At 43.1% G+C, this 144,179-nt stretch overlaps 2 protein-coding genes and 1 pseudogene across 2 annotated transcripts; all 3 read right to left on the bottom strand.

Moving 5' to 3' along the window:
- Positions 1-4,299: 4,299 nt before the first annotated feature.
- Positions 4,300-13,413, bottom strand: LOC123486043 (zinc finger protein 609; the record flags this gene model as incomplete). Its single annotated transcript, XM_045217221.1, is given in 5 exon segments — positions 4,300-4,652; positions 4,655-4,760; positions 4,762-4,806; positions 4,809-4,873; positions 13,401-13,413. Coding segments are annotated over 5 exon segments (582 nt in total), but the record flags the coding sequence as incomplete, so codon positions are not given.
- A 50,581-nt stretch (positions 13,414-63,994) lies between these two features.
- On the bottom strand, positions 63,995-95,737 carry LOC123486042 (annotated as a pseudogene).
- A 4,147-nt stretch (positions 95,738-99,884) lies between these two features.
- Positions 99,885-139,555, bottom strand: LOC121565680 (neuronal acetylcholine receptor subunit alpha-7). The gene is given in 17 exon segments (XM_045217220.1): positions 99,885-99,935; positions 99,938-99,999; positions 100,002-100,173; positions 100,176-100,217; positions 100,220-100,294; positions 100,297-100,380; positions 100,382-100,426; positions 100,915-101,024; positions 101,491-101,577; positions 106,321-106,515; positions 107,310-107,477; positions 126,145-126,224; positions 127,935-128,044; positions 130,467-130,511; positions 130,769-130,815; positions 130,818-130,907; positions 139,354-139,555. Coding segments are annotated over 17 exon segments (1,521 nt in total). The 5' UTR covers positions 139,412-139,555.
- Positions 139,556-144,179: the final 4,624 nt, after the last annotated feature.

The raw sequence follows: 144,179 nt of genomic DNA, 5'->3' as shown, positions 1-144,179 counted from the left end.
TGGCAATGAATTATACCACTGACACAGACAGCTGAAGGACCCTAGGTGAACAGAATAACACCTTGAGGAATAACAAGTCAAGGCTGCTAATACCAGGAAAAGCAATTCAAGCATGGATGGTTACCAACAAGGGCAAAGAAAACGCTTTGGCTTGATTAGACATGAGTAAAATCATGATTTAAACACACTTCCAAGCATTAGGTCATTCAATCATTCTTGCCCTCTTCAAAGCATTTAACAAGATAACCATTTGAGCTCAATTTTGAGATTCCAATTACCTACAGAGGCCTCCCACGCCAGCCTGAATGGGGGCCTTTCATTTGCTGCAATCACACGGAACATACAAGTCTGCTGATCAAGAGGAATCACTTCTCCACGCTCGCTTCCGAGGCGACAACACAGAGCACTGCACTGCTTGCCTCTTTTTATCGGATGATGGCGGGCCATCTCTGCTTTGAAAATAGGGCTTAGAATTCAGTCCCTGTCAGCTTCCACGGGGCGAAGTCTAGTCATTTAAGCCAGTAGATTTAGGCTACATTTCATAATGCTTTGTTTAACCAAGACTGATATTGGTGAGGCAGCAGCTGAAAAGGAACAGGTCTAGGCTAGACGAAACAAGGCTGGAAAAGAAGGCCATGGGGCTAAAACAATGTGGCTTCACGGCAAGGTGCCCCAGCAGGACCAAGTTTACATTCCAGGTAGGATTTGGCTGAACGGATTGGGGAAATATGTTTATTCCTAATCCCTGTTTGCTGCGCCGCTTTGTTTTTTCCACACAAAAAATTACACAAATGGGACAACAGCAAAGCTTCTGTGTTTAGGCCTACACATCAAGTCTGTTTAGAATTAGCTAACCAGCCTATATGAACAGGTATAGCTTCACCTCGTCTACTTAACTGACACTCCCTTCAAAACCACTCATCCTCCTTCTCTTCTAGGGTCCCCAAAGTCTGGTGCTAGTTAAAAGGAATGAGCTGTCAGCACAACAGTGCACCAGTCAGTCGATCAAAGGCAAGAAAAGGAAAAAGCCAGGGCTCTCGTGAGACCCCTTTCTCCTAACTGCACATCAGCGACTACACTGAGTGGTGGCCAGCCCTTTCTCCCTAACTGCACATCAGCGATTACACCCCATGGTAACATGTAGGCCCTTTCTCCCTAACTGCACATCAGCTTAATTACACCCGAGTGGTGGCCAGGCCCTTCCTCCCCAAACTGCACATCAGCGACTACACCAAGTGGTGGCCAGCCAGGCCTCTTCTCCCCCAACTGCACATCAGCGATTACACCGAGTGGTGGCCCTTTCTCCCTAACTGCACATCAGCGACTACACCGAGTGGTGGCCAGGCCAAGCTTCTCCCCTAACTGCACATCAGCGACTACATCCGAGTGGTGGCACAGCCCCTTTCTCCCCTAACTGCACATCAGCGACTACACCGAGGGTATGTGGCGGCCCTTTCTCCCCAACTGCACATCAGCGGGACTACACCCGAGTGGTGGCCAGGCCCTTCTTTCTCCCCTAACTGCACATCAGTGACTACACCGAGTGGTGGCTAGGCCCTTTCTCCCCTAACTGCACATCAGTGCGACTACACCAGTGGTGGCCAGGCCCTTTCTCCCTAACTGCACATCAGCGACTACACCGAGTGGTGGCCGGTAGCCTTTCTCCCCTAACTGCACATCAGCGATCGACACTCGAGTGGTGGCCAGGCCCTTTCTCTCCCCTAACTGCACATCAGCGACTACACCGCAGTGGTGGCCTGGCCCTTTCTCCCCTAACTGCACATCAGCGATTACACTCCGAGTGGTGGCCTGGCCCTTTCTCCCCCAACTGCACATCAGCGACCACACCGAGTGGTGGCCAGGCCCTTTCTCTCCTAACTGCACATCAGCGACTTACACGATTTATGGGTGGCCAGGCCCTTTCTCCCCTAACTGCACATCAGCAACCACACCCCGAAAGTGGTGGCCAGGCCCTCTTTCTCCCCTAACTGCACATCAGTGACTACACCGAGTGGTGCACAGTTCCCTTCTCCCCTAACTGCACATCAGCGACTACACCGAAAGTGGTGGCCAGAAGCCCTTTCTCCCCTAACTGCAGCATCAGCCGACTACACCGAGTGGGTGGCCAGGCCCTTTCCCCTAACTGCACATCAGCTGACTACACCAGTGGTGGCCTGGGCCCTTTCTCCCTAACGCACATCAGCGACTACACCGAGTGGTAGGCAGGCCCTTTCTCCCTAACTGCACATCAGCGACTACACCGAGTGGTGGCCAGGCCCTTTCTCTCAAGCACAGACCCTTTTTTTCTCCTCCTTCCTCTATTGAACGACATTGTCTAATGTAATTTTCCATGAGAGCTGCTCCATTCGTCAGGTCCTGCATCACGTCGAGGCAGCTCTGACGAAACGCCTGGCTCCTCCAGCCTTGTATAATGAGCGAGAGAGCGCAGTGCTGTCGTTGAGCAGAGATGATTTATTCCCAGAATCAGAGCCAATGCTTTAGGAGCTCTGTCCCTAAGACGGAGACCAGTCGAGTCACACAGCGGCTTACACTAATTCAAAGAGGATAAGAGCATGAGTAAGTAACTCATCATTAAAGAGAAAGAATGACTGCATTTGAGATGGCAAATAACAATCACACTCAGTTACCGTCAAATGTCTAGGAAGGCAGAGCACTTGCCTCATCACGTACAACACCTTTATTAAAGATCAGAACCTCTAACAAGCTACTAACTGGATGACTTTACATGTTTATTCAAATCTCTTCTTGATTTTTATTATTGATACTGTTTACAGTTTGGGAAAATGTGATTTGAACTCCTGGAACACCCATCACATGGAGAAGAGAGACATGTTGGACAACATTGATCAAGATTAGGTTAATTTTTAGCATTTGAAAAACAAACATTGTACATGTCAATGTCATAAAACGGGAGCAGCATATTGTTTTCATCATTAATGGTCTATTCGACGTCCATTGTATCTAGGCCTTAGTTTCAATGTAGGCCTTGAAAGCTACAAATCTAGAACGTGTGCATGGGACAACCTTCCAGGGGTCTCCAAGGAATCAGATATTAATTCAGTGAACACTTCATCGGCAACCGTTTTCTGGAGACCCTTTGTCTATGAACCAGTGGTGTAGACTGACCCCTTTCCCCTTTGTTCAAGGTCGTCACCCAATCACGCTGAGCTCATTGGGTTGCCTGAGTACTTTCTGATTGCTAAGCCTTTTGCCCTTAGATTTCCCCTGTTTGAGTTATCTGAGGAGACTCCACGGCTTTGCATTCTGACAGGGGAAACTTGCCTCTTGAAGGCCCTTCCCCCACTTCACTTTTCAGAGCAGCAGCGAAAGTGAGGGCGTGCTTTGCCACCCTTACCCACCCACCAGGCATTGCTGGGGCTTGTGGGATTAAGAATGGAACCCGACAACAGACAAAACAGTCCCCAGCACCTCCCTCCACTGCTGGTACTAACAGAGCATGAAAAGGCTGTTTCTGAGCACACAATAGACACACTGACAGACCAGCTCAATGAGGAAACAGGATAAGTACGGGTAAATAGTTAAGCAACTGTTCATGAGTTTCTTGCATGACAATGTCTATGTTTGAAAGAAGGAAAAACTAGCGCTGCCATTAGAAATCAGCTAGCTAGTCAGCAGGCTAATTGATTCATTTGGGAAAACAAATATCCTGTGTAGAACATGTTATGATATTTATGAGTTTAATAACCACAGACAATTTTAATAATAATGAACCGTAGCCAAGTTCTTCAAATGATTCTAGGGATATTTCTGTTTGATGAGATATTTCAAAAGCCATCATGATCAGATTGTACCCACTGATACTCACAACTGACGGAAAGAGGGCAATGTCTTCAAGTAGATAATAAACTGAACTGAAGTGGGAGAAATAGATGGCACAGCTCCAAACCCCTGACTAGGCTACATCATGTTCCAAAAAAGACTTAAAAGTTAAAACATAGTTCAACCAAAAACCAAATCTCAAATGGAATGGAATGAAATCTGAACCTACAGCTAAGCAAAGGTTTTTGGCAATTGGTCTTGCATAGTGATACACATTCAGCAGAAACATTCCAAGCAATAATTTGTTTAACAGCACTCTTACCTTTTCATTTTAACCTTCTTCAATGTTCGGCATTCAATATTGTCCAGCTCTCAGGTTCAGTTTTAAATTGTCAATGCTGGGACTATCCCAACAGACTCAAGTGTAATATTCCCAACTGATCGGCCCCTACCAAGTCCGTGGATTGTGTGTTCATCAAAGGGGCACCACGGGGTTACCCCCAAAGCTACTTGAGCTTGAGAAACCACTTCCTTTTCAGTGGCAGCTATTACCACCACGGGCACTCCCTCGCTTTTCTCCTTCTTACTTTTCCCACTTGCCCCTTCCTTATCTTTTACCACTGTTCCGAGAGACTTTTTTCCACCCCTTCTCCATTCCTTTGCCAGTGGTGGAGTTGTTGCTAGTGGCTAATGCAGTAGCTGCAGTGTTTGTCGGTTCCCCTTGGGTTGCGTGTCTGCGCTTCTTTCTTGGCCCCAGTCTCAAGCTGAGACCTTGCTACTATTGTCTTTTGAGTTTTTGCTGCGTTTTGATTTAGATTTGCTCTCCTTGCCTTGAGGGCCAGGTACAGGACAACCAATCGTATGTTGTCAGGCAAAGCTGCGACAGCACTGGGCGGAGCCGTCATACCCCCTCCGTCCTTGGTTCCAGACATTTCTCGAGTTTGTCCCTTTTCTAAGTTAAAGGTCAAGGTCGATAATCACATTTCCTACACCGATGTCCCACTTCACTCACCGCTGTCGTAAGTGTCCACCGCATTCGAGTCCACACCTTTCCCGCCTGCAGTGCCACACACTTAGGGAGACATTTTAGTGACGGCCCAGGTTTGCCTCAATGAGGTCCGCCACCTTCTCTGACTGCTGGGGGACTGGGTTGAGAGAATCCTTAGGGTCTAGGTATCCCCCCTATTTACCACATTTTCCCCTGAGGGGAAAAGAGAAAAATTGTTACAGCTATCCAATACACTAGGTAATGCTCAGCCAACCAATACCATAAAACAAAAAGGGCTGAGTAGCACCACAGAAGACAACAGAATTCACAGAAAGTTTGAAGGTGCTAAAACATTTCAACTGCTCAACAGCAATGAAGAATAAAAGGTTCAAGACTTGTTTTAATTGCCAATGAAAAAACGACCTAAAGGCTCGCACACATTGCACTAATGGGATCTAGCGTTCGTCTGCCGAATCGTTCAGTTCGTTGTGTTTAAGGGACCACCTGCTGTAGATGTCTGACTGCTGACATTTTCACTGCAATTCTACATGTAAAAAAATCAGTGCACACTCGGTTGGCAAATTACAGCCGGCACTCTGTTCAGAGGTGCCAAGGACTCTCTCGGTCAGCTAATCGCTACTGGATGTGTCTGAGACCTACATCTACAATGAAATGACTCAAACTAAACCCAAACTGTATAGAAATGATACTACACACTCTACATTGGTCACTCCACTCTGTCCAGCTTGTAAACAACTACTGGAACAAAAGCTACGAGTCAAGGGGGCATCTTATTTTTTTAAATGGATAGAGGGCTATCGCAAATTCTGATGAGAAAATATAAAAACATTTTAGACCCGGCCAGAGACCTCGTTGAAGACAGTGCAGACCGCAATCCAAAAACTCAGCACCTGTCCTCTATTCTTGCAACGGACATAGGCCTACAGCTTGATCTAACCCTATACTCACAACTGCCATAGGGGCCTACAGCTTGATCTAACCCTATTCACAACTGCCATAAGCCTACAGCTTGATCTAACCCTATTCACAACTGCCATAGGCTCCACAGCTTGATCTAACCCTATTCACAACTGCCATAGGCCTACAGCTTGATCTAACCCTATTCACAACCTGCCATAGGCCCTACAAGCTTGATCTAACCCTATTCACAACTGCCATAGGCCCTACAGCTTGATCTAACCCTATTCACAACTGCCATAGGCCTACAGCTTGATCTAACCCTATTCACAACTGCCATAGGCCTACAGCTTGATCTAACCTATTCGGATCAGGAGGCTTGTGATGTCTTTACGGCAAGAAAAGAGAAGAAAACCCCACACCATTACATTGGGACCTATTCAATCAAACTGGTAGTCCAGAATGTCGGGGGTAAGGTAAAGAAAGTAAATAGCTGTAAAATAGGCTTATTTAGCCTGGAGCCACATGTATCTTTGCCCAGTAGTAGAGACATTGTTTTCTTGATTAAATACAACCAAATGCTTGTAGCAAAATAGGCATTTGTTTCTGAAATTTTGACTGAACTGGGACAATTATCCATTCTTTCCAACACTACATTATCTGAAAGCTGCCCAAACTTCACCATAATCCCAAAGGGTGCTATAGCGTTGCACAGAAACCCCGGGTCTTCAAACCATTTCCCAGTCACCATGGCAACCTGGGAAAACGCTAAATCCTGATTGACGGCCAATGTGGCCCCACTGTTCTGAGGACTGGCTCATTCCCACAAGGACTGCTGATAGTGTCACTGTTGATGGATGAAGAATCAACGGCCTCACTACTCACCCTCACAGGGTTAACATAGCCGTGCTCTGTCAAGTGGACACTGACAACCCCTGCATCAACAGGGCAGCAAGAAAAACACTTGAATCGATGTTGCAGATGAAAGGCACAGCCTAACACCATCATTTAGGCTAAATAAAGCGCAGCAATATGCATGCCTTACACGACACATTGTGATCATGTTAGCACTTAGCTTAATATAGCCTAGGCCTACCATTTTTTCCAATCCAGTCTATTCCACCAGATGTGATAGCCTAGTCTTCTCGGACATGGCCTTTGTATTTGTAATTCAGAAAGAGAAGGGGAATTCGAGCTTCTGTTAAATTATAATGGATAAGTATCTCAAAAAATACAATTGACACTTTTAATGATCCATAATGTCCATCTTATCCAAGAGACATCATGTTCTTAAACACATGCCTGCTCATCTCTAACAGACAATAACTCCCTCTACCCCCAAACAGGTGGTCCTTTCCACAGACTCCTATAAAGCTCCACAAGCAGCGGGTTTTTAGCATGTCTGCTGCTACTGCTGCCCTTTCACGGGCTGTAAATAACATCCATAAACGGATTTTTCTCTTTGTGTTCTGCAAACGGCCACTGACAAAAACACAGGGCCAAACAGCGTACACAATAGGACTTCAGCCAACCTGTTTGTGGAGAGAAGGCTCTACCTCTGACAGTTGGCCTGTCGCTGAGATGTAATTTAGGATCTGAAATAAACAATGAAAATAATGTCAAAGTGCACCATTTGGAAGGTCATTGCTGTGAAAACGTTTGAATTGCTGCTCTCAGAAGCGTGCTCAGCAGGCGCCTGCCTATGTGAGGAGGGGGAGGAAAGTGTCAGCCATGATAAAATCAATTGCATCTTTTCCCCTAATTGAGCAGACAACGCCTTTTGGATCTTCTGTCTGATTGTAAACACCTTTTTTTATTCAGTTGGCCACTTTCTCCAATGACTTCAGACCAGTGGAGGCTGCTGAGTGGCTGGAAAGGCATCAAACACATGAAAATCATGTGTGGGGGGGAATGCGGCAAAGGAAGAGCAGTCGGGGTTGCAGCTGTGGCGTTTGGCTGGCTAAACAGTTGTGGGGGTCTAATTGGTCCGACACCTCCACAAAAGAGTGTTTGTAATTATATTTGTGGTTGACCTACTGTACTGCCCCTTCTCCAGAACTGCAGAGCAAGCCTTTTGAAAAGACCCACTGAGGAAACGTCCCAGTGAGTGGCCTGTTGACTGAAGGCATGAGGCCATGTACCTCCTTAGTGCTTGTCTTTTTTTATAAGAGATCCAATTTCCTCCAGCGATCCATCACAGACACCCATGTCAGGGTGGGGATTATATCTGGCCTGTCCAAAGAGAAACGCGTCTTTACAGAAAGGATTTGTCCACTTTCTATTAATTTGCACACAGAATAGACCAATTTATTTTCTTAAAATCTCTACAAGAGTTGCCCTTAAAATGAAGCCATTTTTCTACTTACCCAGAGTCAGATGAACTTGTGGTATCATTTATACGTCTATGTGCACTATGAAGGAAGTTGAAGGAAGTTTCATGAGCCAGTGCTAACTAGCGTTAGCGCAATGACTGGAAGTCTATATCGCCTTTAGCGTATGCTACTGTACCTGTAGACTTCCAGTTATTTGCGCTAATCGCTAGTTAGTTGGCTCATGAAACAACCTCTTAACTTCCTTCATCTGCACACATAGACATATAAATTGTCCACAAGTTCATCTGACTTCTGGGTAGGTAGAAAAACTTGCATATCCCTTTAATGAAATGACCCGATGTAGGCTAGTATCAACATCCTAATGTTAGAGGATACCATCTGTGCAGACACCAGGGACTATGACATGTAGCCCAGGCTAATCAGTCATGGATAACCAGACACCAACCGTACCTGAATGGAATCAGTTACAAGCAACACCGCTAGACCCATTCAGCCCTTCTCTCCTAACCCTGTCTTATTGGAATCCATCTGATGTTAAAGCTGCACACCCTGTTCTTAGTGAGCAGAATACCACGTTACCACTCCCAAGTTCAGTGAACAGTTCCAGGGTAAGAGTTTTCTCAACAACACCAGTGTGCAAAAAGTCACAGGGTATGATGCAGAGAAAGCTGACGGTCGCCGGCAGATTAAAGATATATTCTGTGGCACCTGCCAAGAGCTTCCCAATAATTTACTGCGGCAGGAGTAATAACTTCCAATAACAACCTAAATTGAATAGTGCAGAGCCTGGCACAGGAGCAATTTTTCCCTGCCTCCTGGTATAAAGACAGGTCCCCGTCCAGACAGCCAAACAGTAACCTCCATGTAATTGGATTGTGTGCTTGGAGCTGGTTACCATAAATAGAACTGCTCCAGGGCACGCCAGGCGATGGGAATCAGAGCCTCGCGGGTCAGCCAGCTTCCATATCAGCAAAATGTCAACCTGGGGAGCACAAGCTCCCATTCACAGTGGGACTTCCATTTCCTGTGGCATGCAGCAGAGCTCATTAAAGAGTCCAGTCTGTCCACTACTGGTTTGTGTCAGCAAGGCGGCAATGGTTCCTGCTATACTGACACACAATACTGCCAGTATTAACTTGCTACTGCCTTTCTGACATGTTGTGCGTTAGCTGGGAAGCCCTTCATCAATCGACAAGAGTAATGCTCGCTGCCACATCACAATCTGATTGCCACATTTTATCTGGATTCAGCTGTAGTATGTAGACTAACCAGACTCCCCCATCTTGTGTGTGAAGTGTCTACAGTGCTTTGAAAACATCCCCCATTGCTCAGACGGTGGTGAAGTACAGCCTAAAACCTAAGCAGTGAAAACACTTCAAGTATTTCCTGTATATTTTATCTAGTCCCAGAGTACACATAACTAAAGCAATATAATTTTGTTATGAAAAGTAATCTTTTCCATTGCCGGTTTTGTGTCTGTGTGGAAACAACTGAAGCCAGACATCGCTAACATTATCAAGAAATGCAGTGTCTTTTCAACAGCACATGAGCCAAACGGGTGACAAACAATATATTGGTTAACAATAGTGTAATGGTAGGTGCTGACCCTGGCCAGCTGCCACTCTGAATGTAGACCATCACTCACAATCAATAAAATGGTTCAATGATGCTGCATAATAAAGAATATTCTGTATTTTCATTTTCAATTGTGCCACTATGGCTAGACTCGAGATAATGTACTGCCACTATGGCTAGACTCGGGAGATAATGTACTGCCACTATGGCTAGACTCTGGAGATAATGTACTGCCACTATGGCTAGACTCTGGAGATAATGTACTGCCACTATGGCTAGACTCTGGAGATAATGTACTGCCACTGTGGCTAGACTCTGGAGATAATGTACTGCCACTATGGCTAGACTCTGGAGATAATGTACTGCCACTATGGCTAGACTCTGGAGATAATGTACTGCCACTATGGCTAGACTCTGGAGATAATGTACTGCCACTATGGCTAGACTCGGGAGATAATGTACTGCCACTATGGCTAGACTCGGGAGATAATGTACTGCCACTATGGCTAGACTCGGGAGATAATGTACTGCCACTATGGCTAGACTCGGGAGATAATGTACTGCCACTATGGCTAGACTCTGGAGATAATGTACTGCCACTATGGCTAGACTCGGGAGATAATGTACTGCCACTATGGCTAGACTCGGGAGATAATGTACTGCCACTATGGCTAGACTCGGGAGATAATGTACTGCCACTATGGCTAGGCTCAGGCAATAGCGTACTTTAGTCAAAGAACGTTTATTGTTATCACACCTCCAGTCCAAGGGGAAAAATGCTTTAGTAAATTTTCTGTGGCCCTCATGTCACTGATCTCTTCCAGACAGTTGATACAGTAGAGTGTGGGGGTGGGGTGGAAGGGAGGCCCCTTCTTCAGAGGCTGACAAGTTGGCAGTAACAAGAGCAACTCCATTAACAGGCTCAGCAGAGCCATTCAGACATGATTCCTTCATAACAACAGGCAATCTCAGAGAACTCCCCAGACACAGGGAGACATTACGCACCTTAGCCTTCTGCTTCCCTCTCTCTCTCCCTCCGTATGGTCCCTTCTTTCCCTCTCTCTTCCTCCATATGGCCTCTTCTTTCCCTCTCTCTCCCTCCAGTATGGTCCCTTCTTTCCTTACCTCTCACCTTTCTCAATCCTTCCTTCTGGCCTTCCTTGTCTACTTTCAGCCAAAATAATTTTCAAGGAAAACTCCCAGTTGTGATCTTCTCAGATGGTGTAAGGAATGTAAAGACATACAAGCATGTTGACGCAGCTGTTAAAAAAATGCATCAGCGCTAAACCTGCACTGAATCAAACCTAGGCTAATCAACTGACTTCAGATCCTCAAGTCCAACTGGAAATGTGAGCAGCATGATCAGTGTTTCTCCTATATTAATTTAGCAACTACGCACAGCTAAATAATTGTTAGCTAAAATGTTGTAAGCCAGGACCTTTTTTTAATTGAATGTAGTATTGTCTAAATGTAACTGAATTCTGCATAATTCGTGTAGACAGCGAGCATGAATGAAATAAATCAAATCCAGTAACGTTACGCTAGCCAAATTGGTTTTGTGCTTAATATTGAATTGGCTGGTGATTCATTAAGATCAAATTAAACTGTCCTGGATTTTTAGATGAGTTTCAAAGGATTTTCAAAGGATTTTTGGAGTAGAATGACCTTTAAAACTGTAACCAGAGTGACCTTGCCACAGTCGTGGACTCTCCCAGTAATACCCCACACACCAATTGTGAGAATGAAGGTTGTTCTGAACTTGAACCTTATCCACTTCGATGGATAAGTCGACTCAATGCTGCTTTTCAAGACCAATTTCTCGCACACCATCTTTATTTTGAGTTGGCCAAAAGAACAAGGGCCTACATGAGATTATTACATCGGTCGAAGCAAGATTACTTTTCCTTGTAAATGGTCATGGCTGAAATAGGCTACACCTTGACCAAAATCTAGTGAGGCCGGAAACAACCATTAGGCAATAATCAATAGGCTAACGTAACTTAATAACGTAGCCTATGTGGAGTAACTTAAATGGAGTCAAGTAGGCCTAAATCAAGCACCGTCTGATCCTGGAGGACAGCATTACCCTAGATAATGTAACATTTCCAAATTACAACAAAAACACCTTAAGGAATACCAGCTGCTCATAAAAGCTATCTCTAGGCCTATTCCATCACAGCAACCTGGACGATTCTTCCCGGTACAAGGTATCTGACCTTCATTTTACACCCAAAGGAACTACATTACGTACAATGTTGAATTAGAGGAATTCAAGCAAAGAGATCCTTCACTTGGTTGACAGGCCTCCTCATGTTCCATGTGTTAGCATACCTTTTTAACAGCTGGCAAAACAGTTTATCGCTATCAGTTATAATCATGAGAAGAGAAGACATGTTCATAAAAAGGAAACCTCAATGCAATCTTAGCATGAAAATGAAAAACACATGCCTGAGTACTATCAAGTGCCTATTTCTGAAACCAAAAAGCTCTAGGTAATAGGCTACTTCAGGTAGCCAAAGTTAAATATTTGCCTAACTCGAATAAAACCCACTGAAACATAACAACAATCATTGATCTGATTGGGTTTGAACACATCCAAATGATAGCTATATGGCTGAAAATTGCCAGGGACCTCACGGTTCGATCTTATCACGACACTTAGGTGCCAATACGATATGTATTGCGATTCTCACGGTTCCATGTATTGCGATTCAATGTTCCAAACATATTGGTCACCACAGGTCTGCTGCAGAGGGACAAGAGAGAGCATGAGAAAATTAGATTTGATCAGTCATGGATATAAAAGTGCCGAAACATGTTGGCTCACTATTATTATTATTTTTAGATGGAGAACAAGCTCTAAGATGAAAAAGTGTTGGCGCAGGTACAGCCGACTGGCGCTAACGCTACCAAAAAAACTCAAAAATGACCATTGGGGATCAGTTACTTGTGCTAATTGTGTTAGCATTCTGGTAATAGCGAATTTCCATGGAGGCTGCTAGCTAAATATGCTAACGAGCGCAAACGAAAATAAATAAATTTCAAATCCAGCCAATCCAGCTCATAAAGTTATACATGTATAGGTAGGTGCTACAGAATGTAATTTTTGGTGAGTTTGGACACTTACAAGTGAATGTGAACGAGAGACATTGTCCAAATGAACAACGTTTTTGGATGCTGTTAGATTAATTTGGATTTTAAGAATAATGACTAAAGGATTTCACCCCAAATACAGTATAAATGTTAGAATTATCATGTAGTGTCAACCCACTAACAGAGGGCGGTACTAAACATTCAAGGGGGCGGAAACTGTTTAGAAAAGTCACCTAAAGGTGGGAGGAGTCAAGTCCAGGAGGTATAAAATCGTATGTTTGTGTCTTTGGCGCCAGAGCTCTCCATGAATAAACATGCAAAAAATCCTTCTTCGTGGTTATGGACCTTGAATCATTGATGATTAAAACCAGAGCCTTACAACCTCTGGTAATGATTCAAGCTTAGGTTGAATTAGAGATAGAAATTCACATGACAGATGCATGCTTGTCTGCTCTGAAGCAGCATGTATACACACCGTGTGTCTGGAGTCGCTAGGGCAACCGGAGGGGGGGAGGGGCAGACGGGCCGGGAATAGAGAAGAGAAAAAAGGTCAAGAAATCAAGATGGTGGCAGCTGTACAGATAACTCCTCCAAGGGCTTTGACTTCTCAAACACGGCAGAAAGCTTACACAATATGATGCCCCGTCACCTTATTAAGTAACTTACTTAGATAACTAGCAAGTTAAACTTACAGGTCTCATTCATGCAGAATTCTTTATTTTTCACGCAGGAAAAAAAGATAAAATTCGTAAGAAATCTCTTGCTGCGTTTTGTAAACGCAGATCAAAAATGCTTCTTATTGTAATTTCTGCTCGGCATCAGACTAATGCTGTGCTTCAGTTGCACTTCTCCACTCAGGATGAGAATTCAAAACAGGCATTCTAATCAGCAGACAGCCTTCTGATGTGGAGCTTTTTTTCTCAGCCAGCCTACTTTAAGCAAAACATTAGGAAATGTAGCTGGCTACATTCTTTCTATGATAAACATTAGAAATATGATGGCCATGCATCGTTTTAGCAAAAAAAAAGACCTTGCTTTTTCATTGTAAGCTCATTTACTAATTTACTGTGGCTGCCAGCCAAATAGCATTGCACTTCTGTTGTCATCTGATGAAAATGAAGCTATTTTCTGCAAAATGTGTTGCACTGATGTATTTTCTGTGAAGGAAAACAATAGTTGCATGTCCCTGTTCACTATTTAAGCAAAAAAACACTTGACATTCAATATAAAAGCGCGACCCCTGTCAATAGACAGCTTGACTCACCTGCTCCCGCTTTCACTGTTGTGCTATTTACAAACAAACAAGTGACTGGCTCAACTGTTCTGGGAACTATGGTAAAAGCTTCATGATGTAAAATAATGTGACAGGTGAAATGATGAACGTGATCCGCTTTATCGCCTAACATATTGCACCAGTTGACTGCAGGTATTCACTGAAGTAGCTACAAATATAAAAATGTATTGAAAAACTTCAAAGAAATAGTTACAAAGGTATATATGGTATACTGCCCAAGCTTAAATGTAATAACCAATGCTGCGTTGAACAACAGTGACTCAAATGTGTGTCAATCTTCTGAACTGGGCTGAATCGAGGCTCTGGGCCATTCACCACACATCATTCATTTCCAACGGACTTTGAGAGTTGACCAATTCAAGGGACATTCCTTGTGTTCGGCATGATAAAGGAGAATGACTACCATATTAGACCTAAATATTACATTCAAACCAGTATCTGGTCAATCAATACTGTACCTACAATTGGATTACAGGACATAGGCCAAATACCTTATTGGAAACAAACTATTCCTTTCATAAGTCTGTATGGGGGACATTGAACATCTCACCTAACAATGAGTCTAACCAGAACGGTAGGGTTAGTCATACGCTAAAACACGCTGAATGTAGACTAGCCCCTAGTATTTATTTTATTAGGATCCCATTAGATGTTGCTAAAGCAGCAGCTACTCTTCCTGGGGTTCCTAGGCCTGGACAACAGCAGCATCTCGATGTGGATTGTGAAAAATAACTAACAGAGAGAAAATAGCTTAAAATGTCAAACATGCCATGTGGTGCAATGGAACGATGATTAGTGTCAGGTCTGAGTGAGGTGAGTGATTAATGTTGCCATGTAGCTCAGAGCTATAAGGGGGTTTAAAGACAGTTCTAAAAGCCCCGGTATCACTCACACACATTTCAAAAGCAATAGCGTGTTGAATGTATTTAATGCAATCAGACAAGCATCTTATTTTAACAGTTCGGGTCAACAGCCCGTCACCTGTCTAGAAACAGGCTAATTGAATCTAATTAGTCTACCAAGGGGGGACACCACAAGGCCATGGCTTATTCTATGAACTGAATTGCGCTACTGTCTCATCATAAGCAACATCTTTGTTTGCAGTGACTGTACATTGAGGCTAGACCAAGTCCCCATAATGAATCTTTTGCAATGACAATAAGCCTTCTGTTTGACACAACTGGCATTGCAAATCACTTGCTGCGAACAATGTAAACCGCTAAGAAAAGACAGACAGAACTAAGCCTAATCAACTGTCCTAGTCTTATGCATTTCAGTCAGATGGCTAGATCAAACCAGGCATCAGGTACTAATAGCACAGATAGAACAATACAGTTATTTCACCGGATGTATAAATGTGAAGCATCCGGTTGGCGTTTCCACTCACTACCAAATATGGTAGTGAGAGGAGCCAGTGGCTTGCAGTGGGAGAAGATGGAATGAGATGGATTTTGCCAATTTACTCATCGATTAAACATTTGATCTCAATACAGTTTTCTGTTCCCAAAACTACAATCTGTTACGGACAGAGTGGACTAAGTTTAGTAGACTTCACTTTGCCAAAGTTTCAAAAAAATTTGCGTTGTTTAGAAGGCGTGCAAAGGCGAATTGAGTTATTGTTTAGTAGGCGTTCCCCAACTGAAATATGCAAATGATTGCTAGAACACGCCAATAGGATCTTCCTAGCTCGTGCTTTGGCTCTGCCCACCTCCTTACTTGTTCTGCCCACTATGGCTCATTTGTTCCCATTTGAAAACGACAGGCTGTGGTGTATATTGGTTTGGTTATAAAAATCTTGGTAATAGGCCTAACCAAACCAGAACTGGTAGGTTGTGTGTGATTATGTCCAACAGAAGTAGATAGATAGATAACGTCGTTATAGGGTTGGTCATTTAGGCCTAGTGCGATTATCCTTTTCCATTTGGCAGGAAGCAGTCTACAGCAAAACGTTGCCCCACTCTCACTTATCCAATTATCTGCTGAGGCCACAATAAACTAGGGGGCAAGTACTGTGGGCTCCCGGGTGGCGCAGAGGTCTAAGGCACTGCATCTCCAGTGCTAGAGGCGTCACTACAGACCCTGGTTCGATCCCGGGCTGTATCGCAACCGCCGTGATCGGGAGTCCCACAGGGCGGAGCACATTGGCCAAGCGTCGTCTGGGTTAGGGGAGGCCATCATTGTAAATAAGAATTTGTTCTTAACTGACTTGCCTAGTTAAATAAAGGCTAAATAAAATAAAACGAATAAAAGTACAGAGACGTGTTGTTAATCCAGACAGTGGCTCACACTGACCAATAACTAGAAAACCCCTACAGACTTTACCTTCTGCATTGACAGGACTCCCTGCTGTGTAAATCAGTACCAATGCAAAGTGGCACAGCCAGACCACTGGGTGGATTGGCCACAAACCGGTATTCTGCAAAGTGAGCTCAGTAAGGGAGAAGTAATACAGAAATCTGTGGACAATTGAAAACCTCACTAGCCTGAATGATGAGAAAGGTCCTTTGATAGTCTAACAGAATAGCTATACGCACCAGGTCATCGCAGTCAACTACCCTGTACCAAACATTAGGAACACCTTCCTAATATTGAGTTGCACCCCCTTTTTTGACCTCAGAACAGCCTCAATTCGACGGGGCTGGACTCTACAAGGTGTCGAAAGCATTCCACAGGGATGCTGGCCCATGTTGACAGAAAATGCTTCCCACAGTTGTGTCAAGTTGGCTGGATGTCCTTTGGGTGGTGGACCATTCTTGATACACATGGGAAACTGTTGAGCGTGAAAAACCCATCAGCGTTGCAGTTCTTGACAAAAACCTACTACCATACGCCGTTCAAAGGCACTTATATCCTTTATATAATAATATAATATGCCATTTAGCAGACACTTTTATCCAAAGCGACTTACAGTCATGTGTGCATACATTTTTACGTATGGGTGGTTCCGGGATCGAACCCACTACCTTGGAGTTACAGCGCCATGCTCTACCAATTGAGCTACAGAGGACCCATTCACCCTCTGAATGGTACACATACAAAATCCATGTCCAAATTGTCTCAAGGCTTAAAATCCTTCTTTAAACCTGTCTCCTCCCCTTCATCTACACCGATTGAAGTAAATTTAACAAGTGAAATCAATAAGTGATCATAGCTTTCACCTGGATTGACCTGGTCAGTCCATGTCATGGAAAGAGCACGTGTCCTGAATGCTTTTTATACCACAGCGTTTTGGATTTTCTAGAACGGACAATAAAACCAGATAACTGGACAGTTGGAAATGATATCGCCCAGTGTAGCTCAGTTGGTAGAGCATGGCGCTTGCAACGCCAGGGTTGTGGGTTCGTTTCCCACGGGGGGCCAGTATGAAAATGTATGCACTCACTAACTGTAATCGCTCTGGATAAAGAGCGTCTGATAAATGACTAAAATCTAAATATCGGGACACCTTGCAATCATGATGCAATATGCGCCTACACATGCAGACCGTACTTACTAGAAAGTTACAGAAAGCTAAACCAACTACCACACAAACTGAAATTTGATACATTGTAAACACAGATCCAACGAGAAAAACGTAGCTAGCTAGCATTGATTTGTTTTTACAGATATATATTTTTGAGCGTCTGATGACCTAACTTGGTGAGTGATTAACAGGAATTTCTCCTGTCCCCTCCGCCCGCTAAAGCTGTCATCCTCCCACGTTTAGTTTGAGCAGCTGTTTTCAGCAACTATGTTTGAATTCGGTTTGTCATTTTTGGCAGTTTTGCTAACAACAAACTATTTAGCTAGCGTCTAGCCTAGTGTTTGATATGCAATGCAATCTCCTCGTAATTAAGTCAGTGTTGAAAAGTGTCCCTCACAACGAGAAGACAAACTTTTCTAGCTATGCCAGGCAAAAATCGGCCATTATCAGCTCATTGTTATGGATGTATCCAAATGAATGTCAATAGAAAACAGCTAATTTGCTGTTATTCTGACTGTAGAGGTCGTGACTGCGTTAGCCGTAGCTAGTTGGCTAGCTAGCAAGCAAGAGAAGAACGTTGCCAGCGAGCATGGCAACGGAACATAAAGAAAGAACGACTGGTGCCGTCCATAAATATCAACCTAATCGAACGAACGACTGGTCGCGTCTATAGCAACCAAAAGATGAGAAAGTATGAATTAAGCTTAAACGAAAACAAGTAATTATTATTTTCTTCCTACCGGTAAATGTGTGCTTTTATATTGCTTTCTTAGGCAACTGTGGTATAAACGGGATAAACAGATTAAACAAACGGAATGGAATAACGTTTCTGTTTTTTGGGCTGCAGAGGTCGTGATTACGTTAACCGTAGCTGTTGGCAAGCGGTCAGCAAGCAAGGATTAGAACGTTGCCACTGAGCATGGCAATGGAACATAAGAACGACCGACTGGGGAGCGTCCGTAATATCCAACGACTTGGTCACGTCTCTAGTAACCAAAATATGAGAAAGTATGAATTCGCGTTTAAAAATATCAATGAAAAATTGATTTTCTACCGGTAAATGTGTGCTTTCATATCGTTTTCTTTGGCAACTGTGGTATATGCGGGATAACGCCTCCCGTTCTGTACATTACCTTGGAAAAAATGAACTCCGCAAAGGGACTCGACTCCGCCTCTTCCCGCTGCGTCGTCTATTAATTCAAGGTAATGTACAGAACGTTGGCGTTATCCCTTACGTATACGCAGTGTTGTGAGTAGTGTGTCCAATAACGGCTTACAGAGTGATAAAAAAAAGTACACAAACCAGACACATTCTTGACATAAAGACTTCAGAAAGGCTAAATGTTAAGTTAGAAAATAATGCAGCTAAGCCTACTGAATATAAATTGAGGTTCTCACAAAACTAAATATCTCACCACCCGCGCTCTGCTATTCAATCATATTGAGCTGTTAATGACACTTAAAAGCAATGCAATTAAACAGGGCAAGATTCAAGTTACAAGAACATAAAAATCCATAAATGGATCAATGTAAAAAATCTGGATAAAAATTGCTGCATTTGCGGTTCCCACAGAGTCCATTGGTGTTTTAATGAGCGTCACCCTGTGGTCAATAGGCTTTGAAGTTGTATACCTATAACTTTTGTTGGGGAGGAGCACTGTGTGTGTTGGCCGGGGTGGGAATCTGTGTATTTATAAGAGATGCTGATGTACAGTAAAGAAGCTGTGTTACTCATGACCTGTCAGTAAAGGTAAAGCCCACTGGACTGAAAGCTTTTGTCAAACTGTAATAGGAAGTGGCAGTGGAGCGAAAAATGTGTGCAAAACACACTTCAAGTAAGGCTATAGGCTGGCCTAGGTCAGAAATACACGTCCTTGAATTAGGCTAAGCAAACACAACTGAGAGAACAAATCATTCATAAAAATCGGCACATTTCAAAACAGAAAATGTGGATCAATTGGAACCCTCCTTTTAGCCTCATTTCAATTCCAGCCAACCTAGGCAATTGGCTTTGTTCAGGTGATTGTAAGTGATTCCCCCTGAGAGGTTTCAAATTGCCAGCTACCTTTTAGGATGTAAATCCTCTCTAGTTTTTCATCAGCTGGTGTTTTATCAGATGACTGGAGCCCCACTGACGTAATCCCTTTCCTGAAATAAAACTATCATCAGATGCTTCAGGCCTCTAAACAAACAGGCTGAAAATCCCTGTCCAGTGTCCAGTGTAGTTTAATGCTCTACTGCAGTTTAATGCTCTACTGTTTCCTGGTTCTCAAAGTGTCCTCATAGGTGAATGGCTGATCAAAGCCAGGTAAGATGAAAACATGTTTGTTACTGAGCCATAACATGCCATCATATCCCATGGAACAGAGTCCTGTAGAATTCACTCCTTCTGTGGGTCCACACTCCAGATCAAAGTCCTGCTACCAAGCTTGATTTTCTCCATCGTCAGAATAGAGTATTCCTTGTTATGGCACCGGAGGTAATGGCTGCTGTTTTACTTTTTTTTTTTGTTGTTTGTAACTTATTTTTCAACTTATTTTGTACATTTGTACATAATGTTGCTGCTACCGTCTCTTATCGACCAAAAGAGCTTCTGGACATCAGAACAGCGATTACTCACCTCGAACTGACGAAGATTTTTTTCTTTAATGAGCCCGACGCCGAAGCATATACTGCTTTCCGAGACCCGCCCAAATCCCCGTAATTTGCGTGAAGAAAAGATGGAGAAAAAGGGGGCGGAGGTCGGGCTGCCTTCTGAGAATTCATAGGCCAGTGAGTAAACCTCCACTACCATCTTCTATTGCCAATGTGCAATCATTGGAAAATAAAATGGACGATCTACGATTAAGACTATCCTACCAACAGGACATTAAAAACAGTAATATCTTATGTTTCCAACGAGTCGTGGCTGAACGACAACATCGATCTGCTTAATGGCATATTATTATAATATAGAGCTGGCTGGGTTTTCAGTGCATCGGCAGGACAGAAAGCTACGTCTGGTAAGATGAGGGGCGGGGGTGTGTCTATTTGTCAATCAGCTGGTGTGCAATGTTGAATATTAAAGAAGTCTCGAGGGATTGCTCGCCTGAGGTAGAGTACGTCATAATTAGCTGTAGACCACACTATTTACCAAGAGAGTTCTCATCTATATTATTTCATGCTGGCACTAAGAACGCACTCAACGAGCCGTATAAGGCCATAAGCAAACAGAAAATGCTCACCCAGAAGCAGCGTTCCTAGTGGCCGGGAACTTTAATGCAGGGAAACTTAAATCCGTTCTACCAGCATGTCCATGTGCAATCAGAGGGGAAAAAAACTCTAGACCACCTTTACTCCACACACAGAGAGACGCATACAAAGCTCTCCCTCGCCCTCCATTTGAAGCAAAGCTGACCATAATTCTATCCTCCTGATTCCTGCTTACAACAAATAATCTTACCACCTCAGTCACCGCTCCATCAATAATATGCCATTTGCGGCTTTTATCCAAAGCGACTTAGTCATGTGTGCATACATTTTTACGTATGGGTGGTCCCGGGGATTAACCCACTACCCTGGCGTTACACCCATGCTCTAGGTGAGCTACAGAGGACCAGGTTGAGCTACAGAGGGATCAATAAGTGCATCGCCGTCGTCCCCACATACCTCGTCATATCCCAACCACCATGTTACGGCAACATCCGCATTGAGCTAGCTACCTTGCTCTTTCAGGCCCGGACACTAATCCGGGCGCTTATATGAAATCCTACCCCTCAACAAACCTTCAAACAAGCAAAGCATCAATACAGGATTAAGATTGAATCCTACTACCTCGCTCTATCGTGATGTTGAAAACTATTACGACTAAGAAACCCTGCCCAGAGATGCGAGCCTACACCAGCTACATCCTTTTATGCTTGTTTTCGAGGCAATGCAATACTACATGCATCACCAGCTGTTCCGGACTGTGTGATCGCTCTTTTCTGTGAGCAACTTTAAGGTCAGCATTCACAAAGCTGCGGGGCCAACGATTACCAGGATGTGTACGCACCGCATCCGAGACCAACTTGGCGGTGGTCAGTTTTAACCTCTCCCTGACCGAGTCTGTATTACCTACATTTTCAAGCAGATCCACCTGTCCCTTCCCAAAAGCAAGGTAACCTGCTAAATTTCCCCTAGCACTCCCGTCGGTAGCCATGAAGTGCTTTGAAAGGCTGGTCATGCTCACATCAACACCATCATCCCAAACCCTAACCCACTCCAATTTAAACATCCCATACCAATCTCATTCACTCCCCTCCTCCCACCTGGACAAAAGGAACAACAATGTGATAATGTGTTCATTCTACACTCAATGTTCAACACCATATTCCCACAAACTCATCTCTAAGCTAAACCTGACTCACCTCCCTTCAACTGATCCTGACTTTCCTGACCGGCCACCCCAGGTGGTAGGGTAGGCAACAACACTCTACCACACTGATCCTCAACACTGGGGCCCCTCAGGGGGTGCGTGCTTGTCCCCTCCTTACTCCCTGTTCACACACTGCTCCCAAACCCTTCCAACACCATCATTCAGTTGGCTGACAACACAACAGTGGTAGGCCTGATCACCCAACATAAACGCCTATAGGGGGAGGTCAAACCTGACAGTGTAGATTGCCAGACAACCCCCTCTCCCTCAATCACGAGTAAGACAAAGGAGCTATTGGACTACAGGAAAAATGCGGTGTCAGAAGGCCCAAAGCGTCAAAACTCCAGTCACCCAAGTCATAACTGTTCTCTCTGCTACCGCCCAAGCGGTACCGGCCCAAGTCTAGAGTTCAAGCTCCTTAACACTTCTACCCCCAAGCGTAAGACTGCTGAACAATTAATAAAATTCCACCCATTTTATTGACCCCCCCCACTTTTTTTACACTGCTCTACTCTTTTATTATTTATGCATAGTCACTTTACCCCTACCTACATGTACTAACCTTACCCCTGCACTTGCGTACGTTACCCCCTTATATAGTCTTGTTATTGTTATTTTAATGTTTACTTTTTATTTGTCTCATTTTGTTTTTACTTTATTTATTTATAAATATTTTCTTAACTCTTTCATTAACTGCATTGTTGGTTAAGGGCTTGTAACATTTCACGTTAAGGTCTACACCTGTTGTATTTGGCGCATGTGACAAATACAATTTGAATACTACAAATCTCTGATTCACCCATGTGCAAGTCCAAGGTAATGAACTACCAAACTCAGATTTTTCTTAATCCCAAACAAAACTTAAAGTTTAACAAACCATACAGCTCTATGAACAATAACATAAAATAAAAAACATTTACTGGAAACTGTGCAAAGTTTGGTAACAGAATTATGTAAAAAATGCAATAGTTTTTGTTTGATTTACATTTTAAAGTGAAAAATCAGAGGTCTCATCGTACTCCATTACCATGGAATTGCCCACATGCATTGAACCTCTAGCCTTTACAATTCTTACTCAAGGCTACACTGGGATCTCTAGCTTTGTGAATACCCAAAACTATTGGATTACTGTCTACTATGTATTAGGGAAAGTAATGATAAAACCGATAGTGTGGCTCACACACATTTTTTTCCCCCATCTGTTTGATTAACTATGTATACATTTTTCAAAAAAGCCAACATGGGCCTAATTTTAACATTTACGTCATTTAGCACGCTCTTATCCAGCACTTACAATTGGTCATTCCCTTATTACAGTTTTTTTTTATGGGGGTAACATTCAAGGAATTTCGCCAAGGTCATGTTATTTTTCATATGATTGCAATTGCTAATACTTCATACCATGTTTTACATTTACTCATTTTACTACTCAGTGTTCTCACCTATACCAGCATTTGGCTGCTAAAACCCACAGCCATGTCCAAACCAACTATCTAAATCATCTGGTATTGTCTCTAGCATGTGGTGCTTACTGTAATAATAGCGGATATGTTTGAGAGTTGGGAAATGTATTTTACTTTTACTCCTACATGCAGACCATGCAATGTTCTGTTGGCCACGACAAGCTCCACTCTAGGCAATCCCCTGCAATGCATGTGGTTGAGCAATCAAATAATGTCACAGCACGTGCATATTTTTAATCTCAGCACTACATTGCTGCTCGAGTTGACCTTAGGTTACTGGTTGGCAGAGAACCAAAATATACCCCAATCCCTCACAGTTTATAAATGTAAATAATTCCAATATGGCATAGCTAGCTAACCTACCAGACTGTTATTTCCCTGTCGCATATTGTGAAATAAGCGTGTCAAGCTAGCTTTTCTAACTAAGCTACGTCTAGTTGGCTTCTAGCTGAACGAGCTGATATCCATATTCAGAATATTGTTGTTCTGTGTTCATGCAAAAGGGCTTCTTCGGAAATAATAGTGGTTAGTTAGTTCCTTAATTTCTACTTTTTACTGTATCCATTCAATAACATTGCTTTCTGTGACAAACTTATTGCTAGTTAGCTTGCTACTAGGTGTCTCAAAACAATGAGCTCTCAGGGCACAGCTAACTTAGTTATCTAGCTCCATTATACTGCTATCAGATCTCTCCCAGTCCCACCACTATAAAAATACAAATAATTATATTTAACACACTTACCTCCGTACAACCCCATACACACGATTACTTACACTCACACTTGATATAATATTGCAAAATCAGCAAAATCTTCAAAAATACCACAACCAATCACCCCCAAATCCTGCACAGGAAGGCCAGCAATTCACTGACTGCTCCATCACATTACAGATCCCGTTCCAAATCGAAAATACCGGCTCGGGCGAGCATTTTTAGGTTCAATCTCCAACCATTAAAGATTTAATCTTTCCCCTTGGTCCCCTGTAGAGTCAAATCCAACATTAACACTTCCTCCCCAGAGTTAATTCCCCCTTTCGTTGTATCTTTATCTTGTTGATTGTTCTCCCATCCAATTGGAATTGATACAATGTCACCAACAAGCAGAACAGGCTGCTTTAAAAATCCAGACAAATCTCCCTCGATTGAAGCTATCTGTCAGGGGGGTGCGCTTCAGATGATAAACCAACTGAATTTGACTGGATTATATTGTTGTTTACCAATGTTTGCTAAAATTCATAAATCTCACACTCTCCATAGAATCACATTCATAATACATAAACTATATGGCAAAAACATTAGCTTAATAAATTAATTATGTGTCTTTCTGCACTACTCAGTACAATTTATCATAACATTTACTAAACATACGTAACATAATAAAACATTAATAAAACATACATACCTATTTATTTCCATTTATTTTTTGCCTCCTTCAATTAATATAAAACAATTTCCCCAGTCCTTCATCTTCTTATATATAACAAATTCGTTTCCCCATGTGGATGCCATAACATATTTCAGGGTAAATATATCTGTCAGCTATTGGTTTTGAGGAGATGAGAATAAATATCTTATTGGGGGAAAAATTGAATGAAACATATTACCACATTTTGACTCTTGAGTTGTTCTGTTCTTTACTGTCTTTAAACGGCCCAGTCCAAACAACTCCTCCCACTACCTTCCACTTTGTATATCTAATGAATTGGATCGCTAAAGAAGTGAAGCCGCTGAGGAGACGCTCATAATAACGGCTGGAATGAATTGAGGGAATGTATATCAAACACATGAAAAAAAAAAAAACATGTCTTAATACCATTCCATTTACTCCATTCGGACATTATCATGACCGTCCTCCCCCTCGCTCCTGTGCTAAATATAACAATATAGTAGCTCTAATTTCTACTGGAATTATGTTTTCCCTTTCTATACTTTTCAAGCCTTTTCAGAAATTCCCTAGGTGTTCCTGCGACGGGTCAGTGTGGCTCTTCATTTATGTGCCTCTTTATAGTGTGGTGTACATGGATTGATGTATCCCCAAGAGTTTTCACTGCAGGGTTATTTTTGATTCACTCGCTTAATTACACACATTACCAAGGAATTTCAGTGAGTAAAAAAATGTTTATCCTCATTCTTTTTATTACTATTTGGTGCAGGTCAGTTGGAGATTTTAATTAACTAACTTTGATGGAGATTAGCAGTCTGAAGGCCTCACAAGATTCACTCACAGTACCTAAATTCCATTGTTCAAAATTACATCTCACCAAATTTTTATTTTATATCATTTTAGAAGCAGTCAGGAGAAGAATTACAGTACAGAAGGAACACAAGGAAAATAACTGTGTCTGTCATGTTCCATTTTTCTCATAAAGCCCACAGATAACCTCTCATGTTTTACCCCTTCAACGCAAAATCCTCCTCTCTCTCTCTTTTCCCCCAAAAATATGATATGTTCCCTTTGCCCCCGTGACCGAAGGAATCATCCTCCACTAACAAAACCGAGACAACAGGCACGGGAGGCCTGGGAACAATTAATTCCTTTTCACACAGCCAAAAAGCAGCAGTCAGCCACCTCCTCCATCTTCCCTCGTTCCTGCTTCACACATCCTTCCCCAAGGAGCAGCCGTATCCATTGGAAAGATAAATAACAGTCAGTGAATGAGCACAGTGGGGAGAGAAGTCGCCTGATGACTTCGCCCTTCAAGTCGCAGGCATTGACCAGGCCCCTCTCTGTCTGTCTGTCTGACGTACCAGCCAGAAATACAATGTATCCTTAATATTTTTTCCCTTGCTGAAAAATGGCAAATCAATCAGTCCTTTGAAATACAGAAACACCGGTTTGATTTGTGGAGTAAGATCTTCCATCTACCACATTAAAGACACAGTGAGCCTTGAAGCTCACCCAGGAATAAATAAACACTATTTTAATTTATGCATTGTTGTAACACTGTGTTTTTTCTGAATAATTTGAGCCATTTATTTTTTTTCAATTACTTCAAATAATTAGCCTTTTTTTTGTCCACAACACTGCTTGTCACAACAATGGGATTATTGATAAACATAAATTATTAGGAAAGAAGATGATATGGCTCCAATTCATCTGCAAGTGTTTTTATATTTATTATTAACAAGCATGGGATCATGTACATCATACACTAAAGATGGACAAGGCAGGGTTGGGTCCAATTCCATTTAAATTCCAGTCAATTCAAATACACTAAAATTCTAAATATCTCTTCCACGCTTTTCAATGAGGAAATTTGAATTTGAATTGGAGTTTAGTTCACTTTTTTGAATTACTTTATTTACTAAGTGTTCAGATAGGAGTGAGGTCATCAGCATATCTTGGTAATATACCTGTACTTAAATGTCAGTTGAGCCTGACTGCATCACCTATCTATTACGGATGTTCTCTCTGTGGTTTCTGTCTAAAAGGCATTGTGTGTGTCTCTAACCAAACAATGTAAATATTTTACTCCTGTCCTGCCACATTAATCCTACATTTAAAAGTCCTATAATGTCAAATTTCTCTTCAACTGCCACTGATGTTCTGAGATTGAAACACTACACATTCATCCAAGAGGAAAATGCAGAAACACGTGGCCGTAGGCAAGAGGCATTTTGTCACAACCGCACATTGTTTCCAGTACCCAGTCATGAGGAGCACTGTGTATTCAATTTAATCTCCCTGACAGGTGTTGAAAAACCACTTCAAAGGCGTTGACTACAGTTTTGGGATGGAGATGGCAGGGTGTTTCTTATCCATCTCAAGCTGGGGCTCTTTCGCTCCTTCTCTCTCTCTCTCTCCCTGCAAATTCACCAATTATTCCATCTATCATTCCTTCATTTTGTAGATTGCATTGTCTCTATCCTGCATCAACACCTCATTTCTTTCCCATCCCGTACATTCTTTCCCATCTGTCAAACCCATCCCTAAGGCTTAGAAGATGACTTTCTTCTTTCATTTCTTACAACCACAACCCATGTGACCCGATTTAGTTTCTGATGACAGATTGGGTCCCAGATTGGAGTGACTTCGTCTGACAGATGTCTCTGCAGCGATATAATAAAATACAGTTCTAAAAGCTCCATAAAATCCCATAGGAAGCTTTATATTGAATAACTGTCCAGGTATGATAAGGTGTTGGTGTTCATATGTCTCCTATATCTCTTTGTACAACATCTCTGCAAGTGGTTGAGATTAATTTTCACTAAACTAAAGACCGCTTTGCAGCTATTCCGTGCGATCATCAAAAGGAGATCTATATACCTTTTGTATTCCCCTAGAATTTCACTAATTGTTTGCAGCTGAGTTGGTCAGGTCAAAAAGGGCCCAGAACAAATTGAGCCAGTTGAATTATACAATGATAAAACCAATTTATAATGAACATTCCATAAGGTATAAGTCAATTAATCTGCACAGCTCAGTCGGATGCTCTGAAACATCATATCAAGTGAGCGGAGGGGTTGTTCACTAGGGTTGGTTTACACTGGGTCTCACTTATCTTTCCTACACGTTACGTCTTTATCCCTGTTGTTTTTGAGGTTTGGCTGATTTCTCGATCTCCAGTATCTCCCGCATGAGACGGGACCTAGCTCATGCCCGCCCTGGAGGACAATCACGTCTCTGCTCACGCCTTCTCCATAACATTACTCAATAAAAAATGATCTCCCCTCTATCTTTCACACTACTTGCCTTTAGGAGCCAGCCGGTCAGTTAGTTCAAAGTTCATCATGCTTCACTTCCTCTGACTGGGCCTGCCTACACCTCCTACTAACCAAGCTTCGGCTTCAGGCCATGAGCCACAATGCGGGCTGGGCAGATAACACTGACTGGCAGGCTTCCTTAGACAAACTTCTGCTCTACTTAACAGCTTATCAGCCAGTCTTACGTCAAGGAATCCGTGCATCCAAAACACAGCTGAGCAATCAAGGGGTGTGATGAGGAAATGATGCATTCCCACGCACAAGACCTTGGGAGGAGGGTTTGGATGAACACACATCTGACATGAATCTGTGGTTAGTTTCACAAGTGGTAACACGTTCTGTTGTTTTTGTGTGAAAAAAAAATAGGTTTGTTTAGATGTTGGCAGCTTGAGAACAAATTTCAGCCCCAATTTCAAAGGTGATTCAAAATACCATTCTCAGACATCTGCATTTTTAAGGCTGATAAAATTTTAAATGAAGTACATTGTTCCCAAAATAGGGGGGCGGTTTACGACGAAGTAATGGATGATGCGCCTCAAGCTTCGTTCCCTGTGTTGCATTGTTTCCCCAACCGCCTCCTCCAATTCCTCATTCCCACATCCAAGCCTAGGGGGGAGGGATTTCCCCATCCCCTTTCCAATCAACCTTCGACCAACAACACAAAAGCCCTGCTTCTACCCTACTAGAAACCTACCCCAATTCATTATTTTATTACATTTCCAGGTGATCTACATTCAAACTCAGAGATTCAATTGGACATTCAAATAATATACCGAAAAACCATGCATTCTGCTACTTATTGCATATTAGTCAATTTATTGGATTGAAATAATTGAATAGGAATTGGAGCCCCCACTATAAAGCAGGTGGTCGCTGGGTGTCTTTAGCTCGAAGTGAGGGCCTGGGTGCTACCCCTCTTATTCATGGCCTCAGGCACAGTGATGTTCTGTCCTCTCCCATTCAAAAGTGGACAGGTCAACCAGGGCAAAGTGAAACTGCTGCTAGGAAGCTGGCGTGACTGAGAACAGGAAGAAACAACCTGCTGCTCCACATTTCCCGTTCATTTCCTCCCTTTCCGGCAACCGGCCCTTTCTCATTATAATTCTCACACTGCCTTTTTACATCATTAATCTTGTCATTTTGTGCCACGAGGAACACCGTGAAGTGATCTAATTATGTTTATTTCTTTTGACTTGCAAATGTTTAAACGTCGGAATAACCAAACAGGGCCTGTGTTTGTGTGAACTGGAGTGTCTGTTCTTATCCAGTGAAAGCCCTGATCTGGTGGGGGGGGGAAGAAAGGCCACCCACGGGCAAGTAGCTGTCATCATTGATTCAGTGAGGCTACATTTTGAGAATTCTTGTACCTTACGGACTTCTTACAAAAACTCTCTGCCTCTCTGGGTGGCAAAAACTGACTGAGAAATTTGCTGCAGTGATGCTCATCTACCTGTCTATGGAGGGCTGTGGCTTAATCTAAACTCAAACAAGAGAAAATCTAGGCTAATCAATGGTGAATTACAATGCTGGGTACAACTTGCAATGGATTTATGATTGAGGTGATTCCCGCAAAAACCCCCTCGGGCCAGAAAGGGCTTAGTCAAACAACCACTCCAAACAAAACATTCTGATGAAATAACCATACTGCCGAGAGCAAAAGTGGGTTAAAACACAGAACACATAATTACTATGCATCTATAAAAAACAAATCAAAACTTGTCAAAACCCTTTCATGCTTTAAAAAATGACAATTGAGTAACTTCTTGAAGGTGAGAACGGATTTGCAAATCTTATACTAATTTCATGGACCTATCCTTGTTTTCTTAACCTCCTAAATCTTCACTTTATTTATTTCCTAATAGTAAAGATGCTCTCTTCCCCACCTCATCCCATCGAGCCAACCTCAACATATTCAAGAGGCCTGCTTCATGCTAAATCATGAAAAAGAAACAAGAACTTAATCGCTCTTGACCAGTTGGTCCTTCAGTCACCACGAATTCCATGTTCGAAGCCTCTGCCCATTACATCTGAAATTTTAGGACGGATGCACCGCGTTTTCTTCTGGAGAGTTATATTTCACATGTACAAAAATGTGTGGTGATGGTTGAGTAGTAACAACATACTATGAGGTTTATCTATGGTTCTTTCTTTTAGATTCATTTTCTAGTTTGATTTCCCCTCTCATTTAGATGAGTTAGCTACAAATCCGCAGAAATGTTGTTGTGATTCTGATCCAATTCGCAAAATACAAAAAACTGCCATGTGAGAATTAGTGCTCGTTTCATCTTGTTCTTGTCCATCTTGTTTTGAGGTGTTTCACTTATTTCTGTCTATGCTAATATGGAAAAAATTGCTAGCTAGCTACCAACGATTATTTAAACAACAGTGCTCATTGTCAAATGTATTTATGTTTTTCAATAACATTACAATATACTGTAGCTTACATTTAAAATCTAACCACCCCGTCTGTTTTTACCCCTACCCTACATCTATTTGTTATTAACTCCCTTCTATGGTCATTGTCATAAAAAAAAAAAAAATTCATTTCAACATTGTTTATTCGAAACACAACTGTTCAAAGAGTACACAGTATAGAATGTAGAAAACCTGGTAATAACTTTCCTGTGTGGTGAATATCTGCTTAGTCATAGTCCTTAAACTGTAAATCCCATGAGAGGATACATGATGCCGTTACACAGTGTTCCATATTTATTGGTAGCTGGAACTCCTGATAAATCACCCATAGTCAGAATATACCCACTCTGATGTCCCCCTTTGGCCTACGTCACCTCCTGCCTCTCCTCCAGCTGTCCCCTCTCTCTTTAACTCTTTTGCTCTCTCTAAACGTCCTACGGCCGCCCGCCAACAAGTCCCATCTTCGCACCCCTCATTATTACTCTCCCAACTTGACTGTGAAGGGGGAAAGCAGAGAGGAGGGGAGGGAGGGTGGGTTGAGAGGGGACGAGAGGGAGGAAAATAATCAAACACCATCAATACCTTTCGGAGAGCTCAAGGCCTGCTGATTAGCGTCCGGGATGGAGCTGATCATGAGGGAAAAGACCCAGCGAGCCTGTTTCCTGCTGCTACCACAACTACCACCCTTTTTGTTCTGTACATCTAGTCAAGTCTTTAATCTAATAGCCCACTGCTTATAGTGAGTCATTTGGACAAACCATTCCTGGCAGGTGTGGTTTACTTTTAAAATATATATGGGATAATTATCAGAGTGAGGATCATTCTACGGTGGAAAATCAATAAAAACTGTTAAATATTTGAAAAGTGTCCTTACTAATAATACTAGCAGTGAAGCGTTAGCGGCATATTACATTCAAGGACCATCAATACAGAGCATAGTGTTAACCAGCTTTAGACCACTGACTACTTCGTAATACATATACGGTCAAAGTGGCAAAAAACCCACATACATACTGGCAGCGTGCCTCATATCACTTCTGTTCTGGAGGAGATAAGAGCCTAATAGAAGCTTGCCCTGGGTCCGCCAGCACACCATCAACTCAAGACATGTCCGGCAGATCTTCCTTCCTCCGTTGCAAACATGAGTCTGATTGCTTTTCTGAACTATATCTCATCCTACCCAACCATTTCAAGTTACAGTTCTCCACTAGAATCTCTCTAAGAAGACTTTCGTCTATAGGTGCTGACAGGGCTCAACATGCTACTGGAAAGGACAGATTGTACAAACCCACCTTTTTTTATGTTGACTAGCCTAGGTAATATGACTGATTATTTCAACAGCGAGACTTTGGTACCATCAAGACCTGTAACATAGTCATGATATCTTATAATATCAGTTAAAGTGATGTTTACTAGTTAGTTTGTTACCACAAACACTAATAGTTAAACCACTGGGCCAGTTCCATCGTTTCCTTTGTGGATATTCAAGTGGCACAGCACACAGCGATATCAAGAGCTGGCTGTAAACTGGTCTCTGCTTTGTAGACCCTCTAGTACTAGTGAAGTCTTTGTCTTTTATTTTTTTTTTTTTTCTCAGCATACTTATTATTGCCTATCGAAGCCATCTGGGTTTAGCACCAAAATAGCCCATCCACATTTTGTTCTTTGTTCAACCAGTCACCTGGCTCTACATTTAACATAACCCTCCATATTTTTCTCAAAGCCCTTGCAAAAAAAGTTAATGCTGTAGCTAGTGCCAAAATTAGCATCTCTATTCCCCCACATTCCCACACCACATAGCCCCTCAAGCAATCCCTACCCAATACAACCTCTTCTTAATCATCTGTGTGGATTAACCTAATCACACTATATCTAAACACTCATACTATTCAAACAGTTAGCATTGATATTTGGTTTCCCCAAGGGGCTGAGATCGGACAAACATGATGTAAAGTGTAACAGGCAGCAGTAGTTTGTCACTTTTCTCTCCCGTCTCGTCACACTAGGCTCAACTCTATGCCCTGGTAGTGGTCGTGTAGCAGGGTGTTAAGGAGAAGTGCTGTTTGCTCACCATTTCTATTCTCGCCTCAAATACTGACAGTGTATTATTTGTGTCTCTCTTTATGCCTGCAAGCCAATCTCCAAGCTCAAAGTGCCTCTGGATTCTAAGCAGCTCGCTAAAAATACAGTGGTTGCCCGAGTACAGTGTTGAATGCTTGGGAATGTTTATATCACAAACCAATCCCTCACAACATAGAGACTGTGTTTCTGGCTGATCAAAATAACATACTGTACATCTACTTGAATTCTTGCAGATAAAATGAATTGTTCTTGCATAGTTTAATCCAACCTGGTGACTGGTTATAACAGAACGTTACACTAGTTTCCCTATTCTCAGTGTTGTTTCAATCATACCAATCAAAATATATTTTCAGACTCAGCTTCTTTACTCCAGCATAAAGCAACTAGGTTCCCCCTAAGCGATTTCCCATAACCCTCGACTAAGCAACAACAAGCCCAGACACCTTTCGCAATTAGTTCACTTGTCAAGTGCGTAATTAAGTTAGCGTTTGGCTAGCTCGGCTGATTATCCCCTAGAAGTACCCCAATACCAGCTCCGTCTAGTTCCTCTCTCTGTTAATGGCTGGAGGAGCTGCTGAGTGGGCTGCTGAGCCGCAGCATTTCAAGTGGAGGCTGAAAGCGTGAGATGGGGAGAAGAGAGGGGGGGGGGGGGGGGGGGGTTGAGAGAGAGAGAGAGAGAGGAGGATAGAACGAAAGAGAGGATGTCCTTATCACTGAGATCATTTCCCATTGATTGCTGGTCTGTTTATTCCCTACAACTGGGGAGGCCCAATAGTTGGTGCAGTGTGTCTGCAGAGACCCAGCAGCTCCATCATCAAACCTGTAAAATACACCCCTATTTGGCCCCGTGCGTTTATGCTCACAAGCGTTATATTCTTCTATCCTCGTGGGACCTAAAATTAATTTCCATTTAAAATCCTATTTTTTTCCCTAAACCTAACCTTAACCCTAACCCTAACCCAAACCTAAACCCTAACCTTAACCTAACCCTAACCCAAACCCTAAACCTAACCCCTAACCGTAGCCCAAACCCTAATTGTAACCCTAACCTAACCCCCTAAGCTTAACGGCCTTTGTCCTCATGGGGATGCATGGAAATTCTCCATACCATTTTCCCTTGTTTTCACTATCTTGTGGGAATTTTAGGATTTTAATCCCCCATAAAAACCCCCACCCCCACACACACACACAAACTATCCAGTTGATATGTGGCCACACTTCCCACCTCCACACTACTATTCTGACCCCATACTATACACACACTGTTCTCATTACAGCCTGAAAGAGCCAATATGTTTCTGATAAACATTCCCATCCAGCCTCAAGGGCCCAAGAGATGGACCAAGAGGTCCAATCTGTATACTACCTACACTGTAATAGCATACTGCACCAATTAATGGTCCTTAGATAACATAAACACTGAGAGCAGCACTTCACTGTCGTAAAATAATATAATAATTATACTAAACAAGGAATAATGATATCACATTATCCTAAATGCTAATCGCTAGGGCTCTTTTTATTCATACCTTGTATTGAAATGATAATCCCCATTCCCCTTGCTTTATTGCTATACAAATTACAAACTTCTCCTCTAATTACTCCACCCACGGGACTGTATGAGGATAAAACATACAACTGTATTAAAAATAGTCTACATTCTAATGTTGCTAATACGCCGACATCTATGTATAAATCGGAGCCTCAAGAAGCCATATCCATTCATCCATCTCCAACTTTCATAGTTTTCCAATGAGCCCTGTCACTCAGTGTCCTCAAGAGAATCCCTAACTACATCTCCTGGCTCTACACTGACTACAGCAGCCAAGTGGATGTGTACACATCATTCAGCAGGAGGGAGGGGGAAAAAAAAAGCAAGCCTGCCTGGGTTCTCATCCGGTGTTAGTCACACCTAATTTACATTCCATTCCTCAGCCCTGGCTTGTAAATTTAGAGTGGAGGTTGTCACTGCTGTTGAACTAATTCACTCGCTGCTTTACAGGCAGCCGCTTCCCCTTGGAGGATGCCTCTCTCTCTGTCTCTATCTATCTCTCCATTCTCCCTAAGCTGTTTTCACAGACACCGAGGGGGCTAAATATAATATTTCCTCTGCTGTTGCAGCTCTAGCACTAGTCACGCACACAACAGGCTAGTCCACAGGCAAGCCTGTACCTAGCAATTCATGAAAACACCTGTAGCTTCATGCGCCTCCAGAGGCAGGAGTGTCGGCGCTGTCCCAAATAGGGGCTGACGGTCGTCGATTGCACCTGCTGCAGGTTCTATCCGAGTGGGTGGTGGGTTCAGGTGGGTTGGAAGGAAGGAGGTAGAATATAAAAATAGAAAAAGTGCTTGTGGAATCATATTTAACAATTTTCCTGAGGGTTTACCCTCTCATGAGGGAGCTAAATCCAAGCTGGAAGTAATAACATGGAGGGGAATCAGTCTGGCTGCCATGTGTAAACACCCCGTTTCTTCCTATACTTCTTTTTATTAATCCTCTTTACACATCTCCTTCCTCAGATTACCATAAAATGGCAGAAAAACTCTTATGAAGGCACCATGTTCAAATGAGTTGGTTTTAATAATCAAAAGCATTCTATCTCCATCGTCTTCTGAAGGGCGGCCAATACTTATCAAATTACATGTTTAAGGGGAGAAGAAGGGAGCACATTCTGTCTAATAACTCTATAACCTACTCACATAACATTGACTGGGGGTTTCCAGTGAAAAATTCTCCCAGTGACAAAGTCGCCTGCATACTAATGTGCCCCCAACCAGAAACAGATTCCTCCTGTTTACATAGTATTCTGTGACCCTCCCAAGAAATTTTTTATCATCCACCCCCTGGGCTCTTACAGGCAGGCCTAGAGCGCTGGTGCATGATTTTTACTTCACAGAGGGATAGCGCTTACGCTAATGCTAAAGTCAGCTTAAATCACCACCCAACCTCATGAAGTGAGCCCCCAACGATGCTGCTGCAGCGAGGAGCACGTTCAGAAGACATTTCATTCGTTTCGCATTAGCTTCCATCCCGACACTCTTCGTTAGCTAATCTATCATCCCGATTTGCTCAAGTAGTCAAGCATGCCTCGGCTATGAAAATCATCAAATCGGCCAAACTGCTGAGGCAACACAAATTCATCTTTACTGTTATTTCTATCTTATAATGACATTATATAACTTAAATGCTGCATATCAAAATGTATTAAAGTTTAAAGAATGCCATCTATCCCCCCATCTTGGTGGACCAAGATGGTGTGTGATATTCAACCCTCTTCTAATGGCAAGTACCACAATGAATTAAAATAAAGTCAAATACTCAATCAAGATTCTTATATTTTTCTCTCGTGTTAATAAAACCTCCTAAGAATCGTCCATTGGTAAAGTCCTGCTAGGACAACTTTCTTTATTATAATGTCTTATTTCACATCTCTATACACCACTCAAATACAGCAAAACCTACGCTGTAGCTTATTGTGTGGTTACACTGGGTTTCTAAGCGGCTACTTAGTTCCCACTGCAGCCCCAATTCAAAGGACAAAACCTCCAACCGTAGCTTATTTTCAACACCCCTGAGGACTTTCTAAAATGTGAATATCTACCTTATTATAAAGGGTTCTTATAAAGAGAGCCTGTTAACTCCCACATCTAATTAGAATGGAAATGTACCGTGGGCTTTGAATGGATCACTGAGGATACATTGGCATTTAGTACGTTATGTCGGGATTACTGATGACATAGTGTTTTGGGGAGATAGCTTATTTCAGAGGCTTTGGTGATAAGACTAATTGTATTTAGGCATTGGCGATGAGGAGCTGTCATTGTTCTATCATTGATTGGAGGTTATATGCTCATGTACAAACAGACACACGTTTACACACACACAAACCTTCAAACGCTCCTGTGTGTGTGACCTATCTTTTCCCCACATCTCTTCTGAGAGAACTATATTTCTTTATCCATATAAGTCAAAACAGAACAGCCAAACACGAGTCTCGAGAGGAGGAAAGGGAAGGAGAGAGAGGGGGGTTGAATAGCAGAAGGGGGAATACATTTTATGCTGATCTAGTGCTCTGCATTCCTGAGGGAGGCTACATTTTGCATATCAGTGCAGCGGAGCAGAGGGGAGAAATGTGTCCGGCGTTGACAGCAAGCTGAATATCTTAAGCCTTCACACAATACACCCCTCAGCGCTCTCTCTCTTATATAACACACACACACACACACCTGCACCCACTACAGACACAAGGTCAGAAGATTGCTTTGTTCCTATGTACTGTTACTAGTGTTTGTTTAACAGTCAGCTCAAGTGCGGCTCATCTCTGGGGAAAACCAGTGAAATTGCCCCCATGCACACTGAGACATCTGTGTGTGTGTGTGTGTGTATGTGTTAGAGAGAATTGAGATAAGCTAGAGACATAGGAAGAGAAAACATTATGTAAGTCATTATTTAAATCCCTAGTTTATTTCCCACTATGAAACCTTTGTTTATAAATATAACATACTTTTTGCATACTGATGAACCATGTGCGTTGCCCCACTACCTAACAAAAAATATGAATAGATATATACACTATTGTCATGACATGCACACATCGCTTTAATGGACCAATGGTGAGGGAGAAACAGAGGAGCAATGCTTTACATATCCAACACCAGCCCCAGTTCATGTTACCTTAGCAACCATCCTCCATACAGTGCCTCTGTCGTTCCCACTCTGGTATGAGTACTGTAGGCACTACACTACTAGCTAAACAATGTTCAATGTATACACCTTATCTAATCTCTTCTCTATTGAATCTCATTTTTCATTTTAATTGCCCTTTGTCAAATTACTTTCCTACAGCTCTAACATGTTTTGTTTACCCGTTTGAGCTCCGTTATATTGAAATATCCTCAAGAAAGCGTAGTCTCTCTTGCTACCGATTTACGCACATGCGTATTGATAAATGAGGCCCATTGTGTTGGCGAGATGTCGTTGGTGCCAAAGAATACAACCTGAATTTTACATTTATAAGCAGACACAGGGGAATGTTTTTTCTGACAGTCACACCTGCAGGATATTCTACTTCTCACAATCATCTCCTCTGAGCTGTCTAATATACATTTGAGACTTGATTCTTAGTATTAATGAGCTGTGATGCAGAGCAGCAATCAACACTTTCTCTACCTAATCTAACATTCATATTTACCATCCGCAATAATGTCTCAGGATTTTCTCCTGACAAATCTTTGACAGTACAGTAGCACCCCCTTTAAAAGGAGCCAATGGTATTTATGAATGTGACATTGCTGCTAACAGGAAGAGATCAAGTTAGGTCTCCAGATTACGCCCCCATTTAGCTCAGTTATTTCCCATGGTTGTGATCTCTCCAGGGCTAGAATTCATCGTGTGTCTTAAGTGATCAGTGTTCCTGCCATCTCCTAAACCTAAACCACGAATTGGTGGGAGAGGAGAGTGTGTGTTTGTGTGTAAAGAGGGGGGGGAGTGGTTAACACAGCCGGGCTCCTTGCGCATCTGAGCCCGCATTGATCCTGGCCCCTTCCATCCCTCTCCCATACAGATATTTGTTATAATATACCATGCTGCTCACACACCACGTCTCACCTTCCCACGCCCACCTCCCTCACCCCTACCTCCCCACAGAGCTGTCCTGGTCACACAACTACCATTCCAGCCCACCACCTCCCTACCTGCCTCCCCTAGCTACTGCTACGTTTCCTCTGTTCCTCAGGCAGCAAACTAACACTCAAACGCCTGCATGGCTATGAAATGGATGGGGAGAGGTGGGGGGAGGAGGAGGAGGGGAGGAAACTTGAGAAGGTTCTCACCCCTTTGATTAGCGGTTTGCTGTTATGTTTCCTATTGAAACACTTAAAGGGTTAACAATTAAATGCAGGCTTTAGTGGAGGGATTGCTAATCATGAAAACATGTCACACACACAACTTCCGCGCCCTCCTTATTCCTAGTTAGCAAAAGCATTGCTTCCCGTCACACCTATCAGTAGGAACTAAGCCATCATTTTCCCACCTAAGAAATGAGCAGCAGCGAGTGGTCGGACAGAGGATCCATAATTTCGCAAAAAGAGCAGCTGATACCTCAATCAATCTGACCCACCCCACCGGCCAGCTCACCCTCCCATTCCTTTCACACAAGCCAACTTACCCACCCCGTCATCGCATATTGATTTATTTTAGGAAAAATTTATCTAAATATCCAAAAGTTCTAAATATTATTTTCTATAGCTCTATGGTTAACAGCTGTGAGTCTGAGTCAGGATTATTAGTTATACTGGACACAGTGTACCTCCAAAAATAAGAACATTATGGCTCTCTGAGGGCTTTCGAGCACGTAACACTTCAGCATTGCCAGGTGGCCAAGGGTTTTAAATGGATAATTAACATTGTGTATCCCTTTATCCTGGCTTCTCTAAAGTGAGAGCTCTTACATGCTTTTTGTGTGTGTTTTACTGACTACACATGAAGTCCCATTTTCATCACTAATACATTGCTAATAAGATCAAGTAATCATTATAATTTACATGTCAATTTCATCATACTTTCAATTTACCGTCAGAGAATGCAAGATACATATTATACATGAGCTCCCCCACATACAATAATGAATATGGTTTATTAAATCTTACATTCTAACAGTACCATTTGTTTCTAATCAGCTGCACACTATTTAAAAGCCTCTCTTGTTCAGTGAATGGACCACAGTAGGGAGAAGAACATATCTACCAACCCTGTGTATAATGCATAGTATTATTTATAGTACCTTCTATCACCCCATAGTAGTGCATAAAACTGGCTAACACCCACACTCCTTTACAATCCCCTTATGCTACAGATACATTCATATAAATCACATACAGGCATTAACATTTAAAACATACTATCATAAAAGGCCCTTATGAGAAAGCCTATATAAACGCATCAATGGTTATAATGCACTAAGAACTCCTACTAAAAAGATTCGGATGTGGCTCTAAAATCCATTTTAGCCTCTAAAAAGGGTATAAAAACCTGATTGGTCCTCTGTATCTCTCAGTTATAGAACATGATCCTCTGTATCTCAGTTAATAAACATTCCTCTCCATCCCAATTACCAACACCTGATCCTCTCTATCTACAAGTTAGTAGAACATGGTCCTCTATATCTCAGTTATAGAACATGGTCCTCTGTATCTCAGTTAGTAGAACATGGTCCTCTTTAACTCAGTTAGTAGAACATGGTCCTCTGTATCTCAGTTAGTAGAACATGGTCCCTCTGTTCTCAGTTAGTAGAAGACATGGTCCTCTGTATCTCAGTTAGTAGAACATGGTCCTCTGTATCTCAGTTAGTAGAACACTTGGTCCTCTGTATCTCAGTTAGTAGAACTGGTCCTCTGTATCTCAGTTAGTAGAACATGGTCCTCTGTATCTCAGTTAGTAGAACTGGTCCTCTGTATCTCCAGTTAGTAGACTGTCCTCTTTAACTCAGTTATAACATGTCCTCTTATCTCAGTTAGTAGGGAGCTTGGTCCTCCTGTATCTCAGTTAGTAGAACATATCTCTTATCTCCATTTGCACATATCCTCTGTATCTCAGTTAGTAGAGACATGTCCTCGTCTCTCAGTTAGTAGAACATGGTCCTCTGTAGCTCAGTTATTAGAGCATGAATCTTCAGATTTGACTCCAACCAAAGGACACATTTCCACCAGTCTACTAATGTCCTTTGCTGATGTTTTCTTATCAAAACATTTGAGTCTCTTCTTCTTATTGGTATCTTTAGTAGTGGTTTCTTTGCAGATTCGAAGCCATGAAAGCCTGATTCACCTCTCCTCCCAAGACGTTGAAGTGCTTAACATGTCCTCTGCTTACTTGACACTCTTTCAGAAAGCATTTATCTGACTGCAATTTATGAGGCTGTTAACTCTAATGAACTTATCACTCTGCAGCAGAGGTAACTCTGAGTCTTCAATTCCTGTGGCGGTCCTCATACGACCAGTTTCATCCTAACACTTGATGTTTTAACTACACTTGAAGAAACTTTCAAAGTTCTTGAAATGTTCCATATTGTGACCTTCCTTCTTTACCCAAAGTAATGATGGACTGTTGTTTCTCTTTGCTTATTTTGAGCTGTTCTTGCCATAATATGACTTATGGTCTTTTACCAAATGGGGCTAACTGATTGCTCAAATGAATTAAAAGAAAAAATTCCAAATTATTTAACACCATGTTAGTTGAAATGCATTCCATGCGGCTACCTCATCTATTTAATTAAGATCAAGAGTGTACAAAGCTGTCATCAAGGCAAAGGGTGGTTATTTGAAGAATCTCAAATTTAAAATATATTCTGATTTGTTTAACACTTTTTGCGTTACCACCTGATTCCATATAATATTATTTCATGTTTTATTACCTATTATTCTACAATGTAAAAAATAGTAAAAATAAAAAAAACCTTAATATGGTGTTCCATTTATTTATATATATTTTTACATTTCTTTTTTCAACCGATGGTTGAGAATCTTCCATTTCATTCAATAACACCAGCCACATGATCCCATCTGTGCACTTATTTAGTGCTTGTGCGTGGAAGTTCTAAACTAATGTTCATATTGATAAATGTCATCTTGTCAAAAAAGCGGTGAAAGGTTTATACATTTAAATATTGCATTCTATGCTATGTAGAGGTTGGGGCATACCATATCCTAAAACATATTTCTTCCATCATAAAAATTAAAACACTAAACACCAACCTCTTTGGTCCTTAAAAAAAAAAACCTGCTGTATGTCAAATATTGTATTGCTATAACATGAAAATAAATACATGTACTCTAGATTAACATATGATGTTTTTCCATTAGGGCTGTTTTCCTAAAGTTAAATCTCGTGTTATTTTCTTCTACACACCCCGTCTACTACCAAAAAATATCACATACTGTATATCCACCCCTAGTGTATTATAGCTGATTTTTTCCCCTCAGAATACTTGTTTAAAACATTAATTGGCATACAAGATAAAATTACACACAATATACTGTGCTTTTTCAAAGCAAAACCAGTCCAGAACCAGCTATAACAAGTAACACAGATTACTGTCAGCGTTGATTAAGCAGGCTTATGGAAGGGCGAACCAGTTAGCCTCAAGCATATGTTCTGCCTCAGCCTATTTGTTGCAGCGTCAAGCAAAACAATTAACCAACCAACCCAAATTGTCACGGAGATACAGTACCTCCCATCTGTTTCCTCCTCACTGCATGAGACTTCCTTACACGCTTTGTCACCACTTAATGTTAGCCTGCAAAGTCAGTGTCTGTGTAGACGGATGTAGACTTCTTTCTATAGACCCATATACAGTCCCATGTGAACACTCAGCGTTTCTGACATGTGACAGCTAAATCCCCTTGGGGTTGCCCCTGAAGTTTTACATTGCTAGCTAGCTAATGCTACTGTTCCCCTGCACCTGTGCCTTGCGTCACCTGTTTATTCATCTTCACACCCGCCTAAAGCACCCGAGCTTCCCTATGTACGCAGAGTGTCAGTCCCAGCTAGGCCTCTCTTACAGTGGGCTAAATGTTTAACCCCCCAGGCTCCAAATAACCTGATTACCAATACCTTAAAATGATTATATGTAGCTGCAGAGATGCTACTGATGCTACATCCTTTTAATTTTTTTGTTTGGTCTTCACTACTCTACATTTAAAATGTTCCCCAATCAGCCCACACCATCCTCACTCTTCACATAATTATGGACACGCCGTCTTAATTCCTCTGACTTTCGTTAAGCTCTGGAGGAGCATGGTTACCCCTTTCATAGAGCACTCCTCACGCACCAGAAGACTCTCCAACCAATATAATTAACTATTTTTCAAATCTTTTATCCATGACTTAGTCACGTGTGCATACTTTACGTCACGGGTGGTCCCGGACTGTTCAACTCACTATCCTGCACCGTTGCAATCGCCATGTTCTACTAACTGAGCTACAGAGGACGCATGTTCTACTAACTGAGATACAGAGGACCTGTTCTACTAACTGAGTTACAGAGGGGACCATGTTCTACTAACTGAATACAGAGACCATGTTCTACTACTTTGAGATACAGAGGACCATGTTCTACTAACTGAAATACAGAGGACCATGTTCTACTACTGAATACAGGCACCTGTTCTACTTCTAATCAATCGTGTTCTACCTACGCAATCAACCATGTTCACACTAACTGAATACAGAACCATGTTCTACTACCGAGATACAGAGGAGTTCCAACTGCACCGTGTCTTTCTAGTTAGCGGCCAGCAGTAGGTGAGCGGATAATCTCCACATGAGTATTTTCCACCGTAGAGCATGGAGGGGCGAGGTGTTTTCATGTGTGGGGTGCTTTGCTGTACACACTATGATTTATTTAGAATTCAAGGCACACTTACCAGCATGGCTACCACAGCATTCTGCAGCGATACGCCATCCCATCTGGTTTGGGCAAAAGTGGGACTATAATTTGTTTTTCAACAGGACAATGAAACCACCACCTCCAGGCTGTGTAAGAGTTTACCAGAAGGGGAGTGATGGAGTGCTGCATCAGATAACCTGTCCTCCACAATCCCCGACCTCAACCCAATTGAGATGGTTTGAGATGAGTCGACCGCAGAAGTGAAGGAAAAGCAGCCAACAAGTGCTCAGCATATGTGGGAACTCCTTCAAGACTGTTGGAAAAGCATTTCAGGTAAAGCTGTTTGAGAGAATGCCAAGAAGTATAGAAAGCTGTTATCAAGGCATCGGGTGGCTATTTAGAAAAATCTTAAATATAAAATATATATTTTGATTTGATTATAAAAATAAAGAAAACCCTGGAATTGTGGTGTGTCCAACGTTTACTGTACTGTATATATATATATATATATATATATATATTATGTGTTTTGTATATATATATATATATATATATATATATATGTGTGTGTATATATATATATATATATATATACACACACACACACAGTGGGAAAGAACAAGTATTTGATACACTGGTTTGCAGGTTTTCCTGCTTACAAAGCATGTAGAGGTCTGTAATTTTTATCATAGGTACACTTCAACTGTGAGAGCGAAACTAAACCAAAATTCCAAAAATCACATTGTATGATTTCTAAGTAATTAATTTGCATTTTATTGCATGACATAAATATTTGATCACCTACCAACCAGTAATATTCCGGCTCTCACAGACCTGTTCGTTTTCTTTAAGCCCTCCTGTTCTCCACTCATTACCTGCTGCTCCCTTTGCACCTGTTTAACTTCGTTACCTGTATAAAAAACACCTGTCCTTCAATCAAACAGACTCCAACCTCTCCACAATGGCCAAGACCAGAGAGCTGTGTGAGACATCAGGGATAAAATTGTAGACCTGCACAAGGCTGGGATGGGCTACAGGACAATAGGCAAGCAGCTTGGTGAGAAGGCAAAACTGTTGGTGCAATTATTAGAAAATGGAAGAAGTTCAAATACGGTCAATCACCTGGTCTGGGAAGCTGCGCCAAAATCCTACTCGTCCAGAGGCGTCAATAGTCATGAGGAAGGTGAGGATCAGCCTAAACTACAGCAGGGTCAATACCACAGAGCTGGACCACAGTCTCAAAAAAACATATACTCGCATCATAATAAAAATTCTGTTTTTGCCTTCTCACCAAGCTGCTTGCCTATTGTCCTGCCAGCCCATCAGCCTTGTGCAGGTCTGCAATTTTATCCCTGATGTCCTTACACAGCTCTCTGGTCTTGGCCATTGTGGAGAGGTTGGAGTCTGTTTGATTGGAGTGTCTTGGACAGGTGTCTTTTATTACAGTAAACTTACCAGTTCAAGTCTCATAATTAAAATTACACTCTACATGCTTTTAGTAAAAACCTGCAAAATCGCAGTTATCAAATAATTGTTCTCCCAACTGTGTATATATATATATATATATATTTATATATATAAACCCTCACTTACTTTTCTACTAGCACTGACTTTGCTGATAACTACCTTATTGAGGGAAAAATGTACTGATACGATATGTGATAGTCTCACCTAGCCATCTTATGATAGATACACTAATTGTAAGTCGCTCTGGTCATTCTGCTAAGTGACAAAAATGTAAAATTTAAATATCAAACATTACATTTCATAATCCTAAAGATGATTGACATTTAAAAAAACTAAAAACAAAACAGACTGATGGATTTATAAAGAATAGAGCCAATTTGTAATGTGAAAGTGCATTTGTCTTCACATTGTTTAATATTAGGGCTGTGGCTTGAAATCTGGTACATAAAAAAAAATCCATACAAAAATAAAGCAGACCAAACGCTTTGGTCCTTTAAAAAACCTGCTGTATGTAAAATATTGTGTGCTATAGCTTGGAAAATAAATACATGTGACTCTGGATACAACTAATGATGTTTGTTTCCAACATTAGAGCTGTTTTCTAAAGAAGTTAAATCCACTTTGTGTTTTGTTTCCTTTGATACTAATATATAATACTAATTCATCATTGTTACCTGCTGAAAAGTCCGGATCTAGTAATAGTAATTGCCCCGCACAGGGATGCATGCCACTAATAATAAAACATAGGCTGCAGGATTATTGACTCCCCCAACCCACCTTTCCAAATAAACTATTTATTGAAACATTAAGAGTTGCTTATATTTTACTCGCGAAAGCTTCAGCTACTCATTATTTGAATAAGGTTGCTTCAACTATTTGAAGTTCACCAAACCATATCACTTCCCCTCCTTCATTAACTTCCCTTTTGACAATTGAAATTCAATGGATACATTAATTATTAGCTTGTTCAGCTTCCTCGATTGCTTTAATTTCCTTACACTATTAACAAAGTTCATACAACGCAAATACTCTGAACTCTTATACTCATTCTCTTTATTATTGCCATTTGTCTTTAAACTCACCTTGCCTTCTCTAAAAATCCCTCTGTCTTCAGTTCTCTCTGTAATCTATTCCATGTCACTATCGTCAGTCTTATACACTCTATTCCCAACCAAAAGCCGTGGTCTGACAATTCTGCAACATTATGTAGTTGTAGGTTAACTGCATACAAAAAAATTTCTGCTTCCCCATAGAATTTGGGTTCCAGGTAGAACCAAAAAGGGTTCTACCTGGAACACAAAATGGGTTCTTCAAAGGGTCCTCCTATGGGACACAATATCCCCCAGTTCTAGATACTTTAATTTTTTCTAAAGTGTAGCACCTTCAGCAAACTAAATTCAAGCTTATCTGGCGATCACATCAGCCTGAGATTTGTGTGTAGAGTTCCTTATCGATAACCAAGCAAATTCACACGTCGCAGCTGTTTAAAAACCTCCCCAAAAATTGTATATTTCTTCATGTATTCACAGATCTTACCTGATGTTGGGTGAAAGCAAGTATTCCACTATGTAGCTTTCACCAATCCAATAATGTTGGATCAGTGATTGCTTCAACAATGGGAGGAAGAAGAAAGGAAGCACGTTCAAAATATTGGAGCAGGGTCTAGTACCGGATCACTTGCTTCCTCACCACGGTAAGTAGCAGTTCAAATTGTTAGACGTTCGCTGCAGGCTAATTGCTGGCAAACGAATCCTTCATTAACATAGCGTCTCCCGCCCCTTGTTTTGCTAAAAAAAAAACTAAGGGATGGGGCTGATAATGTAATCACTCTCAAATTGAACGACTATGTATGGAAGGACTAACCATCCATGACATCAAAATAGTAGTTTAACCATGTTGAGCTATACAGTGTTTGTTTACATTTACGTTGTTTACAAACATTGGAGTAAAACAAGCTTATATGTTGGGTTTTATTACAAATTGACAAAGTTACGAACTAAGATCATGAGGCACTCTGTACAAGTTATATTCTTCAAGAATCAATGGGTATATATAATTAAGTCAAGAAGTGGGTCTAATGTTGTAAGTTCTAGCTTGTTTGCTTATATGCATAAAGGGAGGAAAGGGTTGTTGTTTCTATGACATTTCTAATATGTAGCTCTCAGGCACCCCCCACCACATCAGCCCAACTCAGGACGCATGGCACAAAGACAGCTTGCTGGCCCAACGTGGATGGGGGTGTGGGTGGGTGGAGCCAGGCTTTATCTGCTCAGGTCCCTGATCTGGGCTAAGGTGGTGCAGAACGGCGCTGGCAGAGTTAACATGTTGGTCAGAACACAACAACTAGCTTCACCCACAGTGTAAGTAGAACTTAAATAGTCTTTAGGGCTACAGTTGATATATATTTCTTTTTATAGTCAAACTGTGACGAAGTTATTTTTTTATTATTATAATATTATATACTTAATATATAATACAATCTGGGAAAGGAAACGAGATGCTATAGTTGTTGAATAGTAGTACAATATATGCCATTTAGCAGACGCTTTTATCCAAAAGCAACTTACAGTCATGCATGCATACATTTTTACATATGCTCGGCCCCAGCGAAGTAATCGAACTCAAGACCATTGGCATGGTAAGTGCCATGCTCTGCCCACTGAGGACAAAACATATGTTTTGCATATCCATATCATAAAAATTTAATGAAGTGGGGTGACAACACTGACTACAAGCAAGACCTTGAAGAAATGGTTTCCATTGATTCCGCATAAGAATTTAGCAAAACATTGAAGCTAATAACATAACATTGAAGCTGAACACCTGCAGTGATCTCCCAGAGGCTAAAGCAGGGACTAAGTCTCTCCCCATAGATCTATGAAGTCATTTGTAACAGACGTTGCTTACTATCTGGGGCCAACTTTGCTCACAGTTACGCATGAATCCGTTTAGTTAGTCCCTGCTTTAGCTCTTGTCACGGCATTCTTTTCATTGGCCTTAGCTGTGGCGAGCTAAACAACAGGAAATACTTAGCGAAAGCTGCCTGCAGGTGGAACTGGTTTGAAATAGAGCCACAGCGTCTTTGACATCTCCCTCCTCATCGCTGACTTCAGCGGAGAACCCTCTGGGTTCTCAAGCATTTTGTTCTTACAAATCAAGACGAAGGAGATTATTTTCAGATGCACGGTAGCCTGGTGTGAGCTGTACATCTCTTCATGTGAACTGGCAAAATGGAAAAAGATGCGATATTTCCCAGTGATTACGGTCTCTATCTGCGGCCATGTCTGGTGGGATCCTACAACTTCATTACATGAGAACTGTTGGAAAGACTACCACGACCCAGTCGAGATTCAGAGGAAAGCTTTGTGGTTCCAGTTAATTAGCGATCGGGAATGCCAGAAACATTGGCCTGATTTGCTGGGGCTTTATTAATAATAATAATTAGGTGGGTGCTTATATTTGTCCTATTTCACACATGTACATATACAGGCATGTGTGAAATGGAAATGTATTTTTGCATATCCCAACTCCCCTGAGACAACTGTCTGAGAGTGCGGTCATGGCCAGGGTCTGCGCAATTAGGGTTGGGTATCTTGCTATCCAAGAGCACAGACCGAATGTTCCCCTTGTATCGGCTCTCGGGGATTCGGAAAGCTTGCCAGCTAGAACTATCAACTAGGATACCTGCCGCCACTCAAGTGGAATTCCAAACCTATACCAGAGCTTGGACATTCTTCACTCCCCAGACTACCAGAGAGAGTTATGGCTAGTTTCTAGGCGTGTGCAGTCACAGTGGAGTGGGCCAAAATTCCACCTTAAATTCTTTAAGCAAACATGATGCATAGAGACAACTATAAGCCCTCGAGGTAAACACTATGGACAGGCAAAACTGTCTTAAACCCAGAACAAGTTGTTTACCTCTTTCAAGGTGGTTTGAACTATTGAACTGTTTTTAAGTGCTTGTCTTGAGAAAGTACGCAGACTTTCTTCAATTACTGGTCCTCCTTTGCAGGTCTCATGGGTTCTAGGAAAAACTGAAGAAACGGCGCGGAAGTGAACACACACTGACCCCAAGCATAACAGCGTGTAGCCTCAGCTTTATTGAAGAGAATGGCTCGTGTTTGAACTGTCTGTATTACCATATCACCATCTTTCCATCTTCCCTCGCCACAAACCGTTGCTCGCTGCTGTGCCTCATTAGCATTGAAAATAACAGCCGAGTGGAAACAGCAACGAGGAAATAGAAGTAAATTAAAACAATTATGTAAGAATCAAGGCGGGGGTGTGACAGAAGTGCAGCGACCAGGAAGGTGAGCAATAGCAAGGAGGGAACACATGCCTCTTCTGCATTATCCAGTAAATTGGCATTCTCAGAGGATGTCCCCTGTTCAAATGAGAGAGAAGGTGTGCAAAGTGCACTGGGGGAGTCAGCACATGTTAGCCGCACCGAGATTAGGAGCTCAGTCCCCTTCCCACCAAATGCAGGAATTCGGTGAACACTGCAATCTCTCCGGAGGAGGAGGATGAGATGGGGAAGGAGGGATCTCGTGAGGCTTCAGCTTAACAGGGGGCTGAACTCAGGGTCAGGACCGCCCCTGGCCTCACGGGTGTTTGTGTTTAAAGGCCAGGGAATTAGGCTAATGGGCTAACAGTCAGCTAGGCTAGCCTCTCAAAATGGCCGCTTCACTTGTACAATCATTGACCTTGTTGCTGTGGAGTTTATATGAACATAATTGTGGTCTCGGTACTGCTATTTACCATAGCTTTGTTTCTTTAGCTAATCAGTGGGGGAAGAGTCATCACAAAGCCAATATCTGGTTTATTCATTTCAAAAGGGTCCTTTAAGACGAAGCTCGGCGAGCAAAAAAACACCAGCCAGAAAACAGTTACGCTGGTCCTGTAAATGCCAGCAAATGTCAGACATTGTTTTGCAGGTGCACTTTTAATATAATTGCTGTTGACACATTCTAGAGACAGGCCTCTGGAGTCAGTCTGGAGTCGGGGGTCTGGGAGATCATGCTGGATGGAGCTGCGTCTGGAGCGTCTGCTTGTGCAAGTTGAATGTGACCGGGCCTGTGGTGTGGAGTGTGGGCTTGACTCGTACTCTCAGTACCATGGCTGCTCTGCTCTCCTCTCGGGAGGCAAATACTTAAAGGGCTCTGTAGCCAGATAATGCAATATTCATGGTGGGCATCACGAGATTTAGGAGACCTTGTTGCCAACGCTAGTCAGGAGCAGTGCTTCTCTCCGAATGTGGCCTCTGTTCTCACCATGTATTGTCTCTGCTTTCTGGCTCCCCCTCTTCCCCTCTCGTAGAATGTTTAATCACAGCTTAAAAGGCTGTCTTGGCAGAGGCTGGGGGCAGTGAGTCAAGGGCCCTTGCCTCTGGTAACAAAGTAGGAAACAGTCCACATTTTAAGAGAGACCAAGCTAAACATACAGACGAGGAGATGGGGAAAATACATAAGCAGGAGGGAAAGACCAATATCACCATCGACTCGCCATGGTCATTACCTCTTAATTGGAATTTCAACTCTTTCATCTCAGACTTTTCGTGTGACTGGCCGGAGGAAATTAGGATCAAATTAAGATAAAGAATTCGATTTCTGCTCTTGGTTATTTTTGAGCACCTTCTGGCCCTTACCCACACCCATAGGAAACCCCATATAGAGCCCTGTGGAGAGGAAGTAGAAAAGCCGTCCCTCTCAAAGGAAGAGAGTGTCATAACGGTGTTGGGTGTGGTGTTGTAAGGGATGTCTTTACCATGCCCTCCCGGGCTGGGGTTCAACCATGTGGAGGGGGAAGGGCTTGGTCAGCCGTAGGTGAGTGGCGGCGGTACTTCCGGGTTTTCTCTGCATTATTTATGTTCCTGGTCCTCCAGGTGCAGTCTCCACTGTTATAATGAGGACTGGAGTCATGGTCTGTTTGGAGTCACGGGGAGCTGTGGACCGAGGCGCGTTCCTGGATCACTGCTCAACTGCACAGGGCATACACAGCTCACTGTTTGCACAGTCTTCTCTTTGGACTGTAAAAAAACAGCCCGTTAAACACGGGCTGTGCTTGTCTCCATGACAACAAAGCGTATGCGTCTGTGTGTTCTCAAATGGAGAAGAGGCTTTAACGAGTGAGAATCAAAGTAGCCACCATGTTTTCATATTCAGGAGTGGCAGGTTAGAGACAGTATGCTGATGAAGGACTTGAGTAATGTTGATCTTTTTGGCAGATGTGGTGAGGATGAAGCATGTTGGGTAAACAGTTTACAAGTCTGGAATTTTGATGCTTTGGCTACACGTGGAATTATGCGGTCAGCTGTAAACAACATCAAATGCTGTTTCTACATGAACATTTCCAGACTACGCGTGAATCAAAACACCTCTATATATAATACACATATGGATTGAACTTTAACAAAGGTGGGTGCATTAAATAGTAGGGTTAAGTATTGTACCTCACAATACAATACATACCACAATAGAAAATATAATACGATAATGTCCACGTCGTGAATCACGGTTTCCAAGTGGATCATGTCACACAACACTTTTTTTCATGGTCCTTTTAATAGTAACACAATTCTAAACAATCAGACACAGAATCTGTAAACAAATTACACCAATCACTGCCCACTCAATGTCAACGACCATTGACCAGTCGAGATTAAAATAGTCCCTAATAAGATCCTCACCTCCGCATGCTACTTGAACTACGCAAATAAACCAGCGATTGATCCTTGATTTCTGCCTTGACAAATTAACCCAAAAAAAGGCAGCAGCCTTCATGCGAGTAATTCTAGCAGGGCCAGCGCTAACTCTCCCCACACCCGGGTCTCTCTTCCTAATCAAGGATATTAATCACACCCCTTAACAGCACAGCGCTGACGATCAATACAGAAAGGTTTAGCAGAAGGAGAGGGAGGAAAGGGACAGAGGGGAAAGAGTCAGGAAGAGAATGTAGGAGAGAGAGAAGAGAGAAAAGAGAAAGAGGAGGATGTAAAGCAGCTTGGACCCTGGTTCTGTTCTGTTAGTAGTACTATCATTGGTTCTGTTCTGTTAGTAGTACTATCATTGGTTCTGTTCTGTTAGTAGTACTATCTACTGGTTCTGTTCTGTAAGTAGTACTATCACTGGTTCTGTTCTGTTGGTAGTACTATCACTGGTTCTGTTCTGTTGGTAGCACTTATCACTGGTTTCTGTTCTGTTGGTAGTACTATCATTGGTTCTGTTCTGTTAGTAGCACTATCATTGGTTCTGTTCTGTTAGTAGCACTATCATTGGTTCTGTTCTGTTAGTAGCACTATCATTGGTTCTGTTCTGTTAGTAGTCCTATCACTGGTTCTGTTCTGTTAGTAGTACTATCATTGGTTCTGTTCTGTTAGTAGTACTATCATTGGTTCTGTTCTGTTAGTAGTACTATCATTGGTTCTGTTCTGTTAGTAGCACTATCATTGGTTCTGTTCTGTTAGTAGCACTATCATTGGTTCTGTTCTGTTAGTAGTACTATCATTTGTTCTGTTCTGTTAGTAGTACTATCATTGGTTCTGTTCTGTTAGTAGCACTATCATTGGTTATGTTCTGTTAGTAGTACTATCATTGGTTCTGTTCTGTTAGTAGTACTATCATTGGTTCTGTTCTGTTAGTAGTACTATCACTGGTTCTGTTCTGTTAGTAGTACTATCACTGGTTCTGTTCTGTTAGTAGTACTATCATTGGTTCTGTTCTGTTAGTAGTACTATCATTGGTTCTGTTCTGTTAGTAGTACTATCATTGGTTCTGTTCTGTTAGTAGTACTATCATTGGTTCTGTTCTGTTAGTAGCACTATCATTGGTTCTGTTCTGTTAGTAGCACTATCATTGGTTCTGTTCAGTTAGTAGTACTATCATTGGTTATGTTCTGTTGGTAGTACTATCATTGGTTCTGTTCTGTTGGTAGTACTATCATTGGTTCTGTTCTGTTAGTAGTACTATCATTGGTTCTGTTCTGTTAGTAGTACTATCACTGGTTCTGTTCTGTAAGTAGTACTATCACTGGTTCTGTTCTGTTGGTAGTACTATCACTGGTTCTGTTCTGTTGGTAGTACTATCACTGGTTCTGTTCTGTTGGTAGTACTATCATTGGTTCTGTTCTGTTAGTAGCACTATCATTGGTTCTGTTCTGTTAGAAGACTATCATTGGTTCTGTTCTGTTAGTAGTACTATCATTGGTTCTGTTCTGTTAGTAGTACTATCATTGGTTCTGTTCTGTTAGTAGTACTATCATTGGTTCTGTTCTGTTAGTAGTCCTATCATTGGTTCTGTATTGTTAGTAGTACTATCATTGGTTCTGTTCTGTTAGTAGTACTATCATTGGTTCTGTTCTGTTAGTAGCACTATCATTGGTTCTGTTAGAGTAGTACTATCACTGGTTCTGTTCTGTTAGTAGTACTATCATTGGTTCTGTTCTGTTAGTAGTACTATCACTGGTCCTGTTCTGTTAGTAGTACTATCATTGGTTCTGTTCTGTTAGTAGAACTATCATTGGTTCTGTTCTGTTAGTAGTACTATCATTGGTTCTGTTAGTAGCACTATCATTGGTTCTGTTCTGTTAGTAGTACTATCATTGGTTCTGTTCTGTTAGTAGTACTATCATTGGTTCTGTTCTGTTAGAGTAGTACTATAATTGGTTCTGTTCTGTTAGTAGTACTATCATTGGTTCTGTTAGTAGCACTATCATTGGTTCTGTTAGAGTAGTACTATCATTGGTTCTGTTCTGTTAGTAGCACTATCATTGGTTCTGTTGGTAGTACTATCATTGGTTCTGTTCTGTTAGTAGTACTATCATTGGTTCTGTTCTGTTAGTAGTACTATCATTGGTTCTGTTAGTAGCACTATCATTGGTTCTGTTGGTAGAACTATCATTGGTTCTGTTCTGTTAGTAGTACTATCATTGGTTCTGTTCTGTTAGTAGTACTATCATTGGTTCTGTTCTGTTAGTAGTACTATCATTGGTTCTGTTCTGTTAGTAGTACTATCATTGGTTCTGTTCTGTTAGTAGCACTATCATTGGTTCTGTTCTGTTAGTAGTACTATCATTGGTTCTGTTCTGTTAGTAGTACTATCATTGGTTCTGTTCTGTTAGTAGCACTATCACTGGTTCTGTTCTGTTAGTAGTACTATCATTGGTTCTGTTCTGTTAGTAGTACTATCATTGGTTCTGTTCTGTTAGTAGTACTATCATTGGTTCTGTTCTGTTAGTAGTACTATCATTGGTTCTGTTCTGTTAGTAGTACTATCATTGGTTCTGTTCTGTTAGTAGTACTATCATTGGTTCTGTTCAGTTAGTAGCACTAGCATTGGTTCTGTTCTGTTAGTAGCACTATCATTGGTTCTGTTCAGTTAGTAGTACTATCATTGGTTATGTTCTGTTGGTAGTACTATCATTGGTTCTGTTCTGTTAGTAGTACTATCATTGGTTCTGTTCTGTTAGTAGTACTATCATTGGTTCTGTTCTGTTAGTAGTACTATCACTGGTTCTGTTCTGTTAGTAGTACTATCACTGGTTCTGTTCTGTTGGTAGTACTATCACTGGTTCTGTTATGTTGGTAGTACTATCATTGGTTCTGTTCTGTTAGTAGCACTATCATTGGTTCTGTTCTGTTAGTAGCACTATCATTGGTTCTGTTCTGTTAGTAGTACTATCATTGGTTCTGTTCTGTTAGTAGTACTATCATTGGTTCTGTTCTGTTAGTAGTCCTATCATTGGTTCTGTATTGTTAGTAGTACTATCATTGGTTCTGTTCTGTTAGTAGTACCATCATTGGTTCTGTTCTGTTAGTAGCACTATCATTGGTTCTGTTAGAGTAGTACTATCACTGGTTCTGTTCTGTTAGTAGTACTATCACTGGTCCTGTTCTGTTAGTAGTACTATCATTGGTTCTGTTCTGTTAGTAGTACTATCATTGGTTCTGTTAATAGCACTATCATTGGTTCTGTTCTGTTAGTAGTACTATCATTGGTTCTGTTCTGTTAGTAGTACTATCATTGGTTCTGTTCTGTTAGAGTAGTACTATAATTGGTTATGTTCTGTTAGTAGTACTATCATTGGTTCTGTTAGTAGCACTATCATTGGTTCTGTTAGTAGCACTATCATTGGTTCTGTTAGAGTAGTACTATCATTGGTTCTGTTCTGTTAGTAGCACTATCATTGGTTCTGTTAGTAGCACTATCATTGGTTCTGTTGGTAGTACTATCATTGGTTCTGTTCTGTTAGTAGTACCATCATTGGTTCTGTTCTGTTAGTAGTACTATCATTGGTTCTGTTAGTAGCACTATCATTGGTTCTGTTGGTAGTACTATCATTGGTTCTGTTCTGTTAGTAGTACTATCATTGGTTCTGTTCTGTTAGTAGTACTATCATTGGTTCTGTTCTGTTAGTAGTACTATCATTGGTTCTGTTCTGTTAGTAGCACTATCATTGGTTCTGTTAGTAGTACTATCATTGGTTCTGTTAGTAGTACTATCATTGGTTCTGTTGGTAGCACTAGCATTGGTTCTGTTAGTAGCACTATCATTGGTTCTGTTAGTAGTACTATCATTGGTTCTGTTCTGTTAGTAGCACTATCATTGGTTCTGTTCTGTTAGTAGCACTATCATTGGTTATGTTAGTAGCACTATCATTGGTTCTGTTAGTAGCACTATCATTGGTTATGTTAGTAGCACTATCATTGGTTCTGTTACTAGCACTATCATTGGTTCTGTTACTAGCACTATCATTGGTTCTGTTAGAGTAGCACTATCATTGGTTCTGTTAGTAGCATTATCATTGGTTCTGTTAGTAGAACTATCATTGGTTCTGTTAGTAGCACTATCATTGGTTCTGTTAGTAGTACTATCATTGGTTCTGTTAGTAGTATTATCATTGGTTCTGTTCTGTTAGTAGTACTATCATTGGTTCTGTTAGTAGCACTATCATTGGTTCTGTTGGTAGTACTATCATTGGTTCTGTTCTGTTAGTAGTACTATCATTGGTTCTGTAAGTAGTATTATCATTGGTTCTGTAAGTAGCACTATCATTGGTTCTGTTAGTAGCACTATCATTGGTTCTGTTAGTAGCACTATCATTGGTTCTGTTAGTAGCACTATCATTGGTTCTGTTCTGTTAGTAGTACTATCATTGGTTCTGTTAGTAGTACTATCATTGGTTCTGTTAGTAGTACTATCATTGGTTCTGTTCTGTTAGTAGCACTATCAATTTGTTCTGTTAGTAGCACTATCATTGGTTCTGTTAGTAGTACTATCATTGGTTCTGTTAGTAGTACTATCATTGGTTCTGTTGGTAGCACTATCATTGGTTCTGTTGGTAGCACTATCATTGGTTCTGTTGGTAGTACTCTCATTGGTTCTGTTAGTAGCACTATCATTGGTTCTGTTAGTAGCACTATCATTGGTTCTGTTAGAGTAGCACTATCATTGGTTCTGTTAGTAGCACTATCATTGGTTCTGTTAGTAGCACTATCATTGGTTATGTTAGTAGTACTATCATTGGTTCTGTTGGTAGTACTCTCATTGGTTCTGTTGGTAATACTCTCATTGGTTCTGTTAGTAGCACTATCATTGGTTCTGTTCTGTTAGTAGTACTATCATTGGTTCTGTTCTGTTAGTAGTCCTATCATTGGTTCTGTATTGTTAGTAGTACTATCATTGGTTCTGTTCTGTTAGTAGTACTATCATTGGTTCTGTTCTGTTAGTAGCACTATCATTGGTTCTGTTAGAGTAGTACTATCACTGGTTCTGTTCTGTTAGTAGTACTATCATTGGTTCTGTTCTGTTAGTAGTACTATCACTGGTCCTGTTCTGTTAGTAGTACTATCATTGGTTCTGTTCTGTTAGTAGTACTATCATTGGTTCTGTTCTGTTAGTAGTACTATCATTGGTTCTGTTAATAGCACTATCATTGGTTCTGTTCTGTTAGTAGTACTATCATTGGTTCTGTTCTGTTAGTAGTACTATCATTGGTTCTGTTCTGTTAGAGTAGTACTATAATTGGTTCTGTTCTGTTAGTAGTACTATCATTGGTTCTGTTAGTAGCACTATCATTGGTTCTGTTAGAGTAGTAATATCATTGGTTCTGTTCTGTTAGTAGCACTATCATTGGTTCTGTTAGTAGCACTATCATTGGTTCTGTTGGTAGTACTATCATTGGTTCTGTTCTGTTAGTAGTACCATCATTGGTTCTGTTCTGTTAGTAGCACTATCATTGGTTCTGTTAGTAGCACTATCATTGGTTCTGTTAGTAGCACTATCATTGGTTCTGTTGGTAGTACTATCATTGGTTCTGTTCTGTTAGTAGTACTATCATTGGTTCTGTTCTGTTAGTAGTACTATCATTGGTTCTGTTTTGTTAGTAGTACTATCATTGGTTCTGTTCTGTTAGTAGCACTATCATTGGTTCTGTTAGTAGCACTATCATTGGTTCTGTTAGTAGTACTATCATTGGTTCTGTTGGTAGCACTAGCATTGGTTCTGTTAGTAGCACTATAATTGGTTCTGTTACTAGCACTATCATTGGTTCTGTTACTAGCACTATCATTGGTTCTGTTAGAGTAGCACTATCATTGGTTCTGTTAGTAGCATTATCATTGGTTCTGTTAGTAGAACTATCATTGGTTCTGTTAGTAGCACTATCATTGGTTCTGTTAGTAGTACTATCATTGGTTCTGTTAGTAGTATTATCATTGGTTCTGTTCTGTTAGTAGTACTATCATTGGTTCTGTTAGTAGCACTATCATTGGTTCTGTTGGTAGTACTATCATTGGTTCTGTTCTGTTAGTAGTACTATCATTGGTTCTGTAAGTAGTATTATCATTGGTTCTGTAAGTAGCACTATCATTGGTTCTGTTAGTAGCACTATCATTGGTTCTGTTAGTAGCACTATCATTGGTTCTGTTAGTAGCACTATCATTGGTTCTGTTCTGTTAGTAGTACTATCATTGGTTCTGTTAGTAGTACTATCATTGGTTCTGTTAGTAGTACTATCATTGGTTCTGTTAGTAGTACTATCATTGGTTCTGTTCTGTTAGTAGCACTATCAATTTGTTCTGTTAGTAGCACTATCATTGGTTCTGTTAGTAGCACTATCATTGGTTCTGTTAGTAGTACTATCATTGGTTCTGTTAGTAGTACTATCATTGGTTCTGTTGGTAGCACTATCATTGGTTCTGTTGGTAGTACTCTCATTGGTTCTGTTAGTAGCACTATCATTGGTTCTGTTAGTAGCACTATCATTGGTTCTGTTAGAGTAGCACTATCATTGGTTCTGTTAGTAGCACTATCATTGGTTCTGTTAGTAGCACTATCATTGGTTATGTTAGTAGTACTATCATTGGTTCTGTTGGTAGTACTCTCATTGGTTCTGTTGGTAATACTCATTGGTTCTGTTAGTAGCACTATCATTGGTTCTGTTGGTAGTATTATCATTGGTACTGATAGTAGCACTATCATTGGTTCTGTTAGTAGTAGTATCATTGGTACTGATAGTAGCACTACTCATTGGTTCTGGTTAGAGTAGCACTATCATTGGTTCTGTTAGAGTAGCACCATCATTGGTTCTGTTAGTAGTACTCTCATTGGTTCTGTTAGTAGTACTATCATTGGTTCTGTTAGAGTAGCACTATCATTGGTTCTGTTAGAGTAGCACCATCATTGGTTCTGTTAGTAGTACTATCATTGGTTCTGTTAGTAGCACTATCACTGGTTCTGTTAGTAGCACTATCATTACTTCTGTTAGTAGCACTAACATTGGTTCTGTTGGTAGTACTCTCATTGGTTATGTTAGTAGCACTATCATTGGTTCTGTTGGTAGTACTCTCATTGGTTCTGTTAGTAGTACTATCATTGGTTCTGTTAGAGTAGCACTATCATTGGTTCTGTTAGTAGCACTATCATTGGTTCTGTTGGTAGTACTCTCATTGGTTCTGTTAGTAGTACTCTCATTGGTTCTGTTAGTAGCACTATCATTGGTTCTGTTAGTAGCACTATCATTGGTTCTGTTAGTAGCACTATCATTGGTTCTGTTGGTAGTACTCTCATTGGTTCTGTTAGTAGTACTATCATTGTTTCTGTTAGTAGTACTATCATTGGTTCTGTTAGAGTAGTACTATCATTGTTTCTGTTAGTAGCACTATCATTGGTTCTGTTAGTAGTACTATCATTGTTTCTGTTAGTAGTACTATCATTGTTTCTGTTAGTAGCACTATCATTGGTTCTGTTAGAGTATCACTATCATTGAGTCCCATTGTTAAGAGCTCTCTCGCCTGCTATAAGAGGGAGAGGGGGAAACTGAAAATAAATTCTGGGGAGGATGTAGAAAAAGTGATGGGGGATATTCTTTGGGGACTGTGGAAGCAAGCTTGAAGACTGGGTCTACTAGGGTAGAACTATGATTAGAGAACATTGCTGAGAGCTCTCTCTCTGCCTGCCATGCAGTTACCGCCTGGCCTCTATGAGCTGCTCTGCTCCACTCTCCTCTACCCATTAACCGGCTGACAGATCAGTAATAAACACAGCCTGTCACCTTACAGGCCTGCCTCCCCATTTACTGGAGAACACATAAACCCTCCTCTCTTTCTCTCTCTACCTCCCTCTCTTTTGTCACCTTCCCTTCATCCACAGAGCTCAATGGAGCTAAAACCTGATTTGCTCCCCAGTCCGTCGACTCCAGAGCAGCAAATACCCTCTGCAGCCAGATAGTTCTGGAAAAAGCATGAATATTAAATGGTTCCATTAATAAATAAATAACCAAAAGAAGAGGACTTTCTTCTCTCACTAACCTCTTTCGTTCTCCCGGCGGATGAGTAAAAAAATGAGAGAGGAGGTAAATAATGCAAGGGGAGAAAAAGCTGGACAGCTGGTTAAGCTAACTGGCTTTCTCGTTTCAATGGCACCGTATTTTCAACGTTGTAAAACAAAGAGCTAACCGCTAGGTAGGATGGTTCCTGAGCAAATCCCCCTACTTCACTTCAGTGGGATTATCGAACTACAGTGGCTTGCGAAAGTATTCACCCCCCCTTGGCATTTTTCCTATTTTGTTGCCTTACAACATGGAATTAAAACTGATTTTTTGGGGGGTTTGTATCATTTGATTTACACAACATGCCTACCACTTTGAAGATGCAAAATATGTTTTATTGTGAAACAAACAAGAAATAAGACAAAAAAACATTAAACTTGAGCGTGCATAACTATTCACCCCCTCCAATGTCAATAATTTGTAGAGCCACCTTGTGCAGCAATTACAGCTGCAAGTCTCTTGGGGTATGTCTCTATAAGCTTGGCACATCTATCCACTGGGATTTTTGCCCATTCTTCAAGGCAAAACTGATCCAGCTCCTTCAAGTTGGATGGGTTCTGCTGGTGTACAGCAATCTTTAAGTCATACCACAGATTCTCAATTGGATTGAGGTCTGGGCTTTGACTAGGCCATTCCAAGACATTTAAATGTTCCCCAAATCACTTGAATGTTGCTTTAGCAGTATGCTTAGGGTCATTGTCCTGCTGGAAGGTGAACCGCCTCCCAGTCTCAAATCTCTGGAAGACTGAAACAGGTTTCCCTCAAGAATTTCCCCTGTATTTAGCGCCATCCATCATTCCTTCAATTCTGACCAGTTTCCCAGTGCCTGCCGATGAAAATCATCCCCACAGCATGATGCTGCCACCACCACTTCACTGTGGGGATGGTGTTCTCGGGGTGATGAGAGGTGTTGAGTTTGCACCAGACATAGCGTTTTCCTTGATGGCCAAAAAGCTCAATTTTAGTCTTATCTGACCAGAGTACCTTCTTCCATATGTTTGGGGGAGTCTCCACATGCTCTTTGTCGAACACCAAACGTGTTTGCTTATTTTGTATTTTAAGCAATGGCTTTTTCTGGCCACTCTTCCATAAAGCCCAGCTCTGCAGGTACGGCTTAAAGTGGTCCTATGGACAGATACTCCAATCTCCGCTGTGGAGCTTTGCAGCTCCTTCAGGGTTATCTTTGGTCTCTTTGTTGCCTCTGATTAATGCCCTCCTTGCCTGGTCCGTGAGTTTTGGTGGGCGGCCCTCTCTAGGCAGGTTTGTTGTGGTGCCATATTCTTTCAATTTTTTAAAAATGGATTTAATGGTGCCCTGTGGGATGTTCAAAGTTTCTGATATTTTTTTATAACCGAACCCTGAACTGTACTTCTCCACAACTTTGTCCCTGACCTGTTTGGAGGAACTCCTTGGTCTTCATGATGCCACTTGCTTGGTGGTGCCCCTTGCTTAGTGGTGTGCGGACTCTGGGGCCTTTCCAGAACAGGTGTATACTGAGATCATGTGACAGATCATGTGACACTTAGATTGCACACAGGTGGACTTTATTTAACTAATTATGTGACTTCTGAAGGTAATTGGTTGCACCAGATCTTATTTAGGGGCTTCATAGCAAAGGGGTGAATATATGCACACCACTTTTCCGTTATTTATTTTGTAGATTTTATTTTAACAAGTTATTTTTTTTATTTCTCTTCACCAATTTGGACTATTTTGTATGTCCATTACATGAAATCCAAATAAAAATAAATGTAAATTACAGGTTGTAATGGCAACAAAATAGGAAAAATGCCAAGGGGGGATGAATATTTTTGCAAGGCACTGTACTTCCAAATGTATTTGTAACCTGGGGATGGCAGTCATACATACTGCTGTGCTTGTCGATGTATTCACGAAAATGGATGCAAATGGCGTTGTGACAAGACAGCTGGAAGGGGCTCTTTGTGTACACGGCAGTAACCACAGGGTAAACAAGGAAGCCGGTTGTTTGTGGTACAGACTCACTCACACCTCACTGACATCATGTACAAATAAACAGGTACATTTCTCTTCCCCGGGCATGTAAAGAATCCATAAGCATTTAATCGCAAACGCAAGTGTCGTGAGAAATCGGATGTAGCTACTTATATGATGTGTGTGTGTGTTTGAAAGAGAGCGAGAGAGCGGAGAGATAGAACAGACCAGATTTTCACCTCAAATGTCATCCGACACATAAAGCTAAGTGATGTGTCCTAATGAAACAAAGTGAAACGGAGAGGTGTTAAGGATGGACTGGGTTACACTCTTTAAGGAGATCAGTTAAGCACTACAGGCTGGTAACTGGAGAGACTAGAACATGTGCAGTAGCCAGCCAGCAGATGAAGGGTCTGGATCAGCACTCTGCAGAATCTTATGAGAGAGAAGGAGGGGAGGGAGAGAGAGAGGAAGAAAGAGAATGAGAGAGAGAGGGGAGGAGAGAGAGAGGGAGGGGAGGGAGGGAGAGAGAGAGAGAGAGAAAGAGGGGAGAGAGATAGGAGAAAGAAAGCGAGAGAAAGAATGACAGAAAGAGAGAGAGAGAAGGAAGAAGAGAGAGAGAGAGAGAGAGAGAGAGAGAGAGAGAGAGAGAGAGAGAGAGAGAGAGAGAGAGAGAGAGAGAGAGAGAGAGAGAGAGAGAGAGAGAGAGAGAGAGAGAGAGAGAGAGAGAGAGAGAGAGAGAGAGAGAGCGAGAGAGCGAGGGAGGGGGAGACACTTGTCAGGTTGTTTGATAGCTCTGAACAGCCACGGTGACCTTCAACTCCCTTCAGCGCTGAGAGAAGTGGTTGGCTGGGGTCATTGCAGTGTGTGGATGAATGGGTACAATCAGAGGAAAGTCCCTAGTTCGTAAACGCACACACAGACACACGCAAACACACATACACACTGATCTATACACACGCACACATGCACACGGACACAGTCACACACCCCCCAATGGGCTCTGTCCAGTGTTTTTACATTGAACATCCATCCACACCCCAATGGGCTCTGTCCAGTGTATTTTACATTGAACATCCATCCACACCCCAATGGGCTCTGTCCAGTGTATTTTACATTGAACATCCATCCACACCCCAATGGGCTCTGTCCAGTGTATTTTACATTGAACATCCATCCACACCCCAATGGGCTCTGTCCAGTGTATTTTACATTGAACATCCATCCACACCCCAATGGGCTCTGTCCAGTGTATTTTACATTGAACATCCATCCACACCCCAATGGGCTCTGTCCAGTGTATTTTACATTGAACATCCATCCACATTACAATGAAGAATTCCCATCATTCTCCTCTTCTAAATGTCACTACTGTGCAGGGGGGGGGGGCTTGGTAACACTTTATTTGAAGGTCTGCTTATAAGTCATTATAAAGCTAAATAGTTTAGTCATAAAATAGTAGTCATAGTAGTAAACTAATAGTGAATAGATTCATAGTGAATAGTTTTCATTAGTAAATAGTTTAATAGTGAACAGATTAATAGTAAATAGTTTAATAGTAAATAGTTGTCATTTTTAAACTGTTTGTATATAGTTTCTAGCAGACCTTTAAGTAAGCAGACCTTCAAGTGAAGTGTCAACACTGGCTAAGCCTTCCACTGCTCTGCTGCCCTGTCAGGTCTGAGGCAGCTAGCTGGACAAGAGAACAGGACCCTTTCTGTCTCACACAGTGGAGGGGTGAACAACACTCCCACTGGGCCTCCCTGAACGAGTGGCGGCCGCAGCTCCTTGACCCTGTGTGCTAGGGAGGGAACCCAGGCGGAAGAGGAGAGAGAGAGAGAGAGAGAGAGAGAGAGAGAGAGAGAGAGAGAGAGTCAGAGAGGGGACGAGAGAGAGACAGAGAGGGGGCGAGAGAAGGAGAGAGAGTGACAGAGGGAGAGAGAGTGACAGAGAGAGAGAGAGTGACAGAGTGACCCCCCTCCCCCGCCAGCGCTTGTGTGGGGTTCACAGGTGGTCTCCCTGGAGATGGTTTTGAGCCTTCAGAGGCTGGAGAGTAATAGCGGGTGAAATACTGTCTGGATATAAAAAGGGGACGAGATGACTGGTCCAATAGTGTGCTAGAAATGAACTGTCAGGGGACTAGAAGGATATCGTATAGGTTACATGCAATATAAAGGTAATAACGTATTATTCAATGTATTAAAGGGATAGTGCATCCAAAATGTTCTTCAAATGTACCTGTTTAGAATGGATGAGCATAAGCACCTTAACCCTCGAGGCTTTTGCTCCATTTCACCCCTTTGCAATACAACTCCAACCATGGCCTTCTGATAAAGGGCAGCTAGTCCTTTACCTTGAATCTCCCAAAGACCTGCGATCCATCTTGAAGGACCGAGACGGGAGAGCGGGACATATACAACCCTTCATGTCTCAGGAGTTTGTGAAATATTAACAAAAGAGCTCGCAGGTACATCATTTTACAGTCCCAGCTACAGCGGGGGAAATGTGCTCTGACCTATTATAAATCACACCATACACTGACAACACTGAAGCTAGCTACGGCCTCCCACATCCCCTGGGCAACCTGACAGCAAAATCTTGTCTTTACAGATTGCTCTTGCAGAGACTTTGTGAGCATGTGTGTGTTCATACATTTTTGTTGAGCTTGTGCAAATCATGTTCATTTTTCACAAGGCCTACGTATGTTTGTGTGTATACAGTATGTGTGTATGTGAATGTGTGTATATGAATGTGTGTGTGTGTGTGAATGTGTGTGTGTACATGCAGAGCTTGTGCGAGAATTTTCTTCCCCCACAGAAAGCTCAACCAAATTCCTTAGGGATCTACTGTGCGACATGAAAGACGCAGGACTTACAGATCTTGTGCTTCCCTTTCATGGGGGAATTTCACCACCAGCTCCTGAGGGTTGGTGCAGACGAAGACGAACGGCGAGCCAGACTCCTGCAGGTCTGAGGAAACTGGGGGACAGGAAACACAAGACAGAAACAGTCAGAGCAGACTCCTCGCAGGTCTGAGGAAACTGGGGACAGGAAACACAAGACAGAAACAGTCAGAGCAGACTCCTCAGGTCTGAGGGAAACTGGGGGACAGGAAACACAAGACAGAAACAGTCAGAGCAGACTCTCGCAGGTCCCGAGGAAACTGGGGGACAGGAAACACACGACAGAAAACAGTCAGAGCAGACTCCTGCAGGTCTGAGGAAACTGGGGGACAGGAAACACAAGACAGAAACAGTCAGAGCAGACTCCCTCGCAGGTCTGAGGAAACTGGGGGACAGGAAACACAAGACAGAAACAGTCAGAGCAGACTCCTCGCAGGTCTGAGGAAACTGGGGGACAGGAAACACACGACAGAAACAGTCAGAGCAGACTCCTCGCAGGTCTGAGGAAACTGGGGGACAGGAAACACACGACAGAAACAGTCAGAGCAGACTCCTCGCAGGTCTGAGGAAACACAAGACAGAAACAGTCAGAGCACTGCTTTTCCTAAGGACAGACAGGAGTGGTGGACACTTTAGACTGGGAACCTTTATTGCTGTGACAGCAATATATCCTTGTTAGGAATGACATAGAACCTACAGGTAGATAGAACCTGTTATATTCAGAGTAATACCATAGACGTGAAAGCAATATATAGCCTGGCATAAAGGGTTGTGGCAGTTTTGAAACAGTAATAACACTTGAATTGAAGTATGTTTAAATGGAATCTCTACATCCCTGTCAAAAGGGAGACGTAACACCTTATAACTTGTCATGACATTCTATGAAACTAACACAGACACCAAACATATTGGCAAAGAGGTTCGCAACAAGACATCTTAATCATTATACATCAATCTTTATCTGTTCTATGTATCATGATTTCATAAAGACATCTTCTGAGAAAAGAGGGAGGGGGTGGATGTGGGGGAAATTAAATCATTGGTAACATTTTATTATAAGGGTCCATAATAAACCATTTAGAAGGCATTTATAAAGTGTGTTCACCATTTTTTTTATCATTACTCCCACATTATGAAACCATTTACTAATCATTAGTACATTATTTTTGCAGTCCCTGATCTAAATTGAGTGCTATTTATACTTTAAAAATACTTTATAAATGTTTTGAGTGACCAGTGTAATTTCTCACAAAAGGATGAGCATGCCATTGGTAGACATTCCAGCAGTACCTGGTAAAACAACAAGCACACAACACAGGATGTTTAAGGATATATATATACATGTCTTAATAACTACTTACTAACATTTACACGTGTGGGAGTAATGATTTATAAATGGATTGAGCAAACTGTTTGAAATGCCTTACAAATGGTTTATTATGGACCCTTAAAATAAAGTGTTACCAAATCGGTATTATCATGTTGTAGCTTGCTATTACAGCTGCAATCATCTCTCTACCGTGACAGCTTGAATATTTACGCAATATGACATCCCTTTCAGGCCCCAGCTCCAGACAGTACAGTACTGTAGATACGTAGATAGGGTGGCAGGTAGCCTAACAGTAAGAGAGAGTTGATCCAGTAACCGAAAGGTTGCTGGGTTCGCCCGAGCCGACAGGTTAAAAGTCTAAAGATTTGCTCTTGAGCAAGGCATTTAAACCTAATTTGCTCCAGGTTCGCCTTACTACTACGGATGCCCCTGTAAAACAACACATTTCACAGCACCTGTCTGGTGTATATGACACATAAAACAGCTTTTTTTTTTGGTTAATTAACACTCCCACTGCAAAGCATGGAGCAATGGAAAGAAGAAACCTCTCTCCCTCCCTTTGATTGGTTGTTCAGGTGACAGTAGGGGGGAATTGACTGACACTTTCACGACAAAGGAGTCATCTTCCCAATCTGTCCGGGTGTAGCTGCCTCAGCTCATCCAATTTCTCCAGCACGTCTATCAGATAGTGTCGTGATTGCATCTCTGCGAGTCAGGAAGCGGCGGCTTTTCCACGACGGCTCGCTTCTTTCCTCTACACTCCCTCCGTCTCTCTTAAGAGGAGCACTGAAGGTTGGGACAAATCCAGGGCTTTTAGGAGAATTGACAAGACAGACAGACCAGGCGGGTGGGTGGTTGTCGCCGTTTGTGTGGTTCCTGACTAAATAGGAGAGGTGATGGGGCTGCTTATTACACATCACAGTCAACGCTGAACTGACTAATGACTGCATGTGATGATGAAACGTCAATTGAACACCCTCTAAAGCTCAACAGGGATTCCACAGTGGTGGCTTGTTGTAGAAACCTCTAGAAACACACTAGTAGCGATGGTGTTTTGCAGTCCGACTCTGAACGACACTCCGGGTGAAGTGTGAGGTTTACCCTTTGAGTGCTTCTCTGCTAAAGTGGGAAAGTAGTGCCGTAAATCTCTCCACCAATTATCTCTCACCAATTTCTCTCACCAATTTTGCAACATTCAGAGTGTTTACGGGGTTTGCGAACACATTCGACCGTAACACCAGGGGTTGTTTACAGAAAAAGATGGAAGTCCTATACCAGACAAACTGCATAGCTATCCTCTCTACTCTTTATCATCTCAGTCAAGGGAAATAGTCCATATCCTAATGCAACATCCCACTATGGCAGTTTTGAGGAAGAGAGGCCTCCTTGTTTCAATTGGCTATGGGGAGGTGTATTTTCAAGACTGGTGCAGCCAGTCCTTTACATGTGTTTTTGGCCTGCTGTGATGCGTGCTTAAATATTCCTCCACTTAAGGCCAACTTTGGGAGTGTGTAAGCACATTCGGCTTTGAGATGGCAGTAGTAGTATTTTTCCAGGTTTTGAAAGGAAAACAAAACGGTGGTTGTGGTGGTCGTCTAAATCCAGATGAATTGAGCGTAGCGCTGATTCCAGCGCCTGGAGTGAGCTCATGTCAAAACGCAGCCGGTCGCCGACGCTCTTTCATCCTCAACCAGCAAATTAGCATTTAAAGCTGTTTAATCGAGCCTGCTTACCTCCCTCCCCCAGTCTAATTGTTTCCCATACCATACTAATCGGGAAAGGGCATGAAACATCAAGCCATAGCGTGCACCAGTCACTCAAACACTCCAAATGCATCATATATACATGCTAACAAAGGGATGAAACTCTGACTACATAAAAGCCTTAATTGTTCCATATTCCAAAACCACTCCGATAACATAGTGAAGGTTTGACGTCATTAAAAGCGTTCATTTTTTTATTAAAAGCCACATTTGCACAGTTTGCCTTAATGTTTTAAATGAAATTGAACCTCAATGAAGAAAGTATATTTAAAAAAATGTTTAGACAACATTTTCAGGTTTGAGTCCAGGTTCTCGAAAATCTTCATTCCCATATCATGCAAATGTCTTTATGAAAATATATGGGCAGATTGGAACTGGTTCAAATGTTCAATTGCTAGTTTAGTGCTAATTCTCTTGCAGTCACAAACAGTGGGAAGATGTGTCCAATATGAATTTCCAAATCGTTAGCAAGTGGGCGCCGACAGGTTTGACTGCTGCCAATGTTGCTATGGTTTCACTGACAATGGCAACGCTCTCAGCAATTTACAGGGACCTTCCTTTAGATTTTGCAACGACACCCTCATTAAAAGTGTTTTTGCGTGTGCAAAAGTTTGTTCAAGGAGAGGACACAGTGAAATAGCTCTTCTTTGAGAGTCTCAGTCTGCTAAGGATTCCAGCTCAATATACTGTAACTCTTTAATAATGGTTTCTCAAGGGTGGGTGGTTAGCCACCTTCCCTACAGTACAGACATTTCAGAAAAGAGAGGCTCTTGAATGAAAACACAACCCCCTATAAACACAGAGAGTGGGAAAAAAGGAAGGAAAAAATGTCTTGCAGCCTCGCCACCCGCCTCAGACAAGTTCATAAACAGCCCATTCTTTTCAGTTCGCTGGGATATTGCCAGCGGGCTGCAACAATAAGCGGCTGTAATAATATGAGCTTCACAGAGTCCATTGGAGACAAGATCATCCAAGGGGCAGAGAAAGTGCACCGAGGCCAGATCTAGGATCAGTTCACCCTCATCAAACACAAACCTAAATCACAAGTGGGTAAATTGATAAAGTGACTTCAGATCAACAAGTAGGGTGAACTCCAACCTGCACGGCCCAAAACTACAGAAAAACAAATCCCTGGGCTTCTAACAGAACAGCAAGAGCCCCTATGGTTATATGGGTCCATGCTGCTTGTCTATGACTGGTGAACAAGCCAACACTGTTTGCTCTGCTTCCCCCCTCTCCCTCTCCCTAGTCCTTTTCAGCTGCTGTCGGCAATTAGGGGAAGCAGAGACAAGCAATCTCCTCTCTCTCTCTCTCTGAGGCCAGGCTCAGCGGTGATGGTAATGGGCCTGTGTGGCTGTGGCTTTGGCCCTGCCTGGTCGGGCCCCGTTTGGCTGCACTCAATCAAGGCCCAATAAAAAAGCCTTCATTGGCAGGGAGCTACTAAGCCACAGGAGCAGGGAGCTGTGGAGGAGGCTTTTACAAAAGGGTGGGGAAAAGAGGGAGGGTGAGAAGAGAGGGAGAGGCAGAGAGATGGATAGAGACAGAGAGAAGTGGCAGTAAGAGAAATCAGAAGAGAAAGAGAGAGAGAAAGAGAGAGAGAGAAAGAGAGAGAGTGGGGGGAAAAAAAGAAATACTAAGTAGAGGCTTTGTCAAGGCTGGTTTCACACTGAGAATAAAGAAACAGATGGACTGTTCTGAGTCCCGTTGATGGGCCATGTCTAGAGGTGAGGGTGTGTTAACCTCTCCAGGCATCAGGCCCCAGCGACCTGTGTCTTCACTGCAAACCCACTTCAAGCTCAAAGAAATGATGGTGGTGGAGGGTGGCTTTCCAGATCACTGAGCTTCAATATAGTAATTCTTTTTCCAGCCATTCATTCTCATTCAGCTGACCATAGCTTTGTAGCTGTTTATCTGTAATGCTCCCTAGGAAATCTTTTAAAATGGGTTACATTTAATGTTTTGAACAAATGATGAACAAGTGGAGGAGTGGTGGAGAAACTAGTAAAGAGAAGTATTTGGAGAGGGCAGGACACCCTGAAGAACAAAGTGACTGACCACCTTAAGGATTCTAGCTTTAAAAACCATTTGCACCCAAACAACTCTCAAATGGCCAAGAATGACAATACTCCTTCAATAGCATAAGAACACATGTTTAATGGCTGAAAATCATAATTACCCACATCCTTCAATAGCATAAGAATACATGTTTAATGGCTGAAAATCTTCATTACCACATCCTTCAATAGCATAAGAACACATGTTTAATGGCTGAAAATCTTCATTACCACATCCTTCAATAGCAAAAGAACACATGTTTAATGGCTGAAAATCTTCATTACCACAAGACCTTTATAAGAGAAAGTAATCCAAATCAATATGAAACTGCTGTATTAGAGACTCTCACTTCACCCACAGAATCATCCAGTGTCAAGTTGGAGAGTGCACATTAATTATCTAAGAGAGGCTCCAACACTGACTCTCGTCTTTTTACATTATTAATATCCTCGCCGAGGAAAGACATGTCTGCTTATTAGGAGCTCCGGAGCCGGCAGTAGGGTTGTTGAATTATTCCATTATGTCATCAGTCTGGTCGACTGCTAAAACACAGCTACATACTCAGGCTAAACACGAGGAGTTTTCTTTCCAATACAGCCATACTGGGATCTCTGGCGTTGATTTAAGTTCATCTGAAGAACAAAGGCTGTTTTATGTGGATAATTATATAAGGACTTATCAAATAGTCTCTCCTGGCAGACTGACTGTTAGTGCTAATATAAATGGAGTAGCTAGCTAGCGCACGCAAGACTTGGTTCTGGGTTCCGAGTTGTAACTATGACACAACTGATAACGAAAGCTAACATTGTCCTTTTCAACTGCTGAACTGAAACACTGTCATGAAATGCATGAATTTAGGTTACAAGCCCATTAGCAGTATACTGATGCGTGTTGGATGAATCAACATGTGACCTCAGCCATTTTGTTTTATAGAGCTTATGATTCATAAAAAAGTATTCTAAATTGACTGTCGTCGATGCTTGAGGTACAGATAGGCACATCATCACTGTAGGAAGTGCTCTGGCTTGCAGCTAACTATACTTGGCCTATTCCCCTTTAGCATGTAGCCAGCAGCATACCACCCTGCATCCCACTGCTGGCTTGCCTCTGAAGCTAAGCAGCGTTGGTCCCGAGATGGGAGACCAGATGCTGATGGAAGTGCTGTTGGAGGGCCAGTAGGAGGCACTCTTTCCTCTGGTCTAAAAAAATGAAATATCCCGATGCCCCAGGGCAGTGATTGGGGACATTGCCCTGTGTAGGGTGCTGTCTTTCGGATGGGACGTTAAACAGGTGTCCTGACTCTTTGTGGTCACTAAAGCACCCATGGCACTTATTGTAAGAGTTGGGGAATGAATCCCAATCTGGCCACCTAATCATCCCCAGCTTCCAATTGGCTCATTTACCTACCTGTAACTATTCCCCAGGTTGTTGCTGTAAATTAGAACGTGTTCCCAGTCAACTTACATGGTTAAATAAAACAAAAAAATGCCACACACCCAAATCATCAGCAAACCGCCAATAAGAAAATGGTTATTTAAGTTAGTATCCTCGACAAGAAGGAGCTGCTCTTCCTCTGGGGGAAGGCCTGCCTGCACCAAAAGCTCCCCATCACAGTTGACAACTCCACAGTGTAACACTGCAAACATCAAAGCTGGATCATGCTCTACAACATCCATAGAGTACGACCTTTCCTCGCCCAGGTCCTAATCCAGGCACTCGTCATATCCCGTCTGGACTACTGCAACTCTCTGTTAGCTGGGCTCCCTGCTTGTGCCATCAAACCCCTGCAGCTTATCCAGAATGCTGAAGCCAATCTGGTGTTCAACCTTCCCAAGTTCTCTCACGTCACCTTGCTCCTCCGTCAACTCCATTGGCTTCAAGTTGAAGCTCGCATCCACTACAAGACCCTGGTGCTTTCCTACGGCGCAGCAAGGGGAACTGCCCCTCCCTGACCTTCAGGCTATGCTCAAACCCTACATCCTTTAATAATGCAGATAGATTGTAACTTCCATCAATGTAATTGTCTGCATCACTTCCAATCCCCCAAATGTTTTTTTTTCTCTCACAAATATATACACACACACACACACACATACATACACATCCTTTAAAAAAAAATATTTCACTTTTTTACTTTCCAACCCCTCCACCCCTTCCCTAATTGGAGTAAACTAGTGAACAACAATGCTTAGGCCTCTACTTCCAGCTTATACATACTATATACATTTTATGGACACAGTCAATTTTACAATCATTATATTTTGTTTTGTTTTTACTCCTGAACTTCCCCTACCCTCAACCTCTCTGATCATTTTCATGATGTCCATCCGGTTTGCTTCTATATGCCATATCTTCACAAAAGCTCAACCTATAACCTATATACTTATTATGGACACAGTATGCTTACATTATTAGTTATCTTGTTGTTATTAGTTGTTGTTAGTTGTTATTATTCCCATCCTTCAACTTCATTCAACACCACCCATCTATCTCTTAACACCATCCATATTGGATTTCTATTTGCCGTATATTTTTCAACTGTACTGTGATGTTTTACAAAAGTTCTGAACCTTTCTATTCTCATTGTTTCTACAGATTGTAAATTGAAAATAAACATTTTTGCTAAAAGTATTATTATATTATTGATCGATTGACTATGACTTTTCAGATCACCCAGTAATGTTATATGCAGGTTTAGCTCCAGGTAAATATTGCAATCCTTTAGCCATTCCTGGACCTGTGTCCAAAAACAAGCTACAAATGGACAGTACCAAAACAAATGATCTAATGATTCTGTCTCTTCGCAGCAAAATCTGCAGAGCTGGGAAGATTGTATCCCCCATATAAATAACATTCTATTGGTAGCAAGATTTAATTTAAATAGAAAAATTCAACGTTTTGAATCCGGCGTCGTTTCGCGTATCATAAACAGTATGCCATGGGATCGGTACGTCAAAAATCTCTTCCCAACTATTTTGCAATCTATATGGGACGGCTGTCAATCCTTTGGTCCTTAAATGAAACTGGTATACTTTTTTATTCATCACAGTTGTCTTTAACCAATTATGTTCTTTAAAGGCCGACAGACAAGACTTCTTCAGTATCTTAAATAAGACATCTCAGTCTTACCCCCCCGCCGCCCAAAAACATTGCACTTACTTTTCCTACTAGCTCTGACTTTGTGGAGATTACTTTATTGAGGGGAAATGTACTTACTACAACTGTGATATATGGTTGTCTCACTTAGCTATATTAAGATGAATGCACTAACTGTCAGTCGCTGTGGATAAGAGCGTCTGCTAAATGACTAAATGTATATGTAAAATGTAGAATCATTAGTTGCTACATACATTTTTTGACTTATACATTAATGCTACACTACCGGTCAAAAGTTTTAGAACACCTACTCATTCAAGGGGTTTTCTTTATTTTTACTATTTTCTACATTGTAGGAATAATAGTGAAGACATCAAAACTATGAAATAACACATATGGAATCATGTAACTAAAAGTGTTAAACAAATCAAAATATATTTTATATTTGAGATTCTTCAAATAGCCACCCTTTGCCTTGATGACAGCTTGCCCCTCTACTGGCATTCTCTCAACCAGCTTCACCTGGAATGCTTTTCCAACAGTCTTGAAGGAGTTCCCACATATGCTGAGCACTTGTTGGCTGCTTTTCCTTCACTCTGCGGTCCGACTCATCCCAAACATCTTAATTTGGCTGAGGTCAGGGGATTGTGGAGGCCAGGTCATCTGATGCAGCACTCCATCACTCTCCTTCTTGGTAAAATAGCCCTTACACAGCCTGGAGGTGTGTTGGGTCATTGTCCTGTTGAAAAACAAATGGTAGTCCCACTAAGCCCAAACCAGATGGGATGGCGTATCGCTGCAGAATGCTGTGGTAGCCATGCTGGTTACGTGTGCCCTTGAATTCTAAATAAATCACAGAGAGTGTCAGCAGCAAAGCACCTCTCACACCATAACACCCACCTCCTCCATGCTTTACGGCATCTCACAAAGACACGGCGGCTGGAACCAAAAATCTCAAATTTGGACTCCAGACCAATGGACACATTTCCACCGGGTCTAACGTCCATTGCTCATGTTTCTTGGCCCTGGCAAGTCTCTTCTTCTTATTTGTGTCCTTTAGTAGTGGTTTCTTTGCAGCAAATCGACCAAGGCCTGATTCACAGTTTCATCATAGTGCTTGATGGTTTTTGCGACTACACTTCAAGAAACGTTCAGAATTCTTGGAAATGTTCCGTTTTTTTCTTCTTTTTTCTTTATTTTTATTTTTACCTTTATTTAACTAGGCAAGTCAGTTAAGAACAAATTCTTATTTACAATGACAGCCTACACCGGCCAAATCCGGACGACGCTGGGCCAATTGTGCGCCGCCCTATGGGACTCCCAATCACGGCCGGTTGTGATACAGCCTGGAATCGAACCAGGGTCTGTAGTGACGCCTCAAGCACTGAGATGCAGTGCGCTTAGACCGCTGCGCCACTTTCGGGGAGCCCAAGACAAATGTTCCATATTGACTGACCTTCATGTCTTAAAGTAATGATGGACTGTCGTTTCTCTTTTGCTTATTTGAGCAGTTCTTGCCTAATATGGACTTTGTCTTTTACCACATAGGGCTATCTTCTGTATACCCCCCCTACCTTGTCACAACACAACTGATTGGCTCAAACGCATTAAGAAGGAAAGAAATTCCACAAATTAACTTTTAAAAAGGCACACCTGTTAATTAAAATGCATTCCAGGTGACTACCTCATGAAGCTGGTTGAGAGAACGCCAAGAGTGTGCAAAGCTGTCATTAATATTTTATTTAATATGCCATTTAGCAGACGCTTTTACAGTCGTGTGCATACATTTGTATGTATGGGTGGTCCCGGGGATCGAACCTACTACCCTGGCGTTACAGGGGCCATGCTCTACCAATTGAGCTACAGAGGACCACATCAAGGCAAAGGGTGGCTATTTGAAGAATCTCAAATATAAAATATATTTTGATTTGTTTAACACTTTTTGGGTTACTACATGATTCCATATTATTCTACAATGTAGAAAATAGTAAAAATAAAGAAAAACCCTTGAATGAGTAGGTGTTCTAAAACTTTTGAACGGTAGATATACCCATAATCTTTTAAGAATATAACTTATAAATGCCTCATGAGCTTAGTTCAACTGTCACACCATCAGAACCCAAAATATAACCTCCAATGTTTGTTAACAAGTATATAGTATGTAAACAAACACTGTATAGCCTCAAAACATGGTTAAACTATCATTTTGATATCATGGATGGTGAGTCCTTTCATCCATAGCGCTGTCTATGAATTAGAGTGTGGTTACATTTCTCCAGACCCATCCCTCAGCTTTTTACCAAAAACCACTTTGTTATTGCTTTAATTAAAGACTAGAGCTTTAAAAAGTTCCAATGCAGTCATTTTTATCTCAATATCAAATCATTTCTGGGTAAAAATTAAGTACCTTACTATGATTGTTTTCAATGGAAATGGTCAAAAAGAAACAAAAATAACTTATTAGCAAAGATTTATCAAGCAATACTTTTAGGACTGTCTGGGAGTGTTCTGAGTGGGGGGAAAACTGAAAACTAGCTGTTATTGGCAGAGAGGTCTGGAACTCTTGTATTGGTCTATTAACTAATTTACTGCCTGGTGATATCACCAGCAGGCTAAAACTCCATCCCACCAAAACAGGCTGACATTTTTGGTGGTCTTTTCAAACAGCTCTTACATTAAAACTACACTATCATAATTTTGTATAGTATTATTCCAACCTCATAGTGTGACAAATATATAAAACACAGGAACATTTAATTTTTGACGGCACTGGGCCTTTAAAGCTCTCCTGCAGTATGACAAGTGGGCAGAGCATCATGGAGTTTATTTATTTTACCTCAGGGCTCCACAAACATGATGATTCAAATCACAGAGAGCCTCAGTGAAGCGCTAGCAAGAGACACACTAGCCATTTAGCGTTAGTGATGACAGGTGTAATGAAGTCATGTGTTTGCACAGGAAGATTTCCACAGGTTGCCTCGCTTAGCGAAGTCCCATTCTCCCAGCCATGTTTATAACTTCACCTCCGTGCGGTGGGCCTCGAGCGGCAAGAAAACAGGACGGCCTCACAACACTCACTGTTTTTAGACTCAACAACTTACCCCACTGTTGGAACGTTCCTCGTTGGGTCTGATACACAGTATAAAGCCTGTTAGCTCTCTGTCTGAAGTCTACTAGGTTCTGACAAAGAAAATACTGTGTTAAACCTACTCTGTGTAGAATATTTGTAAATTCAGTATCCTCTTCTTTTTGATTATTTAGGGAATAACTTTTGTACTTTAGAAAATTGTCTTTGTAAACCTATACTAAATAGCACTTGACAAAAAGTTACCAAATAGCACTTAGCCTAAATGCTAGAGGAAATACGACCTACAGTGTAAGAGATAATACAGCGTAAAATCAAGGAATCATTGCACCTACATCTGGGTTAGTGGGGAGTACTATCGTACATCTGCATTGCATTAGACAACCTCTTCACCTAGCACACGGCTTTACCCACTTCTCTCTCTCTCTCTCTCTGCTACACACACACACACACACTCTCCCCCCAGGGACAACTACCATGTCTGCTTTCAAACCAGACTTCAAAAAGAACTCCAGGGAATCTTAAGCATTAAACCTTGTTATTTTCCTCCACAATCTCCCTTTATCCCCACCACAAATCCAGCTCTTTTAGTGGCAATACTGTCAGTGAAATGGATTGGATTTCAGTCAGCTAACAAACCGTTTCATTGGCGGATTTTGATTTCATAATAGGAAATGGAGATAGAGGGGGAGTTTGTAACTAACGTCTCTCTCCGGGAGGTGAGTGTTCAGGCTTTGATAGTGGGGGCTGGAAAGAGTCCCCATCTGTGTTCACTCCCAGCCCTGTGGGAAGTGGTTGGCTCTCTTTTTCTCTCTGGCCTGGCTGCTTGCACAGCTCACACACGAAAATAAAAGAATGTGAATCTGTACATGTGGAAAATACAAGAACACGTATCCCATAGTTAAAATAATATTGTACTATGGCACTAGTAATATTGTTAAGTTACAATTCATATTTCTATGGACCGAGTGTCATGTTTTTTATTATTATGGGAAAGAGAGAAAATAAATACTAAGTGTCCAGGTTACATAGAGCCTCTTGGTTTGACTGAGAGCCCTCTCACAGGCTGTTTGTTAGAGTGGGAGGGTGGTAGTAGAGAAGCTGTGGGTTAGAGTAGAGGTGGTATAGGAGAAGCTGTGTCGGAGTGGAGGGTGATAGGAGAAGCTGTGTCGGAGTGGAGGTGATAAGAAGCTGTGTCGGGAGTGGAGGGTGGAGTAGGGAAAGCTGTGTCGGAGTGGAGGTGGGTTAGGAGCTGTGTCGGAGTGGAGGTGTATAGGAGAAGCTGGCCGGAGTGGGAGGTGGTTATAGGAGAACTGGTCGGAGTGAGGTGATAGGAGAAGCTGTGTCGGAGTGGAGTAGGTATAGGAGAAGCTGGGAGGGAGGTGGAGAGAGAAGCTGTGTGTGGAGTGGAGGTGGTATAGAGGGAGAGCTGTGTTAGAGTAGAGGTGGTATAGGAGAAGCTGTGTCGCGAGTGGAGGTGATAGGAGAGCTGTGGTCGGAGTGGAGGGTGATAGGAGAAGCTGTGTCGGAGTGGAGGTGGGATAGAGAGCCAGAAGCTGTGGTGGAGTGGAGGGTGGTATAGGAGAAGCTGTGGCTGGAGTGGGAGTGATAGAGCTGTGTCGGACGGAGGTGGTATAGGAGTACGGTTTAGGAGTGGAGGTGATAGAGGTGGGTCTGGAGGGAGGGTGGGATAGGAGAAGGCCTGTTTACGGGAGTGGAGGGTAGGAGAAGCTAGGTCGGAGGGAGGTGGTAGATAGAGAAGCTGTGCCCGGAGTGGGAGGTGAGGCAGGATGAAGCTGTGGGCCGGTGTGGAGGGTGGTATAGGAGCCCTCTCTCACTCACTCACACACTCACTCACCTCCACTCACTCACTCACTTCTCCCAAGCGTGATGCTGCTTTTAGCTGGAGGCCTGGGACGTAAGGTGAGGCTCCACACCGGGATGCCTCCCTGCCCCATTACACACACACACGGACATTGGGAGCAGGAGCACACACACACGCGTGCAAAGCACACACGCCCACTATGTGCCAAAAAATACACGCGCATGTACACACACACAGCCTAAGTCTAGCCCCTGTCCTGTGAGCTGAAATGATGGTGTGAGACTAATATGAACGCTGACACAAACAAACGAGAGGCAATGCCAGCCAGATGTAAGACTGGGGACCCAGATCCCCGAGACACGCGGACAAGCAGCAGCCTGCGTGACAGGACCAGCCCGGAAGGACAGGACCAGGCCTGGGTGACAGGACCAGCCTGGGTGACAGGACCAGCCCAAGTGGACAGGACCAGCCCGGGTGACAGACCAGCCTGGGGGTGAGTGTGCGACCAGGCCTGGGGTGACAGGGACCAGCCTTGGGTGACAGACCAGCCTGGGTGCCATGGTGGACCAGCCTACACAGTGAACACAACAACCCAGCTCAAAAAGCTCCAGCATGGCGGCTATTTTAATCATCCCAACACAGAGTCTATTCTGCAAATGGCACACCTCCACATAATTACCTACACTATACCTCCACTGTCCTAGCAAGCAAGATGAAGGCCGCCGTCAGACCTGGCCAAACACCTGCTGCAACTAGCGCCACACTATGGCAAACTAGAAACAGCCCCCGGCAGACGCGATTAGCCAAGTCCAGAAACAGCCCCTCACAGAGGCATTAGGGCCATTCTGAACAGCTCCACCAGAGGCACTTTCAGGCCAGCCTAGAAACAGCCCCTAACAGAGGTGCATTAGGCCAAGTTAGAAACAGCCCCTGGCAGACGTAGGAGGTCAGGCCAAGTCCAGAAAACAGCCCCTGCACAGGCATAATGACAGTCTAGAAACAACTCCCTAACAGAGTGCATTAGCCAAGTCCAGAAACAGCCCCTAACAGAGGCATTAGGCCAAGTCCAGAAACAGCCCCAACAGGAGGCACTAGGCCTCTAGAAACAGTTCAACAGAGGCATTTAGGCCAAGTCTAGAAACAATCCCCTAATATTTCTTCAACAACTGATGAGCAAACGTAAAAAACACTAAAATACTTAAAGGGATGGGTATATAGAATAACATATCTGAAGATATTGATACTTAGCTAAGATTTAAACAAAAATGTCTGAATTGCTTCTTATTATTCTGCCATGTTACCAGTCAAGTAGAATGACAAAGTGATAGTCTCGGCTTCAATCAGACTTCCACTGTACTCAGAATCAAAGGAAAGTTTCAAATGTACCGACAGTCAGATGTACCTAATTAGCTTTATTTGAACCTGTTCCAACATCCAAACCATAATCTATCTTGGAATTCAATTGCTTCTCTTTGATTGTGTATAATAGTCTCTGAGAATTCTAAGACTGAGTTTTTTAAAACATCAAAGAAAACTCACTTGATGTGACTTCATTGGATATCTGAGGTGGAGAAGGATAAAGTGAGATAAATACACCTCAGTGATCCTTCAATTACTTGGTGTCTGGTTCAGTGCACCAACAAACAAAAAAACCACACAGAATTGGGCAAATTACCAAACACTAACTGACATTCTCACTGGAAACTGAGAGTATGTATGTAATGAAGTGGTCTGGAAAACAGTAGAGAAAATGGTAAAAAAGAAGAGCAACCACTTACTTCAGAGCCTGGGGGATCAAATGAATGCATTCTACATGCACCACTGCAGAATCACATGCTGTCTGACCTCTCTGCTGCTAGGCAAACTGGGCCCAGCAGGGAAACTGAGAGGAGGAGTGTGAGAAAAGTGGCGGCTCACAAATTGGGGTGAGTGTTCAGCAAGCCTGTACCTCTCAGCGCCCACAGCACGACAGAGACAATGCAAAATGATAATGAAGCCTGTTCCTTAGCGAAACTGGAATTTAATCATGACAGCATCCTTACCTTCTGCCTGTTGAGCTCGCGACAGGTAGAAAACGCTATTTTCCGTTGGCCAGAGAGGGAGGGGAAGGGATAAAGGAGAAGGCAGGGAAAGATGAAGCCGGCCTCAGAAGACCCACACAACATTGCAGAAACAGAGAGGGCAAAATAGCCTGTCTCCCGGTATATCACTGTGTGTATGTGTCTGCAGTGAAGGCTTTTCAGCATATAAATATTGTATTATCAAACAAGGGAAACGAGGCATCAGTGGAGTTTCCGGCCCTACTAACAAGGGAGAGGAGAGCCACTCTGGAGGTCAGCTCTAGGAACGCTATAGGGAACTACTAGGACAGAGCCACTCTGGAGTGGCCGGCCCTAGGAACCCTATAGGAACACAGAGCAGAGCCACTCTGGGAGTCAGTTAGACGCTAGAACACCGGATGAGCCACCCTGAGGTGCTGGGGCCTAGGAACCCTATAGACCACCGCAGACAGAGCCACTTGGGAGGTCAGCTCTAGGAACCTATAGGGAACACAGACAGAGCTACTTGGAGTAACAAGCCCCAGGGAACGCTTATAGGAACACATGACAGAGCCACTCTGGGGGAGGCCAGCCCTAGGAACGCGATAGAAACACAGACAGAGCCACTCTGGAGGTCAGCTCTAGGAACGCCGGCTTATAGGAACAGAAGACCACTTCCTGGGAGGTCAGCTCAAACCCATAGGAAACACTGCCAGACAGAGCCACCTGGTGGCCAGCTCTAGGGAAACGGGCTGAGAGAACAACTTGACAGGCCACTCTGGAGGTCAGCTCTAGGAACTATAGAAACACAGACAGAGCTACTCTGGAGGCCGCCTCTAGGAACGCTTATAGGAACACAGGACAGAGCTACTCTGGAGGTCAGCTCCCGAACCCATAGGGACATACAGACAGAGCCACTCTGGGGGCTGGCTCCAAGAACGCTTATAGGAACACAGGTGACAGAGCCACTCTGGAGGCTCGGCCCAGGGAACGCTTATAGGAACACAGAAGACAGAGCCACTCTGGGAGGTCAGCTCTAGGAACTCTATTGGAACACAGACAGAGCCACTCTGAGGCCAGGCCTGAGAACGCTATAGGAACACAGACAGAGCCACTTGGGAGGTCAGCCCCAGGGAACGCCATAGGAACTACAGACAGAGCCACTTGAGGTCAGCTCTAGGAACCCAGAGGGAACACAAGACAGAGCCACTTCTGGAGGTCAGCTCTAGGAACGCCTATAGGAACACCAGACAGAGCACTTGGAGGTCAGCTCTGGAACGCTTTATGGAACACAGACAGAGACACCTCTGGGAGGTCAGCTGACAGAAACACAGAGCAGACCACTCTGGAGGCTCGGCCAGAGGAACACAGACAGAGCCACTCTGGGAGGTCAGCTAAGGGAACACAGACAGAGCCACTCTGGGAGGTCAGCTTATAGGAACACAGACAGAGCCACTTGGGAGGTCTGGTCTAGAACGCTATAGAACACAGACAGAGCCACTCTGGAGGTCATAGGGAACGCTATAGGAACACAGACAGGAGCCACTCTGAGGGGTCAGCCGAGAACGCGAGTAGGAACACAGACAGAGCCACTTGGAGGCCAGCTCGAGAACGCCAGGAACACAGACAGAGCCACTCTGGAGGCCGGCCAGGGAGAACACCGGCCAGAGCTACTCTGGTGGCCGGCGCTAGGAACGCTAGGAACATACACAGACAGAAAGCCTCTGGGAGGCTCAGCCTAGGAACGCTTATAGGAACAGCAGACATGAGCCACTCTGGAGGCCGCTAGGAACGCTTATAGGAACACAAGGCCAGACAGAGCCACTCTGGAGGTCACTCTAGGAACGCTAGTAGAACACAGACACACTTGGAGGTCTGTCTGTGGAACTATAGGAACACAGACAGTACTTGGAGGTCACGCTTAGGAACGCTTATGGAAATAACACGGTGACAGAGCCACTCTGGGAGGTCAGCTCTAGGAACGCTTATAGGAACATGACAGAGGCCACTTGGAGGCCTCTAGGAACGCGATAGGAACACAGACAGAGCCACTCTGGAGGTCAGTCTAGGAAACGCTTATAGGAACACAGACAGAGCCACTTGGAGCTCAGCCCAGGAACGCCTATAGAACACAGACAGAGCCACTCTAGTAACAGATTAGAACGCCTATAGGAACACAGACAGAGCCACTCTGGAGCAAGTCAAATGGAAACAGCCAGAGGAAACCCAAATGGAGAAATTTACCTTTGAACTAACTGCTTATAATAAGTCAAGGTATCAACTAATATAACGTAATGAATTCCCCTGATAAAAGCTACAAGGACTTGTGGTTGAATGCTTTACTTTATTCTTGGAAGCCATACTGACTACACACTAGGCAGCTATTCATATTGTAACATATGAATGTCCCGACTACTTAGATCTTCTTACATGCATTAGCTAAGTACATAAAGACAAACACACTCCTTCTTCCTTCACATTACACACACACGCACTGTGGAACCTCTGCTGACACACAAACTGCAAGTGCACAACGACTCCGGCTCATGGTCATCATACAAATCAACAGAGACTCGAGCTCCACTAAAGGAGAAATAGGAGCCAGTTTTGTCTCTGCACAGATCTCCTTTAACCACGCCAGATTAGAATACCTGCCCCAAGCGATCGCTAACACAGCGCCAAGGCAGGCCAAAACCAGGGAATGGGAGGAAAAATCGGCTTTATTAAGCGCTTGGATCGTTCCACCCTACTTGGCGGGGTAGATTGGGGCGAAAAGTAATGGGTCAGTATGGGGCTTAGGGGTGTCCTAGACTACAGAATTAGCAGTGAATCTGAAAACACACACGATAGAGAATGTATATGCAGATATGTGTAGAAACATGTGGGACATTATGTTCATCTATTTTGTCTAAATAACTTGATGTATTCTGTAAAATACTTTAAAGGTGAATATATTTTAAAGGGGAATGAAGCTAGTGTAGCCAATAGCAGCCAACGGTCATCTCTCCATCTTTAGTTCTGTCTATGGATGAAATAGTGCAGCCAACACAGCCATAATGGTCATCTCTCCATCTTTAGTTCTGTTTAGATGAAATAGTGTATTGGCTAAAACAGCCACACCGGTCATCTCTCCATCTTTAGTTCTGTCTATGATGGCACAGTGTAGCCTAACACAGCCACCGGTCATCTCTCCACCTTTAGTTCTGTCTATGATGAAATAGTGTAGCCAACACAGGCAACGGCTGGTCTCTCCATCTTTAGTTCTGTCTATGATGAAATAGTGCAGCCAACACAGCCAACGGTCATCTCTCCATCTTTAGTTCTGTCTGTCTATGATGAAATAGTGCAGCCAACATACAGCCAAGCAACGTCATCTCTCCATTCTTTAGTTCTGTCTATTGAGTGATGAAATAGTGCAGCCAATACAGCCAACGGTCATCCCTCCATCTTTAGTTCTGCCCTATGATGAAATAGTGCAGCCTAACGTGTCATCTCTCCATCTTTAGTTCTGTCTATGATGAAATAGTGTAGCCTGGACGGTCATCTTCTCCATCTTTAGTTCTGTCTATATACTGGGGGAACACATACATAGCATATGCTAACATCTAGCCACAACCTACACGCGGTCTGCAGTTGTGAGGCCGGATGGACGTACTCCACAAATTCCCTAAAACAACGTTGGAGGTGGTTTATGGTAGAGAAATTAACATTTCATTTTCTGGCAACAGCTCATGTGGACATTCCGCAGCTTCAGCTAACTGCACGCTCCTCAAAATCCTGAAACATCTGTGGTAATTAAAAGTGTGACAAAACTAAACATTTTAGAGAGGACTTTATTGTCCCCAGCAAAAGGTGCACCTGTGTAACGACTATGCTGTTTAATCAGCTTTTGATATGCCACACCTGTCCGAAGGATGGGATTATCTTGGCAAAGGAGAAATGCCACTGAAAGTGATAAACAAATTGATCCACCAAATTTTGAGAGGAAATAAGTATTTTGTGCATATAGGAAAGTCTCTCTGTCAGCTGATCTGAGGAGGTGAGGGAGGAGAGGGTGGAGGGGAGGAAGGGGGAAGGGCGGGATCACTAAACCACTCAGCTTAATAAAGGGAAGGATTGTTATAGTCAAACAAATGACTTGCCTAAAGCCGCTTGATCAAATGAAATCGATGTGGTTGTCACATGCTCTGAACACAGGGCTAACATAACGCAGCCAAACAAACTCTCCTCGCAGTTCAAGAAAGATTAAGAAAAGATTTAATACAATAACCTAAGAAAAAATGATAAAAAGGATAAAAGAGCAATACTAGAGGCTAATATACAGGATGGTACCGCATTCAGACGCGGGGGTACAGGTTGAGAGCTGAGCCAAATGAATGTATGACCCGTAACTAATGGTTATGGATGATGACCGGCTGGCAGTGGCCACAAAAACAAAACAGCCACCGCAGACACGGACTCTTAATGCCTGATGAAACTTTGCTGTTCCTTGCTGGAAAAAGCCAAATGAGTCTTCGGGGCTTGTAGGCACCCGCACACAATGCAGCAGCAGCACACATATAACTATAATGAATTTATCGAGCTTGGAACCCTAACCCTGGGCAACTTACCTGGTAAACCAATGGCTACCCTGCTCCTGCCATTGGGATGCAACTAATTTCGATGGTAATGTAGAATGTCCATTCAAATGATGTGCTAACTGATGTACTGGAATGTATTTTAGAAATGTCTGCTGAGGTTGAATCCACAAATCACAGCACATATTTTAGTTCCTGCTTTGCTCCTATAGGTAAATCCTGCAATGGCCCCGAATCCAAAGCCATTATGCAATCCTTGACGTGGAATGGGATGACCAGCTCTATTCATTCTATTTATAAGGCAGCACATGCAGTCAGGAGCGGAGGAGAGGAGAAAATGTGCTTGCGTGAAGTGGCAAATTACCAACATCCAAAATCGCATGACTCATCACAGCTCAGCATGAATGCCTTTTTTTATACACAGTGGAATAACTAGCAATTGCGTGACTAGGAACCCACCCTTCCCTCAATCACTATGCAAAACACACTACCGTCTTTCTCCCAATCAACTTCCCTTTTTTCCTGTTCTTTCTGTTCGCTTTGTCCTTAACACTAAACACACCCCGTCAGACTTCATTCTCTTAAGTCATTAACTCACTCACAACCCTGCCCATACTGGGACTTATAACGCTCTTTTTTATAATATTTAATGCAAATACACATATCCCATACATAATGCAAATATATATCCCAAACATAATGCAAAATACATATCCCAATGCAGCATTTCCCTCTCCTCACTTCCTCACCTCCCCGTGTGCATCCACTCCTCACATTGTCCATCCACTCCTCCTCTCACCTCCCTGTCCATCTACACCTCCCTCCCTGTCCATCTACACCTCCTCCTCCCCTATTCCCACCTCACTTTGGAGCGAAAAGTGCAAATCAATCAGAACAAGCAAAGCGTTGACCTTGTGAAGATGCTCAGAGGAAACAGGTACAAAAGTATCTATATCCACAGTAAAAATGAGTCCTAGTATCGAGCATAACCTGAAAGGCTGCTCAGCAAAGGAAGAAGCCACTGCTCCAAAACCGCCATAAAAAAAGCCAGACTACGTTTTCTTACAACTGCACAGTGGGGACAAAGATTGTGTCTTTTTGGGAGAAATGTCCTCTCGGTCTGATGAAACAAAAATAGAACTGTTGGCCATAATGACCATCGTTGTTGGGAGGATGTGGTGGCCCAAGCGAAAAACCATCCCAACCGTGAAGCACGGGGGTGGCAGCATCATGCTGTGGGGTGCTTTGCTGCAGGAGGGACTGGTGCAGTTCACAAAAGAGATGGCATCATGAGGAAGGAAAATTATGTGGATATATTGAAGCAACATCTCGAAGACATCAGTCAGGAAGTTAAACCCTCGCAAATGGGTCTTCCAAATGGACAATGACCCCAAGCATACTTCCATAGTTGTGGCAAAATGGCTTAAGGACAACAAAGAATCAAGGTATTGGAGTGGCCATCACAAAGCCCTGACCTCAATCCTATAGAAAATGTGTGGTCAAAACTGAAAAAAACGTGTCAAGCAAGAGGCCTACAAACCTGACTCAGTTATACCAGCTCTGTCAGAGGAATGGGCCAAAAATTCACCCAACTTATTGTGGGAAGCTTGTGGAGGGCTACCAAACGTTGTTGACCCAGTTAAACAATTTAAGCAATGCTACCAAATACTAACTGAGTGTAAGTAAACTTCCTGACCCACTGGGGAGAATGTGATGAAAAGAAATAAAACTGAAATAAATCCTTCTCTCTACTATTATTCTGACATTTCACGTTCTTAAAATAAAGTGGTGATCCTAACTGACCTAAAACAGGGAATTTTACTTAGGATTAAATGCCAGGAATTGTGAAAAACTGAGTTTAAATGTATTTGGCTAAGGTATGTATGTGAAACTTCCGACTTCAACTGTAAGTATGGTGATAATATCCATGAGGTCCCTGGCAACTCCCAGCCCAACAATACAGTACACAGTAAATCCCCTGCCTGTTTTATATTTTGTTTTATATGTAATGTAAGTGCTTTAATATGTTTGGACCCCAGAAGAGTAGCTGCTGCCAATGGGGATCCCTAATAAATACAAAATACAAACTACACCTTCGGTTCTAGGGAGCTGGCTAGCCACAGCGCCTACGACGTTACACAACTCTCCCATTACCTAACATGGGAAAATTGCAGGCACTCCGGCTAAATGGCTAGTGTGACCCTTTGCAATGGAGGACGATCCACATACAATAGTATTTATTTACACTGCTCGTGGATGACAGTATTTAGGCTATACGCTAGTCCTGTGTAGCGTCTCTCACTTTATCCTCCCTCTCCTCCCTCCTGAAAGGCTACACTGAAAAGGGCTTTTATTTATGGCTGCACCTATGTGTACCTCTCTGCACACACACACACACACACACACACACACACACACACACACACACACGCACACACACGCACACACACAAAGATGAAAGGGTGGTCACACAGCCTCCGACACATGATTTTATGGCCCTGAAAGGGGTTGAGAAGGTGAGAGAAAGAAGACTGAACAAAGGAAAGATTCCTATTCATATAGTCCTGTGAGTCAGGGTCCAGTAAGCCTTTAGCGGGGGCTCAAGGTTTAAGGGCATTTCCCAGATGTAGGTTTATCCTGTTTCCCTGTTCGATACCAATTAGGTCACTCCAGCTACACTGAACCAAAAAAATAAAAAATTAAAAAAAGGAATAATTGATTGTAAAAGTGAAAAAATAAAAGACAGTGATTTGTTGCCATTGTCTAGTCCCCTCCCACACACACTGACGTCAGAACTCACCCGCACATGGGGGTGGTAGAGATGCAGTCACAGATGTTTTCACTGTCACGATCGCATCCGGGGAAATAAGACAAACAGCAGGTTAATTAGAGAAGGGGTATTCTTCACAAAACTAGATTAAAAAAAAGATGATGATTTGGGGGATTTTCACAATATGTAATCCATAGAAGAGTACTATAGGAGGAATGGATTGTTCACAATATTTGACATTTGTATCTTAAAGCATAATTGAGAAAAATATCAAACATGAATATTGAAAATACATAATTTTTTGATTTGCCACATTTTTCTATATATGGTTGAACATAATATACTCTCGCTTATCAAAGTTCAGGAATGGGATCTCTGCTAGTTTTAAAGTTATGGGCCATTTTATAGAAATTGGCATAGTAGTCAATGTAACCAATCACAGCCCTCCTTTTAATTGTATCATTGCACATCCTGCAAATCACCAGCATTTTCTACATTCAATCTGCTAGTAATGCTTACAAATTGGATCATAACTCTAAAAGTAGCAGAGATCCCACTCTGGAAACTTTTTGGCATGCCCGGGTAGTAGAATATATTATGTTCAACAATATATACTGAACTAAAAATAAAAACGCAACATATACACAATTTCAAAGATTTTACTGAGTTAAACTTTTTATAAGGTAATCAGTCAACTGCAATAAATAAATTAGGCCCTAATCTATGGATTTCACATGATTAAGAATACAGACATGCATCTGTTGGTCACAGATACCTTTGAAAAGGTAAGGGGCCATGTGGATCAGAAACTAGTCAGTGTCTGGTCTGACCACCATTTGCCTCATGCAGTGTGACACATCTCCTTCGCATAGAGTTGATCAAGCTGTTGATTGTGGCCTGTGGAATGTTGTCCCACCTCTTCAATGGCAGGCAAAGTTGCTGGATATTGGCGGGAACTGGGAACACGCTGTCATACACGTCTATCCAGAACATCACAAACATGCTTAATGCGTGACATGTCTGGTGAGTATGCAGGCGCATGGAAGAACCTGGACATTTTCAGCTTCCCAGGAATTGTGTACAGATCCTTGCACATGTGGCCATGCATTATCATGCTGAAACATGAGTGATGGCGGCAGATGAATGGCATGACAATGGACCTCGGATCCCGGGCAACTTGGTATCTCTGTGCATTTCAAATTGCCATTGCGACAAACTTTGAATTGTGTTCGTTGTCCGTGGCTTATGCCTGCCCATACCATAACCCCAGACCGCTGTCCACAATGTTGACATCAGCAAACCTCGCCCACACAACGCCATAAACGTGATCTGAGGTTGTGAGGCGGGTGGACGTTTTTGCACAAATTTCTAAAAACGATGTTGGAGGCGGCAAGGTAGAGAAATGAACATTAAATTATCTGACAACAGCTTGGTGGATATTCCTGCAGTCAGCATGCCAATTGCACGCTCCCTCAAAACTTGAGACATCTGTGGCATTGTGTTGTGAGAACTGCACATTTTAGAGTGGCCTTTTATTGTCCCCAGCACATATGGCACCTATGTAATGAGCATGCTGTTTAATAAGCTTCGGATATGCCACACCGGTAAAGTGGATGGTGGATTATCTTGAACAAAGGAGAAATGCTCACTAACAGGGATAAAACAAAATTGTGCAACATTTTAGAGAAATAGCTTTTTATGTGTATGGAACATTTCTGAGATTTTTTTATTTCTGCTCAAGAAACATTGGATCAACACTTTACATGTTGCGGTTATATTTTATGTTCAGTATATATATATATATAAAAAAATGCCAAATCTAAAAAAATATGAATATTTTCAATATTCATGTTTATATTTTCAAATGTTCATACATTTATGTAAGAAATGTGTTATTGAAATCAAAAATATTACTCATATTACAGATATTCACGATTCCTACAAAGGACCCTTTAATGGATTACATTGGAAAATACCAAAACTCATGGTATTTTTCTGTTCTAGGAATCACCCAAACGCTCTCTCTCTGGAGCCACACACGCTGTCGACACAAAAGAAAATGCTTCAGGTTTTTTTTACGACAATGATTTAGCTGGTCAACATATATTGACATAATAGAAAAGAAACAGCTCAAAACCTCTGTGGTAAACCTCCACAGGAACCATGGGAACAGGGAGCCGACGTGAAACCCCCCCCACCACCAAACCATTCTAAATAAACCTTAACCTAACCTAACCAAAACAACAAGGATCCCCATTCCTCATGGTTAAAACCTTACCTAACCAAAAACAACAAGGATCCCCATTCCTCTGGTTAAAACCTTCACCTAACCAAAACAACAAGGATCCCCATTCCTCATGGTTAAAACCTTCACCTAACCAACTACAAAACAACAAGGGGCGACAGGTAGCTTAGTGGTTAAGAGCGTTGTGCCAGTGACCGAAAGGTCGCTGGTTCTAATCCCGAGCCGACTAGGTGAAAAATCTGCCGATGTGTCCTTGAGCAAGGCACTTAACCCTAATTGCTCCTGTAAGTCGCTCTGGATAAGAGCGTCTGCTAAATGACCTAAATGTAAATGTAAAAATGTAACAAGGATCCTCATTCCTCATGGTTAAAACCTTAACCTAACCAAAACAACAAGGATCCCCATTCCTCATGGTTAAAACCTTAACCTAACCAAACAGCAAGGGATCCCCATTCCTCACTGTTAAAACAAAACAGACATAGCTTTCAATCAATCCATGTTTGAAATACTAAAAATGTTCAAAGAGCTGTTGGCAGCCTCAGTCATAGCCGTTTGGGGTGGAGTGGTACTGCATTACTGGGCCATACAGGCATTGAGGCATCTCGACATTTAAACAGCATGAAAGGCAAAAGATTAAAGACCCCGGAGAGCACCCGATTGATTCATTATACATCAAAGGGGAATGATAGTCAATCTGCCTCCCTGAAATAAAGCGCTTCCCTCCATCTCATCTAACTAACTGCTCTAGATGTAATGAGAATGTAAGTTAACTTAATACCATGTGGGTTTGGTTGATCACATTTGTGTTTTAGAGGGCAGAGATGGAGAGTAATAGGGGTGAATTGTGTTGTGGTCCAGCAGTGGTTGGCTTTATGGTGATTGTGCTGTAGCCTCCAATCTGTGTAAAATGGCTGGCTGTGGGTTGATGCTGAAGTGGTGCAGTGCGCCCTCTGCTGGTGAGAGTTGTATATCGATTGGTGAGGAAAAGGGGAAAGCCAATTATGTCACTGTAGTAGAGTTGATTCCACCTAGCCTAGGTCACCAATCTGTGCCTCTGGGAAATACCAGTCAAATTACAACAACAACAAAAGTACAAGTACTCTGAAAAGCTACTAAATGACACTAGCAAGAGTAGTTGTAATGAGTTACTTTACACCCTTCTGCCGATCGGTTTCTCTCTGGGGACGTCCAGCCGTTGAACACGTGTTTTATGGACTAGTTGAATCAGAATGACCACCACTCGAAACAAGAGCCACTCGGCAGTCAAAAACAATATTCCGGGGAGCAGACGGTTTAAAATTCCATAAATTTTTCCAGACTCTCTCGGTTTGTCCTTTGGAGTGTTTTCTTGGCTGAGAGGGTGGGGAAAAGACTTGAGACGTGTTTGGTGTGTCACGCCAGCCAGACTGAGAGTGTGTCCTGTCTTAAGTGTCTGTGGTTCCTACACTAACCAAGAGAGCATCACATAGCCTTCAGAGAGAGCTAATGCTAGGTGTGTCCTAGCATGTACGTACGTGTCCCAGTGTCCAGGCTGTGTGTAGGCAGGTACGCTGGTCACACTAACCTGCTCCTTGTATTGCTCCTGAGACAGACAGTCAGTCATGTTGACACAACCCAGCAGGCAGCCGGTGGGTGGTCTTTAGGAAACGGAGGATCTGGGGGAGAAGAGGGTGGTCGGTGAGAGTCAACAGTATGTTTATATGCATCCTAATAATCTGTTATTCATTGCAGTGTGTGTGTGGGGGGGAGGATAAAGAGAAAGTGGGGAGATAGAAAGTGGTAGCCTGTGTGTGTGTGTGTGTGTGTGTAACCATGTGTGTACCTCTTGTAGATCTGAAGGAACATGTTCTCCACCTGAGTGACCTCTTCAGGGTGGGCCTCTTGGCTGCAGCTGCTATCCACAGAAGGCCCGGGTGGGGCGTGTACCAGCTCCGCCCCTCCACCCTGGACACACATAGTATCATACAATATTAATATGCCATTTAGAAGACGCTTTTATCCAAAGTGACTTACAGTCACACGTGCATGCATTTTTACGTGCGTGGTGTTCCGGAATCAAACCCACTATCCTGGCATTGCATTCGCCATGTTCTACTAACTGAGTTACAGAGGACCATGTTCTACTAACTGAGATACAGAGGACCATGTTCTACTAACTGAGATACAGAGGACCATGTTCTACTAACTGAGTTACAGAGGACCATGTTCTACTAACTGAGATACAGAGGACCATGTTCTACTAACTGAGATAACAGAGGACCATGTTCTACTAACTGAGTTACAGAGGACCAAGTGTTCTACTAACTGAGATACAGAGGACCATGTTCTACTAACTGAGATACAGAGGACCATGTTCTACTAACTGAGATACAGAGGACCATGTTCTACTAACTGAGATACAGAGGGACCATGTTCTACCAACTGAGCTACAGAGGACCATGTTCTACTACTGAGCTACAGAGGACCATGTTCTACTAACTGAGCTACAGAGGACCATGTTCTACTAACTGAGCTACAGAGGACCATGTTCTACTAACTGAGTTACAGAGGACCATGTTCTACTAACTGAGATACAGAGGACCACTGTTCTACTAACTGAGATACAGAGGACCATGTTCTACTAACTGATATACAGAGGACCATGTTCTACTAACTGAGATACAGAGGACCATGTTCTACTAACTGAGTTACAGAGGACCATGTTCTACTAACTGAGTTACAGAGGACCATGTTCTACTAACTGAGATACAGAGGACCATGTTCTACTAACTGAGATAGAGGACCCATGTTCTACTAACTGAGATACAGAGGACCACATACATCAGTTTTACCCCTTCTTCTTTTAATGTCTAGTCAAAAAGGCTGCCTTTTGGTGCCTTTGACCAATAACAAGGCCAATAGTGATGCTTTTGACCAATAACATAGCCCATTGTTGTTGTGTGTTTTGTTCCTACTCAATGCCTTTGAGGGCCTATTGTTAGAGTGTGTTATGTACTTCCTGATGACCAGTAGGGATGTTTTTTTACCAATGGCATGGCCAGTAGGGATGTTTTGACAAATAGCCTGGTCAGTAGGGATGTTGTTGACCAACAGCGAGGCCATTATTAGAGTTTCTGTACCTCTTTATTCCTTTGACCAGTAGCGAGGCCCATGGTTGGTGTGCTGAGGCACCAGCCCCGTCGGCCATCTCCTGCAGCTCTTTGTCCTGCAGCCGGAGTCTGGAGCGCTCTGGGCATGCAGCGCCGTCCCCCTCCGTACCGACAACACCTTTATCCTGGGATCTCCGAGGGCCACTGCCCACGTCCACCCACTGGAGATACATGGAGAGAAGGATATGAGTAGAGATTCACAGAATTATGATAACAAAATGTTTGCAGCTGTAGAGGGATTTCGCAAGGTAAATACACACGCCACAACATTATGAGCAAATACTGTGTGTGTCCTACCTTTGGTGCAGCCTGTACTATGTTGGGGTTGACCAGCTCTCGCAGGTGCTGCCGTCCCGCTGGTCCCTCAGGGCGTTGTGGAGACTTCACCTTGGTGCCTGTGTTGAGGGCCTTGACCGTCTCGTCAAACCTAAAAAACACCAAGGAGTGTGGTAATAAAGTTTTTTTTAGGTGCCTTGTTTCAAACTATACACACTTTAACCCATCTAGCTGTAACAGTGTAGATACATTAGCAGGAGAAATGAAGTTTACCACTGTGTTGTGAAAGTCTGAAGGGTGTATTAAAACCTCCTTTTGTTTATGTAACCCGGCTCACAATAATGGCTGGAACGGAGTGAATGGAATGTCATTAAAACATATAGAAACCATGTCTTTGATCCCATTCAGCCTATTGTGCTCCAGCCATTACCACGAGCCCATCCTCCCACCAATTAAGGTGCCACCAACCAACCTCCTGTAATGTCCATTGACATGTTCTCAAGTTATTCACTCACTTCTTGTAGTAAGACTGTTACTCTCTCCCTCGTCAAGCACCTGTCGGCCTGCGAAGTCCAGCGTGATCTTCCTGTCCTTCCTGGAGGCGTGGCGAAGCTCCTGTAGCTCCTCCTCCTTCTTTCTCAGGTGCTCGCGCTCGCTAGGGCAACAGCCACTGGTTGGAGTCGGTGGCAAAGTAGTCGGACTCCGTCATCCAGGACCTGCGTTCACGCGTACTGTCGATGTAAACGTGGGGGGAAAGTTATGAAGAAGGTAATGTCACTCCTGTCAGCGACATATAATGACATAGCCTCCAAATATAATGACACAGCCTCCAAATATAATGACATAGCCTCCAAATATAATGACATAGCCTCCAAATATAATGACATAACCTCCAAATATAATGACATAGCCTCCAAATATAATGACATAGCCTCCAAATATAATGACATAGCCTCCAAATATAATGACATAACCTCCAAATATAATGACATAGCCTCCAAATATAATGACATAGCCTCCAAATATAATGACATAGCCTCCAAATATAATGACATAGCCTCCAAATATAATGACATAGCCTCCAAATATAATGACATAGCCTCCATATATAATGACATAGCGCTCCAAATATAATGACATAGCGTCCAAATATAATGGCATAGCCTCCAAAAATAATGACATAGCCTCCAAATATAATGACATAACCTCCATATATAATGACATAACCTCCATATATAATGACATAGCCTCCAAATATAATGACATAGCCTCCAAATGCATCAGGAAGAAAGTATAAAGAATGTGTCTTTAAACAGAGAAAGAGTGAAACCACATTAAATACTATATGCACACTACATCCCAACCTGTTCTTGTCGTATTCCAGCAGTTTGTCTTTATGTTGAAGGGCCTTTCTAACCCTGCCTTCATCTTAGCCTCTTGGTGTGGAAGATAGTCCCTCTCCGATGCCCCCTCTGTGAGACAGACACTGGCACACAGACATTACTATATAATTCAACAACTCTCTACTACGCTACGTAGATAGATACTACTGTTGCCTTGTCTCACCCATGAGTTTCTTGCAGCAGTTTCTGACTTTTGTTGGAGTCTCGTTGCAGAATCTCTTGCTCCTCTTTAGTGGATACCTGGTGAATTCATAGAAGAATACCGAAACCAGGGAAATACTTCTGAGAGGCCAAATTGAATTTGAAAGAACTTACTGAAACATACAACAAGCATAAAGTTAGAGGTCAGGTAATTTCAAACTCAGAATGGTCAAGTTTTCTCACCAGGGGTGCCACAGAAGATGCAGGGCCTGATCCCTCCTGCTCACACACAATGCGTCCGCAGATCATGCAGTTGTTGATGAGGTTGTGCTTCTGGGCCAGACATTCGCAGGAATGACGCCTGGGCAGCAGGATAGCCGCTTGTCCTGGCCCTCTTTATTGTAGAGGGCTCACAAACGTATTCTTCTTCTTCATTCTGTGACCGAGGAGCTGCCACTCTCCTGGGCCTTCATCAGGTCGATGGGAGTTTTCACCACCTCAGGCTCAGGCACTGCTTGACTAACAGCCATCACCTCTTGCTTGTTCCTGCCTTTGCGCTTGGATTTCTTCTGGGAGTCCTTGGACATGTCTGGAGCATCTAGAGAAGCATCGACTGGTTAGCATTCCCTCTCATGCATGTAATTGTTCTGTGTTTGGATAGTCACTTATCAAGGACAGGATGGACATCACAACAGTCTTGAGTCTCACTCGCATCGTACAGTTGGCATACTGTATTAGGGAACCATATAGCCTGGACAAAAAAATGACTTATAAAATATATTACAACTGAAAAAATAAACATATTAAACAATATGGTAACAGGTCAGTGTCAATGAGACAACAGGTCAGTGTCATTGAGACAAGAGGTCAATGTCAATAAGAGACAAGAGGTCAATGTCAATGAGACAAGAGGTCAATGACAATGTGGAGACAAGAGGTCAGTGTCAATGAGACAAGAGGTCATCAATACGAGACAAGAGGTCAGTGTCAATGAGACAAGAAGTCAGTGTCAATGAGACAAGAGGTCAGTGTCAATGAGACAAGAGGTCAATGACAATGAGACAAGAGGTCAGTGTCAATGAGACAAGAGGTCAGTGTCAATGAGACAAGAGGTCAGTGTCAATGAGACAAGAGGTCAGTGTCAATATGGCAGTTGAAGAAGGCCTCCTACCTGTTCCCGACAGAGAGCTCATGGGGAACAGCCCAGCGCTGTCAGGAGTCAGTGTCTGAGACCGCTGCCATCTGTCAGGAGTTCATCTATAAACTGCTTCTTCCTTCCGTCAGTGCCCTGAAGGAGGTCCCCAACATACTCTGCAATCCCGTCCGCATTGTCGAAGTGGACGAGAATATACCTTAGAGAGTGAGAAGAATGTCAATGGCATTGATAAGCATTTATAGCTAGCCTAGATAGTAGAGTTCATTGTTGAAATGTTGACCTATGACAGCTAGGCCTACTTTGGTCAACCTTGATTTATGTCCATCTCATAGTCAGTCAGTCAGTCCGTCAGTCTACGCTTTGGCTTAGTAGACCATGAGATTTTGATGACGTGACATTAAGATATGGCCACCTGAAAAAAGCTAGCTAGCTGGCAGGCAAGTGCAAATGGCTGCACATCGAGCTAGCTGAATGAACTGGGAAGATTGACAAGTTCACAGACCTAATAGTAATAATGACGTCGTTGACAATTGTATTAACTTTTACAAGAGAGAGGCAACTGTCAAAAGACAGACATCTAGCAATGGCTAGCTCACTATTTTAAATCAACATTTAGTTAAGGTTAGCTACTTACTGGACTATGTCTTCACTGGCCTCCAAGCCAAAGTTGTGGTGCAACTGGTCCACACACCATCGAAGCAAGGCATCCGACATTATGAAAGATAAAGCAACTTTAATATGGCAATTTCAAGATAAGGATGTTACCTACTCTTGTTGTAGCCGAGTTGAATAACAAATGCGCACGCAGAGTGTAACAAATAATCCCTTCCCATCAGAAACAGTGTACTGATGGAGACTGAAGGTTCCGCCTAACTTTTACAGAAAAGTATGTCAATGACTACATAAAAACAAAACATTAGAAAATGTCAGCATATCATCAATTCACACGTAAGGTGAACATTTCCATTATACAGTACAACAACAATTTACCACCCCATCTTTATTACAGCAAGTCACGTCCCTCTTCTGCCTATAAAGCTTGATTCAGCATTACGGTCACTAGGTGGCAGTTTAGGAATAGACAAAACCTCTGTGAGAATGAACCATATAGATGTATTGAGATTGCAACGTTGTATCTGCCCCATTATGGCGTCTGTGAGAGAAAGGGCTACTTCTATGAGTCGGTAAACAAACTGAAAGGGTGCATACTGCCACCTGGAGTGTGTTATTTGAACGGGTATAAAGTCAAGGTTGGCAATTTAATGCCACCTGCAGTTATGGAATGTTTGCTCACGAGTATAATTATTTGGCTGATCCCTCCTGAGGACCTGGATGGAATTATGTGATCCTTCCTTTACCCATAGGAAGTCCTACCCAGTTGACTACTTAAAAATGTTGAAAGTCCTGAATGGCCTGCCCATTTTTAAACAGGCTTTGGGCTCTAGAGCCCTCATACATCTCTGTGGAATGAACATCTCAGTGAACTGGTATCTCTTGCATGCAATAGGTATTCTCAATCCAAGACCTAGGGCATGTGGGAGCCTGGGAGGCAACGTGTCTGCCTGCAGAGACTATGCAATAGGGCATAGCCTACTTTCCATGAAAGTTGAGTTAGGTGTAATTAAATACGCTAGAAATTAGTATGTAGAGGTCTAGCCGCATAAAGTTAACCGGAGAATATCAAATAGCCTCAAATAATGTAGTTTTAAAAATCTGCCTTTACAAATGTTTATACAGTAAGTAACTAGGCCTATATAAATGCCCCTAATCAGAAAGATTTTCAGAAGTTTGTCAGTCGTAGATCCACCTATGACTCAATCTGAAATCAATAGACACAATTCCAACTTCATCATTGTCCTTGCAGGGAGAATAAAACTTTATAGGCACGTCATTGTTATATAGTAGATAACAAATACTCTTTACAATGTATTTTATGGACCATAGTTCCAGTACTTCAAGTCTGATTTGTTCAACATTATACTGCCAGCATGATTATGGAAAGGGGTGCCAAAATACTAAGTGGGATGTGCCTATGCATTATTGCAGCGTTAAATTATCCAGTGCTCAAATTCTCTTTTGATAACAAAGATTTATTTAAGAAATGCGTGTTAGTGGTTTGTCACACTCAGCATATATTTAGCACAATCCACTTAGTTTCCTTCTTAGCACAATGGCTCTGTTGAATAAGCTCCAAGTGAAATCTTGACTATCTGCTGTGCTTGACTTGGACTGAAATAGGTGCCAATACTAATGTTGGGTGCGGTACTCTTTATATTCAGGTGCAGGAGCTCCACAATACTTTTAGGCTAATATTCTATAAGAGGAACAGGAGCTCTGCAATACTTTTAGGCTAATATTCTATAAGAGGAACAGGAGCTCTGCAATACTTTTAGGCTAATATTCTATAAGAGAAACAGGAGCTCTGCAATACTTTAGCATAAGATTAGGCTAATATTCTATAAGAGGAACAGGAGCTCTGCAATACTTTTTAGGCTAATATTCTATAAGAGGAACAGGAGCTCTAATCTTTTAGGCATATTAAGACAAGGGCTAGCAGTAGAAACATGTATATGCCGGTACTCAGCTCCGGTGAGCTCCTGCTCCAAGTCAAGCTCTAACTATCTGACAAAGGGGGTTTTATATTTAATAAATCATGTGCTGCTGGCTACAAATGGCATCCCAATGTTGTAAACAATGGCATTTTAGAGCTGTATTTCAGAATCATTATGCTCAGTCTGATTCTTAAAATGGATTGCAATTGAAAGAAACACAACAGCGTTATAGCAATATGTTTCCATCCTATGTATTTCAAAAAGTGGATAGCCAACAGCTTTATCCATTCATAATCATAACATTGTAAAAGTAGCTTAAAGTAAGATAAAGTTATTATAAAGTACATGCCATATCTTACTGATAATTATTTTGTTGCTCTTTAATACCCATGTAAGCAATGACTACATTTCTGAGGGGTCACCATGTCAGGGTTTGCTGCTGCTGTTTGAAGACAATATGGATATTATATGTTGTGTAGGTGATCGTGTAATAAAGTGTAGGCTCTTTTTGATGAACGGAAGTGCTGAAAGTATAGTCAACATTAACTGTAATATACTGCGTAAATATTCCACATACTTAGTAAATGATCCAATGAAACTGTCATTAAATCAAGACACATTGTAGTTCACACCTAGAAAAAAAAAAATAATAATAATAATAATAAGCCATTTAGCAGACGCTTTTATCCAAACGGCTTACAGTCATGTGTGCATACATTTTTTGTGTATGGGTGGTCCTGGGGATCGAACCCACTACCCTGGCTTACAAGCGCCGTCGCTGCTCTACCAAAATACATTTATTTGTGAGAGTCCACAAATCATAGATGATGTGGCACACATACTTGATAATAGAATAGAAGAAGAAGAAGCTTCAATCAAAACAGGTTCAATTCCATCCATGTGTTTTAGAGTTTTAAAAGGGGGAGAGATTATTGCACCACAATAATCAGTCCTCAAATTCCATGTACAGCATCTACAGTAAAACTGTCAAAAATAACAAAGCAAAAAAAAGGGCAACAAACCCTTTTTTATAAATGTTTCTGGATGTCTTTGACTGACATTTGCACCCGACTAACTTATGTCCATCATCCATTTCAATTGATATGTTATGAGTTACAATTCGTATAATATGTTTAGAATTGGCTAAACGTACAGTATGTTCGTAATTTGCAAAAATGTACAATGTGTTAGGCTGAATTTGCAAAATGTATGATATGTTTACGAATTCCAATTTGTTGTGGCTAACGTTAGCTAGGCTAGGGGTTAGTGTTAGGGTTAAGGTTAAGGTTAGCTAACATGCATACGTAGTTACAAAGTAGCTAAAATAGTAAGTAGTAGTTTCTTTCTAGTTTTTTGAAAAGTTTCTAATTAGCTAAAATGCTAAAGTTGTCTATAATGACATTCGAACATACAACCTTCGTGTTGCTAGACGTTCGCATTATACTACTAACATCCACCCTCCTTTTGTGTTTGCCTTATGTAACCTTCTGTCTTATCTAACCACCAAACCTAACATATCGTACCAATTTGAGTGTCCCGGATTTACATTTACTCTTACGTCTGCTCTATTAGATCAAGCTGATGGAGGACACATCTTCTAGTGATGATTTATAAGTCCAAGCACTACATTGCATAGAAATGACAGTAAATAAACAAACAGGAAATAAAATCAGTTTAAAAAATGTACAGGTACAAACATAATGCTGATGGAGTGTTGTGTTTTATTATTGTAGACATAATAATAATAATAACGATGCAATAAAGTTGCCAAAACTCAAAAAGGTATTTTTGCGATGGATATTTTCAATTCACAGAAAACAACACACTAGATACCGCCACACTATCTACAAACACAAAACCAACATAACTTTGACAGAAACCTTGAACAGAATGTATCCAGCAATTGTTCTTTACACCACATAAGAGAAAACGATTGAACCATTTTGAACTGAGAGCGTTATAAAGGGTAGCCATTAAGCAATTACCCAAGTGGACAAAAACACATTGGATTCAATTGAAGTAACCTTGGTATTTATAATGCTATACAAGGCATCACTCTTCATTGTTGGTTGGCTATAACATCTAATGCCTAGATTCCTTTAAGCCAGTTACATACACCACGATTTTCCACCAGATCCAATGTTAATATGATGTCCTGCTGCGTCCTGCAGGGAAATAGTTGAGTGTGAAAAAGCTGTACATCTTGTAAATTGAAGATTTATGCAGACATAATGTGTTCTATCTCTATATCACAGACAAAAGATTCAATCATTTGATATAAGTAATCTATGTGTTTTGTAATGTGATTATGCAACCGTAAGATTTCAAAAACCATGTAGTGTATTTAGTGGATAAAGCATGTGAACATTTCAAGCTCTTAGGTAAAAGAAGTCTTTGGAAATGGCTTCCACAAAGTTAGGGGTGCCGACATGAGGATACCGATCGTGCAGAGGATGGTGAAGAGCGAGAAGGCCATGAGACAGAGCGGTCGATCACTGACGCCGCAAACTTCCACTCGTTGCACACCAACTCATCCTCGTCATGGTCGAAACGCTCGGCGATGTAGCGCACCTCATCCAGGATCTTGGCCAGATCGGGCTCCAGGCTCCCCGCCGAGGAGGTGGGCCGCGTGGGCAAGAGCACCTCGTCCCTCCCCCACCACACACCAGACGGCCACACAGGACCCCGGAGTCGGGGAGGTGGTGGCTGGAGCATAGTGCATGCTCTCCAGGCCGATGTACAGCATGTTGCCGTTGGGTGGAGTGCGGGGCCGAGGCGCGTGGCATTCAGGTCCATGCTGGTGAGGCTCCCACGGGGATGCTTGTTGTGGCAGGCCGGGCGTACACGGTCCTCACCGGGCCGCTTTCATACGCAGGAACCAGGCGCACCAGTTGAGCAGGATCACCCGAGTCTTCACACAATCAGAGAGTAAAACCAGAATGAATGTACTGTTCACGGCAGCGTACTGACTGGAGATAGTAAGAGAGAGAATATGAAACTTTTACTCAAATCCTCCCTGCATGACTCCTTTGAACGAGGTGTCCTGCAGGGCACGATGGCACAGCAGTGGTGACGATCACTATCATGGCTGCCTAATCCTCCCCTGCTTCTAATTGTCCAACTGTATTCCTCAGCCCTCCACTGTAATAGCCAATGTGGTGAGTGTTCTAGCACAAAATGGCTGCTGTCCATCACTCAGATTGGTGCTCACACATTGTTAGTGAATGACTTCCCCCTTACCAGGCAAAGGGCTTTGAGACCTATTAGAAAGCACCTTACCCCTGAGAGGCTTTCTTTGGCAGAATCACAACAATGAGGAGTCTGGATATAGAAATAGTGAGTGACTAATAAGATTTCATTGTAATTTCACATAATGGGTTTGTGTAAAAATACACTCACCCACTTAGGCATCTTGCTTCCATCGGGATCGTGATGGTGGTATTGTAAGACCAGAACCGTAGCAATCACAGAGAGACCCACAATGACCATGGTGGTGGCAAAGTACTGAGCTACAATACAGAGAGAGACAGAGAGAGAGACAGAGAGAGAGACAGAGAGCAAGAGATGGTGGACAGAGGACTAGAGGATAAATGACAGAACAGCAGAGGTTCTCATTTGTCACTCAATGTATTTCAGGCTGAGAAATAGCCCCCCACACAATTGAGTGGTTTAATAATACAAAGATTAGGAACTTACACTATGCCACTTCCAAGCCTCCAATAGTTCTTCCTCTCCTGAAGATGGTGAAATTATACTGTTGGCCTTTTTCAAAATGGCAGCCATTACATTTCAGTCATTTAGCAGACGCTCTTATCCAGAGCGACTTACAGTTAGTGAGTGCATACATTTTTCATACTGCCCCCCCCGTAGGAAACGAACCCACAACCCTGGCGTTGCAAGCGCCATGCTCTACCAACTGAGCTACAGGGGACCCATTACAATTGTCATTTCCAATTTAAAAATAGACAATCTTACCGATTAAAGGTACTGAGTCAGAGGTTGCAGGCATGATCTCTGCAACCAGCAACATGAAGACGGTCAGTGAGAGCAGCACTGTTATCCCTAGAACGAAACATAAATGAGTTAGCACAAAGGAAGGGGTTAATGTAGTCTGTGTGATTAACAGGATGGTTATTTTGGAATGCGAAATAATCCTTAAAAAAGGTATTTTAAACAGACATTACACATTTCAACAAACACCATTTTACACGTAGGCCCTACCATTATTTTGCACATTTCTGAGTTGTTTTTTTAAAAATGGCTTGCTATGAATACCAATCTATAATTTATTCAGGTGGAATCATCTGCTGTATTGTGTCACATTGCAGCATATTATCCCTGTGTACCCAAAGGGTTCAACTGGATTTCACCAAGATATATTGCGTGTCATTGTATTCTGTTCTATTCTAGTCTGCATTTCACTGTCCTCTGTTCTATTTTTATTCCATCCATGTAATCAAACAGTATTCCGTTTTATTATTATGCTAATTTACACAGTCTTCCGTTTCATACTTTTGTCAGAATCCAGTGCTGCTTCACTGGGTTTTAGCCTACAATGACAGAGGGATCTGAAATAGCAACATCTACTATTGTGGTTCATCCTCATACTGCCTTGAGGCTTACAGGGTTTGAGTGGAGATGTGGGAACAACATCAAACACCTGTGGGTAGAGATTTAACGCAATCCCCCCTGAAGCTTGCTAATGAGCTGGCTGGGTCTCTAAGCCACTGAATTCCAGGGATAGGACGGGGGCTGAATATCTCCAAGTGATTAGGTGTCAATTCCTGGGTATCTCAAAGCACACTGGCACACCTTTCACTCGCTAGGAACTCCTCTTCTGTGTATTCCTGCCTGTAACCATAGCAACAGCTACTTCCCCTTATCTCTGAGGCCCTACTTGTCAGAGGTCCATGTCTCTCTCAGGAAATGTGAATGGTACACATGAGTACTTAAAATGTCAAACTTGTTTTCAGTATGATTTGCCAGCCAACTCAGTAAATAAGGCGCTTGGTAGCTATTTCAATCTAAGACAAAAAGTAGCCATATATCCTGAGGAGGTCCTCTGTAGCTCAGTTGGTAGAGCATGGCGCTTGCAACGGCAGGATAGTGGGTTTGATTCCCGGGACCACCCATACGTAAACAATTTATGTACGCATGACTAAGTCGCTTTGGATAAAAGCATCTGCTTAATGGCATATACTATTATAAGTTATAAATTAACACATTGCAAAAGGGAAATGTCGAAAATATTTATATCTAATCCCCTCAGAGTCTGAGCATGGCTGAACTAAGAAAATAAAACAAATATATTTAGACTAAAAAATAAAGACAGACCGTAGAAATATAATTATTAACGGCGAGTTGAAGCACAACTCGCCTCACTGGAAATCAGCCAGGCATGTCCAAAATAAGACTTAAACTGAGCAGACAGCTCGCTGATTTAATTTCCGATAGATCGTAGAGCATCAGTGAGGCTTGACCAGTGACTCACTGTCAGGGGTTGTCGGTTACGTCCCCAAATGGCACCCTTTTACCCATAGGGCTCTGGTCAAAAGTAGTTGCACTATAAAAGGGAATAGGGTTCCATTTGAGACACAGAATCATGTTGGCAGGTGTGTGCACTGCACACCCAAGGACAACAACAGTGTTGACCCTGCCTGAATATTCCTGTCTCTCTTTCCCCTGATCAATAGTCCCTGGCTCTTTTTAAGTCAGCCATGGCAATTTCCTCAGAAGGAACTGAAACTGAATACATCTTCCTATGTGCATTGATCACTTCTAAAAAGGCTGACAGATAATGGTGTTGGTTGGTTGATACAGTAAGTCTTGATTATATAGGCAGATGGGGTTTTGTGATGGTCACACTTTCAACTAAATTTGATTTATAAATCCTTCATGTTGCATAGTGTGTAAATACTGAACTAAAAATAAACATGGCAGTATTAAATTACAGACATTACAGCAAGAGGTTTTTTTCTTTGTTTGAAGTTTGACTGACTACATCAAACACATTTCCTGCTTCCCCATCACCCCTCTAGACACCCAAACAGCTGCCACACACACACAGCTCTTTTGGAGAAACACTGGGTTAATTAAGGAAACCATCTGCATTGCAGGCTCCTAATCTTTCCAATGAGACGTGTAGACATACATAAATCGCCCGGCATGCCTTGATGCCTTATACAGCTCCAAGTCAGCACTCAGCCAGGTTCTGAGAAATGGAAATAGGATTGTCAATATGATTCTCCTAGCACTGAATGATACAGCAGAGTCATCTGAAGACTGAAGCCTGACTTCTGAGAGGTGCATAAGAATTTGCTTTATCACCAACTGCTGGAGCTTTTCATGAATATTTCTTCCAGTGGCTGGTTTCCCCTCAGTGAGTATTGAGTAAATACTGAGTTATAAACTCAGAATAATAATAATTATAATAATACGTGCATTACCTTGTGAGGAGTATAGGGTCTCTTGCCTGGCATGTAGTTTGATGGCTGTATCAAAATCCTAGCTTGAAATATATGCTTAATCGCCACACAAATCTCCCATTGACATCACTGGCTCTGATGCTCGTCGGATGTGGCAGGGCTTGAAAACTATTACAGACTACAAAGGGAAGCACAGCCGCGAGCTGCCCAGTGACACAAGCCTACCAGACGAGCTAAACCACTTCTATGCTCGCTTCGAGGCAAGCAACACTGAAGCATGCATGAGAGCACCAGCTGTTCCGGATGACTATGTGATCACGCTCTCCGTAGCCGATGTGAGTAAGACTTTTAAGCAGGTCAACATTCACAAGGCCGCAGGGCCAGACGGATTACCAGGACGTGTACTTGAGCATGTGCTGACCAACTGGCAAGTGTCTTCACTGACATTTTCAACATGTCCCTGACTGAGTCTGTAATACCAACATGTTTCAAGCAGACCACCATAGTCCCCGTGCCCAAGGACTCCTAAGATAACCTGCCTAAATGACTACCGACCCGTAGCACTGACGTCTGTAGCCATGAAGTGCTTTGAAAGGCTGGTCATGGCTCACATCAACAGCATTATCCCAGAAACCCTAGACCCACTCCAATTTGCATACCGCCTCAACAGATCCACAGATGATGCAATCTCTATTGCACTCCACACTGCCCTTTCCCACCTGGACAAGAGGAACACCTACGTGAGAATGCTATTCATTGACTACAGCTCAGCATTCAACACCATAGTGCCCTCTAAGCTCATCACTAAGCTAAGGATCCTGGGACTAAACACCTCCCTCTGCAACTGGATCCTGGACTTCCTGACGGGCCGCCCCAGGTGGTAAGGGTAGGTAACAACACATCTGCCACACTGATCCTCAACACGGGGGGCCCCTCAGGGTGCGTGCTCAGTCCCCCTCCTGTACTCTCTGTTCACCCATGACTGCATGGCCAGGCACGACTCCAACACCATCATTAAGTTTGCCGACGACACAACAGTGGTAGGCCTGATCACCGACAACGATGAGACAGCCTATAGGGAGGAGGTCAGAGATCTGGCCGTGTGGTGCCAGGACAACAACCTCTCCCTCAACGTGACCAAGACAAAGGAGATGATTGTGGACTACAGGAAAGAAAAGAGGACTGAGCACGCCCCCATTCTCATCGACGGGGCTGTAGTGAAAAAGGTTGAGAGCTTCAAGTTTCTTGGTGTCCACATCACCAACAAACTATCATGGTCCAAACACACCAAGACAGTCGTGAAGAGGGCACGACAAAGCCTATTCCCCCTCAGGAGACTGAAAAGATTTGGCATGGGTCCTCAGATCCTCAAAAGATTATACAGCTGCACCATCGAGAGCATCCTGACTGGTTGCATCACCGCCTGGTATGGCAACTGCTTGGCCTCAGACCGCAAGGCACTACAGAGGGTAGTGCGTACGGCCCAGTACATCACTGGGGCAAAGCTTCCTGCCATCCAGGACCTCTATACCAGGCGGTGTCAGAGGAAGGCCCTCAAAATTGTCAAAGACTCCAGCCACCCTAGTCATAGACTGTTCTCCCTGCTACCGCACGGCAAGCGGTACCGGAGTGCCAAGTCTAGGTCCAAAAAGACTTCTCAACAGCTTCTACCCCCAAGCCATAAGACTCCTGAACAGCTAATCATGGATACCCGGACTATTTGCACTGCCCCCCCACCCCATCCTTTTTACGCTGCTGCTACACTGTTAATTATTTATGCATAGTCACTTTAACTCTACCCACATGTACATATTACCTCAACTAGCCGGTGCCCCGACATTGACTCTGCAACGGTACCCCCCTGTATATATAGCCTCCCTACTGTCACTTTATTTTACTTCTGCTCTTTTTTTTTCTCAACACTTTTTTTTTGTTGTTGTTTTATTTTTACTTTTTTTGTTAAAAATAAATGCACTGTTGGTTAAGGGCTGTAAGTAAGCATTTCACTGTAATGTCTGCACCTGTTGTATTCGGCGCATGTGACCAATAAAATTTGATTTGATTTGATGGGTGATGTCTGTGAATATCATGATGTTTGTACTTTTCATGTTAGAATTTGTCATGAGAACCCCACACCCCTAGTGTTGATTTAATAACAGGTGTTGATTTAATAACCTATTTATGTTTAAATGTCCAATAATAGTCATCCATCCACCCACATACCCACCCATGCACGCACCCATCCACTCAACCACCCACCCACTCATCCACTCATCCACCCACCCACTCATCCACCCACCCACTCATCCACTCATCCACCCACCCACTCATCCACCCACCCACTCATCCACTCATCCACCCATCCATCCACGGAGCTGACCCAGTGATATCTTCTCCCCAGAGTCAGCAGGCAGCAGGAAGACGAGTAGGGCCAAGGTGGAGATGAGAACACAGGGGATGAGGAGGTTGAGGCCATAGTAGAGGGTACGTCTACGCATCACCACAGTAAAGGTTACGTCAGGGTAAGGCTCCTTACAGCAGTCGTAGAAGCGCTCGTTCCTGCGCCCGGGCACCTCTGTATCATACACCAGGAAGACAACAATATAGGAAGTCAATTACAGTTTTGAGGACTCAATTTGGGTTGTACTGAAATTATTTGCAGTAATGGATGTCTTTATTTCAGGTAAATTCATGGTGTTTCACAATAAGGAAGCTTTAGTAGGTTAAGGGTGTTGGGAGTTTGACCCTGAATCAAATGGTATTGTTAGTTTTCATCAGTTCCCCATTACAGTAATAGTGCCTGCCATATCTCTTTATAAGCAGTCCAACATGCAAGAAAAACTATATTCAAAGTAGTAAAGCCTACCACTGGCTTCCAGCACTGGGATGTCATTTCATTAGAACCCCTCTCTTGTAAATACATTAGTCAATTTGCCAGGGATTCCGTAGAAGCAAATTTCACTAAAGATCTGTACTGCTGAGGAAAAGCCTTTTGAATAAATTCCCCTATTTCATTTGACTGTGATCAATCGTACATACAGGATCTAGCTTTTATAGTTTGACCATCTAGTTTGAAAGTTAAACTCAAATAAAAAAAAAGAATAGTCTGGGTCATATTTGTGAGTTATCCCAAACTTCCAAGCTTGTTCAAAACAGTTCTTGCAATAACAATTTAAATGTTATATTGTAATTTAGACACTTTGATCCAAAAACACATACTGTAAGAAGAATACCGGTATATGGCCCATACAGGACTCCAACCCACTACTCTGGGGTTGGCAGCATCGTCTTCCAAACAACCGTGCCATCAGAACCCAGGTTCTGTGGTGACAATATATTGTCCAATACTAGCCAGCCGCCATCTCTTACCCACTAGGTCCCACTCTCCGTTGGGGATGTAACCTGTGATATCTGCCTCCATCATCTGTAGGTCCAGAGACCAGCCTCCATAGGTCCAGGAGCCAAACTTCAGGTCACACCTCTGGAGATCAAAGGGGAACCAGCGCACATCGATGTAGCAGGTGCTCTTGAATATGCCTGTGTTGGAACATGAATGAGGAGAGAAAGAAAGGGTGATGGAGGTAAATGGGAGGGATGGAGGGAGAGATAGAAACAGAGATAGAGATGGAGGTAAATGGGAGGGATAGAGGGAGGGATAGAGATGGAGGTAAATGGGAGGGATAGAGGGAGAGATAGAAACAGAGATAGAGATGGAGGTAAATGGGAGGGATAGAGGGAGGGATAGAGATGGAGGTAAATGGGAGGGATAGAGGGAGAGATAGAGATGGAGGTAAATGGGAGGGATGGAGGGAGGGATAGAGATGGAGGGGAGGGATAGAGGATAAATGGGAGGATAAGAATAGATGAGTAAATGGGAGGATAGGAATGGAGGAGGGATGGAGGGAGAGAGAGAGAAAGGCATGGATAGAAATAGATAAACAAAGAAAGTTAGAGCTAGAGAGATGACTTTCAAAGGGTATAAAGATATGAAAGACAGAGTCCTATACACCACAACAACAGTAAAGACAGTCCTATACACCACAACAACAGTACAGTCCTACCCACAACAACAGTAAAGACAGTCCTATACACCACAACAAACAGTAAAGACAGTCCTATACACCACAACAACAGTAAAGACAGTCCTATACACCACAACAACAGTAAACACAGTCCTATACACCACAACAAACAGTAAACACAGTCCTATACATCACAACAACAGTAAACACAGTCCTATACACCACAACAACAGTAAACACAGTCCTATACATCACAACAACAGTAAAGACAGAGGTTTGGACCTATCGCCGGGAGCAGTGGGCGTATGCTATCCTGCTTCCCGTGGGCCCGTGAAAGGTTCAACGTATTGTGTTAGGGGGTAGGAATGGGCAATTTCTCCATCCCCTTCTCTGGCCGTTGTATTTGGCAATTCAATGGTGACAAATTTATCAGTCCCTGGAGCTAAAACTTTGTGCTATTACATTTACATTTTAGTCATTTAGCAGACGTGCTTATCCAGAGCGACTTACAGTTAGTGAGTGCATACATTTTTATACTGGCCCCCGTGGGAAACGAACCCACAACCCTGGCGTTGCAAGCGCCATGCTCTACCAACTGAGCTACACGGGGCCATGCTATCCAGGAGCACGAGTACAGGACATCATTAAGCTACTGCCAAACATTAAAAACCTGCATCAGGAAATTGAGTCTATCATAGTTAACATGGGATTCAATTACATTATGAAGGGCAGCTCAGAACAGCTGAAGATGGATTTTAAAGAACTGATTGGGTCTCTCTGCTTGACACCAACAAACGCCCCATAATATCTGTCCCTGTGCTCTCTGTAAATCATGGCATTGAACGTTTCAGCAGACTTTTAGCCCTTCATAACTGGCAACGAGACAACTGCAGCTCTGTGGGTGTAACATTTATTGACAATTTTGATACCTTCTGGAAACAAAGCTTGTTTTATAAGGAGGATGGGATCCACCCAAATGATTTGGATGCCTGGATCCTTTCGCAGCATTATAAGGCTTCGTTGAGACAATTACTTATTAATGACTTATCAATGATCCAAGTCCAGCTCAGTTAATCCCTACCATTGTGTCGCTGAGTTGCCATAATGCTTCAGCAAATGTACATTATCCCAGGGGGTATTGGAAGACAATGTAAGTAACCTAATGTATGTCCCTCTTACTGCCCTGAATGCCTCTGCTGATTCCACAGCTATTGTATGCAGTAATCATGTGCCTATGAACCAAAGTTATACTGTTAGCGCTGAGGTGGTGTGTCCTAGTAGGAAGTCCACTGTGTGCAGCTCACCCTGCACTAACCTAAACAACATGAGCATGTCTACTTCTACTAAGCTTCCCAGTAAATCAATGAAAACAATCAAGCATCCCAGAAAAGTGTTAAAAATAGCCCACGTTAACATATGTAGCTTAAGAAACAAGGTTCATGAAATCAATAATTTGCTAGTAACAGATTACATTCATATTCTGACAATCTCTGAAACTCACTTAGATAATACCTTTGATGATACAGTGGTAGCAATACATGGTTATAACATCTACAGAAAATACAGAAATGCCAAAGGTGGAGGTGTTGCCGTTTATATTCAGAACCACATTCCTGTAAAGAGGATCTCATGTTAATTACTGTTGAAGTAATATGGCTACAGGTTCACCTGCCTCACCTAAAGCCCATTCAGATGGGAAGCTGCTATAGACCACCAAGTGCTAACAGTCAGTATCTGGATAACATCCGTGAAATGCTTGATAATGTATGTGATATCAACAGAGAGGTATATTTTCTGGGTGATTTAAATATTGACTGGCTTTCATCAAGCTGCTCAGTCAAGAAAAATCTTCAAACTGTAACTAGTGCCTGCAATCTGGTTCTGTCACGTTCGTCTAAGGACGGGTCAGACCAAGGCGCAGCGTGATATACGATACATGTTTATTTACTGATAAACACCACGACAAAACAAGAAATGAAACGAAACGTGAAGTCCAAGGTAGCACACACATCATACCTTCCACGGAACAAGATCCCACCACTAGACAGTGCCAATAGGCTGCTTAAGTATGGTCCCCAATCAGAGACAACGAGCGACAGCTGCCTCTGATTGGGAACCACACCAGCCAACATAGAACTATACATACTAGAACACAACATAGAACATACACAACAAAGAATATACACACCCTGACTCAACATATAAAGTCCCCTGAGTCAGGCGTGACAGGTTCAGGTTATCAGTCAACCTACCAGGGTAGTTAAAAACAGCACAGGAATGATATCAACATGTATTGATCACATCTTTACTAATGCTGCAGAATTTTGCTTTAAAGCAGCATCCAAATCCATTGGATGTAGTGATCACAATACAGTAGCCACATCTAGAAAAACCAAAGTTCCAAAGGCTGGGCCTAATATAGTGTATAAGAGGTCATTCAATACGTTTTGTAGTGATTGGACCCGTCACCCTAGACCCACTCCAATTTGCTTACCGCCACAAGAGATCCACAGACAATGCAATCGCCATCACACTGCCCTATCCCATCTGGACAAAAGGAATACCTGGTAAGAATGCTGTTCATTGACTATAGCTCAGCATTCAACACCATAGTACCCTCCAAGCTCATCATTAAGCTCGAGGCCCTGGGTCTGAACCCCGCCCTGTGCAACTGGGTCCTGGACTTCCTGACGGGCCGCCCCCAGGTGGTGAAGCTAGGAAACAACATCTCCACTTCGCTGATCCTCAACACTGGGGCCCCACAAGGTGCGTGCTCAGCCCCTCCTGTACTCCCTGTTCACCCATGACTGCATGGCCAAACATGCCTCCAACTCAATCATCAAGTTTGCAGAAGACAACAGTAATAGGCTTGATTACCAACAATGACGAGACCATCCACAGGGAGGAGGTGAGGGCTCTGGGTGTGGGGGTGCCAGGAAAATAACCTCTCACTCAACATTAACAAAACAAAGGAGATGATCGGGACTTCAGGAAACAGCAGAGGGTGCACCCCCTATCCTCATCGACGGGACCGCAGTGGAGAAGGTGGAAAGCTTCAAGTTCCTTGGCGTACACATCACTGACAAACTGAAATGAAATGGTCCACCCACGCAGACAGTGTGGTGAAGAAGGCGCAACAGAGCCTCTTCAACCTCAGGAGGCTGAAGAAATTTGGCTTAGCACCTAAAACCCTCACAACCTTTTACAGATGCACAATTGAGAGCATCCTGTCGGGCTGTATCTCCGCCTGGTACGGCAACTGCACCGCCAGCAACCACAGGGCTCTCCAGAGGGTGGTGCGGTCTGCCGAACGCATTACCGGGGGCAAACTACCCGCCCTCCAAGACACATACAACACCCGATGTCACAGGAAGGCCAAAAAGATCATCAAGGACATCAACCACCCGAGCCACTGCCTGTTCACCCTGCTATCATCCAGAAGGTGAGGTCAGTACAGGTGCATCAAAGCTGGGACCGAGAGAATGAAAAACAGCTTCTATCTCAAGGCCATCAGACTGTTAAATAGCCATCACTAGCACATTAGAGGCTGCACTTTAATAATGTTTACATATCTTGCACTACTCATCTCATATGTATATACTGCATTATATTCAACTGTATCTTAGTCAATGCCGCTCTGTCATTACTTGTCCATATATGTATATATTCTTAAATCCCATTCCTTACTAGTTTTGTGTGTATTAGGTATATGTTGTGGAATTGTTAGATACTACTTGTTAGATATTACTGCACTGTCGGAGCTAGAAGCACAAGCATTTTCGCTACACCCGCTATAACATCTGCTAAACACGTGTATGTGACAAATAAAATTTGATTTGATTTGATTCATATGTTGTTGATGTAAATAATATTTGTTGGTCTGTGGTGTGTAATGAGGAGCAACCAGACGCTGCACTTGAGAAATTTATGAAAATGCTTATTCCAGTTACTAATAAGCATGCACCCATTAAGAAAATGACTGTACAAACTGTTAAATCCCCGTGGAATTGATGAGGAATTGAACAATTGTATGGTTGAGATGGATGAGGCAAAAGGAATGGTAAATAAGTCTGGCTGCACAACCGATTGGCAAACATACTGCTAATTGAGAAATCATGTGACTAAACTGAATCAAAATATGAAGAAACTATACTATGAAACAAAGATAAATGATATAAAGAATGATAGTAAAGAGCTTTGAAGCACCTTAAATGAAATTTTTGGACAAAAAGGCAAACTCAGCTCCATCATTCATTGAATCAGATGGCTCATTCATCACAAAATCCACTGATATTGCCAATTACTTTAATGATATTTTCATTGGCAAGATTAGAAAACTTAGGCAGGACATGACAGTAACAAACGCTGACACTACACATCCAAGTATAACTGATCAAATTATGAAAGACAAGCATTACAATTTTGAATTCCGTAAAGTGAGTGTGGAAGAAGTGAAAAATGGTACCGCTTGCCGTGCGGTAGCAGAGAGAACAGTCTATGACTTGGGTGACTGGAGTCTTTGACCATTTTTTGGGGAGTTGTCTTTGACAACTCTTAAAGGGAGAGTGCTACTAATCTCAGCTTGTTACCTGTATAAAAGACACCTGTCCACAGAAGCAATCAATCAGATTCCAAACTCTCCACCATGGTCAAGACCAAAGAGCTCTCCAAGGATGTCAGGGACAAGATTGTAGACCTACACAAGGCTGGAATGGGCTACAAGACCATCGCCAAGCAGCTTGGTGAGAAGGTGACAACAGTTGGTGCGATTATTCGCAAATGGAAGAAACACAAAATAACTGTCAATCTCCCTCGGTCTGGGGCCCCATGCAAGATCTCACCTCGTGGAGTTGCAATGATCATGAGAACGGTGAGTAATCAGCCCAGAACTACACGGGAGGATCTTGTCAATCATCTCAAGGCAGCTGGGACCATAGTCACCAAGAAAACAATTGGTAACACACTACGCCGTGAAGGACTGAAATCCTGCAGCGCCCGCAAGGTCCCCCTGCTCAAGAAAGCACATATACAGGGCCGTCTGAAGTTTGCCAATGAACATCTGAATGATTCAGAGGAGATCTGGGTGAAAGTGTTGTGGTCAGATGAGACCAAAATCGAGCTCTTTGGCATCAACTCAACTCGCTGTGTTTGGAGGAGGAGGAATGCTGCCAATGACCCCAAGAACACCATCCCCACCGTCAAACATGGAGGTGGAAACATTATGTTTTGGGGGTGTTTTTCTGCTAAGGGGAAAGGACAACTTCACCGCATCAAAGGGATGATGGACGGGGCCATGTACCGTCAAATCTTGGGTGAGAACCTCCTTCCCTCAGCCAGGGCATTGAAAATGGGTCATGGATGGGTATTCCAGCATGACAATGACCCAAAACACACGGCCAAGGCAACAAAGGAGTGGCTCAAGAAGAAGTACATTAAGGTCCTGGAGTGGCCTAGCCAGTCTCCAGACCTTAATCCCATAGAAAATCTGTGGAGGGAGATGAAGGTTCGAGTTGCCAAACGTCAGCCTCGGAAACCTTAATGACTTGGAGAAGATCTGCAAAGAGGAGTGGGACAAAATCCCTCCTGAGATGTGTGTGCAAACCTGGTGGCCAACTACAAGAAACATCTGACCACTGTGATTGCCAACAAAGGTTTTGCCACCAAGTACTAAGTCATGTTTTGCAGAGGGGTCAAATACTTATTTCCCTCATTTAAATGCAAATCAATTTATAACATTTTGACATGCGTTTTCTGGATTTTTTGTTGTTATTCTGTCTCTCACTGTTCAAATAAACCTACCATTAAAATTACAGACTGATCATGTCTTTGTCAGTGGGCAAATGTACAAAATCAGCATGGGATCAAATACTTTTTTCCCTCACTGTATATAGGTCCTGGATGGCAGGAAGCCTTGGCCCCAGTGATGTACTGGGTTGTCACGCACTACCCAATACCGAGCAGTTGCCATACCAGGCAGTGATGCTGTAGAACATTTTGAGGATCTGGGGACCCATGCCAAATCTTTTTAGTCTCCTGAGGAGGAAAAGGCATTGTCGTGCCTCTTCAAAACTTTCTTGGTGTGTTTGGACCATGATAGTTTATTGATGATGTGGACACCAAGGAACTCTCGACTCGCTCCACTACATCCCTGTCGATGTGAATGGGGGCGTGTTCTGCCCTCCTTTTCATGTAGTCCACAATCATCTCCTTTGTCTTGCTCACGTTGAGGGGAGAGGTTGTTGTCCTGGCCCCACACTGCCAGGTCTCTGACCTCCTCCCTGTAGGCTGTCTCATCGTTGTCGGTGATCAGGTCTACCACCGTTGTGTCGTCAGCAAACTTAATGATGGTGTTGGAGTCGTGCTTGGCCACGCAGTCGTGGGTGAACAGGGGAGTACAGGAGGGGGACTAAGCACGCACCCCTGAGGGGCCCCCGTGTTGAGGATCAGTGTGGAAGATGTGTTGTTGCCTACCCTACCACCTAGGGGTGGCCCGTCAGAAAGTCCAGGATCCAGTTGCAGAGGGAGGTGTTTAGTTCCAGGGTCCTTAGCTTAGTGATGAGCTTTGAGGGCACTATGGTGTTGAACGCTGAGCTGTAGTCAATGAACAGCATTCTCACATAGGTGTTCCTTTTGTCCAGGTGGGAAAGGGAAGTGTGGCGTGCAATTGAGATTGCGTCATCTGTGGATCTGTTGGGGTGGTATGTGAATTGGAATGGGTCTAGGGTTTCCGGGATGATGGTGTTGATGTGAGCCATGACCAGCCTTTCAAAGCACTTCATGGCTACCGACGTGAGTGCTACGGGTCGGTAGTCATTTAGGCAGGTTACCTTCGCTTTCTTGGGCACAGGGACTATGGTGGTCTGCTTGAAACATGTAGGTATTACAGACTCTTACAGAGAGCTTAAAAATGTCAGTGAAGACAGTTGGTCCGAGCATGCTCTGAGTACACGTCCTGGTAATCCGTCTGGCCCCGTGGCCTTGTGAATGTTGACCTGTTTAAAGGTCTTGCTCACATCGGCTACGGAGAGCGTGATCACACAGTCTTCCGGAACAGCTGGTGCTCTCATGCATGCTTCAGTGTTGCTTGCCTCGAAGCGAGCATAAAAGGCATTCAGCCCGTCTGGTAGGCTCGCGTCACTGGGCAGCTCGCGACTGGGTTTCCCTTTGTAGTCCGTAATAGTTTACAAACCCTGCCACATCCGACTAGCGTCAGAGCCGCTCTCCTATACACCAGAACAACAGTAAAGACAGTCCTATACACCAGAACAACAGAAAAGCCAGTCCTATACATCAGAACAACAGAAAAGCCAGTCCTATACACCACAACAACAGTAAAGTCAGTCCTATACACCACAAAAACAGTAAAGACAGCCCTATTGTCACGTTCGTTCATGAACGGGACGGACCAAGGCACAGCGTGATATGCATACATGTTTATTAAATATCAAACACAACGACAAAATAACAAACAAAACGTCCAAGGCAGCACAACACAACATACCATACCTAACACGAACAAGATCCCACAACCCACTAGTGCCAATAGGCTGCTTACATATGGTCCCCAATCAGAGACAACGAGCGACAGCTGCCTCTGATTGGGAACCATCCCAGCCAACATAGATCTAGACGATCTAGATCTAAACCTAGAAAATACAACATAGAACATACCACACAGAAAATACACACCCTGACTCAACAAATACGAGTCCCCAGAGTCAGGCGTGACACCTATTCACCACAACAACAGTAAAGACAGAGTTACACCCATAAAACAGAGTCCTATACACCACAACAACAGTAAAGACAAGTTCCACAACAAAGTAAAGACAGAAAGAGTCCTACACCACAACAACAGTAAAGACAGATCTATACACCCAAACAGTAACAGAGTCCTATACACCACAACAACAGTAAAGACAGAGTCCTATACACCACAACAACAGTAAAGTGTCATGAACCCCGCATCCTGAGTCGGTTCCTGCCTGTGTTGCCATTTTTCTGCTCGGAATCTCCAGTTTCCTGAGGGTTCGTGAACGCTCCCGGCCTGGTTTCCGGGCGACGTTGCTAGGCGGGAGATCTCCCGATTAACCGCACCTGCATCTCATCAGCGGTCTGCACACCTGGTCCTGATCATCACCCCTTCTTAAGCCCTGACCTGACATCCATTCCCTGCCGGATCGTTAGCCATGAACAGTATGTTTGTCAGTGTATCAGCCTTGGAGTTTCTAGCGTTAGTTTTGTTGTTTTGCACCTTGTTGGCTTGCCGTGTACTTACCTCCGTTTTGTTTCTATCTGCAGTCAATCTCCCGGAACCTTCACCCAACCCCTGCCTGGTTGTCGGCGGCTGCCGAGCCATTCTTGGATCTACCACTGCACCTCCACCAACTCACCTCCGCCGTCCGCTCTGTACCCTGGATTATTCTACATCGTTTTTTGAATCTGTTAAATAAATACTCACCTTCGTTTCAACTCACCTTGTCCTGGTCTGCTTCTGGGTTCTGGCTTTGTAAACCGTGACAGAACGATCCGGCCAGAAATGAACCCAGCGGACCTGGACTCTGTTCGCCATGCCATTAACCATCAGGAGAAGATGTTGGGACAACATAGCACGGCGCTACAGGAGATAGCTTTGTCCGTTCGGAACTTTTTCTACCAGTCTGACGAAGATCCAGGCTCAGCTCAGTTTGCCGGTGGAGAATCCACGACCGGTTTCACCCATCTCGCCTGCCGCTTCTGGAGCTGTGCCCCTTCCGTGAGCCCAAGGTTCCGACGCCTGATAAATATGAGGGGGAGTTGGGAAGATGCCGTTCTTTTCCTTATGCAGTGTGGATTAGTGTTCGATCACAGCCCCACTCTTATGCCACAGACAAGGCTAGGATAGCCTTTGTCATTGGGTTGCTGCGTGGTCGAAGCTCTGAGTGGGCTTCAGCCGTTTGGAACAACAGGACACCTGCATGGCCTCATACCAGGAGTTCACGGCCGAGATGAGGAAGCTATTTGACCATCCCGTCCCGAGGTATGGACGCAGCTAGGCGCCTGTTTTCGCCGCCAAGGAACTCGCAGCGTTGCCGACTTCGTGATCGAGTTCAGGACTTTGGCTGTGGAGAGTGGGTGGAATGAGGAGTCTCTGCAAGCGGCCTTTACCAGGGTCTGCCGGAGCAGCTCAAGGATGAGTTGATCTCCTATCCGAAGCCCTAGTGACCTGGACAGCTTGGTAGCCTTGTCTATTCGGGTGGATAACCGAGTTCGAGAGAGAAGGAGGGAGAAGCAATGGGGCCCGTCCACTTGTTCCCGGGTCATCAAACTGCTCGGCCTGGCTAAAGTTGGGAGGACTTTTAGCGAGCCAGTTTCAACCTCTCAATACCTCTGTCAGACCCCGTTTCCGGCTACCCTCATGAACAGGAATCAGAGTCCAGCGATCAACGCTTTCGCCGATTCAGGTGCCGATGGAAGCTTTATTGATGCCGAAGTGGTGGAACAGCTGGGGCTTTCCAAGGAGCGAATTACCGGAAGCCATTGAAGCTACCACTCTGAACGGCAGTAGTCTGGCACGTATCACGATGAGGACTGAACGGTTAAGATGCTGTTGTCAGGGAATCATTCTGAGGTGATCTCATTCTTCATTCTGCCTTCTTCCCATGTTCCTCTGGTCCTTGGATACCCCCCTGGCTGAAAGAACACAATCCCACGTTCGATTGGGTGACTGGCAAGGTAACTAGTTGGAGCCTTGAGTGTCATGCTAACTGCCTCAAGACTGCCTGTTCCCATTCTGTTCCCAGTCAGGTGATTGAGGCTAGACCCCCAGATTTGTCCCTGGTTCCCCGAGACATATCACGATTTGGGGAAGTGTTCAGTAAGCAGAGGGCTCTGTCACTACCCTCCCCACCGACCATATGACTGTGCCATAAACCTGTTCCCTGGAGCTGTCTATCCCAAGGGACGGTTATACAGCATCTCCCGACCTGAACGTGAGGCTTTGGAGACCTACATCAAGGAGTCCCTAGCGGCTGGTCTCATTCGTCCCTCATCATCACCCCTGGGGGCAGGATTCTTCTTTGTGGGTAAGAAGGGATGGCTCTCCTTCGACCGTGTATTGATTATCGGGGGTTGAATGATATCACGGTCAAGAACAAGTATCCCCTGCCCTTGATGAGCTCTGCCTTCGACTCCTTACAGGGTGCTACTGTGTTCACCAAGCTAGACCTACGCAATGCGTATCACCTGGTCCGGATCAGAGAGGGGGACGAGTGGTTGACGGGTTTCAATACACCGATGGGTCGCCCGAAAGTATCAGGTGATGCCGTTTGGACTGACCAATGCTCCAGCAGTGTTCCAGAGTATGGTGAATGACGCCCTGAGAGATATGATCGGTCTCTTTGTGTTTGTTTACCTGGATGACATTCTTATCTTCTCGAAGGAACTTTCCAGCCACGTCCAGCATGTCAGGCAGGTTCTGCAGCGATTGTTGGAGAATCGCCTGTTCGTGAAGGCCGAGAAGTCGAATTTCACGCCCACACTACATCCTTCCTCGGGTACATCATCTCCAGGGGAGAGATCTGGATGGACCAGGAGAAGGTTAGGGCGGTTCTGGAATGGGCCCAGCCCGGTACGAGATTGCAGCTCCAGAGGTTTCTGGGGTTTGCAAATTTCTATCGCAAATTCATCCGGGATTACAGCCGTGTGGCCGCTCCTTTAACTGCCCTGACTTCCAGTACCAGGACCTTCAGTTGGAACCCTGAGGCGGACCCCGAGCGTTCCTGGATTTGAAGAGGCGATTCTACCAACGCACCGATTCTCTCAACCTGACACGGCCCGTCAGTTCGTCGTGGAAGTGGATGCGTCTGATGTGGGGTTGGCGCCATCCTGTCCCAGCGATGCTCCACTGACGGGAAACTCCATCCCTGCGCCTACTACTCTCGTCGTCTTTCGTCTGCGGAGAGGAACTACGATGTGGGTAACCGGGAGCTTCTCGCGGTGAAGCTTGCCTTGGAGGAGCGGCGCCACTGGTTGGAGGGGCGGACAACCGTTTATTGTCTGGACCGACCACAAGAATCTTGCTTACGGGCAATCGGCTAGACGCCTCAACTCCCATCAGGCCAGGTGGGCTTTGTTTTTCGGACGCTTTAATTTTTCCCTGACGTTCCGACCTGGGTCTAAGAACGGAAGGCGGACGCCTTGTCCCGGATGTTCTCCAAGACGGAGGAGAGTGGGGCCAAGACCGAGATGATTCTTCCCCGGAACTGTGTCGTGGGAGCAGTTATGTGGAGGATTGAGGAGGAGGTTATGGCGGCCCTTCGGACGCAGCCCGGTCCCGTAACGGTCCACCCGGTCGTTTGTTCGTGCCTGAGTCGGTTCGTTCTGCTGTCCTCCAATGGTCCCACGCCAGCAAGATGGCTTGCCACCCTGGCGTGGCCCGGACGATGGCGTTACTTCACAGACGATTTTGGTGGCCGGCCATGGGAGAAGATACTCGGAGGTTTGTTGCTGCCTGTCCAGTGTGTGCGCAGAATAAGAGTGCCAACCGGCCCAGCTCTGGACTACTTCACCCCTCCCTATTCCCCGGCGACCATGGTCGCATCTGGCCCTGGACTTTGTCACTGGGTTGCCCTCTTCTGAGGGGAACACGGTCATTCTGACTATCGTGGACAGATTCAGCAAGTTCGCCCACTTTGTGCCCATTTCCAAGCTTCCCTCGGCCTCTGAGACGTCCGAGATCCTGGTTAGGGAGGTTTTAGGGTCCACGGGTTGCCCAGTGACATAGTTTCCGACCGTGGCCCTCAGTTTACCTCTGCTGTCTGGAAGTCTTTCTGTTTGGCCATTGGAGCTACAGTCAGTCTCACATCTGGTTTTCACCCCCAATCTAATGGTCAGCGGAGAGAGCCAACCAGAAGATGGAATCCACGCTCACGCTGCCTTGTCTCCTCCAACCCCACCTCCTGGGTCTCTCAGTTGCCTTGGGTTGAGTATGCCCACAATACTCTCCCTACATCTGCCACTGGGATGTCTCCCTTCCAGTGCCTGCATGGCTACCAACCTCCCTTGTTTCCTTCTCAGGAGAAGGATCTCTCAGTGCCCTCTGTTCAGGCCCACATTCGTCGTTGCCACCGGACCTGGCATCGGGCCAGAAAGGCCCTCCTTAGAGTTTCTGACCGGTATCAGCTCCAGGCGAATCGTCACGGATTCCCGCCCCCACCTATACCATCGGAGATAGGGGTCTGGTTGGCCACACGGGATCTTCCTCTGCGGACTGAGTCTAAGAAACTGTCACCGATGTTCATTGGTCCGTTTGTGGTGGAGAAGGTGATCAATCCTGTGGCGGTTCGACTCAAGTTACCTAGAACGCTCAGAGTCCATCCCACCTTTCATGTCTCCTGCCTCAAGCCTGTTCTCCTCAGTCCTCTGTTACCCCCTCCGCCTCCTCCTCCTCCCCCTCGGATGATCAGAGGTGGTCCTGCCTGCACGGTGCGCCCGCATTTGGATTCCAGACGGCGGGGCCGGGGTTGCCAGTATCTCGTGGACTGGGAGGGGTATGGTCCTGAAGAGAGGAGTTGGATTCCTCGGCGCCAGATCCTGGATGCTGACCTCCTTCATGACTTCACCGCCTCCATCCTGGCGCGCTCCGGTAGTCCGCCCGGTGGCGTCTCGTCGGAGGGGGGTACTGTCATGAACCCTGCATCCTGAGTCGGTTCCTGCCTGTGTTGCCATTTTTCTGCTCGGAATCTCCAGTTTCCTGAGGGTTCGGGGAACGCTCCCGGCCTGAGTTTCCGGGCGACGTTGCTAGGCGGGAGATCTCGATTAACCGCACCTGCATCTCATCAGCGGTCTGCACACCTGGTCCTGATCATCACCCTTCTTAAGCCCTGACCTGACATCCATTCCCTGCGGATCGTTAGCCATGAACAGTATGTTTGTCAGTGTATCAGCCTTGGAGTTTCTAGCGTTAGTTTTGTTGTTTTGCACCTTGTTGGCTTGCCGTGTACTTACCTCCGTTTTTGTTTCTATCTGCAGTCAATCTCCCCGAACCTTCACCCAACCCCTGCCTGGTTGTCGGCGGCTGCCGAGCCATTCTTGGATCTACCACTGCACCAACTCACCTCCGCCGTCCGCTCTGTCCCTGGATTATTCTACATCGTTTTTTGAATCTGTTAAATAAATACTCACCTTCGTTTCAACTCACCTTGTCCTGGTCTGCTTCTGGGTTCTGGCTTAGTAAACCGTGACATAAAGACAGTCCTATACACCACAACAACAGTAAAGACAGTCCTATACACCACAACAACAGTAAAGACAGAGTCCTATACACCACAACAACAGTAAAGCCAGTCCTATACACCACAACAACAGTAAAGACAGAGTCCTATACACCACAACAACAGTAAAGACAGAGTCCTATACACCACAACAACAGTAAAGACAGAGTCCTATACACCACAACAACAGTAAAATCAAATCAAAGAAATAGTAATGAGTGCCCAGTAATCTATCATGAGAAAGAAACCATCTTCAACTATGTTAAAGGCATGAAACCATTTTCAGCTATATTAAAGGCATGAAACCATCTTCAGCTATATTAAAGGCATGAAACCATCTTCAGCTATATTAAAGGCATGAAACCATCTTCAGCTATATTAAAGGCATGAAACCATCTTCAGCTATATTAAAGGCATGAAACCATCTTCAGCTATATTAAAGGCATGAAACCATCTTCAGCTATATTAAAGGCATGAAACCATCTGAAGACTGTGAGAGGATGGGGATGAGAAAACAACTCTGGCAGGAGACAAAAGGCCATAAAAGAGAAGGCAGAGGAAAATGAATGCCCATTTACATGCAATGGAGACCGGCCAGCGAAGACAGACGGCTGGAAATTCAATTTGGTTCTGAACACTGATCTTCTCTACATCGTTTCCGCCTGCCTGTTCACTCATACTGCTCAACTTTTGTGGTCTTACCCGATGGCTTTGTTGTGCAGTAAAGCATTGATAGAGGTTTGTGCTATAATGGTTTGTCTGATTGAACAAGAGTTCATTTTGAGAAGTTAGGGAGCAATTTATCCACGACGCCTACTATCAATTCAGAGGAAGTCTAGTAATGGGCTATTTCCAGCCATTTTGATTTGGATGCTGAGGTACGGAGGCCCAGTGTTGTATTATAGTAAGGGAAAAGCAAGAGGGGAGTTTAGGAAGGAACACAGAACAGTAATCACCCACACTGACAGGTTGAGGACGTACTCACATGGTAAACGCACGTGTCTCTCTGTGTGTGTGTGTGTGTCTGAGAGCAGAGTTGATTAGACAGTGTCATGGATCTTTTGACGCTGTGTGTCTTGACAGTTCTGGTTCAGTAAGGGCTTGCTCAGACAGCACCAACACTATGGTATATTAAGGGCTTGCTCAGACAGCACCTACACTATGGTATATTAAGGGCTTGCTCAGACAGCACCAACACTATGATATATTAAGGGCTTGCTCAGACAGCACCAACACTACGGTATATTAAGGGCTTGCTCCGACAGCACCAACACTGCGGTATATTAAGGGCTTGCTCAGACAGCACCAACACTGCGGTATATTAAGGGCTTTCTCAGACAGCACCAACACTATGGTATATAAAGGGCTTGCTCAGACAGCACCAACACTGCGGTATATAAAGGGCTTGCTCAGACAGCACCAACACTGCGGTATATTAAGGGCTTGCTCAGACAGCACTAACACTGCGGTATATTAAGGGCTTTCTCAGACAGCACCAACACTGTGGTATATTAAGGTCTTGCTCAGACAGCACCAACACTGCGGTATATTAAGGGCTTTCTCAGACAGCACCAACACTGCGGTATATTAAGGGCTTGCTCAGACAGCACCAACACTGTGGTATATTAAGGGCTTGCTCAGACAGCACCAACACTGCGGTATATTAAGGGCTTTCTCAGACAGCACCAACACTGCGGTATATTAAGGGCTTGCTCAGACAGCACCAACACTATGGTATATTAAGGGCTTTCTCAGACAGCACCAACACTGCGGTATATTAAGGGCTTTCTCAGACAGCACCAACACTACGGTATATTAAGGGGCTTGCTCAGACAGCACCAACACTGTGGTATATTAAGGGCTTGCTCAGACAGCACCAACACTGCGGTATATTAAGGGCTTTCTCAGACAGCACCAACACTATGGTATATAAAGGGCTTGCTCAGACAGCACCAACACTATGGTATATTAAGGGCTTTCTCAGACAGCACCAACACTATGGTATATTAAGGGCTTTCTCAGACAGCACCAATACTACGGTATATTAAGGGATTGCTCAGACATCACTTACACTACAGTATCTTCCTACTTTCTAGCCCTCTGACAACAGCAGAGTGAACCAATCTCAATCCTACGCATGTTATTCAATAGAATGAACAGAGCCAATCTTATGAACCAAGCTGCACTGATGTTGAATTAAAATGTAGAATGCATTTTAAACACTTCACAAATGAACATCAACATTTTTTTTTCACCTTTATTTAACCAGGTAAACCAGTTGAGAACAAGTTCTCATTTACAACTGCGACCTGGCCAAGATAAAGCAAAGCAGTGCGATAAAAACAACAACACAGAGTTACATATGGGGTAAAACAAAACAAAGTCAAAAATACAACAGAAATACATATATATACAGTGTGTGCAAATTTAGCAAGCTATGGAGGTAAGGCAATAAAATAGGCTATAGTGCAAAATAATTACAATTAGTATTAACACTGGAATGATAGATGTGCAAGAGATGATGTGCAAATAGAGATACTGGGGTACAAATGAGCAAAATAAATAACAATATAGGGATGAGGTAGTTGGGCGGGCTAATTTCAGATGGGCTGTGTACAGGTGCAGTGGATACGTGGGCTGTGTACAGGGCTGTGTACAGGTGCAATGCATTGGATACGAAGTAATACAATGAATAAAACAAGCTTTCTCTACGTTTGTTAAGTAATAAGACAATGGCAGTGTTGAAGATTGTAGAGAATGGAAAAAAATCTACTCCACACCCAACCACAGTGAAGAAGGTATTTTAAAGGCCCAGTGCAGTCAAAAACGTGATTTTCCTGTGTTTTATATATATTTCCCACACTATGAGGTCAGAATAATACTGTGAAAATTATGATAATGCCCAGAGCTGTTTTCAGAAGAGCTGTTTGAAAATACATTTCAGCCTGTTTCGGTGGGATGGAGTTAATTTACCGCCTGGTGATGTAAATTAGTTAACAGACTAATAAGAGAGTTCCAAACTTCTCTGCCAATAACAGCTAGTTTTCAGTTGTCCCCTCCCTACTCAGACCACTCCCAGATAGTCCTAGCTTGAGAAATATTTGCTAAGAAGCCATTTCTGTTTATTTTTGACCATTTTAATTGAAAACAACCACAGTAAGGTACTTCATTGTTACCCAGAAATGATTTGATGTTGAGATAAAAACGGCTGCATTGGACCTTTAACACTGTGTTTTCACACCCACAGAATGTAGAATGTGGCAATTCTATATGAGAAGATTCTACCACCTTCTGTTCTCTTTGATATCTTCTGGGACTGTGTCTGTGTCCTGAATGGTACCCTATTCCCTACATGTGATGTAGGCTTAGTCAAAAGTAGTGCATGTGGACTACATAGGTAATAGGGTGCTGTTTGGGACTAAGCCATGATGAGACCTGCACCCTGAGTGACTGAAGGGAAGTTACAGGAGGATTGTCGGGTCTCTTGGGTATGGGTGGGAGAAAAAACGATGTACAAATTAGAAAAAGTAAAAATACGTTGATTTGATCTGCAGTGAAGTGGGGCTAAAACTGGAGTGGTTTTGTGTTGGTTGGAATGAAATAACTTCTTCTTCTTCTTCTTACTATTATTACTCTGCACCAATTTCAGGCTCCCAGAAGTGTAGAAATAGACAGATAATAACAGTGCAACATTGAAGTAGTCTATTTTGTGATAACACAAAGACATGTATTTCCAAGCAATATTTCTCAAGTGACAGGAATGGTGCTAAATCTGCTTTGTATGGATATCAAATGTCCGAACAATATTACATTGGGGTTTATATTAAAACAAGGTTAACTGGGTTCATTTCACTTACAGTATAAGTACTGTATAAAAATCCCCCTCAACCAAAAATGAATTGCATTCCTTTCTCACGCTGGGTTTAAATGTTGAGAATGGGTCATTGTCATAACCTCAAGGACACATCTATAAAGCTGCAATCAGCAGTTGAAACAATAACAAAGCGCCCTCCCGCCCCGTTTCGCTAAAAAGCTGAGGGATGGGCCTGGAGAAATGTAACCACTCTAATTCATATACAGAGCTATGGATGCAAGGTCTGACCATCCATTATATCAAAATAGTAGTTTAAACCATGTCGTGAGGCTACACAGTGTTTGTTTACAAACGTTGGAGTAAAACAAACATATATTTTGGTTTCCGATGAAGTACGACAGTTAAACTAAGCTCATTGGGCATTTATAAGATATATTCCTAAAGAATCAATGGGTTCATATAATTAATTTATCCAACAATTATACGCCCAAAAATGGATGTAGCTACTGCAGATTGCCCCTTTAAAAGAACAGACGGTCAATTGAACATAACGTAGAGCTTTCAGAATCATCTGATATCAAAGATGAAATTGGATTATGTTTCCGGGACGTTGGACGAAACAATACATACAGTGCTTTGAAAGCTTAAACATCCTTCCTACCACAATATTGATCCAATGACTGACTGGGCCTTTGGCTTGTGTAGTGGAGGTCAGATAGTCCTAGCAAGACTAGCCTCACGTTGTGGCGTCATCTTCCCCGAAACTTGAAATGACCTCAAGGTAACTAAAAAGGAGTAGAGTGAATCCAAAAATCCTTCCTTACCCCAGGACACTTCAACGGGTCAATGTATTTTGTTCAAGCTGGGCTGAAGCGCGTTTGGGTACACTTTCTTTCCAGGAGTAGAGTGAAGTTAATGGTTAAGGCTATGATTGGGGGAGGGGAAGCTGGTCCTAGATCTGTACCTAGGGGAAACTTTACCCCGGAGCCAACGGAAAAGGTCAAAATCATAGAAGGGGAGCTTTTATGGCTCAGTGGAACTGACTTGGGAATACAGAGTTATTGTTGGAGGTATTGAATATGGATATCCAGGGATGATACTTGAGCTAGACTTACCTGGAGGCAAGTAGGAGCAGGACCCAGAGGAGTTGACCAACACATTGGTATGGAAGGTAGCATCAAAACTCTCATCAGCACTATGGCAGAACATGGCTGTGTTCAGTTAGTGGGCATTATTGCAGTCGTTCCCAAACCCGCTCCTTGGGGATGCCCAGCCATCCCAAATATGAGTTACATTCCAACACTACAGTAGCACAGCTGATTCAACTAATGATTGCCTTGCTGATTGACTAGTTGAATTAGGTGTGCTGATTAACTGACTGGTTGAATTAGGTGTGCTGATTGGTTGACTAGTTGAATTAGGTGTGCTGATTGGTTGACTTGTTTAATTAGGTGTGCTGATTGGTTGACTAGTTTAATTAGGTGTGCTGATTGGTTTACTAGTGGAATTAGGTGTGCTTGCACTGGAGCGGTTGGCAGGCCCTTAAAAGAGGGTTGGGAACCACTACATTAATGTGTGCAGACAGGCCCTTACAAGAGGGTTGGGAACCACTACATTAATGTGTGCAGACAGGCCCTTACAAGAGGGTTGGGAACCAATGCATTAATGTGCAGACAGCAACACGACAGTCTTTTATTGGTGTGGTAGTATGACCTTGAGCTGTGAAAAACATAATCATGAATCATACGGCTATAAAACACTAGAGCAACACAGACTATTTACCATAATGTATCTCCACATCCATTCATGCTGCTCACAAAGGATTACATGGCAAAGAAACTGTGCTGTATCAATTGTAACACAGTAGTGTGTGTTAAAAAGCTAAAAAGATATGCTTGCCTTCGAAAATGAGTATTTCTCTGTCTCATTATTTGCTGGGTTACCGTGTGATAAAAGACCTGAAGTGTGGTTATTTTGTTGCAGCATAACAGCAGCCACAATTCCCTAGAGATGACCTAGTCAGAGCTCTGTCTCTCGCAACACACGATGCACTCCTCCAAATTAACTCCCAAGGGTTTCAATAGGAATGGAGGAAGGTGAGAGAAAGTTAAGAGTTGCCGTTCCACGGGAGGCAAAATGCCACTGTAGTGGAATGTAATTGACCGGGGTGAAACTAAGGCTTTGTTCAATAGAACAGTGACAAATAGGGATGGAAAAAGTAGTGTTCTGCATTAGGAGAAACAGGCAGGGTGTTCTGCATTAGGAGAAACAGGCAGGGTGTTCTGCATTAGGAGAAACAGGCAGGGTGTTCTGCATTAGGAGAAACAGGCAGGGTGTTCTGCATTAGGAGAAACAGGCAGGGTGTTCTGCTGTTACAATTTTATTTTCACGTATTTACATTTTAATCATTGTGATTGTCCTTGAAGAAAGCCTATGAGGGTTAATGGTATAGAATAGCATATGGAAAACTGCATTTGGGTGAAATACTATTTTGCTTTATTCTGACTTTTATTGCCTGAAGAATAGCCTCGCTGGCCAGCCTTACATAAAATGCACATGATAATGTAAGCTGACCAGATCAGGCTGGCTCCTAAATAAGGTATTATAATCTGTGTATTGGACATTTCCAATGTTAGGATAAGAGTTTATTTCCTCAATTCAACACTATGTCATGATATGGCAATATGATATCACATGTGTCCAAAAGCATTTCATGTCCAAGATGTATGAGCTCAACACCTGTCTTACAAACTGTATTAGTCCTGTTCCCGCCTCATTGTAATACATTATAGGCCATACTAATGCTAAGCTCTTGTAACAGACATACAGTACATATAAATGGAGTTGGCCAGCTATCTAGAGCAAGAATTGGTTACGGGTCCAAGATTACTGGCATAGTACTAACCTGTTATACAACAGGATGTCTGGCTTCCAGATTTGGCTATCAGGGAATCTCACATTGGTCACCCCAGGGTATTCAGACTGATTCCACTGCAGGTAATAATCATTCCAGTACTGGGGAGAGAAACATCATACACTCATCATATTCTCACCCCTCCTCCACACACGGTTCCAGACAAGCTAAATCGATTAGTGGGAGGTTCTGTGGCCTTGCATCGCTTGGTGAACCTAATCACGGGTTGATAAACAAAGTATCCATCTATGCAGATTAATCTGAACAGGGAAATGGTCAAAGTTTTGTGGTAACCGGGGAAATCAGGCATTGCATAGCAACAATTGAGAAGCTGTTAAAAAGGAACATCTTTAAAGGGGATAAGGAATGTAGGAGTGTTAACTTGAACTGTTTGTCATGACTAACTGTTTGTATAACTGTTTGTTATGTCTAAAGGCACAGGCGGCCAGTGCAACCTTAATTGGGGAGGACGGGCTCATAGTAATGGCTGGAATGGAATCAATGGAATGGTATCGAACACATCAAACACAAGTTTTCCACGTGTTTGATACCATTCCCATTTACTCCATTCCAGCCATTATTATGAGCCGTCCTCCCCCTCAGCAGCCTCCTGTGGTATAAGAGTATTGCTGACAGAACCCTGTCTTTATTAAACACACAGAGCAGATCAGATTAGAATCTGTCCCAGTCTATAATAAACACAGTGAGCAGATCAGATTAGAATCTGTCCCAGTCTATAATAAACACAGTGAGCAGATCAGATTAGAATCTGTCCCAGTCTATAATAAACACAGTGAGCAGATCAGATTAGAATCTGTCCCAGTCTATAATAAACACAGTGAGCAGATCAGATTAGAATCTGTCCCAGTCTATAATAAACACAGTGAGCAGATCAGATTAGAATCTGTCCCAGTCTATAATAAACACAGTGAGCAGATCAGATTAGAATCTGTCCCAGTCTATAATAAACAAGTGTATCAAGGTGTTTACATTTTATGGGATTAAGGCTGTTCCAATCTTTTCTAAGATCTACATTTACTGCCAAAATAAAGGAAACACTTGAATAAATGACGGATACAAAGTATATTGAAACAGGTGCTTCCACACAGTTGTGGTTCCTGAGTTAATTAAGCAATTAACATCCCATCATGCTTAGGATCATGTATAAAAATGCCCAGTTGCCCATAACTATGGCTACCATGGCTAGAAGAAGAGATCTCAGTGACTTTGAAAGAGGGGTCTCAAAGGAGCATAGGGTGTTTACCCAAAGGGTGTGTGTCTCAGTCACCAGATCTCAACCCAACTGAACACTTATGGGAGATTCTGGAGCGGCGCCCTGAGACAGCGTTTTCCACCACCATCAACAAAACGCTGAATTATGGAATTTCTTGTGGAAGAATGATGTCACATCCCTCCATTAGAGTTCCAGACACTTTGCCAAGGTGCATTGAAGCTGTTCTGGCGGCTGCGTGGTGCCCAACGCCCTATTAAGACACTTTATGTTGGTGTTTCCTTTATTTTGGCAGTTCCCTGTATATATTCCAACTCTAATCTAAATGCAGATGACTAAACAAGCCATGGACATAGTGACCGTCATCACTGAGTTGGAGGATTGGAAATGATTGGTCTGAAAAGGTCATGAATCTTACAATAGCCTACACATCCTGTATCGTACTTTGAGTTGTGAGAGGAGGTGCATGGACTGTTTATAATGTCAACAACACTAGATTGTAGCCTTGTGTAGCAAGGTGAAGTTTCCATACGTCAGGTTTGATATGCCATGACACATCACACCAAACGTAGCCCCAGTAGGGAGCATGACTAAGCATACCCAGTCAAATAACTACATGTTCATGTGTATTGTCAGTTTTCATTCTTTATATGGGAGGTTGGCAGTCATAAGTGCTGTAATCGATAAGTTTTGGCAGACATAACAGATGGAGGGTACACCACCTTATGAGTGTACTGTAAGTGGAACAATATCCACACAGTCTCAATTACTTTCTTTAGCAAGCTGCCCCGCGTGCTCAAACAGATTACATCCAAGTCTAGAGATGGATGTTGGTTTGTATATATTTCATCCTCTTAATGTGGCATTGTCTTCCCCACCAGGGGATTGAGCCAAAGACGATGGATAGTAATCAGAGGGATAGTATAGTAGCCTATTTCTGGAGTAAGGTTACATCCGTCTATAAGGTCTATGGATTGGTCTATGAATTGGCACTATGAAGGACTGACTCTCTGGAGGTTGCCCAGACAACACAACATTCATACAGTTTGCTGATGAGGCGAGAGCGGGAGAGAGCTTAGTGTCATAAAACATAAACACAATCTTCCCTCAGTTTTGTGGGACTGAGTGGCTTAGTTATTGTTCCTGAGTTTACCAATTTGCAAGATTGATGAAGGTGTAGTATAGTATGGTGTAGTATAGTGTAGTGTAGTATAGTGTAGTGTAGCGTAGTATAGTATAGTATATAGTCTAAATTAAACCTGTTAAAACAGGCAAATGGAAAAATGTCTTACCAGCTGCAACCATATGTTGGTTGTTAAAACCTGGTTCTTCTCATCCTGTTGCATTGAGAGATAGATGAACATGTCAGTTTGTAACATCATTGAATAAAGACATAGCAGGTAATACAATAACTCAGTGTTTCTCAATCCATTCCTGAAGAACCCCCGAGGGGTGAACATTTTGTTCCAGCCCAGCGCTAACACATCTGATAAAACAAATAAACTAATCACCAAGCCCATGATTTGAGTTGAATCAGGTTTGTTAGGTGTTGGACTAGCGCTAAAACGTTAACCTGCGTACCACAGTAACTCACCACGTCCATGATCTGCATCAAACTAAAGCTGAAGTTGACGGTGAGGAGTGGGTGTCATTGAACACTGGCCTTTCTAGTGGGTTGTAGTCGGCCATAAGATCCCTGTACAGCCTCCGCTGGGGCTCCCCTTGGAGGGACACTGCCAGGGGAAAACCACAACAGAGGTACACATTTCAGCCTCTGTTTTAAAATGTGCTTGGTATTCTCTGAAGATCGATAGACTGTACGTAGATGTGTGTGTAGTCCCTGTTGTACAGTCGAAAATAACGTGTCTTGTTAACCACAGTGTGGTAAAAAATGGTCATGCTTTTTTACTAATGCCTTTCACTTTCACTACCTCTGTCACATACATGACCCAAAGCAAAATGAGATAATGCTGTAGACATGAGCAGCAGATGGACCATACACCTTTTTAGCTTCCTCTCCAATATACTGAGAGAATGAGAGAGAGAATGAGAATGAGAGAGAGAGAATGAGAGAGAGAGAGAGAGAGAGAGAGAGAGAGAGAGAGAGAGAGAGAGAGAGAGAGAGAGAGAGAGAGAGAGAAAGTGTGAGTAAAAAAAAACCTTTATTTGGTCTGGGAACCCACAAGACAAACACTCAAACAAACAAAAACATGGTTAAACATAAATTAGAAACACAACACCAAATCTTCCTCCACAGTAACTAAACACAACAACCCCATTAACAGCCCAATGTTATTAACCATTTTGTAGCAGACAAACTCAACCCTCTGTCTCGCTGCCAACATCCCCTCCAGCATTCCCACCACATCCACAGACCCCTGTCCCCGAATACTGTTCTTTTGTGTCTTCCAAATTGCTAATTTAGCTGCCCCTGACACAAAGTTACAGTGAGGGAAAAAAGTATTTGATCCCCTGCTGATTTTGTACGTTTGCCCACTGACAAAGACATGATCAGTCTATAATTTTAATGGTAGGTTTATTTGAACAGTGAGAGACAGAATAACAAAAAAATCCAGAAAAACAAATGTCAAAAATGTTATAAATTGATTTGCATTTTAATGAGGGAAATAAGTATTTGACCCCTCTGCAAAACATGACTCTTCTTGAGCCACTCCTTTGTTGCCTTGGCCGTGTGTTTTGGGTCATTGTCATGCTGGAATACCTATCCACGACCCATTTTCAATGCCCTGGCTGAGGGAAGGAGGTTCTCACCCAAGATTTGACGGTACATGGCCCCGTCCATCGTCCCTTTGATGCGGTGAAGTTGTCCTGTCCCCTTAGCAGAAAAAACACCCCCAAAGCATAATGTTTCCACCTCCATGTTTGACGGTGGGGATGGTGTTCTTGGGGTCATAGGCAGCATTCCTCCTCCTCCAAACACGGCCAGTTGAGTTGATGCCAAAGAGCTCCATTTTGGTCTCATCTGACCACAACACTTTCACCCAGTTGTCCTCTGAATCATTCAGATGTTCATTGGCAAACTTCAGGTGGGCCTGTATATGTGCTTTCTAGAGCAGGGGGACCTTGCGGGCGCTGCAAGATTTCAGTCCTTCACGGCGTAGTGTGTTACCAATGGTTTTCTTGGTGACTATGGTCCCAGCTGCCTTGAGATGATTGACAAGATCCTCCCGTGTAGTTCTGGGCTGATTCCTCACCGTTCTCATGATCATTGCAACTCCACGAGGTGAGATCTTGCATGAAGCCCCAGGCCGAGGAGATTGACAGTGCTTTTGTGTTTCTTCCATTTGCGAATAATCGCACCAACTGTTGTCACCTTCTCACCAAGCTGCTTGGCGATGGTCTTGTAGCCCATTCCAGCCTTGTGTAGGTCTACAATCTTGTCCCTGACATCCTTGGAGAGCTCTTTGGTCTTGGCCATGGTCGAGAGTTTGGAATCTGATTGATTGATTGCTTCTGTGGACAGGTGTCTTTTATACAGGTAACAAGCTGAGATTAAGAGTACTTCCTTTGAGTGTGCTCCTAATCTCAGCTCGTTACCTGTATAAAAGACACCTGAGAACCAGAAATCTTTCTGATTGCGAGGGGGTCAAATACTTATTTCCTTCATTAAAATGCAAATCAATTTATAACATTTTTTGACATTTGTTTTTCTGGATGTTTTTGTTGTTATTCTATCTCTCACTGTTCAAATAAACCTACCATTAAAATTACAGACTGATCATTTCTTTGTCAGTGGGCAAACGTACAAAATCAGCAGGGGATCAAATACTTTTTTCCCTCACTGTAAGCAAGATAACTACACCCCTTCGACTAAACCTGTACTTTGGCCCAAATATAAACATTTGGGAAGAGAAAACCTCTCCCAGAGCTGAGAACCAACTAGTGATCAGGTCAATCATCCCGACCAACCTGGGACACTGTAAGAACAGATGTGCCAGAGTTTCAGACTCAGCACAGAATGGACACCCCTCCCCAACAGTAGGATCCAGGTGTACCAGATGCATATTGGTGGCTATGGCTCCATGTATTATCCTCCATTGGAGGTCAGCTGTCCTCTTATCAATAGGCAGTTTATATAAAGACTGCCAACAGCCTTTTGGGGAGGCAGCTGGACCAAACACACCCGCCCACCTCGTTGATTTTACCCCTTCCAGGGAAGAAGCATGGGGCACTTTTACACATATTATGTACATGGCCTTCTTTCCCACCTCCTTGAACTCCCCCAGCTCCGGGGTATCGAAGTAAAGCAGCATCCCCACGTCCTCCCTCTAATGCCTCCGCCGCAGCACTAACATTCAGCGCAGGGAACACATAATCCAGACCCTCCGTCCACCGATCAGAATTGGAAGTATCAGTCACATACTGCCGATGAAGTACTGGCAAGGAATTCTTTCTCTCAGCTCCTCCAACGATCTGCTCCAGCTCCGCATCAGATGACCCAGCTTGGTACACCCCACACCTAACAGGCATGAACATAGGCTGGCTGAACCCATAGCACAGGACTGGATGAAAGTGTTATAAAAATAGGCTCTTCAAAAAAGCCACATCCCTTACAGGACATGTCGAAAACTCTCCTAGCCTGCATAACAGACTCATAGAATGGAGTCAGGCCAGACAAACCACCCCATCTAGCTTTAAGAGGAAAAGGTGCCCAAACAGCCCGCTCTCCTCATCAATGTGTAGGCTGTATCGACCCAGCTAGAGCCATTACTGTACAACGGTCTCTGGGCTGCTTGAAGCCGGAAAGCCATAACCCTAGAGGAAATGTCCTCCAGGCCTTGCCCACCCTGGTGCAGTGGCAGGTACAGGGCTGAAGCTTTAATCCAATGTTGTCCAGACCAGAAGAAATTGACAAAGTTCCTCTGAAGCTCTTGTATCATTAGTCTGTGCCACAGGGTAGAGGCGGCTAGGTTATTGTCTACCAGCACCCTTCCCCTATAAGACAGCATATAACTGTCCTGAAATTAGGCATCCCTGCCTAATACCCCTTTGGACGGGGATGGGGCAGCTCAAACCACCCCCCACCTTCACCATACATGAGGCACCAGCATACAGTAATAATAATAATAATAATAATAATAATAATAATAATAATAATAATAATAATAAGCCATTTAGCAGATGCTTTAATCCAAAGCGACTTACAGTCATGTGTGCATACATTTTACGTATGGGTAGTCCCGGGGATCCAACCCATTACCATGGCTACAGAGGACCACCAGTAAACTCATCCAAGACAAAAAAACATCCCCCACACCCAAAGGCGTTCATTGTTTTGAACAAGTACTGGTGGTCCACACGGTCAAAAGCCTTCTCTTGATCCAAAGAAAGCAAACCCACATTCACATCAGACAATTTACAAATGTCTAAAACATCTCTTATTAGAAACAAGTTATCAACAATGGAGCTGTCAGGTACACAGTAAGACTGGTCCTTGTGGACCAACAGCCCCAGATATTCTTTCAACCTGTTTGTGAGACACTTAGATATAATTTTTATATTCTGCACATAGCAATGCAACAGGTTGCCAGTTTTTTAAAAGAGCATAATTTTTGGCAACAATGAAAGCACAGCGCGTTGACAGGATACAGGACGAGAGAACCCTCATAAGAAAACGTTTTGAAACTACCTAAAATTGTCCAATGAGAAAACAGACAAAGAGAAAAAAGCACCCTTTGAGGCATGATAGTCATCATTGTTTTAATTCTCTTAACCTGACCACGTTTCCCACTTCCTTTTGCTGCCGTGACAGCAGTAACACATTTCCTCCAGCGGAAACGCTTCTTCACACTCAACTGGTCTAATCCCACCGGCTTCTGTAACACCACAGCTGACCTCACAAACTCATCAACATTTAAAAAATCTGCCAATTTAACAGATTTCCCAAAAGTCTGGTCCATCAACAGTGATATCAGAAATGTCCATATCCTTCTCCTGATCCTCCTCAACTGAGGCCACAGACCCCTGACTCCCCTCTCCACACTACCCACTTGCACTCCATCACTCGTACCGGGCATCTCCTCCACTGCCTGGGAGACTAGCCCCACCTGCACCCCCTCCTGTACCCCATTACTCATAATGGACATCTCCTTCACTACCTGGAGACAAGCTCCACCTGAACCCCCTCCTGTATTCCATCACTCGTACTGGGCATTTCCTTACCAGTCTGGGGAAATGGCTCCCCAGATCCGTCCTTACCTCCTACAACAATATTCTGCTGCACATCAGATGCTATGTTCCCCTCTGGTCCAAGCTGCAACTCAGTACCCTCAACACAAACAACTTGTTCCTCAGCAACAGGTGCTTGTGCCTGCTTTACCACTGTCAGCCCACCTCTCCCTACATCAGTGGGCCCAGGCGTTACGAGGACCACCTGCGTCCCTCCCTCCGATAACGATAAACGATAACTCCAAAGTCTGCTCCAGTGAGTCCAAAAACATAAACACCTGTCGCCGAAATGACATAACCTGTTTCAGAGCCTGGTGTTTGCAACCTAACGGGACAATTTTAATTGAACTTGCAAACTTTCCAAACCGCAATAACTTGCGCTCCAATAGTTCATTGGGAATAAACGGCGGTCCATTCGAAATCGTTACCCTTGTCGACGGAGAGAAAAGCGGCGTAACTTGAATAAACATACCTTTAAGAAGTACGCCATGCTCAACCATCCAGTCGACAAGACGCTCTTCTTTAAGAAAAACCACCACCGCTTTATTCATCCGCGACGCATAAGCAACATTTTCATAGCCTACCTTCTCTCCTACGGCGACCAGAAACTCATCCACAGTGACAGTAGCCTCAGTAACACACCTGAAGCCGTGCCGAAGTGACAGGGACGGCGTCCCAATGTGGGTCGCCATCCCCACCAAAACCAGGGCAATTCCAACAATAAATACAATATACCTAATTCTATTACAAAATTTTTTTTAAACCTTCATCATGCATAAAAAAAGGAAAACCACCAAGAAAAATAAACAAAAAAGAAAACACAGGCCATCTAACTCCTCCAGATACCACTCGCTCATACAATTCCCAGCATGCACCAAACACTCCCAGCATGCACCAAACACTCCCAGCATGCAGAGAGAGATAATGAGAGAGAGAGAATGAGAGAGACTATAAACCACCAGGTGGACAGCTGGTCCAGCTCATTTGGATGCTTGCTTATTGATCCAAGAGGCTCATCAAACGATCTCCAGCTAGATTCAGCTAGAAGCACACCGACACCCTATAACTCTCAGTACTTCAGTACTCTCTGACGTGTCTTACTAAGCCATTCTACAGTACCAGTCATTGGAATTGCATGTCCGTGGTTGTGTTCAGTACAGAGAAAACGTTTTGAAACTACCTAAAATTGTCCAATGAGATCACAGATTTTTGTTTTCCGTTGCAAAAGTATTTAGTCACGTGTGCTGCACTGAACAGGACCCAGGTGTTTTCTCCCAGCTATGCATGGACCATAACAACACAGTGTATTCAGTCCATTCAGAGTCCTCCCTCTTTAATTCTCTGAAAAGGTCTCACTCTGTTTGAAGGCGCTTTAGACACCTACTTCCTTTCTAATAGCCAAAGCCCAACCACCCAGAGACATCTCTGGAAAAGCACTTTACTCCATTGATTTGGTTGCTAGGAGAGCTCAAGGGTTCACTGTCTATTTTGAAATGTTTTCTAAGTTCTGTAAAAAACATCTATGTCCCTCATCAGTTACCCAGGTCGCATATAGAGGCTCTCAGAACTGGAAGATCAGATAAAAGCTTGTTCTTTGTCTCCGGTCTGATTCCCCCCCGGATCTCGGACCCTCTTCATAATCTAATTTCAGTGTTACCATCAGTGGGATAACATCACTGTGTTATTGTGTAAAGATGTATCAGTCATTCATCAGGGTACATTAGTAATATTACTGACGCGGCAATACAAAGTAGCTTTCTGATGCTTTTGCCAATACCAAGGGAGGCTGGGGAGGATAGAGACAAAGCATCTCCTGGACTTCTTGATTAAATCTAGGAGACCCACTAATGTCAGTTAGATGGATAAAGCAGAGAGCTTGCCAAGACTATCCCTCTCTCCATCTCTCTCTCTCTCTCTACCCCTCTCACCCTCTCTCCCTCTCTATATTTCACTCTTTATCTCTCTACTTCTCCATCTCTCTCCAGCCAGGTCACCTGTGATACAAGTCAGTATTCGACGTCCATTCATGTCTGAGGACGTTGGGAGATGATGTGGAAACCAGCCACTAGGGGCAACAGTGAGCGTTGGTTCCTTCAAGTAGGTTTCTGTTTAGCTAGGGCGTTGTGGACAGGATGGCAGAAGGGCGTAAGCATCTGCCTTTGATTCTAAAGGTTGAATCCAGCGATAGAAAGTTATTTTTGTTTTAAGCCTATCCCAAACCTTAACCCTTACCTTAACTATTCAAGTTAAAACCTTACGATTTCAGAGTTAATGACTAAACTTAACCTTAAACACTTTGAAATCTGACGTTTGCAATAACTTCTAAATTTGACATTTGAGAATCATGGATGAACGTCTAATTCTGACGTGAGACTGTGAGAGCTAGTTGCTCTCTCTGCCCCTCTCACATTCTCTCTCTCCTTCTCCCTCTCCATCTCTACCTCTCTCTTAATATCTTGATCTCTCTCTCCCTCCGAGAATTCAATTAGGTATTGCAAATAGACTGGAGACTCCAGAGTGGAGGTCTTAATAAATGCAGTGCCTCAGCAGACATTTTTTTTCTTTTTATTACTCTTTCTTTACCAATTTACTTTCTTCTATTTTTGCTGCAGAACCTGTTGAGAGGTGAACCTGACAGGAGGTGAACCTGATGAGAGGTGAACCTGACGAGAGGTGAACCTGACTAGAGGTGAACCTGATGAGAGGTGAACCTGACGAGAGGTGAACCTGATGAGAGGTGAACCTGTTGAGAGGTGAACCTGATGAGAGGTGAACCTGTTGAGAGGTGAACCTGATGAGAGGTGAACCTGATGAGAGGTGAACCTGATGAGAGGTGAACCTGTTGAGAGGTGAACCTGATGAGAGGTGAACCTGACGAGAGGTGAACCTGATGAGAGGTGAACCTGTTGAGAGGTGAACCTGACGAGAGCTGAACCTGTTGAGGGGTGAACCTGATGAGAGGTGAACCTGACGAGAGCTGAACCTGTTGAGGGGTGAACCTGATGAGAGGTGAACCTGTTGAGAGGTGAACCTGATGAGAGGTGAACCTGACGAGAGGTGAACCTGATGAGAGGTGAACCTGTTGAGAGATGAACCTGACGAGAGCTGAACCTGATGAGAGGTGAACCTGATGAGAGGTGAACCTGACGAGAGCTGAACCTGCAAGTAAGCATTTCATTGCACTGTGTACTCCATGTATACAGTGCATTCGAAAGTATTCTGAATATTTACATATATATAAACAAACTTGAACATGACCAAGGAAAGACAGAGAGTAGATATGCTGTCAACGTAAGCACAGGCAGGAAGGGGAGTGGGTAATACTGTCACTCAGGATGTAATGGCATGACAAAGGTTGTTTCTCATCATTTTCTCAACATATAATTGTTGCTTCACTTATTTCTCAGTGGCTTGAATATGCAGATCATGTCCGCACATTATTATATGGAGTGCATGCTTCATCAAAGCTTCAGAGCTCTAATGGGGAATAACTAACTAGGCTTACTGGTCTTAACTACATGTATATGCATGGCACAGAAGTCATTTTTCATTCTCATTGTGCCTGCCAAAGCCATCTGCATAGTGATGTTGGAGATGCAAATACAACATATATTTATAAGCTGTCATATGATTTATTAATTTAAAACTTTTTATGTCAGATTTTGAGTAGCAGCCTGAATCAAGCCTGTTGAACCAGTCCTGCGAATCAACATGTGAATAGACAGTAGTAATGCATGGCTAGATTAGGATCAGACAGTGGTTGCTAGGATACATGCATTGAAAACATGGACTGATACAGTATGTTCAGCACAGCAACTGTGAAAATGTATTCACTGATGTTGACCAACAACTTTATTTGAAAGCAGCACTGAATAAAACATCTAATGAACCACTAAAACATCTAATGAACATTTAGAACAACACATAATAATGACCTACGCTTATGCTCTCAGGTGCACATGCAATTAAAAGGCATGCATTACTTCTCACCCTTCAATAGGCAGGCAGTGACTGCAATGTAGAGGAGAGTTTTCCATGGACCCATCATTGCGTTGAATAGAAGTGTCTGGCATAGACCCGCGGAACTCCGGATGTATTTTAATTCATAGAAATATCAAACATCAATGATCATCTTCCATAGTCCTCCTCACTGAAGTGTGAAGGCTGGAAGAGATGTGAGCGGAGGAGGAGGGAGCAGTGGGACTGGGGACTTAGTTAGCACCGCCGCCGCCGCCCTCCTACTAAATATGTTTGACAAGAGAGGGGTCTGGTCTCTCAGTATGATTTGCAGCTACACGGCGCTGCAGTGACAGACTTGCTGTTGCCTTTCGCAAAAGTGCAATAAAGTAAAACGTTGTCACTATACCGGACACAATGTGCCACTTGACTAGTTATACAATTTACGCGCGCAGCAATGTTGACGATGGCTACAGTGGACAAACATTACGCACAGCACTTTTGCTTGCCAAATGATGTCTACATGTGACTTCAAATGGGGAAATGTAAAAGTCAATGCACGGGCTATTAAAACATGACATCTGAAGTGTTTATGAATGTTTCTGATTTCTTTCAGTAACGCAGTTGATTGGATTGTTCTTTGACACAATGCTGATATAGAGGATAATCAGTGCCACTTTGAAAATGAAATGCTAAATTGAAATGTGAAAATGATAAATGCATTTATATTTTCATATTAGTGCGCATGATTCATGCCACAATAAAATTGCAACGTTAAGAAAATTAACATAGGAAATGGTTAATAAAAAATTGAAACTGTAAAGCGACATTTTTAATGTAAATGGTAAACAGAAAATGGTAAACAGGTAATGGTACGCAGAAAATGGCAAATGCAATGTGCAAAGTGAAATGGAAAGTGTCTGTTTCCATTTTCCAAATGCCCAATTTTGTTGTTGTTGTATGTATTCAAATAGCTTCCTGGCGGCATGAACCAGGACAGCAACACAACACCGCCATGCAGTGGTACATCCTAGACATGCCGCCAGGAAGCTGGTGCATTGATTTTAGACTAGTGTAATGACAGGTTTTGAACCTGGTGTCCTGTACACCAGAACAACGTCTTAGCCTGCCAAACCAAAAATATAAACGCAACATGTAACAATTTCAACGATTTCACTGAGCTACAGTTCATATAAGGAAACCAGTCCATTAAAATGAATGAATTAGGCCCTAATCTATGGATTTCACATGACTGGGCGTGGGCGCAGCATGGGTGGGCCTGGGAGGGCATATTTTACGCTGCTGCTACTCTGTTTATTATTCATGCATAGTCACTTTAACTCCTCCACATGTACATATTACCTCAATTACCTCGACTAACAGGTGCCCCGCACATTGACTCTGTACCGGTACCCCCCTGTATATAGCCTCCCTACTATTATTTTTATTTTACTGCTGCTCTTGATTTATTTGCTATTTGTTTGTATTTTTTACTTAACACTTTTTTAATTATTTTGTTCTTCTCTTAACAACTGCATTGTTGGTTAAGGGCTTGTAAGTAAGCATTTCACTGTAATGTCTACACCTGTTGTATTCGGCACATGTGGCAAATAACATTTGATTTGATTTGATTTTGACTTGGGAGCCAGGTCCAGTCACTGGGGAGCAAGACCCAGACAATCAGAATGAGTTTTCCCCCACAAAAGGGCTTTATTACAGACATAAATACTCCTCAGTTTCATCAGCTGTCCAGGTGGCTGGTCTCAGATGATCCCGCAGGTGAAGAAGGCAGATGTGGAGGTCCTGGGCTGGGAATGTCACACGTGGTCTGCGGTTGTGAGGCCGGTTGGACGTACTGCCAAATTGCACGCTCCCTCAAAACTTGAGATAACTTGAGATATCTGTGGCATTGTGTTGTGTGACAAAACTGCACATTTTAGAGAGGCCTTTTATTGTCCCCAGCACAAGGTGCACCTGTGTAATGATCATGCTGTTTAATCAGCCTCTTGATATGCCACACCTGTCAGGTGGATGGATTATCTTGGCAAAGGAGAAATGCTCGCTAACAGGGATGTAAACAAATTCGTGCACGAAATTTGAGAGAAATAAGCTTTTTGTGCATATGGAACATTTCTGGGATCTTTTATTTCATGAAACCAACACATGTTGAGTGTGACTCAGATGGATCTCTGTGAGGAGGAGGGGGTCGACAAAGGATGGTGAATTGTAACTGAGGTGGTTCAGTGATCACATATGCATGAGACCTGAATAGTTGCATTGGCCTCCGAGTCAATGCCTAGGCTTCAGCTTAGCAGGCCAACTCTTTTCTGGTGCACAGGAGATCTGGGTTCGCACCCTGTTGGTTTCACTAGCTTAAAATCATGTCATGGCTAGGATGTACTACTACATGGGGGTGTAGTAAATCATGTCATGGCTAGGATGTACTACTACATGGGGGTGTGGTGTTGCTCGCCTGGTTCCTCCAGGAAGCAATTTGCATACATTTTGAAAATTAAAACGGAAATGAAAAACAGCCACTTTCAATTTCACTTTGCAGGTACAATTTTCTGTTTACCATTTTCATTTAGAATTTCTGTTAACCATTTCCAATTTTCAATTAACCATTTTCTATATCATTTTAACTTAGCAATATAACTATGGCATCATGCACACTGATATGAAAATATAAACGCTTTGATGATATTCACATTCCTATTTAGCATTTAAGCATTTCATTTTCGAAACTGGCACTGATCATCCTCCATATGCTGATAGCTTCATGAAAGTTCAGCCTCTTTTGACATACCTGCTCTTATGACATATCAGCTCGACAGAATAGCTGGACAGAACTGCATTCGTTTCTTCTAAAGGATGCTCAGATATGTACACAGATATGGATGTTCTATTTTAAACATGAGGTGACATGTAGTGATCGTCCAATAGAATTACAGTTTTGTATTTTTTTTCAATAATGTAGTGAGTGGACCTATTGTGTTCATGATTGAGGTGACATATTGAGATACTAAATTCACTATTTTCTATCTATGTATTTAACACAATACCAAACACTAATTGTCCCTCTCGTACCCTTTGAATGAGGCTTCAGGGACGCACAGAGAGAAAAAAACATAAAAAGCTTTCCTAAGATGAAAATCAAAAGGTCTGTATATAATACGGTGTGAAGAAACATCCTCAGGGGTTCTTCACACCTACAACCGTGACTGGCTTAGTGTTCACCAACAGATAAGCTTACATGCATGCAGCTTGCTTACAAAGCAGGAGTCAGTGACATGCTACAGTTTAAGTCGAAAGTTTACATACACTTAGGTTGGAGTCATTAAAACTTGTTTTTCAACCACTCCACAAATGTCTTGTTAACAAACTACAGTTTTGGCAAGTCGGTTAGGACATCTACTTTGTGCATGACACAAGTAATTTTTCCAACAATTGTTTACAGACAGATTATTTCACTTATAATTCACTGTATCACAATTCCAGTGGGTCAGAAGTTTACATACACTAAGTTGACTGTGCCTTTAAACAGCTTGGAAAATTCCAGAAAATGATGTCATGGCTTTAGAAGCTTCTGATAGGCACATTTACATCATTTGAGTCAATTGGAGGTGTACCTGTGGATGTATTTCAAGGCCTACCTTCAAACTCAGTGCCTCTTTGTTTGACATCATGGGAAAATCAAAAGAAATCAGCCAAGACCTCAGAAAATTTTTTGTAAACCTCCACAACTCTGGTTCATCCTTGGGAGCAATTTCCAAACATCTGAAGGTACCACGTTCATCTGTACAAACAATAGTACGCAAGTATAAACACCATGGGACCATGCAGCCGTCATACCACTCAGGAAGGAGACGCGTTCTGTCTCCTAGAGATGAACGTACTTTGGTGCGAAAAGTGCAAATCAATCCCAGAACAGCAGCAAAGGACCATGTGAAGATGCTGGAGGAAACAGGTACAAAAGTATCTATATCCACAGTAAAACGCGTCCTAAATCGGCATAACCTGAAAGGCTGCTCAGCAAGGAAGAAGCCTCTGCTCCAAAACCACCATAAAAAAGCCAGATTATGGTTTGAAACTGCACATGGGGACAAAGATCGTACTTTTTGGAGAACTATCCTTTGGTCTGATGAAACAAAAATAGAACTGTTTCGCCATAATGACCATCATTGTGTTTGGAGGAAAAAGGGGGTACTTGCAAGCCGAAGAACACCTTCCCGACCATGAAGCACAGGGGTGGCAGCATCATGCTGTGGGGGTGCTTTGCTGCAGGAGGTACTGGTGCACTTCACAAAATAGATGGCATCATGAGGAAGGAAAATTATGTGGATATATTGAAGCAACATCTCAAGACATCAGTCAGGAAGTTAAAGCTTGGTCGCAAATGGGTCTTCCAAATGGACAATGACCCCAAGCATACTTCCATAGATGTGGCAAAATGGCTTAAGGACAACAAAGTCAAGGTATTGGAGTGGCCATCACAAAGCCCTGACCTCAATCCTATAGAACATTTGTGGTCAAAACTGAAAAAGCGTGTGCGAGCAAGGAGGCCTACAAACCTGACTCAGTTACACCAGCTCTGTCAGGAGGAATGGGCCAAAATTCACCCAACTTATTGTGGGAAGCTTGTGGAAGGCTACCCGAAACATTTGACCCAAGTTAAACAATTTAAACGCAATGCTACCAAATACTAATTGAGTGTATGTAAACTTCTGACCCACTGGGAATGTGATGAAAGAAATAAAAGCTGAAATAAATCAATCATTCTCTCTACTATTATTCTGACATTTCACATTCTTAAAATAAAGTGGTGATCCTAACTGACCTAAGACAATGAATTTTTACTA

This window comes from Coregonus clupeaformis, unplaced genomic scaffold (assembly GCF_020615455.1).
Source record: "Coregonus clupeaformis isolate EN_2021a unplaced genomic scaffold, ASM2061545v1 scaf0969, whole genome shotgun sequence".
Classification (NCBI taxonomy): Eukaryota; Metazoa; Chordata; class Actinopteri; order Salmoniformes; family Salmonidae; genus Coregonus; species Coregonus clupeaformis.
The sequence above is the reverse complement of the archived record's forward strand: the minus strand, read 5'-3'. Positions and strand labels throughout refer to the sequence as shown.